Genomic DNA, 144,179 nt, shown 5'->3' with positions numbered 1-144,179 from the left:
TGAGAGATCTGCAGTTCAGGTAAGGGGGTGGGGGAGGGTTTTTGAGCAAGTATGTGTGATTAATGGAATGAATGAGTATTTAAATGTTTGTGAATGAGTGTGTGTATGATAGCATGGATGTGTAAGGTGGGTGGTGGTGGTAGCATGGCATAGGGAGGCTGTACTCACACTCCTATCATCCCCAGGTTCCAGCATGTACTGGCTGCCTTGGCTTGATAGGAGTGTGATTGCTGTTAGCAGTTATATGCCGCTCTGGCATATAGAGGGTTAAAAGGCACATCATGGGGCAGAGTGGCAAATAGGGGGTATAAGGCATTTCTGGGGGCAGAGTGGCAACCCTGGGGGCAGATGTGCATAACTGGGGGGGGGGCAGGTTGGCAAATAAAAGGAAATAAAAAATATATATATTTTTCTCAATCATAGCTTTTATTAGATATGAAAAAATTGTTTACATGCATTAATATTTACTAGTAAAACTTTTTTTTCTATAGGGTAGTCTTATATTCAGGCTTTTTGGTTTTTTCCTAAATTAATATTTAGATTTTGGGGGGTCGTCTTATAATCAGGGTCTCCTTATAATCGAGCAAATACGGTAATTCACCCCAGATTCAGAAAAAAAATGTTAACGTTCTACTCCTTGTCTTGACTGGCCTCCAAGCAGTCCATATAGCAATTTAGTTTTCAAGAGGGCCCGGGGGAGGCGTGTGTTTTATCCATTGATTTAAAATGGACTTTCTCGCTGTGGCCATAGTTATTCTAATCTTTGCCTTATTGCCCCTGAAGTTTTCATCAGTAACATATATGACAGCCAGCTCAAGTGTTATTTGCTGTAGTGGTATCCCTGGTTGCTTAAAGAAAGCCAGAGTCTGTGTCCAGAACTTTTCTATATGCCGGCATTGCCAGAAGCAATGGAACATACCTGCTGAGGGGGCTTTATAATTTCTACAGTTGGTCCTGCACATGACCCATTCTCAAACGGAGAATAATAAGCATAGTAAGCTATCCTAAGTGACATGCACTATATGGACAAGAGTATTGGGACACCTGACCATTACACCAAAAGGGACTTTTATTATATCGCATGCTAAATATATAGATTATTAATATGTAGTTGGTCACCCCTTTGCAGCTGTAACAGCTTTTACTCTTCTGGGAAGCCTTTCCACAGGATTTTGGGGTGTTTCTGTTGGAATTTTTGCCCATTAATCCAGTAGAGCATTTCTAAGGTCAGGCACAGATGTTGGATAAGAAGTCTTTACATAGAGCTGCAGGTATGGCCCTATGTGTCTTACAAGCTGTGTCATAAATATCTATCAACTATAGGTGTGGTATGTGGAACAAACATAATCAAATCGTTTTCATGCCTTTATCATTTTAACAAGTAGAGGATTAGAGACAACTGCCTTCTATTGGGCTACAGACATATCCGGCAAGGCTTGGGGAGAGTAATCACCACAGGTGGCTTTGTCCCAATATGCATCTGTCTACCTGTCACTGGCCTGACAGTGTATCGTGTGAGCGATGCTGTATTATAGTCTTTTGGGTTTGGGATATTAAAGCCTGAGCTGCACTTTGACTTTGCAACTGAGTTGGAATAATCCTGGCCTTTTTGCCCTGCCATATAACTCACAAGAAACATGAGCCTAAGAGCTTCAATGCTCAATGCTACCCTACCTGAAATAGTTCAAGGTGTTCCCATCCCAATTCTTTTTTTGGTAGTATAGTAAATTTGGGCATTTGAGACCCCAATACATAAGGGCATGATACTCCTACGTAACACCAAATGCACGGGATCCTGGAGGGGTCTCTGAAGCGCTCATAGAAAGGTCTCTAGTCTTAGACATATTGACGTTAAAACATACTACCCGGCCCAACCTATCCAAAAATGTATGCAGAATGGAAAAAATATTATCCGCAAAAACACCCTGATCTCTGTCTTGCACCCTAATGACCTCTATGTATGGTAAATTGATGAAGGCATGAGTTAGGGAGTCCAAGCCTTTATTAAACAAGAGAGAGACAAAAGGGGGCAACCCTGTCTTATGAATCTTTCCATAATCTCGTCCCAAGGTCCAGCCCATTAAGGTTGATTTTTGTTACAGGGTTAGTATAAAGTTTCCTGAAAAAAGTCCGAAAAGTAGCTCCAAACTATTGGAACCCTAACATGGGGTTCATTCCAAGTGAGGCCAAACCACCAGGTCAAAAGCCTTTTCCACATCAAGACTAATAAAAGCTGGTGCATGGAGGCCTTTCTGCTGCTCTAAACTGGATGCAGGGTTTGGGGAAGTACTAATTGCAACCTTAGCATATCTGCTAATGTTTTCAGCAGTAACTTAATGTCCTGGTTTCTGAAAGTAATGGGTCTATATGCAGACAAAAAAACTTTCTTAATCTGGCTTAGGTTATTAAAATGTTGTAAAGGATTGAATGGCAGTTTCTCCCCAAATTACCTCATTAAATAATTTGGTTAATGTATCTGTAATGTGGGGCTGAAGAATTTTGTAAAAACTCAGGGTACCCATTGCTTTTATCACCTCCCTCTCCTGTACGGGGCATTAACAATTCCCTCTGCGAGTTGATGAGCCTTGGCGGCTTGGCTCGCTGTAAGAGAACAATGCCTTATTCCCTAACCTTGGGCTCTGCGGTGTATATATCCTAGAAGTGACCTCTTTCGTGTGCAGATATTTGCATATAGGGGAGAACTCCAGTCCCTTTGAGGTAACCTGGAATGTGTAATCTTGAAAAAAAAAAGAATTTCTGATTCTCATATAGCAATTTCCCCTTGGATCTGTATGCTGCCAGGATTCTTCATTTATCATAAAAGTTAAGCAGCTGGAAGATAACTCGTCAGAGCTACACATTTGCACCTTTTCGTTCCTGGCCGATCCTGTGTGCCCACACTATTAGCAGGGGCAGGTCTTCTGGTGAAGGTCAGACCCAAAGCACCTGGCAGCCACTTTTGGATGTTCCTGAGACGTTGGTAGGGTTTGACCGATTCCAGAATATTCAGAATGTTTACTCTGCTAATGTTTACTCTGCTACTGTTCTCCAGATCATCAACTTTCTCAAGTGAGGTCAGGATAGTATTCGACTAATCAGTCAGTTCCTCCTTCATCTGGAGCACCATATCCACCAGATCACTGTGCCTCTGTTGCAACTCTGTGATTTTGGTCTTGTTATGAGCTATCTAGTTAATAGCAGAGTTTATTGGTGTCTTAATTTCCACAAAGTTCCTTGATTGCCTCCTGGACCCTTTGTGTAGTCTGAGACCTTTGTCCTTGGGAGATTGTCCCACTTGTACGTGAATCCTTCAAAGCAGGCGAGAATGGCTCCATCTCGACAGGTGGTGAGGGTGGGTGTCTATCCTCTGTTCTAGGGGTTTTCTTTGTGCATTTTTCCTTAGTTGTTTATAACATACTTGTCCAAAAGATATTTCAAGTGATAGAGTAGACATAAAAATATATACATTGTCATGTATTTGACTGCACAACTTTTTTTGCTGCGTGATGTGCTCCCCAAGGAAATGCCAAGTAAGTATTTTTTATACTAAAGTAAAAGGCATGCTCCTATTAACTTTTTAATAATGTTTTAGGCACATAATGTGGTTTAGTGCATGTCCTACTATGTGAAGCATTTCTACAGCACCAAGTAATTTCCTAAATCTTCTGAAAATGTGTCAATTTCCATTAACTTTACTGACCATGCATAACAAATTAAACCATTTTCATACGGCAAATCCATGTCAAGAAATGCTGATTCTGTGTTTTTTGTCTAAAATGTTTCTTACAGAGTTAAAATGATTTGAAAAGGTACAAAATAATAGCTTGTTTTGTGAATGTTGATGTGTGTGTATATATAATATATGTCATATACACAAACTATATGACCAATAGTACCTGTCCTAAGTATTGAGTTTAGGCATTCCAGCCATACTAACCGGTGTATAAAATCAAGCACATCAGACAAATATTGGCAGTAGAACCGGTCATAGGATGTCACCCTTGCCACTAATCAGTTTGGGAAATTTCTGTCCTTCTACATCTGCACAGGTCTACAGTAAGTGCTGTTGTGATGTGGAAGCGTCTAGGAGTAACAACAGTTCAGCCACAAAGCGGTAGACCGGTTCCAAACTGCCTCTGGAAGCAACATTATCACTTTGCTGCTCACAAGCCGAAGATCACTATGCATAATACAAAGCACCAAATTCAACACCAAATAACACCTAAGGCACTTGCCAAACTTGGGGTACTTTGATGTAGTGGCAGGCTAAACAATATATGTTCATATAGTGTGACAGAATCCCCAAAATGTGTGCCTTAGATAGGTGTTTTTGAAAGGTATGCACTGAATCCCTTCTTTGTTTTTTTTTGTACTTATTGGTGGATATTACCCTAACAGCAACCCAGGAATCTGAATGTGTATGCCTTTTATGCTCACTATGCACAATGCCATGCGTTACCTATAGTGGTGTACTCACAGAGCCACGGGATAATGGTCCGTGGCAATTTTCTGGGTTTGAGCTAGGCCCCTTAGTTCCAGTGAAGTGTAATGTTAATGCTACAGCATACAAAGACATTTGAGACAGTTGTATCCTTCCAACTTAGTGGCAACAGTTTCTGTTTCAGCATGACTGTGTCCCAGCTTGGTGTGGAAGAACTTGACTGGCCCGCACAGAGCCCTGACCTCAACCCCATCAAACACCTTTGGGATGAACTGGAACAGAGACTGGGAGCCAGGCTTTCTCATCCTACATCAGTGCCTGACCTCACAAACGCTCTTTTGGCTGAACAGGCACAAACTCCCACAGACACACTCCAACGTTTTGTGGAAAACCTTTACATTGGAGGCTGTTATAGCCATTTAGGGGGTGCCAATTCAATATCAATGGTCAGACTTCTGTTGTGACACAAGGAAGGTAGCACAACAAAGAGTGGTGTATATTATCAAACTGCTGAACATAGACTAATACTATCCCTTGTTACATTTAGAGTTGTAGTTCCAGTACATACTATGTGCAATTTGTTACCATTAGCAGGACTAGAACAGCTATAATCCAGTTACATCCATAATTGCTTACCATATTTTCACATTCAAATGTGGTAAAAATATTATAATGATTAAGCCTTGAAATACTTGATTATGTCCAAATGATGAAGCAGCCCCACGTCCTGACCAAACATGATGCCCAAGAATATATACATACTATGTACGTGCATTCTTATAGTGAGACCAAATAAAACCAGGTACACCAAATATCATAGCATGGCATATCAGAGCTTACAACACAAAATCAAATCTCATTATTTATCTGCATGCTCAGTGCTTGCAATGCAAGCTGCTTTTATCCACGCTGAATGTCACACTTTCAGAGACAAAACTATGTTCTGTGAAGTGTTACTAAGCTCTTACAGTAATAGAGGTATTCCCAGCTGGGCGAGACCAGCAGGTTGTGAGGCTTCACTAAGCCAATTATTCTGTGCACTCAGACACTTGGACTGATCTTGAGGTAGGCAGTCAAATTAAGACTTTAACAATGTGCATTGCGAATGACAGCAAGTCTACTCAGCAGTAAGAATTAGGCCGAAAATCACAATAAACACTGAGAACTTCATATTGGCAACGTCGCCACTTTTCTTCTAAGATTATTAAATATAAAAGGCTAACTGCCGACAATATAATTTTATGTGAATTATATGTTTTTTCTTCTTATGTAATGCTCTACCTGCTGGCATTAAAGGGGAACTGTTACTTTTACAGCTGTTACCTTAACTAAATTAAATACAACATATAGCCTGTGCTTTTTGTTCACCATGGTTTTGAAGAAATTTGGTTAACCACATATAGGATACATCAGGAGCATAAATGTGATGGGGCAGCTGCCCTCGATGCCATAAATCAAGGAGTGTGCTTAATCTGTCCTGTGTCAGTGCCACTGCTCCTCCTTTCACTTCCAGAAGTGGATGTAATGTTTGCATGGAGTTGGACCTCTGAAAAGGCCCCTAGTTACTCTTGGATGTGTGGTTGGCAAAGTTTTCCTAACATGCTAAACATGTATCCCATATGTAGTAGACAATCACCATCTTCCACTTGTGATGTAGGAACATAATCATCATCATCACCCAGATTGCACACATAGGACTTGTCCCAGCACCAAAATTGCACCCACAGAACTGCCCAGCACCCAGATTGTGCACATAGGACTTGCCCCAGCACCCAGATTGTGCACATAGGACTTGCCCCAGCACCCAGATCTCCTCCCATCTCTTTTTTTATCTCTCCCTTTTATCCCTCTCTGATTTCTCTGTATTATTTTCCCTTCTCTTTTTCTCTTCTTTCTATAGCTCTTCTTTCTCTTTATCTCTCCTCTTTCTCTTTATTTATCCTCCTCTGTCTCTTTATTATTATTTATTGTTTTATATAGCGCATCAAATTCTGTAGCGCTGTACAATGGGTAGACAGGACGTAACAAGTAGTATGTAACATAACAGTTTGACTTTCAGAGACAACAGGTGAGGAGGGCCCTGCTCAAACGAGTTTATCTCCCAATCTCTCATTATCCCATTTCTTTATCTCTTCTCTATCTGCTTTCACTTTATCTCTCCCCTTTGTTTTCTTATTATCTCTCCCCTTTCTTTTTCTGCAAGTCTTTCCCATCTCTAAATCTCATTCTCTCTCTTTTTTTCAGTCCATCTTCTTTCTCGTTATCTCCCCCTTCTCTTTTTCTTCATTATCCATCCCCTTATCTGTTTCCCTTTATCTGTCCATTTTTATCTATATCTCTCCTTTCTCACTATATATTTCTCCCCTTTTTTCCCATCACTTACCTTGATGAGGTCCTGTGGTGGGAGTGCAAGGCTTCTGTGTCACTGCTCTGTTGCGGTGTGAGTGACTTCACTCCTGAGCCAGGGGCGAAACCCAGGCAGACACTGACATGCATACCCAGGCAAACACCAACATGCATACCCAGACACACACTAACATATACAGGTAGACACTAACATGCATATCCAGAAAGACAGATACATTCATGCTGCTCACTTACCACGCAAAGCTTCAGCCTGTGTTAGACACAACCCGTCATGCGAGCTGCCCCTGTGGGGTCACGCAGCACAATGTTGCGTGACCAGGCCTCCTCCTACCTTAGTGTATATTGGGGGGAGCAACATCTCAGTTGTAACCCCCACCCCCACCCAATGTGCTAAGCGCTGGCATATGATATTATTTGCTGGTATCGGCAGAATTGGAAAGGAGCATTGAGGGACAGTTGGATCTCCCCAACCAGCTCTGCTCCTCGAGTGGATCTGCGTGGGGGTGCCTCCAATGCAGCATACTGAACTGTCCATCCAGTCCACATCAGAGGTGCCGCCCCGCGTAGATCTGCACCCTAGGCCAGTGCATACATTGCCTATAGGTAACGCCGGCTCTGGGAAGAAAGCCTGACTGCCCTAAGTGCCATTTATAAATAATAGATTCTGACAGCTAAAAGTTCATTAAACGTACTAATGATAATTCCTACTTTATTTATTTGTGTAAGTAAAAATGAAAATAGTATAATCACCTAAACAATATAAAGTACATTGTTAAAAATGTGCCTCCATTTCTGTGCTTCTTATTCTGAGTGATTAGCCACCAAAATCCTTCTGACATCAGATAGCACATAATCAGCTCGTGTTTGCAAGCATACTGCAGGGTTGAAATATTTCTTTGCCCTGAACAAATGTCCTAAGTTGTTTCTTGTCTCTGCACAAATTAAGGGTGAGACATGAATAATATTTTGTAGAGCTGTGGCTTAATGAAAATCCCTTGCAGGCATTAAAGCACACACTGCTTAGCTGGTTCCATATTCAAGACGTAATAACATGATGTACTGACCATTTATTATTTCCTTAGAATTCTAAGTGAATTCTTCTTCAACTGAAACTATTGTGTGTTTAGCATTCAACTTAGCAGTCAGCATTCTTACCTTTATCCCTATTTTATGCAAGTCTATCGCACTGCAGTTGCTGTCTTTTATAAATAATAGTCCATTGCTTGGAATACTTGAAAATGTATTTAACTGTTTGTGGCCTCTGCAGGCTTAGAGTGGCCTTGGGATTCACAGGGAAAATGCTTTCAGACCTGTTAGCTCAGCTTCTGTAAAAGTCCAAATCCGTTTTAAATCCTATCCCAGTGCATGATTCATGTACCAAGGCCAAAGGTATTGTTTGAGCAAATTGTTTGATTCCCCAACAGGGATCTTCATTTTACATGTCTTCCCTGGCTAGCACAAAATAGACTTTGTTCAGTCCTACACAGGCGTAGGCAGAAACTGATGGGCATTTCACTAAAAAGCATTTCACTAGGAACAATGACTTCCACAAGCTTTGTCACGGGCACTGGTGTCCAGGTATGAATACTTCACTACAATCCCCTAATCGACTTATTCCTTGATAGGATATATACTGGTTTCCTGATTGTACTCCAACATAACATAACATTACATGTGTTCACATTTTGCAGGCAAGAAAAACCTATATATACAAAATTAGATACCAGACAAGCTCACAGGTTCTATTGCAAGGAATAGCATTGACCCTTCTTAACATAAGAAAAAGCAAACAAAAATGTACATTTCCATTTGCTTGTCTTCTGACGAATGGGGTTATTTCTGGGCCAAAAACAAGCCGAAAAATGTGTCCAAATTGCTTTTGTACCATTTGCATATGTCTAATAATAACCTCATTCTTCAGAAGAAATGTATACTTTGTCTGTTTGTTTTTTGATAAGAAGGGTAACTGCTATTCCTCGCAATTCTCAGACAACAAATTACATCCCCTGACCATTCGGTTTGGACCAAAATCGGAGGGCATTTTTAAATTCGGTGCCCACATTGACTCTCATTCAGTCTCACTCAGTTTTTCACACTCTCACCCTCTGATTATCATTCTCTCTCTCTCACGCTCTCTAAATGTTTCCCTACTATCTCTAACACTTTCCCTTCTGCTTCCACTTCCGCATCTTCTTGTTCTTCTATCTTCTCTCTTTTATCTTCATCCGCATCGCCATGGACATAAACTGGTGCAAACATCTGCCAAAATGGCAGCACTTCCGGTGATGTCCTCTCCCTGGATCCTCCAATTAAGTGAGAGGACGTTGTCGAAAGTACCACCATTTTGGCGGAAGTTCACCTTAGGGCAAAATGACATCGCTTCTGTTGACATCCTCTCCCCCGATCCTCCATTCAAGGCCAGGCAACACCCCAAATAATGTATAGTTATCTCAGCAACATGAAATTCTTAATCTTTCCACAACTCATCCATGAGTATTTGTTTAATGAACCAAGCTGCAGTGTTTTCCTCATCAGTCTTGACATGGTGTTCAAAATGTTAAAGGTGTTATTATTATTATTATTATTTATCGTTTTATATAGCAGCATCAAATTCCGTAGCGCTGAGTGTTTTATTTCCCTCTTTTTTCTTAACTTGTGTCTTAACCAGCAAGTCCTTGGTTTATGTTTCCTTTATTTTCCAGCTTTTTGGTCTACTTATTGTACATTATAGCATTCTGTTGACATCAGGCATATTTCTCAGATAATGATGAAGAAAGGGCAAGGTCTTAGTGTTGACGAGCAAGTTCAAGGAAAGGTCTTCTTGATTTAGAAATGGCACCGTTGTGTATAGATCCATGTTGTGTATGCACTTTACTGTAGCTTTGTGTAAGGGACATGGATGATAGAATTTTCAGCATAAAATATACGTGATACATATCCATTCACTGAACGAACACAGGTTATTTCTAAATTGAAAATACCAAACATCCTGTGCATTATTCTAATGTGTTTAAAACACTCCCTCACCAATCTACAAGAATCCATCACAGCTATTTATACAGTGAAGGAATGAATTTGATCCCCTGCTGATTTTGTACATTTGCCCACTGACAGACATGATCAGTTTATAATTTTAATGGTAGGTTTATTTGAACAGTGAGAGACAGAATAACAACAAACACATCCAGAATAATGCATTTCAAATAAGTTATTAAATGATTTGCATTTTACTCAGTGAAATAAGTATTTGACCCCTTGGCAAAACATGTCAAGACTATACAGAAATAACCGGACTAAACAGATTAGACTAGACAAGGACATGAATAGAACCCCTTTCTAAGATAATAAGATTGGAGATCCTGTTACATATTATGGCCATAGCATGCTTAGCCCACCACTACGCCAAAGTACTCCAATATATCAGTGGGTCCTAACACTAAACCCTGCCTACTGAATTACTAATAAACAAACTAAACATTGAATCTAAACACATATTAGAGAAAGACATACCTGCAGACTGAGACAAACATAATGGGTGGGACACACCTTATAAAGGGAACAGAAACTGAAGCTAATGGCAGGACTAGAATCTAAGAATCAGAAGTTCAGGACAGAGCATAAGGAAATCCAGGAATGGATTGTAGCGAGACAGGAGAACTGTAGCAAAACAGGGGAAACCAGAGATATGCAGCTCCGCAGCCTGAATGGGACCTGACACCTTAGCAGAAAACCAACCACCCCAAAGCATAATGTGTCCACCTCCATGTTTGATGGTGGGGATGGTGTTCTTGGGGTGATAGGCAGCATTCCTCCTCCTCCAAACACAGCAAGTTGAGTTGATGCCAAATAGCTCGATTTTGGTCTCATCTGATCACAACACTTTCACCCGGTTCTCCTCAGAATCATTCAGATGTTCATTGGCAAACTTCAGACGGGCCTGTACACAGAGCCGTAGCTAGCTCCTTTTGTGTGCGAGGCAAGAACGGAAAATTGTGCTCCCACCTATTTTTTTCAGAGTTTATTTTATTTACACTGCCTTTACACATACCTGCCCATAAACACACATATATACATACACTGCCCATAAACACACATATACACATACACTGCCCTTACACAAGACTGCTTATACACGCTGCCTTTACACACATGTGCCCATGAACACACATGTACACATACACTGCCCTTGCACACCTCTAACTTTACACACACATGTGCACATACAGATACACACACCAGCTTACAAACACACATATAACTACACTGCTCTTACACACATCTGACAATACACACTGCTCTTACACACACCTGACCATACACTCTGCCTTTAGTGTGTGATCAGATCTGCCCATTAACATGCATATACACATACATTGCCATTACACACACACACACACACATACATACACACACCAGCTTACAAACACACAAATACACCTATTGTAAAGAAGGTCTGAGATGTGGAATGGAACTGTGTGGAGTCTGGCTACATGTGTATCATTGCCCTGCAAAGTAAATTACACAGGGAACCATTCTTCAGCTCTGAAGTGTTAACATAATATAAATGTGCTCAAAGTTCTGCTCTTACACACACCTACCCATACAGGCACACAAGCTCACAAACACACACATATAGAATATAGATACACATACACTATGCTTACACTCCTTTCTCCCCATTTCTTACCTTTCTCATCTTTCATCCTCCGTCTTCCATCCTCTATCATATATCCTTTCGTGGGAGCGTGAGGTCTGTCATTTTAGACCACCGCTTTAGTGCTCCCTCATCACGATACGCCGGCTATTGATGCAGGGCACATGGACAACGTCATTTCCTGGCACTCTGCATCATTTGCCGGCACTTAGTGATTAGGGAGCACTGAAGCTAGGGTCTGAAGTGACAGACTTCGCGCTCCCTAGTGTTGGGGAAATCGTGATCTCCCCAACCAACCCTGCAGGCTGTGTGCCCCCTCGTAGCTGCGTCCGAGGAGAGTGCCTCTATCGCCTCACCCTTCCTATGGCCCTGCCTGTACATGTGATTTCTTGTGAAGGGGGACCTTGCAGGTGCTGCAGGTTTTCAGTCCTTCACTGTGTAGGGTGTTCCCAATTGTTTTCTTGGTGACTATGGTCCCAACTGCCTTGAGATCATTGACAAGAGCCTCCCATGTAGTTCTGGACTGGTAACTCACCGTTCTCATGATCATTGAAACTCCACGAGGTGAGATCTTGCATGGAGCCCCAGACCCAGGGAGATTGACAGTTATTTTGTGTTTCTTCCATTTGCAAATAATTGCACCAACTGTTGTCACCTGCTCACCAAGCTGCTTGGCGATGGTCTTGTAGCCCATTCCAGCTTTGTGTAGGTCTACAATCTTGTCCCTGACATTCTTGGCCAGCTCTTTAGTCTTGGTCATGGTGAAGAGTTTGGAATCTGATTGATTGCTTCTGAGGACAGGTGTCTTTTATACAGGTAACAAACTGAGATTAGGAGCACTCCCTTTAAGAAAGTGCTCCTAATCTCAGCTCGTTACCTGATAAAAGACACCTGGGAGCCAGACATCTTGTTGATTGATAGGGGATCAAATACTTTTTTCACTGAGTAAAATGCAAATCAATTTATAACTTATTTGAAATGCATTATTCTGGATTTTTTTTGTTGTTATTCTGTCTCTCACTGTTCAAATAAATCTACTATTAAAATTATAGACTGATTATGTCTTTGTCAGTGGGCAAATGTACAAAATCAGCAGGGGATCAAAAAAATTTTTCCTTCACTGTATATATATCATGTAACCCAGCATTCCACCACATCAGACCAAAATTAGACATTTTCTTTTCTTTGGACTGCTAAATATTCTGTATGGGCATATACCGTAGTTAAAGGTTATAGAAATGCCTGCACGAGATGAGTACTTTGTGTGTTTTTTTAATAATGTGGTTTTAGGACCATAGCAACTAATGGAATGCTCCAGCCAGCAGAACCTTTCATTGGTTGCTATGGTAAAAATATATCTTACAATTTTGCACCAGAATTACTATTTTATGCATACACATCCCAAAAGTGTTGAGTTCACATATATTTTTGTACATCTTGTATGCTCCAATACATTTCAATATTGCATGACATGTATTGTCATACAGATGGTAAACTTCATGCTATATATAACCATTCAATATAGTAACAATCCATTCTTTATTCACCTATATAATGTTCACTTAATCCACAAGAGCACGTGAACACAATTTTGAGATAATAATAACCTAAATATAAACATAAATGAAAAGAAAAACATGGCCAGAGTTTTTTCGACAGAGGGGGCATATGGGGGGGGAGTACTCAATTATACATAAGGGAAGGTAAAACGTACTCGGTCAATTCATGTACAGTGAGAAAATTAATTTAAGATCATGCTTATATCCTCCAAAGAGGTGTTGGAAAGGGGTCATTGTCACGGTCAGGACTACTTGCCAAGCCGTGACTGTGTGGAGGGCGTGGGCATGAAGGGGTTAATAGCACCAGGCCTCTGGATTTACTAACTAGACCCCTTAACAGGGCATAAGTTACACCAAATTAACCCCCAAATCCTGCCTGTATCCCCCCAGGTAGTCTGCCACCACTCACGATTTTGATACCGGATTCGTGAGAAATCCGAATTAGAACATCTATCACTATATATATATCAACCCACCCCGGGCAAACAACATATATATATCCTGTAGAACGTAATAACAATATGGTAACGTATTATCCTCTCTTCAGGTTTGTGGATATCGATACTAGAGCCCAAAGACAGACTTGGATTATGAATATTTTAATAACAAAAAGACAAAGATTACACAGTGCCAGAATTACAAAAAACAAGACATACAAAAGAAAATAAAACAGCAAACAGTTCTTAAAAACAATGGGACTTAAACACAGGACCCTCACTCACGAGTTTCTCCAATAAGTAGGCCTGTGGGAACTCCTTAAGTCCAGACGGTTCTTACGATGTTGTTCCGATCAGAGTATATCATGGAGTTCTGCTTTTCGGTCGCTGCCTTGTCCCTAAATCACACTTTGTTTCAAGAAAACCCCCCTCTGACCACATGACCGATTATATGACACCATCCCCAAGAATCAGGTCCCATCTTTGATGTGCCAATAAGTTATGGTGGGGTAAAGGTGATGGAAACCCCTCCACTTAAGATAGGAATGGAATTCCTGTAACTAAGGATCCTTATCAGTTAGGCCATGAATCACCACAGGGGTCCTTAGGGAAGATGACACCTCTAGCCAGAACAGATACAGAGGGCATGTACAAAGAAACACATTAAATCCACCTCAGATTAACTCATTGAATGCTTAAACAAAGAAACTAAACCACCTCTGCTGGGTTACCCTTCCATGCATCCACTCCGTTATATGAGTTAATCATGACACCTCCCCCTTTAAGATGGTGGACAGAGGAGGTCAGCACACGCTGATCTACTATGTCTGCCTAAATCCTAGTCTCCCCCTGACAAGACAAACTGTCAGCATTCCCATAGAAGCTAACTTGTTGCACCAGCCAGTAAAACTATACTGCTGTAGCACCGGACTCCATCTGAGCAACTTGCTAAACTTCCCATCTACTCTATCCGCCTGAAGAGAAGGGTTGTGATAGATTATAAAAGTGAAGTCACAACCATACAAGCATGGCTGTAACTCCTGCAAAGCACACACCATAGCTAAGCACTCTTTGCCAACCCTTGAATAAACCTCTTCCTTTGGCGATAAGTTACTCCGATGTTTCAAGGCCTCATCCATTTGTTTTTCTGCCCTGCTTAGGATAGCTAAACGCTGCCCATTCCCAAGCAAGACAGCAAACGGGTGTCCATTGTCCTGGGCATCCGGTGTGTATCCCTGGCTCTTGGCTTCACTTACACTCACAGGGCGAGGCGTTTCTTGCTGACTGGTCAACGTAGCTGTCTTTTCATCAACCCGTTCTATATTATCCTCTGTAGCTGTTGCCCCGGCATCTTGCTGGTACGTCACTACAGCTACAGGGGAAATATTCTGCCCCTCACACTGCCCACTCAGTGAAAACACAAAAGGTATAACAAGGTGTGAATTTTCCTCCCCCTCCTCCTTATCTCCAGACTTTACAGCTTTAGGGGTCTTAAGCACAGTTGAGAAACTATCCCCTTCCTGCTTCTTAACCTCCAGCACTTTAGGAGTTACATTAAGCATTTCATCTGGAGCATGAAAGCAGGGGTTTGGCTGACACACAGAAACATCACAGTCCATATATCCCTTGTCTACCCTTTGAGAAAAGTCAGTAATATGAATATCCTCAGACATCCCAACATCATGCATACTTTCTCCTGTACCCAGATCTAAGTACTCAGGTGCTGTAGGCACGGTTGGGCACACATCCCCAGTCCCCTTTATGTTTCCAAGAATAATACCTTCAGGGCATACAACTTCTGAAGGCACGTTGACAGAAGTATCCCCAGCATGCCCAAATCCCTTGGCTACCTGATCACCCATAGTAACACTATGCTTTTCCGTATCAGGGGGCATTGAACCAGAAGAGCCACCACAGACTCCCTGTTCCTGAAACTCTGCCCCTCCAAAGGTCAAACCACACTTTTCCCCTAGAGCTTGCTCGCTAGGTGTGGTCCCTTGGTGCACATCCCCCTTCATCCCTTCAGGAGACAGGATCCTGGGTGCTGGTTCAGACAGGCATACCTCTACCTTCTGGGCTCCCTCCCAGCTACCCACTACTCCCAAAGTTTCAGACAGTACCTTAGGTTGGACAGGGCTCTCTACCAGCCCTCCAGGTTTGCAGGTTTCCTCAGCTGGTGCATACTGGCAAACAAGTCGACCCAGATCCTTGCCCAGCAAAACATTAACAGGAATATCCTCGGATATCCCCACCTCCCGCAAACCCTTGCCCACACCCCAATCAAGGTACACACGTGCCACTGGCACTGCAGGGCGCACCCCGCCAATTCCATGGATGGACATGGTCTTCCCAGGGATATGATCCTCCAATTTTACCATCTCAGGCCGCACCAGAGTGCAAGCAGCCCCCGTATCCCTGAGTCCCATAGTCACACAGTCACCTACAGTCACTCTTTGTAGGTTCTCATCTTCATTCCCCTGAACCCTGGAAACAAACAAGACAGCTGGGTGTTCCTCAACTGCTACACACTGCAAATTGTCTCCTTGTGCCTCCTTTGGTCTAGCCACAAATAAAACAGGTGCAGCTCCCCCAGCTGTACCTCCATTTCCATTTGTCTGTGGAGATGGTCTCTTAGAAGGGCAGGTGGCACTCAAGTGCCCAATCTGGTTACACCGATAACACCGGCGGGTATCCCCCTGGCCCGATGTGGCCCCTGCTCTGTTGGCTAGAAAAACTGTTGGTGATAATCTCCCGGCTGGCTTAGGAGTTGGTGGCTGGTAGGCTGCTCCTTTCCAAGTAGATGGTCCTTGTGATGCTTGTACCCGCTTGGTTGTTGGAGTACGGTTGTTGGCATAATCGTTAGCCAGATCTGCTGCCTCTGCTGTGGTCTTAGGTTTTCTGTCCAGAATCCACTCTCGGGCCTCCGGACTTCGTGTCCTCAGGAACTGCTCCAAAATCATCAGATCCTCCAGGGCCTCATATGTAGTAACTTGTAGGCCTCCAGTCCATTGCCGGAAAATAGTCCGAAGCTGTCCCGCATATTCGGTGCAACTGTCCGATGTAGCTTGCTGCATCTCTCGAAACTTTTTCCTGTAGAATTCAGGGGTGAGGTTAAAACTTTTTAACAAGGCAGATTTTATGGCCTCATAGTCCTGATCAACTTCCATTGGTAAGGAAGCAAACACATCCAGTGCTTTCCCCTTCAGACGTGGGGTTAAATACTTTCCCCACTCTTCCTTGGGCAGCTGGTACTGCCGGCACACTTTCTCAAATCCTCTCAAAAACACATCCAAGTCAGTGTCCTTTTCCAGCATTGGAAAGTGTTCCAGGCGAGGTCGGTTAGCATATCCATCCCCGTTAACAATGCTTTGGGGAGACGGACTATATTGCTTTAACCGTAGAAGTTCCAGCTGATACCTCCGCTCAGCTTCTCGTTCAGCCCGCTCCGCAGCTCTCTCAGCAGCCTCCATCTCTCTCTCTTTCTCTCTTTCCGCAGCCTCCCTCTCTCTCTCCTTGTACTGCAGAATCAGGTTGAACTTTAGCTGAGGATCCACGCTCCCCAGATCCTTTAGTAACACTTGTAACTCAGAGTCCATTACACTCAAGGCGTTAACTTTATCAGGAAAACATCCTTGATCCACAGGCTCTTCCAAAATCACATTTGCTCCGATGGCCTGCTCTGCACAGAGTTTATCATGTTCCAGGAGATCCAAAATCAGCTGCTCTTTACTTTTGCCAAAAATTTGTATATTCCTTTCTTGACAAACCAGCTCCAGAGATTCTTTTGGCTGTCGTCGATATGCCTCCATTATGCAGTATGGTAGAGAAAAACAAAAGGAAGAGGAACGAACTGTTTTGCACTGTATGTCTGTAATTAGGCACTGAGTAATGTCTTTGGGAAATTACACAAAACCCATGTAATTTCTTCTAGTACTAAAATCACCAAACCGGGCAATACAAATAGCACTAAAAAACTCTAGATATCCCACCTAGCTGCCGCCAAGTTTGTCACGGTCAGGACTACTTGCCAAGCCGTGACTGTGTGGAGGGCGTGGGCATGAAGGGGTTAATAGCACCAGGCCTCTGGATTTACTAACTAGACCCCTTAACAGGGCATAAGTTACACCAAATTAACCCCCAAATCCTGCCTGTATCCCCCCAGGTAGTCTGCCACCACTCACGATTTTGATACCGGATTCGTGAGAAATCCGAATTAGAACATCTATCACTATATATATATCAACCCACCCCGGGCAAACAACATATATATATCCTGTAGAACGTAATAACAATATGGTAACGTATTATCCTCTCTTCAGGTTTGTGGATATCGATACTAGAGCCCAAAGACAGACTTGGATTATGAATATTTTAATAACAAAAAGACAAAGATTACACAGTGCCAGAATTACAAAAAACAAGACATACAAAAGAAAATAAAACAGCAAACAGTTCTTAAAAACAATGGGACTTAAACACAGGACCCTCACTCACGAGTTTCTCCAATAAGTAGGCCTGTGGGAACTCCTTAAGTCCAGACGGTTCTTACGATGTTGTTCCGATCAGAGTATATCATGGAGTTCTGCTTTTCGGTCGCTGCCTTGTCCCTAAATCACACTTTGTTTCAAGAAAACCCCCCTCTGACCACATGACCGATTATATGACACCATCCCCAAGAATCAGGTCCCATCTTTGATGTGCCAATAAGTTATGGTGGGGTAAAGGTGATGGAAACCCCTCCACTTAAGATAGGAATGGAATTCCTGTAACTAAGGATCCTTATCAGTTAGGCCATGAATCACCACAGGGGTCCTTAGGGAAGATGACACCTCTAGCCAGAACAGATACAGAGGGCATGTACAAAGAAACACATTAAATCCACCTCAGATTAACTCATTGAATGCTTAAACAAAGAAACTAAACCACCTCTGCTGGGTTACCCTTCCATGCATCCACTCCGTTATATGAGTTAATCATGACAGTCATTTTATTTAATAAGATGCATTATTAACTCGGTTTGTCAGCTTTAATTCCAAAAGTATTTTTTTAAAGATTGGTCTCCTATAATATTGACATAATTTGTCAACTGGCTAAAGAAATTGTAGGAGGGGTATAAAATTGACAGGGCTAAAAATACGGGTAACTGGACGGGGACTGAAGGCTGGAATAGAATGGGTGGGATTAACATTAACTCCATCAATTTTACCTCCTGTGGCACCACTAAATGTACAGCACATGCCCATTCTGCCATGAGAAAAGTGCCCCTCCCTGTAAATATTCACACTGGTTAAGTAGTGTATAGGTGAAACAATGGATACACTTAGGGAGATGACATGAGTCTTCAGCAACATACAGTTAGGCAGGACGAGTACAAGGGCAAGTAAAGCACAGTGCCATCTAGGGGAATCAGAGATGTTTGGGCTTCAAAGACAGACAATACCATTTTCAGCTATGGGCTATCTATAACAATCTCCCTGCAACATGATCAAACCTAGCCTATGGAAGAAATCCCAAACTAAATTGCAAAGAGATTGGTGAGGACATGGCTGCATTAAAAGAGGTTGAAAGACCCTTGTGAAATATCCTAGGTTGTCTGCTTTCCACAATCTGTACCAAACTGTGAGCACTATTAGGGCTACCAAACTTGGAAAATGTATTGTTTAGAAACAGTGATGCGCATCTTTGTAATTACCAAAGTGGTTTGACATCTTAGGCATATGAGGTATTTATGGAATCATAACAGATATTTAAATATATTTCAAGGTTATTTGCATTTTTTTTTGTTTTTCCCTACTTTTTTGTAAAGATTTTTGGACTTATCCGTACGCCACCTAGTGTATACTGGATATTAACTTTTTTCCCCACACTAAGTTATAGTATGGGTATGGTTTAAAAAATATCACCCTACCGGAAAAAAAATGTACCTTTATCTATCTAGATGCATGCCAAGATATGATTACAATTATAATGTCCTCGTTAAACTTTAAGTGGAAAAAGACAGAATTTACAAAAGTATGGATTTTATGTTTTAAGCAAAAATATATTATCCATCACATTAGTGGTTTCATTACTGGCCTGATTACAGGGCTGCAATAGTAACATTATTAAATATTAAACATTTTTAGGTTTTATTTTATTAGGCTAGCAATTAAGGTGTCCAGAGTACAAAGAGAGAAATAAGTGAACAGCAGGAGATTTGTTAAGTTAAAGGGAATTTCTAATGATTTTTTTTATAACTCATGATTTAAATACATCTTCTTTAAGGAAACATTAATGTAAATTAGGGTTGTCAAGTAGCTGTTATTTAAAATGAATGCCTAGCTGGTTGCCGGTTTGATACCCTGGCCGGCTGTATGGAGATGTAAAAGGTATTTTTACACCCCTGTCTCCCCTTGCCATGTGTAGTTAACCTACTGCAGTGCAAAGCCTCTGTGTGTGTGTGTGTTGGCGAACTGATGGGTGGTGCGTGGCATCGTGGCTATGATGTGGGGCTATGTTACCATAATGATGTCGGACAGTTTTGTCCATTTAGCAACCCAAATGTCAATTCATTACTGCATTTTCAGTTTCTATAGAACATAATAAGCCCCTCTTTTACTGAGTTTATTATGTACCCAAAAACTAGAGATTTCCACCAGACCTTTTGTTATCTCCACTATGATACAAACATAGAATTTAACGGCAGATAAGAACCATTCGACCGATTTGCTCTGATCATTTTTTCTGCTGTAAGATCCACAAACCTTTGTCCTTGGTCTTGTCTTATATTCAGGATAATATTTGCCTAACCTATCCATGTTTAAATTCCCTGACAGCGTGTATGCCATGTGCTTTTAGTGCTTGAGGCTGTAAGAGATATTGAAAAGTTCATAATGCAATCTCATAGTTATTGATATCATAAAGTCATTCTCTAAATCTCTGTTCAATTCATATGTCATCTTGAGGGTATACTCTGCTTCGACTTCTAGTTTTGTCTTAGACAGTCTATCATTATGTCTCCTCTCACAGGAAATAAGTAGAACCCTCATAAAGTGCAACTAAGAAGATAATTAACTAATTCATAATTAGTTATGAAAGTTTTCTAAAACTGCAAGCATTGTTGTAATAGGAATTGGAATTAACCCTGTGACCTCTGATCATGATACTTAATAGACAAATCTCATCAATTAAAATTTTGCCAAAACCCCAAACTACAGCATATGTGTACATTTGTGATCCATGACAAAAATATTGTACTTAATTCCAGAGCAGTCACCGAAATCCTCTGACAATTTGTTTTATTGTAGAGTTTCAAGAGTATATAGCTTGTTCATAGCACTCATAGCCAGGTAATTATACTTTATGTTTTTACAGACGCCCACCATTCCCTGCATTCGTATATTGAATTCAGGGACCAGGGACACAGTAAGTTAATGTGACCCTAAACAGATTGTAGTGGCATTTGCAGCCTACCACATTACCAACAGGAGGCTGGTTGGTCTTCTGGTTTATTCCCCTAGTATATAGACAATCGACACAGAAAGGTGGAGCAAGTATATCATGTATGAAATATATGCAATGTAGGTTTATTTAGTTTAATTATCTTTGGTTTTTGGTTTATAAGGCGTTTGTTTCAAAAGCTCTCAAAACACTAACTTCTTTTGCCACTCCCAAAAGGTAACATATATAGTGCTAAAGTGGTAAACGTGGTGCAAGCAGTCAGAACATCCCATTGGTTGCTATGGTGATTGCACTGTTTGCAAGAGAATTGATCTTTTTTACAAACTCTATATACAAAACCTCCACAGTGAATCATATATCTATTCATCATTCTAGCTGTGTAACATAATTGCAAGAAGGTTTTCGAATGATCAATTAGCTTTTTTTAACTTGGATTAGCCAACACAACATGCCACTGGAACACAGGAGTGATAGGAGTGATAAAGGGCCTCTGTATATATGAAGATATTTCATTAAAAATCAAACATTTACAGCCACAATAGTCATTTACAACATTGACAACATCTACGCTGTATTTCTAATACATTTCATGTTATTTTATCGGACAAAATTTGCTTTTCTTTCAAAAACAAGGACACTTCAAAGAGACCCCAAAGTACGGTTGTGTAAACTATATAAAGCATACTGAACATTAATTAATACCCAAATAATACCTCTCTCACTAATGGCTGCTACATTTGCACAGTTTCACAGACATAAAACATGCCTGCTCAACAGACACTCTTTTTTCCTATTTGTGATAAAATACTTTCTCATTAAATTATGATATTAATGTCCTAGCTGGTCAGTCATGGTACAGAGACCTGCTAGTTTTATGCACAGTTATCGATTCATTAAACAGTCGCTGGTACTGTTACCTAACTTTAATATCAAACTCAAATATAATATTAAATCAGATTTATATAGAATTACCGTAGATTCTTTTTTATTTGAATACATATCACATAGGAATAGAAATACACATGTGGGTTTCAAGATGTACTAAATTCATTTTAAGAAACGCTTGTATTCATTGCTTTGAGCAGAGGAACATTAATTAGCACTGTAGAGTGGTGTTATGTTTTGCAAGTGAACTCGCTAAATGGTTGTGTTCCTTCGAATTCTATTAACCTTAGCAGCTAATATTCTTGGTATGGTAAAAAGTAACTTTCAATATAGAATGCTAGCAATAAAATCTCCACTCCAGTCCAAGCGTTCCCTTGCATTGCACCTTGTTTTTTAACCCCTTATGGACAATGGACGGTCCCTAAATCCATTGAAAACAATGTACGGGCTTTGCCATTAAGGGGTTTATAAAGCCCCAGGTGCTGGTGTTTCACTATTCGCAAGATAAAGTGGTAGTGGTGTCCAAAAAGTGCTCAGTAAGAGCCACAGTGGAAACCAGACTCCGAAATCTTCTGAAGTGGCACACCTCAAAGGGATATGCTCTAATTTCCTTCCGCCATCAGCCAAAAAATTCAGGGGGGCCGGATCTTCTTGGTCGTCCTCAAGAGTGCTATGAGAGGGGTCTCTGAAATTTTCAATGAGAGAAGACGGCCAAGATGCACCACCACCTATCCACCAAAAATCGTTATGTTCTGGAATCCAGCTCCTTGCATATAGTTACATTACAGTGTTGCACCTTGTCTACATTCTTACTACAGTTTCCCTAGGTCTGGTTACTCTTGTGGTCTGCAACTTAGTGCCTTCTAATCAGTTAGCTTGTCAATGGTAATACGTTTTACAGACCAAGTTGGATGAAGCTCTCTGCCTTTTAATATGAAGATGTGCTCTTGCATTAATTAGCACTTCAAGAGTCTGTTTCATCTTCCATCAAAAATATATATTGATTCCCTAATTACGAAACCATTTGGTTGTTTGGTTGTCTCTGGGTCCTGCTTGCTTCTTTCTGGCCAGCTGGTTATGACCATGGCATGGATTTGTTATCATCTGAAGGTGCACTGCTACCACCTTTCTTTTAGCAATTCTAAAATTGAGTCCATGGGTAGATACCTTAGATTGAAAGCTTGCGAGCAGGGCTCTCTCCACCGAATGTATCGGTTTGTCTTAGTCTGTCAATTCATGTCTTGTCATATCCCTTAAATTTATGTATTGTATTAAGCGCTGTGTAAACTGTTGGCGCTATATAAATAAAAACCTTGGTACTAACATTTTTCCACCATTTATATATATTTTTAAAATTTCCTTTAGACAGTTGCATGCCACGTGTATTGCTTGTATGAGGGTAATATGTTAAATTAAGCTGTTACTGGATTGTTTAATTTAACATTTGGGTATTTTTTATATAATTATATTGTTGATTTCATCATGGCAAAATCATGGCTGTAGCTTTACGTTTGGTAATAGTGACATCTAGTGGTTGTAAAGTGAATAGCAGACTGTCACAGTGCCATTTAGAATATATGGCTAAAATTGTAAAGACTCTAAAATACATTTTACGTATGGCATGTGTTTTTATTAAAATTGTGTTTACTACTAAAAGAAATGTAACCAATTAAGGGCCAGGCTGTATTTTTCTTCTCTCTCATTAAGTGTATTCACACAAGTTTATTGTTTTTTTTTTCAGAACCATTTTCTTCAGATACCATTTTTTGATCATATCATCTCATTTCCTATATAAAAATATTAAATATGGTAAAAAATGTAAAGAAATCACTTTTTCTCACTTTTAGTTGAAAAATCTGCTAAACAGATTCTACTATTTGTCCTGAGTTTTTATGTTGTTTTTTTTTGCAAGTTATAGGGCAATAAGTACAAGTAGCGTTTTGCTATTTCAAAACCACTTGTTTGTAAATCTGGTAATCATGTCCGGATGTCCAGTTCAATTTACCCCATCAAACCATATATTTTTTAAAAGTATACACTCCAAGGTATTTCAAATAGTAGTATTTTAACACTTTCCATGGACTAATTCTACTCCCAGCCATTGTGGTAGTAATTTATTTTGTGGGGTTTTTTTCAACACAAATTATACTTCAGATATAAATTTACAGCTCCTGGTATATTTCACTTCACAATAACACACCAATATGTGTTCAGCAACATCTCCTGAGTACAGTGAAACCACCCATGCATATGTTTGTCAGATCACTTAAGGGCTAAAAGGCCACATTTGGGACATGCGCAATTCAGGTTTTCAACTTGCAATTTTGACATCTGGTCCTTCTGCCCCCATGTCCTATTTGTGACATCTTTGAAGTCAGCTTAATTTACTCCTGTGAAAACAAATATTTTTGAAACCTAGACACCCCAAGGTATTTCAGATAGTGATAGTTTAACTTTTTCCATGCACTAATTCTACCACCGCCCTTTGCCAAAGTTTGTGGTAGTAATTTTTATTTACTTTTTTGTACTTTTTTGTACTTCAGGTATAAATGTAGAGCTCCTGGTATGTGTCCCCATCAAACAATACTACATTATAGCTACATAGTTACATAGTAAATAAGGTTGAAAAAAGACCTAAGTCCATCAAATTCCCCCTTCTAACCTTCCTATTCTTGATCAAAAGAAGGCAAAAAAAACCCCTAATTAAGCTACTTCGAATTCTGCCATCAGAGGCTATCGGATTTCTCCTTGGATGCTATTCTATTTATAGCCCTGTATGTCATGCCTTTCTAAAAAAAATATCCAGTCCCCTTTTGAAGGCATCTAGTGTATTTGCTAACACCACCTCTCTTGCCAGTGAATTCCATACTTCTATTGTCCTCACTGTAAAGAATCCCTTCCTTTGTCGTCTATGAAACCTGCACTCTTCCAGTCTCAAAGGGTGACCTCTTGTTCTTTGTACATTTCTGTTAATGAACAGGTCACTAAAGAGCTTGTTATATTGGCCCTGCATACATTTATATAATGTTATCATATCCCCTCTGAGACGCCGTTTTTTCTAGCATATATATTTTTACCATAATGCATAACTTTGCATTTCTCTATATTGAACCTCATCTGCCACTTGCACGCCCAGTTCCCAATATGTGTTTAGCACATACCACCAGAGTACAATGATACCACCCATGCAAAGGTTTGTCGGGTTGTTTAGGAGGTAAAGCACTACATTTTGGAAGTGCATATTTTTGAAGCTTGGAACATTGACATCTGGTCATCGTGCCCCATGTCCTATTTGGGACATCTTTGAAGCCGGCCAATTCAATGTACTCCGATCAAACCATGTATTCTTGAAAACTAGACATCCCGGTATATTTCAAATGGTGGTATTTTAACTTTTTCCAAACACTAATTCTACCACCAGCCTTTGACAAAAATGTATTTTTTAATGTGTTTTAAATATACATGTTAATAGTTTATTTTACCATTTAAAAAATGCAATGTGAGTGAACAGAAGAAAAATCGAAATCAAATTAATATTTTGGGTGACCACCCTATACCCCACCTGTCAGTGGTCATAATGTTATTGCTCATCAGAGTACAACTCTCTAGTGAAGGATCGAGGGTGAGTCACAGTTAGACTTGTGCAATCGGATTCATACAGACTCATTGATAAATATTGGTGACAAAACCGGGCATTTTATTGGGCTTGCGCACAGTGTGAATGTGTTTCAGTTGTTTAAAATGTAAAATCTGTTCTTGAGTAGAGTTGTTCATTTAAGACAGTTGCCCATCAGCCAAACCTCTAATTTGTGGACATATTATCATATATTATTAATTGATAAAATTGATAAATACTTTTAATGCTGGTGACCTGGTGGGATCCAGGGCAAAAATACTGTAGCTTTTTTATTAGCACAGTGGTGTTTCACAGGTTTCTTGATCATCCTTGCACGAGGTTTATCCTGTTTGTGTCTTTTATACAACATTAAATGTATTGTTTTTTAACCCCTGCTGCACTGTTTGACTTCATTGCCTGGCCCCTCCTTATTTCTTTGTATTGTTACTAGACTTGGGTGCCGGCCAACTCTTCATATTCGTCTTCGTGGGGGGGGGGAATTTTCGTATATCGTGTACATTCTTCGTGTTAGTTTTTTTCGTAGTTTTTTGTAGAAGGGGTTAATATGGGGTTAACGTGGTACGCACTACACAACAGCAGCTTTGCGCCAGGATTTTAAATGTTCGTACGAGCAACTCTATTGGTCACCTGCAGGGGCCTCCTCTGTTATCAACCAATTGAATAAAGAAGCTTTTGCTTATTCAACTCATTGAACTGGTGTCGTCAAACTTCTTGCCGACATTCACACTACTATTTTAACATATAAGCAGTGGCGTCACAACCCGGGTGCCGACCACAGGGGGTGACAACTGAAACGCTGTTTTTTTTTCTTGCAGCCGGAGGAGAGAGGTGCCTCTCACTCTCCTCTGCGAGGCTTCTGGCTCGTTCGAGGTGCTGGCATTTCATGCTGAACGCCGGAATATGACGTTATATTCTGGCGCTCAGCAGTGATGCAGCGCGCACAGCGGCAGAGCAGGGAGACAGAGGCCTTGTAATCCCACCGCAGGACTTCTACAAGGTAAGTGAACTTCAAAGGGAGGGGGAAGACGGGTAGATAATGAGGAGGGGGTAGATAGGACGAAGGGGTAGATAGGGCAGAAGGGAGTGAGAAGGGGTAGATAGGGCAGAAGGGAGTAAGAAGGGGCAGATAGGGCAGAAGGGAGTGAGAAGGGGTAGATAGGCCAGAAGGGAGTGAGAAGGGATAGATAGGGAGAAGGGAGAGGTGGGTAGATAGGGAGAAAGGAGGGTAGCAAGAATATTGAAATAAAGAGTCAGAATGAGAGAGAGAGTGAATGGATTAATGTGTGGATGGATTGTGTGAATGAGTGAGAGAATAAATGAATTAATGTGTGGATGAATTGTGTGAATGAGTGAAAGTATTAATTAATGTGTGGATGAATTGTGTGAATGACTGAGAGAAGTAATGAACTTGCGAGAATGCATTAATGAATATGTGTAAGTAATTTGTGAAAAAGTGAAAGAATAAATGATTGTGTGAATGAAAGTGAATTAGTAGGTGACTGTAAAACCTGTGAACACAGGTGTATAATTGATTTGTCAAAAAGGCAAAGATGGTATAAGCAGGGTGTTTAAGCATTGGGGACCAAGATGGTACAGGCAGGGTGTTTATGGGACAAAGATGGCACGGGTAGGGTGTTTATAGGACAAAGATGGCGTATGCTCGGCTGTTTGGGGACAATGTTGACTCATTCTGGGCTGTTTGGGGACAAAGATGGCACGTCCTATGTGTGTAATTTGGGTGCTGGTCAGGTTCTATGTGGTCAGTGTGGATGCCAGGGCTGGCTTTGGCGTGTGCAACCTGTGATCTATGCCTGTAATTTAGTTTTTTTTTCTATTCCTTTAATGCTTATTTTTTTTTTTGTGAATTCCAATTGATCTATACCTGCAAAGCTGGGTTTTGTGTTATTCTGTAGATCCATATCTGCTATGCTATGTTTTCATACATTATTTATGTTTACCTGCAAATACAGGATTTGTATGTCTTATTCAGTTGATCAATACCTGGAGTGTTGTTTCCATGTGTTGTTTATTTGATCTATACCTTCAGTGCTGAGCTTACATGTGATTTTCAGTTGATCTATACCTGCAATGCTGGGTTTGTGTGTTCTGTTGATTTATACCTGTAATCCTATCTTTCCATACATTATTTATGTATACCTGCTAATACAGGGTTTTTATGCCTTATTCAGTTGCATGTGCTGTTTCCATGTGTTGTTTATTTGATCTATACCTGAACTACAGGGAGTAAGTAAAAGAGAGGTGTGGTTTAGTGAATGAGGGGACAAAGGAACTCTGGGGATGATTACTGGGGGAGAAGACCTCTCAATGTCACGGTGCAGTCAGAAGGAGGAAAGACTGCACTGACTCTCACAGTCTTCCCCTGATCTGCAGTCAGGGTGGCAAATACTTTTTTTTTTGGTGTGGTAGTGGAGGGAGTGATTGCATGCTAGGGAGAGTGGAGCTGGGCCCTAGAAAATGCTTGGGTAGGGTCTAATTATTTCACTATGAAATATATTGGCAACAATTAATTATATTAAATAGATAATATACAGAACAAGATGTACAGGTACAGAACAGTGTTAAACTAGAGAAAAGGAAAGTTTAGTTTGTTGACTTTATTCTCTGTGAATCCTGACCAAACATGCATTAAATCAGGCCAACTCACAAAAACTTGGCAGAAATAGTCAAAAGTCAGCAATAACCTGTCATATGACCTTAACTCACAGATAACAAAACTATCCAAATGGAACATCAACTCAGGTGGTTTTAACTCTCTCTCTTCACAATTCATTATTATGGGCCAGCATTGGGTGGTTCCTCCAGCAAGAAGACCTGAGGTGGCTTTGTACAATGTATAATTTAATGATTAAAGAAACAAAGAAACCTCACTGATTTAACTATACATTACACAAGGCCAACAAAGCTTTTCCTTTAGCAAACGCTTATTAGGGATGGGATCTCATAATGAATCTTAATGTCAAAGAGTTGAAATTACAAACATCCCCCAAACGCTCCTGCAAATCACCGCTTTCTAAGTGAATTAGTCCCTGTGTTTTGATTTGAAGCAGTCACTGTAAGTGTGATAGGCTGCAAGTCCCTCTCTATGTATTAGCACATATACAATACAAAAAAGAGTACATAGAAGAAAACAGTAACTGGTAGGGTCTTGGAACAACTCATTTTAGAACAAAAACATAGTACATAAAATTTAGATGCAATTTTTGTAGTGAGCACACGCAGGCCCGGACTGGGACAAAAAATATGCCCGGGCATTAAAGACTGAGCAGCCCATTTTTTTTTTTTTTTTGTTAAACCAAATTCTGACAAATGTAATATACCATTTCCTTGTTGTCAAGGACAGACTCTGCCACACCGTCACCCAAACACACTCACACACACACCAGGACAGGCTCTGCCACCCAGACACACACAAAAGGACAGGCTCTGCCACACCGACACCCAAACACACACAACAGGACAGGCTCTGCCACACCGAAACCCAAACACACACACCAGGACAGGCTCCGCCACACCGAAAAACACACATCAGGACAGGCTCTGTCACACCGACACACACACCAGGACAGGCTCTGCCACACCCACACACACACTAGGACAACATTTCCTTGGGCCCTGCTCCACGCTCCCTAGCATGCAATCACTCCTTCCGCTACCACACCAAAAATAAATTTCCACACTGACTGCAGATTAGGGGAAGACTGTGATAGTCAGTGCAGTCTTCCCCCCTTCTCACCCTGACCATGACTTTGAGAGGTCCTCTCCCCTGAATCATTCCCAGCCTCTTTGTCCCTCATTCACTAAGCCATACCTCTCCTTTCCTTCCTCCCTGTGAACTATAGATCAAACACATATAAAAAGCACTTGCATGCATAGCTCACATACAAACCCTATATTTGCAGATATGCATAAACCAGGGCTCAACAAATGGCGCCTAGGTGTTTGTCAGCCTGTGATCGCGGGGTCGCTGCTGCTGCTGTCTGCCCAGGAGTCTGGGCAGACAGCACAGCCACTCAGAGCCCGCCCCCGAGCCTGTGATCACTCACACGGAGTGATTCTGTAGGCTGAAACTGCGATTGCAGGAAAACACGCAATCGCGTTTTCAGCTGCCACAGGCAGCTTCAGGAAAGGGGGTTGAGTGTTGATTGGGTCCCCACACAAGTGTGGGGACCTGACACAACATCCCCCTGCTGCCTGATCGCTCCATGAGAGCAGCGTTAACCCCTTCAATGCCCTTCAATATGACATCATGTTCCGGCGCTCAACATGAAACGCCGGCACCGCGACGGAGTTACGGAGAGTTAGGGGCGCCGAGCGGTTGCTGAAAACTTCACGAGCGACCACTGGGCCTATTTTAAGGTAGGGGCGCTGCAGCTCCATCAGCCCCTACGTCAATCCGGCCCCGGGCCGCCCGTCCCACCAGGCAAATGCCTGAGCACACGTATATAAAATAAAAATAAATGAAAAGTGAAAATACAGATTTCCACTGTTTTCAGTAATTGAAATTTGGTGGACAAAACACTTTTTTTTATTATTTCATTCTCCTGTTTTACATAAACTACCATTATTTAACGATCAATACTATGAATTAATTTGGGTCTATTCACTAAACAGAGAGATGTCAGGATAATTGGGGCTTTAAATCGATCTCGGTGTTGCCTCGACATCAAGGCATTACAGCAACACCGTTTGGGTGCAGAAAGCAAACGTAAATCGTCAATTGTTGTTAAACCTTTGTTTTCAGGTGACATGCCCGGACCGTCAATTCTCATTAAGGGGTTAAAGCGCTACAATTTAATATTTGTATAAAGCCTGATGATCCATTTTCATTCATGCCTCATTAAATATTTCTTCTTCTAAAACATAAAAATCTAGGAAATTATTTACACGTGTAAGGGAGAGAAGGGCATTTCTCCTCTCAGCCCCAACACTTTTTCACAGTTATTACCCGTGATGCACTGCACATATTTTGATAATCTTTTTTTCTAGACTAGAAACTACCCCAATTCATGGGTGAATCATTTGCATGTGGCCTGCTGTCACATCTTAAGGGGCGTTTGACTGTTCTCCCCTCCCCTAAGCCGGCCCCGAAGATGACAGGGCAAATTGGTCTGCTGTCACATCCAGGGCCTCAAAACGTCTTACAAATCCTAGCACCACTATTGTTCATAGCACAATATTCTGGCCAACCAACACACATTCCACCTAAACCCATCACACCGTAGATTGATCTGCCTATTCTCTTCATGAAGAAGCTGTCAAGTGAGTGCCCTTTAAAAAAACACGGCCGTGTTGCGCATGCTCAAAGTGCATCCGCTTCTAACCATAGAGAGTCAAGCCGCCCCTACATTTCCTGCCGTCCTCTCCATGTCATATACCACAAACATTTGTGTTTCTGGCACGCTGCAGTGGTGCATGCTGGGATACCCCCGCCCTCCCTGTCGGTCCTCCCAGTTTGCTTTGCTTTAGGTCCGTGTCTTGTAGCAAGATGGCGGAGCTGGGCTCGGGGTGACCAGGCAGAAGAAGAATAAGAGGGATTTAAAACAAAAAGAAAGACGTGACAGCCGCCGCTCGTCATTTAGGTGTATTTCTTTCCCGCCAGTGAGTGACAGGCCTTGACATATCATACACTCGCCCCTCAGTGCTCGCTTTACACAACCCAGATAGAGAGGCTGCGGGCCGAAGCACCCAGATATCAGTGCCATGTATATAGCGAGCACGCTGTAGACGCCTGTATATGTGTGTACACGCAGGGTAACAGTAAATCGCATTTCATAGCGTTAATAATATCAGCTTGAAAGCTGTAGTATCATCGGGTCTCTGCGGTGACACCTTCATGACACTATCTGCCCCGGCTGCACCTCCAGAGCAACGATAAGGGGTACATTTAGAGCCATTTCATCTCGTATCGGTGACATATACAGGCAGAGCCGCGTCTCCTCCACACGTTCTGGTTACTAGGCGTGCTGTGTATGGGCCTGGGGTTGTGCAGTAGTTGTCTTGGCGGTTGCTTGTTGCGGGGTCTCGCATGAGTTCCCCAAACCGGAGCCGGAGGCAGCAGGAGAGAGAGGGAGCTCCGGAGCCCGAGGAGAGGAAGACCCACACCCCCTGCAGCAGCCCGGAACACAGCCCCGGGGGAGACAGGTCAGCATGGGCTTCGGGCTTGGTGTGTGGGGGGTTAATATGCTGGTGTAACAATAGGATCCACAAGGGGAACATGGATTGTCAATAGGCTCGTGTGGATTCTGTGTACTGCGCTGGCACATCAAGTGCTTTTAGTGAGGTGGGTGGCATGGTATCCTGTTCGCAGTTTGGACTAAATGAGTTGTGTTTTAACTCATTGACTTTAATATTAATTATAAACGGCCAACCCCCATAAGGTTCTGCTGCAGGAAAGTCTTGGCTGGCCCTGTATAATGTATAGTTAAACCAGGGAGATTTCTTCCAAGTCTCCCGACTCTTTGAGTTATGCATTACGCAGGGCTGAGCTGCCTTCCTTAGATACTTGCCATTGTTGGACCTTTATAATGAACAGCGGAGCTGAAATCACAACTCCTGCAAACTCTCCTACCAGCTCTCCTGTGAGAGTCAATGCACCCCTGTATGCTTGTATTGTGTGTTTGCACTTTATGTATCTGACATGTCTACAGCGACCTATATATTGCAAAAAAAAAGCTTATTGGATCATTTTAAATGATTTCCTTGGTTTATATAGAATGGAGTAAAAGGTGTACAGTTTGGGAAAGCTCTGCCTCTACACGTTTGTCTGAATGAATATATATATATATATATATATATATATTATAAAAAAAAAAAAGCAAAAAATTACTAGAAAGATGTAAGGATGCCTACAAAGTTAAAACATTAAACCCATGAGAGAGATTTGGTGGGTGAAACCAGTCAGTGACTTTGGAAACCCATTCTACACTCTGGTAGTATTCTGGGTACGGAGGTACTTTAGAACAATTTGAACAAAGTACCGCCGTTGCTATTGGCAACCTCAAATGCTTGTATGGCCTCTAGAAGCCATTTTTTTCTGGTTTGGATAATTTGGAGCTCTTGTTTGGTGATTACGAAGACCCTTTAGGACAGGAGGGTCTGATAAGTGATCCCTGCTTAATCCAATATGGCGTTATGATGTGTGTGTGTGTGTGTGTATATATATATATATATATATATATATATATATATATATATATATATATATATATATAGATATATATATATACATATATATATATATATACACTGCCTGTAGACTGGGTTCTTCTTGCAGAAAAAAAACAGGTTATGAAAAATCGGTTATGAAAACTGTTTGCTTCACTGATTATTTATGAAAAAAGCCACGGTTTCCCTTTTTTTTAAGGGCCACCCCAGCTCTGTCATTGGAGTCCTTTCTGCCCAGACATCAGTGCATTTTACTGCATACTATGCATGCATTCATATTGGGGTTAGACAATGAGTCTTCTGGCTCATTTTCTTTGACCCCTGACTTCCTTTTCTGAAACGAAGACGTATACTTAAGTTTGCTTCCTGTACATGCTCGGTAATTCTTGCTACCCATGGTTTCCCCTGTCAGAAACACAGACCAGTAATGGACAGAGCCAAATCAAGAGTCCGGTAACTTGCTTTAGATGGAACCAGACTTTTCTTCTTATGCACTGGTGGGAGCTCAGGAGGATCACTTCATCCACACACTCCCACGCATTTAGATTTGTTGAGCCCTGATTTTGGAGCAGATCACGTGTGTAAGGCTTATTATATAGCACGCACGAGAGCTAACTTGGATGTAATGTAAGAAAGTTTTACTGTACTGAGAGGGTGGTAGATACATGGAACAGCTTTCCGTCAGAAGTGGCTAATACAAATTTAAACATGCATGTGAAAGGCATAATGCTATCTTGATTCTTTTACATGAGGCAAAGGATGATTAAGGTCTGAAGATTCTCCTTTTTGAAGGGCCATGCTAACTCTTCATAAGAAAGGATCGATGGCTTCATGTGAGATGCAATGTTAGAAAATCGTTTTAGTTAATTCACCTGTGCCAAAGCAAGCCACGCATTATTGTGCATCGTAGTATAACCTGGTGTTCACACCACTGTTACATTTTCCAAAACTCCATAGCTGTTCTATTTATGAGCCATGGAAAGTGGGTGCATGTGTAACGCAGCATGGCATCTATGCCTCTGTCATATCAATTGGATTGTCTAAAGCTGACGTAGTGTGATGTCATAGTTCGTTAGTGTGCCATATTTGAAAAGCGACTTTGGGTGGAATCTGTAAATGTGAGCCAATTTATTTTGTCATCTGATTTGTTTGACTTCACACAGCAATTGTACTAATTGTACCCTTTTAAGATATCGTTTATAGACATGTACACAGCGAGCAAAATCGCTTCGGATGAAATTTTCTGCCATGTTAGTTTTCAGGCACCAAATTTAGTATCTGGCAGTACATTTCGGACAAAATTCAGAGGTCTTTTATGATTCGGATTCAGGGGGTGTTCCCCAAAGCGAGAGGTCCCTGACACCTTCTGGACTCGCCTTTCATTATAAAAGTTAAGGACGGTCAAGGTAGAAGTAGAGCAAGGCAGACACTGGCACATCATAGGCACGTGCAGCCCCGTGGAACAGGACTGAATTTCCTACTTGAATTATGTAATGCTATTTGTTATGAATGAAGAGTAATAGATGATATGATAAAAAGATAATAAAAACATTAACTTGTCCACCCATTACAGGCTTGGCCAAAATGGCTTGTAATAGTGGCTACACATGGCAACAAATTTTCATCGCTTTGCAATTCTTTTTTGTTAGTTTCCTTGGCGAATGCCCTCATTTTCGTTGATTCGCACAAACGCACGAAACAGGTAATTTTCTTTAAAAATAAAGTTCATACAAAATTACACAAGCCTAATTATTATTTGTTTTATATAGTGCCATCATATTCCGTAGCGCTGTTCAATAGGTGGTATGTAACATAACAATTTGACTTACAGAAACGACAGGTGAGGAGGGCCCTGCTCAAAGAGCTTACAATCTAGAGAATAATTATTTAATTTATAAGTTGTTATAAAGTTGTTTTTTTGACAATAAAATGTAAATGATGTTTAGCCCCAGAAACACGCCTGCATCGTTTTGCTACACGCCCTTGCATTGAAGCTGAACTTTGATGCCCGTTTGTTGTGTTTAAATGTGTGTGTATTTCGCATTGAAGGAGTTGTGCGAGTTTTTTGCAGGCAGACTGCATCCTCCCCTGTTCTCCGGGAGCCTGTCTCTGGCACCCAACATCAACTGTCACTTTGGATTTGGGAGCAGCTCTGGAGTTATAACCCCTATCAGCTTACTGAAGAGGAATGCTGCTGTGATTTGTCAAAGGCAAAGCACTCCTCGTCTGGTGATTAACCCTTTCTGCTGCATTTGCAGGGTTTCAGATAAAGACCAGCCAATGCAAAATTAAGTAAATTGGCCATCAAGCTGCTTTCGGTTTCTAAAGTGAAAGTTTAGTGCCCTACCAGCAAAAACTCACTCAAAGCGCTTCCTCCGTTGTTTCCTGTAAAAGACTCAGAGGAGGGAAAGAGAAAATGCATAGATTGGGTGTTACACATTAAAATGCATGCGATCACTGGAGTGTACCTTTAACACACGTGCCTGACACATCATGCGATTAAACGGCTATAGAAAGCGATTAACAAGCGATGCTGCAATGCCATAATATTATAAAAGTAGGGGCCCCGTGTGATTGCTTTACGGCGCGATCTCATTGGTCCTGTTGAGAGACGGGATGTCTTACATATAGCAGAGCCCTGCCGCTGGAAAGAGCATTACAAAGGGTGCAACCCGCTCCTTAAGGGGTTAAAGCAGAGTGAGTTAATCATGATGCGGTTAATCTGTTTTCTGACACCTGGCCATCCAGTTCACCCCGAACCTGTCTGTCATAAATGTGTATCATCAAGTTCTGCAGGCTATGAATGCTGGAGGCGAGTGTGTAGGAAAGGGTTAATGGAGAGTAGTCAGCAGAAAGTAATGTCCAAGCAGCAGCTAGTCTGCCCTTGATAGTTCGGGGTGGGGTGGACGGGTTATGGGTTGTTTGCTGTGTATTGTGACAGGTATACCGTAATAAGCTTTTCCCTGTCTAATTATTAGATATTGTTTTGTAACATTTAATGTGCTTCTGAAATGCAGTTGAACTGGCTTCAGCAAGCCATATAGTTGGCTCCTGGTTAAAGATGCTTTGACACACACACACTCTGCTCAATTTAACTCTTTTGTCACTAAATGCATTGGAAACCACGCCAAAAATCAATATCATTCCAAAATGAAAACATATCCGCAAGCTAAATTGAGCCATGTAAAATTTTGCCCGATTCAAAATGTATGACTAATTTATCGTCTTGCACGAAAACAGGCAATAAATGCGTTAGGTTTTGCTTGTCCTTACAGTAGAGTGATGCTATAGGTGGAATGTAGGGAACCGCAGCTGGTTTTTGTATTGCCATCTTGCTCTGTAGAGAGAGTGCCCCCCCCCAATAAAATGCCCCACCACTTTAGACGCGTTTTAGTTGCACATCAAAGAGACGCGGCATAACATTGGTTTTCATCTTTTAATTCCTGTGTAACAGAAGTGTTCTCTTGTGAGGGCAAATGGAACCATTTCAGGATAAAGATTTGTCCCTGAATAGAGCGCACAGCCTAACAAGGAGAGTTTGAAGAGAGCAGAAGCTTTTCCAAGGTTAATGGTTCCCATCACAGCTTTTATGAAATTCATATAGCTTGTCCATCTGATTTTTGGAACATATGTTTAGTTTAAGACTTTATTTCAGAAGTTGGGATCTGTAATAGAAATGGGCAAAACTTGCATATATAATCAATTTCTTTTTATCCCACTTGAAGTCTGCTTGCACCAATGAACAGCAATCATTTCATCTCGTCTGTAATTCCCCGCTTGGGTTAAATACCAACGGATAGGAGACTGGGATGTCATATCATTGAGCCTGTCCATCTGCTGGGCCATGAAGGTGCTTGAAATTTAAAAGGGAAAAGCAACTTAGTATTGTAAATCTGCCTTGTAAGAGAAGCGATGATACTTTAAAACCAATGTAAACAACACATACATTATGTATTTAGAGTGTGTGTCTTGTATTTATTCAAGCATCATTAAGGCAGTTTATACACCTCGCTGATCATCTTGTTTGAAAAGGAAATGCATTACTCCCGGCGGCTGCTTTCTCTCTGCTTGTAGATGGCACTGCAAAGCATGTTTGTATGTGTAAGGCAAAGTTCCCTCGGCGGTTGGCTGTAGGATTGAACCCTGGTTTGGTCAATTGTTATAGAAAGTTGGGACGGTGCTGGCTGTATTATGGACACTCGGGTGGGTGGTGTGTGAGACCCTTATGAAGGTAGGGATTCTCATCTTCTGTCCTCTTTCAATTCTTGCTTGCACCAAAAGCTTCTGAAGTCTCTTAATATGTTCTGTAACAGGCACTTTGCGTCGCTGCAGCAAAATAAGCAAGCCTAATCAGTACATCAAAATGTATGCTGGCTAAATATTTTTCACAGAAAAAAGTTTATCTAGTGAAGTTAATGAAGCTCCGTTCTTCCTGGTGTTTTTCTTTAAATGTTTAGTGCAATTTATCTGGTCTTTCTCCTTCTCTAATGTCTCTTGACTACCATGTGCTGACAGACCAGCTGTTCCTGAGCGTAGTTACTAAACTGTTTAATAAATATGCCCTTAATATATCTTTGCATGATCCATAGTTATTTTTATGAGTAGATACTTTTAGAAGAATGAATCTGCCTCATGAATAAAAAAGCACTCCTAGCCCTGTTCCAGCATGCTTTTTTTAATACATTGCAAAAATTAGTGATGTGCTGTGACATAGCTGTCTAAAACTGTGTTTTTAAGACATTTAAAACTAATGATATAATACATTAATTTAATTAAGGTATATTTTAGCATCACAAACACATCCATACAAATGGCTTCTTTTGTTAATCTAAAAGATGAAATTACTCACCTGAAAAGGGGATGCTTAAAGGGGAATACGGTTCTAGGTTTTGCGTATATGCTCTACCTCTGTTGCCTTAGCCTAATCTAGTAGACAAGCACCCTGACTCCTGCGTATAATACCGATAGAGTGGCTGAATCTTAATCGTGCAGGCGGACACTGACTAATGAAAGTGTGTGGACGAACCGGACTCACTAGGGTTGCCATAAAGAATCAGCTCAGTGTGATGGTTGTACAGGGAAAGTGACCAAAATATCACAAGACTGACAACAATGGCCGCCTCCAGGTCTGCACATAAAGGAAGCTTATTGTTACACTAAAACCAGGTTTGTGTCAGTGTCGACCTACGTTACTGTAATACAGCAATGTATTTTCATACAGCGCTACGGAATTTGATGGCGCTATATAAAACAATAAATAACTGTTTTTTTCTATGGGACTTCTCTTTATTCTATTTCTGTGTCGTGAAATAAACACATCAACTTTCTTCTAAGCCAATTTGGCCTGCTTTATCCACTTACTGGTAAGAAGATATTTATTGTACTGCATCAGCTACCTCTTTTGAAGTGCCCGTGAGTACTTTGTACTAGAGCCTTGCGCGGGACTGTTTTCTTAATCCCGCCCACTCCTGCTGAATTTCTGACCGTTACCGCCCGCTTCCGCATATGTGTCCAATCCCGCCCGCTCCTGCACACATTCTGTCACATCTTTTAGAAAGAGTGAAGACTTTACACAAATGGGCTATGCTGAACGTTCAGAATAACGGACATAAAACATTGTGTTCCATTAAAGGACCGTAAGATAAATGTGTTCATCTCAAGCTAATGTAAAGCACCACACACATAACAAATAACTTATCAGCCTAATGAAACTCCCCAGATATGCCACTCCACCTCCCAGATATGCCTTATGTCCCCCCGATATGCCTCATACCCCCCTATATGCCACTGTGCCCCCCAGATATGCCTTATGTCCCCCCAGATATGCCTCATACCCCCTATATGCCACTGTGCCCCCCAGATATGCCTTATATCTCCAGATATGCCACTCTGCCCTCATATATGCCACATTCGCATTTATTCCCTCGTTCACAGATACTCATTCATTCACGCATACTGAGTCATAAAACTCCCCCACCCCCTTACCTGAACTGCAGGGGAAGCAGGTACGGAGCAGAGTCATGTGACGTGACATAAATTCACGTGACTCTGCTGTGTTCCTGGGCGGAACAAGAGAGGAGGCGCTATGTCCGAGCAACGCGAAGGCACCCTTGCAGGAGTGCATGGGATTACTGAGACCTGCAGGTACATTGCCTGACCGACCGCAACACCCGAAAAACCGCCCATACCTGCATTTTGTGTGACGGGTCCCGCGGGTGCAGTCCTCTACTGTGCACCTTTGCATCAATAAACTCTTAGAAGTCATTGCCTGTTGTGGCTCATAATTAAAGTAAGAGCAGTTAAGATGCTTAGCTCCTCTTTATATTCCTCTAGGCATCAGGCATGGGCACTGTGTATACTCCTATGAAGGGCAGCTGTCACAGCTCTTTCCTTCATCTATTTTTGCAATTGCTGGTGATTGAGGCAGTAATGACACACTCCTATTTGAGGGGCCAAGAACCCGAGAGGCATGCTATGTGCTGGTGGCAAGCTTGTATGTGCTTTAAACATACGCCTAAAACGTATGCATCTTTATCAGTTCTAACCATGAAAAGGAACTGTGGTTCTCGTAGAGACAGGCCAAATAACGTTGAAGTGCTTCAGTTTACATCTTTTATCTCTTTGCAAACTACTGCCGCTTATTTGCTCATGTTAGACGTTTTATGTAATGAATGAACTATGGATGTGTGGAACCACATGCACAAGGCAGGAGATATTTTTTAAATCTACGTCAGCGATTATATTACAACAAGTAAAGGAACAGTGACATCAATTTAGTAGTCTGTTTAAATAAATCTAGTTAGAGAGTACCTGCCTGCAACCTCCTTGTCGGAGGAGTATTTTGAATGTGCCCTGAAGCATGTTTAAAGCTGTGGATATGTGACTCGGTCTCTCTTGCTGACAGCACTACGGGTGCCCCTGGACTTAAACCGGAGCCCGGCCACTTGATAAGATTGCATTGGAGGTGGATTTATGACCACTAGCATTAGTAGGCAGCTGCCTAAAAAGTGCTGCGTGAAATACTGCTCCCTGCAGCACAAGGCAGTGCAGCAAATTATTCACTCTTCCCTTAATAACGTTTATGGCTTCCCCTTTAGCATACTGCTTGTTCCAAAGCCAAATTACTACTTTGATTTACACAGCGCTAGCCAATTCTGTAGGGCTATTACTCTGGGGAAGAATACAAGTGAAACAATTTCTTAACAATACACAACATCGGCAAGACCATTAACAAATATAAGACATACTACGGTAGTACAGAAGAAGACTTTCTGTTCAGAAAGCGAGAGACAGAGACTTATTAGGTGATAATGATTTGATTGAAGTTAGTGGCCACCCCGTAAAACCCCAACAGTCTTTAATTGGGACCCATTTTGCCCCTGGAATATATTCTTGGATATATTTGAAGATGTAATTTCCTAAGAACAAAAAAAAATCGCAGTGTTTGTTTTATAGGAAAAAATATAACATTAGCACTGAATGTTTTGTCTGTGTGGAACATCACCTTCTCTATTTCCTTGCCCAAGCCTGACTGGGCAGTTAATCCACTTTCGGTGATGGCATGTGTGTAAAACATATCTAGTCTACAGGGCTTTAAGGGGCCATTGAACAGTTTCTGAACAATTGACTGAGCCTTGACGTTTATATTTTACAGATCACCAGGAGATCCTCATTCAGAAAACCTAGAAAATAGCCGAATGTAAGTATTTAGTCACGTGCTTTAGGCTTGAAATATTGGTTATTGATGCATATTCTCCTAATTAATGACACTAACCAACGTTATGTCCTCTTGTGTACATTTCATGATTTGGATATGATAAAAAAAAATTCTGCCACCCAAAACCATCACTTTCTTTTTGTGCCCTTTTTGTGTACATGGTAAATGTATGATAAATGGTGATTTTTATATATGTGTAAGAAGTTCCATCGAAATCGGTAGTCTGTACGGTGCAGTGATGCGGTTGTATTCTCCCTTCTTCAACATATTCAGTAGCTATAAAATATGTAAATAAAACTTACACTAATTTAGAAGATCAAATGCTGACGAGCTGCTCAAAACCCTCCTGCTACACGATTTGTGTGATGACATTTAAACAAAATATTCTGGTTGTTTTGTTCTCTTAACTTGTATTGTAAAGTCAGAGTCAGGGTTTTGATGTACAAAAAATAAAATACTTTGGTGCAATTTAATAGCCAATGTGTGTTAGATGAGAGTATCACAGTCTACAGTCATCTCTGGAGGGTTAGGTTTGTGCTGTTGTGAGCTCTTGAATGTTGGTGATCCTAGTCCTAGAAAGGGCTAGTTTTTAAGAACTACATGGAAACCAATTTCTTGGAATTTTTTATATATAATTATTTTACCAGAAATGAGAACTAAAAAGGGTATCCAAAGGTTGCGACTTATTAACTATATGGTTGCCTTACGTTTATCAAAGTTTGACTATTTCATAATTTTAAAGTTCCTTAAATTCTCTTGTTAAACTCACGTTTTAGCATCACATTGTAAAACAGCACTTGTGCCATAATCTACTTGCTATGAAATAGGTTTAACGTAGTTGCAGTTTATATTTACAATTTTCATTATGCATGGCATCAAGAGAGCAGCGAGGGGTGACCGTAAGTTTGTGTTGGGAATGACATCATAAAACATTCAAATCTTCCACAAGTGACCTTAAGGCTTTGTCAGTCTAAGGATACAAAAGGATAAATTATTGAATTATTGCACATGTGAAACAGGAAAATATGTATACAAAAATTACCTTACACATCAGTGAACATGTTAACCCCTTAATGACAAAGCCCGTACATGTACGGGCTCAAAATGAATTGTTTTCAATGGGTTTAGGGACCGCCCATTGTCCTTAAGGGGTTAAATATTTAAAGGTATGTTAAGAAAAATATTCCTGGTGGTTTAATACAAAGTATATTCATTTAGTTCCTCTCAGAATCACATGCTGGCTTTAATTAAGCCATTGCATGGCAACTTCCAGCTTCATTGCATTCCAGTTTCAGAGAGATTTGCATAAACAGGAAATCTTTTTTTTTTGTTTTATGTACTCTTTTTTTTTCTTCTTCTCTGTAGCTGCGTTTGGATTTGTTATTAGTTTAGTGGAAGCCGATATCTCTGTCCTGAGTAAAAGCAAAATTAGTGGTGACGAGAGCAATATGTAAGTAGATATAGCCTTTGTAAGAAAATTGAATATTGAACATCAGTGAACAACAAAATTCTGCATATCTTGATACTAATCCTCTCAGGAATAGGGATTGTCTAGTTTATTATAACTGAGCCCTTAACATAGATGATTATCATAATTGCAGCTTTATGTGCAATGTTAACTAGGGAGCAGCTTAATACTTAGGTATATGGCCCTGATATCAAGCGGGAGGCTAGAGAAATTTTAAAGGGAAACTCCGGTCATCATATGCACTTTAATGCATAAATGCTGACTGGCCCATTTACATTTTTGTACATGCGTAAATGTGCCCCATGTACACTTTGGCCCCTTTCCTGCCCCTTTAGCTGTACCGCAGATGTGTTCAGAGATGTGTTCTCCTACCCTGTGATATAGTTACCGTGCTCCCATTGTTTTTTATGAGTACATATTAAAGTACAATTTCATTTAACATACAGTAGGTATCGATAAATTTCGTTTGGATCTAGGAGCCAGCCAAAAAAAAAGGGCCAGCTTTCTTTTTCTTCCCCAGTCATAGTTTCCTGGCTGCCTGGGGTTTCTCGAGCCTTGCCATGCACTAACATACATTTGCACACTCACTAACATTATGTGCTCATATACGAACATGTTAACACTGTACACTAACACACTATATGCTGACATATACACAGTGATGCTAATGCAATACTTTAACATATAGAACACCATACATTCCAGCATCACACTCTTATACACATGCACGCTGGCTAACACTATACATATATAAAATACACACTGAATCTGACACTGCAGTACAGTAGAAGTACTGACTGTGGCACTATACATTTACACACACACACACACACTGACTCTAGCACTATACATATACACACTGATACTACCGCATACACACGCTCACAGACTGGCACCAGCACCAGTAAAGGAAAAAATTATTTGATCCCCTGTAACAGGTAACGAGCTGAGATTAGGAGCACTCTCTTAAAGGGAGTGCTCCTAATCTCAGTTTGTTACCTGTAGAAAAAACACCTGTCCATAGAAGCAATCAATCAGATTCCAAACCCTCCACCATGGCCAAGACCAAAGAGCTGTCCGAGGATGTCAGGGACAAGGTTGTAGACCTACACAAGGCTGGAATGGGCTACAGGACCATCGCCAAACAGCTTGTTGAGAAGGTGACAACAGTTGGTGCGATTATTCGCAAAGGGAAGAAACACAAAATAACGGTCAATCTCCCTTGGTCTGAGGCTCCATGCAGGATCTCACCTTGTTGAGTTACAATGATCATGAGAACGGTGAGAATTCAGCCCAGAACTACACAGGAGGATCTTGTCAATGATCTCAAGGCTGCTCGGACCATAGTCACCAAGAAAACAATTGGTAACACACTACGCCATGAAGGACTGAAATCCTGCAGCGCCTGCAAGGTCCCCCTGCCTCTACAGGCCCTTCTGAAGTTTGCCAGGAGGAGAACTGGGTAAAGATGTTGTGATCAGATGAGACCAAAATCGAGCTATTTGGCATCAGCTCAACTCGCCGTGTTTCGAGGAGGAGGAATGCTGCCTATCACCCCAAGAACACCATCCCCACCGTCAAACATAGAGGTGGAAACATTATGCTTTGGGGGTGTTTTTCTGCTAAGGGGACAGGACAACTTCACCGCATCAAAGCGACGATGGATGGGGCAATGTACCGTCAAATCTTGGGTGAGAACCTCCTTAGCTCAGCCAGGGCATTGCAAATCGGTCATGGATGGGGTATTCCAGCATGACAATGACCCACATGGCTAAAGCAACAAAGGAGTGGCTCAAGAAGAAGCACATTAAGGTCCTGGAGTGGCCTAGCCAGTCTCCAGACCTTAATCCCATAGAAAATCTGTGGAGCGAGCTGAAGGTTCGAATTGCCAAACGTTGGCCTTGAAACCTTAATGACTTGGAGAAGATCTGCAAAGAGGAGTGGGACAAAATCCCTCCTGAGAGTTGTGTAAACCTGGTGGCCAACTACAAGAAACGTCTGAACGTCTGTTATGATTGCCACCAAGTACTGAGTCATGTTTTGCAAAGGGGTAAAATGCAAATCAATCTATAACTTTTATTTAAAATGCGTTATTCTGGATTTTTGTTGTTGTTGTTCTGTCTCTCATTGTTCAAATAAACCTTTGTCAGTCGGCAAACATACAAAATCCGCAGGGGATCAAATTTTTTTTCCTTTACTGTATACACACTGATTCAGACACTACAGTGTATTCACTGAAACCAGCACTATATATTTACCTACACACTAACTCCAGCACTATACATATACACACACTTGACACTATAGTATACACACACACTGGCATTCACTATCCCCCCTCCCACTCTCACCTAGTGGAGATCAGCACCCTACGGGGCGCAGTGAGGCGAATGCTGTGCATTACATGACCGTGCTGGAAGCCGCAAAGTGGTTTATAGTCACCATGGCGACCTGACACCCCAGATTTGTCAAGCCATGACATAGTCATTGTGTATGAGGCTGTCTGAGACAGCGTCCATTAAAATACCTGATGTAGGTATGTGCAAATAAGTTTGCATCCTAAGCGTACTAAACTGTAAAAGTTGGAATTATCGTATTTGCTCGATTATAAAATGAAAATCTGAATATTAATTTAGGGAAAAAAATCCTGAATATAAGACCACCCTATAGGAAAAACTATTTTTTGTTTTTATTTCCTTTTATTTGCCAACCAACCCCCCACAGTAATGCATATCTCCCCCCAGAAATGCCTTATACCCCCTATATGCCACTCTGTCTCCCTGATATGCCTTATACCCCTATATGCCACTCTGCCTCCGGAAATGCCTTATACCCCTCTGGCATATAGGGGGTTAAAAGGCATATCATGGGACAGAATGGCATATAGGGGGTTAAAGGCATTTCTGGAGGCAGAGTGGCATAAAGGGGGTTAAAACGCATATCATGAGTCTTATGCTCCCCCATAGAACACCCCCCCCCCCGACTTACCAGTGCTTCTGACGCCCTGGTGTCTAGTGGGGGCAGCGGGTAGAGGCTGGCGTTAGTTCCACCGGGGCTTCTATGACTGAGCACTGGAAGGTCATGTGACGCAGATGCTCAGTCATAGAAGCCCCGGCCTAAGTGCCAGCAGTAGCGGGGTTTGTCTGGATCTTAGTCTCATAGTCAGACTTCTATTTGATGTCTGATTATAAGACAACCTTGATTATAAGACGAGGAGTATTTTTCAGAGCATTTGCTCTGGGGAAAAAAAAACCTCGTCTTATAATCGAGCAAATACGGTATTTGGTTTCCTGGCTATTGACAAGTCATCACAAAATATACTAAGATGCCACGAGGATTAAGTAGATAGTCTAATGCAAAATGCCTAAAGGTGGCTAAAGGCGAGCAATCGGTGGAAATGTGACGCTGGTTAATAAGTTTGGTGTACCACTTTCTGCAATTTATACTAGTTGTTTGTCATACATGTTTATAGGTGGCCATTATATATTTTTAACTAAATAAGCACACATTGAAGGCTTCTAAAGTCATGCACTTAATTAGGAGGCTATAGATACCATGATTATATGAATGGTTAATATTTAACTATACGGTGTCTGCTTTGTGCAGACCTTGTTAATTAACATTAGAACTTCCGTCCCTAAATTTGTGATTTTATTTTGTGCCATCATAGTGTTGGCTTTTTAGCCATCCCCAAAGTATTGCTGTGATATTTTGTAAGCTGATTTAAACGTGCCTGCTCCTTTGCACGAAGCAGTTTTGTGCAGTTTGGGCTGAAATTGAATGCATGAATTTTGTCCTGCAATCCCAGAGATGGATATGGCCAATCCTACCAAAATATTGCAGGACTCGTAAAAAGGCATATATCAGAGTGGCCAAGCACGTGATCTTGGGATGAGTTTATTTATAGAATGGGGTGCTGGATTACTTCCATGTTTTGCATGGCTCAAGACGTTGCTAAGCTTTCTTTAAAGAGCAGATTTGCAATGTGCTCGCTATGTGAATGCCTGGGAATAAATCTGGAGCAGTAGACCTCCTTCAACATTTAAAAAAAAAAAAAAATACAACTCTTAGCACTGACTGACAGGACCCTTGCCTTTTACGTTTCTGACAGGCGTCATTGGCCTTCCGTTTTCTGAAAGGTTAGACAAAGACCGAATTTAAACTGCTTGCAATGCATCTTAATACTATTGCTTCTATTTGTTGTATTTGCCAGCAGTAGAAAGGTTAATCATTCCAGTACATCATTCTATATTCTTACAAATGTTTTTTTTGCGTGAGTTGCTATGCTTACTGTCGGTGAGCTCTAGTGCGGACTAGGTGCACAGTGTGTGGGGGTCTGTACAGGTCCCCAGGCACATGCGTGGAAAATGCTCCCATTAATTCCAATGAGAGTGCTTTCCTACCACTGATTGGCTGCTTGAAGCCATAGAGGAATACAATTGTAGAGTTGCCGCTTCTACCTCAGGTAAGTGTTTTATTATTTTTCATTTTTAAAGATTACATATTAACCCTGTCAGGACCAGAATTTTATGTATCATAGTGTTTTTTTTGTGACTTTTACAATATGTTTAACTAATTCCCTTTTTCCAAATTTAATGAACCCACACAAATTAATATACATAATTTTAAAAAAAAACTGTACAAAATACTGTTTTTGTCATTTTGAATGATTTATTTTTATAATTTTGTTTTACTCTAGTATGGGTAAGGGATATATTTTTTTTTCTTTTCATTTACATTTCCTCCCTGCTCCTAAGGGGGCACCTTGCCACCCTTTTTGTGGAGGTACCAGCACATCCATGGGGACCTTAAGGAACTTGCTTAGTTCTTTAATAGGCATTATTCTTTAGTGGCCTTTTATGTGAACAAGGAATATTGAATGTGAATAAAAATCAGTTAACTGTTTTACTTTGTTGAAACTTTTATACGACCCATCTTAGCATGGAGCTATTGAGGGGTGTAGCTTTTTGCACATACATCAATGTGGAACTCATTAAACATTACTAAAATTGTCTTGGATTTTTTTTTTACTTTTACATTTTATAGATGCCAGAGTATTTTATGAATTTACCCAGGAACACACTGTATTGTAATAAATTACCATCACAAAAACTGAGATTTTTGCCAAGTCTCTATATACCTTCATGGTTCAGAAACCACTATGTAGTACTGTTGTGCCTCTTCTAACTTGTTAATCATTTTGCTAAATATTTTAGTTTCAGACATTACAATTGTTTAAGGTAAACTTTTGTAGGCATAGATGCAGTTCACGAAGCTTAACTCTTCACTAAATGGTTTTGTCCGCCTATAGAAGTAATAGTCACCCCAACTATGTTTGGTTGTTGTTATTGTTCATTGTACTTGAATTATGTTATTGTGTTGATCTTAAGTGTGGTACTGTACTAATACTGCTTTACTAATAATGTGAATGAGCTTTGTATATAAAAGCCCTACTAATCCACATGCCTGTCTGGATGTTTGGTACAGGAAGCGAGCAGCTGCAAAGCATCTAATAGAACGCTACTACCACCAGTTAACTGAGGGTTGTGGAAATGATACCTGCACGAATGAGTTTTGTGCTTCCTGTCCTACTTTTCTTCGTATGGATAACAATGCAGCAGCCATTAAGGCCCTCGACTTATATAAGGTTAATGCAAAACTCTGTGATCCTCATCCCTCCAAGAAAGGAACAAGTGCATCATATCTAGAGAACAACTCAAAAAGTGCTCATAACAACTCGTGTACGGAAAGAAAGATGAACAAGAAAGAAATACATGGACCCAGGGATGACTTCAAAGGTAATGTCTTTTAGAATTTCATAACAAAGAGAACAAGTTAATTCACTGAGACATGTATTATATTTCCCAAAGCTCATAACATGATTATAGCTTAGCTAATTATGGACATGCTAGGCTAACATTTATGAAAGGAGCAGTCATTTAAAAATATTTTATATAAGTCTATCTCTGCAGACTACCTGTGCTCTGTTGAATAAACCCACATTGACCCTACTTCCATTTTTTACTTCCTTTAGAATGATCCATAAACTTTTTCCAGTCCAGTTGTGGGGATTGTTCCTCCTTATTCCCATGATTTAAAGACCATAATAATTCTATTTTGTTCTAAAGTACTTATAGAACAGTAGCGCATCGTAGCTATTACCTTTTGCCATGAGTAGTTCTGTCCTTTTCCAATTTTCAAGGAGTTCAGACACTTTGTTTTTGCATTGGTTTGTTGCTTAGTTATAACCCTAAAAGTCATTTTTAATTAAATGTCTATTGGAGAACACATACATTTCTTACTGTGTTATGACCACCAGTGCTAGTAGTTATTTTATTATGACCTTCAGTAGTGGTTGGCATCTGGTGCCTCTGTATTAATAAGTAACTACTTCTACTTGGTTTGTTTCAGATGTGACGTTCCTGTCGGAAGAAAAGGTGTATGAAATTCTTGAATTATGTAGAGAAAGAGAGGATTACTCGCCTCTCATTCGAGTGATTGGGAGAGTTTTTTCCAGTGCGGAAGCATTGGTTCAGAGCTTCCGAAAAGCTAAACAGCATACGAAGGAAGAGTTGAAATCCTTACAAGAAAAGGATGAAGACAAGGATGAGGACGAGAAAGAGAAAGCTGCTTCCTCTGGTGCTGCTATGGAAGATGACTCTGGAGCATCATCTTCTAGGTTAAGTGATAATTCACAAGGAGATAACAACATACAAAAGCTGGGCCCAGAAGAGGTCACCCTAGATATTGAAGCAGTAAGACGGGTCTACCACAGGTTACTTTCTAATGAGAAAATAGAGTCTGCTTTTCTCAATGCACTTGTCTACCTGTCCCCCAACGTGGAATGTGACTTGACTTATCATAATGTTTATTCAAGGGATCCCAACTATCTCAACTTGTTCATTATAGTCATGGAGAATTGTAATCTCCATAGCCCTGAGTACCTCGAAATGGCTCTACCATTGTTCTGCAAAGCTATGAGTAAATTGCCTCTGGCAGCACAGGCCAAGTTGATCCGACTCTGGGCGAAGTATAGTGCTGAGCAGATTCGCCGAATGATGGAAACATTTCAGCAGCTGATAACTTACAAAGTTATAAGTAATGAGTTCAACAGTCGCAATTTAGTTAATGATGATGACGCTATTGTTGCGGCGTCAAAATGCTTAAAAATGGTTTACTATGCAAATGTAGTTGGAGGAGAGATTGAAACGGACTACAATGAAGATGAAGACGAGGAGCCTATCCCAGAATCCAGTGAATTAACTCTTCAGGAGCTGCTAGGAGAAGAACGAAGGAATAAGAAAGGTCCCCGAGTAGACCCCATTGAAACAGAACTTGGTGTCAAAACTATTGATTGCAGGAAACCGCTCATCCCTTTTGAAGAATTTGTTAATGAACCACTAAATGATGTTCTTGAAATGGACAAAGACTATACTTTCTTTAAAGTAGAAACTGAAAATAAATTCTCTTTTATGACCTGCCCTTTTATCCTGAATGCAGTAACAAAGAACCTGGGTCTTTATTACGACAACAGGATCCGCATGTACAGCGAGAGAAGAATCACGGTTCTTTACAGCCTAGTGCAAGGACAGCAACTAAACCCTTACTTGAGGCTCAAGGTCCGAAGAGATCACATCATAGACGATGCTCTTGTTAGGGTAAGTCAATATAGGTATCATGCACTAGATAATAATTTTTATTTCAATAAAACATTTTCATATCTAGAATCTGCCATTTTCCTGTTAAGCTTCAAAGGTTCTGTTCACTTAGACAAAACATTAATTGCAGTATCCTAAGCAAATAAGTCTTAGCAGGTTTATCATTTTATTTGTAACTCTGAAGGTTTATTCATATGAAATAACTTTCAGAAACCCTTAAGGAATTCTTGTATTTTCTACAAGGCTTAATCACAGAATGCCCCCCCCCCCCGTTTATCAGCCTATCAATGTCTGCTTTTTTGACATTTCAACTTTTGTAGTGGTTAAAAAAATAAGAATACATCTGATAAAATGAGGATGGATTAAGGAAAATCTTATGGATTAAGGGATCCTGAAAATTATGATGGTGATATAACGTGTTACATATAATTGCATCAGTTTGGCTTATTCCATGTAATTTAATGTGTATTTGTGTTATTTTGAACCTTAAGGTACCATACCCCATCTTTGTTTTAGAACAAATGATTGTATGAAATTTGCATGATGCACATTTGGCCAAGTTCTTCTGGTAAATGCTAGATGAACACTTTCATAGGGGGAGTTAAGAAGAACATTTGTCACCTACATCTGAGAAGTGTGGTTGCTCAGAGATATTTGAAAGTTGTGCACAGCCCCGTAGAACAGAGTGTGGGTCACATTAAACAACTTATGTGTTCAGTCTCACTGGTGCTAAATCAAGACCTTCTTTGAGTCACCCAACACATAGGGAAAATTGTAGTACCCGAGCTGGATAACTTTCACCAGAGCACACATGAAATACATGACTGTCTGAGGATCCAAGAGACCCAAGAGAGTTTCTTCTTCAATAAGAGCTGAGCTTCTTTCAAGTAATATTTAGTTAGTGTCAGGGAATAAAATGTTTGTGTTGCTGCAGCTTGAACTGTGAATTCATAATTGAGAACGAGGATAAGAGTTTTGGGGTGGATATTTAGAACAGTACAGTTTCCATAGTATGTTTTGTTTTTTAATGACTTGTTGGTATTGACGTTGTTTTGACAACTGCAGTCAGTCTACATGTTTAAATCATAAAGATGGTATATTTGTCTGGTTGGACATTGTTGGGCTACTATGTATAATACAATAGAAGTGTTTGTGCTTCGCTTTTGTAGTCTGATTTAGTTCAGATAACTGTGGTAGATGTTCTACTTATTCATTGGACCCCTTAAGCTGATAAAACAACATTTCCCCCAACTGGCATGATGCTCCTGACAGGTTAAGCTCTGCAATAACTGGTGGGTAATGGAGGATCTGCTAGCAGCATGCCTGTGATCTGGTTGAACTAAATGACCTACTGTAGAAGCTGCGCTTTTAATTAGGTGGAAGTTATCAAAGTGCATCTGAAGTCTTTCTGTTTAATGGCCTTTTCTTCTTTTAGCTAGAGATGATTGCCATGGAAAACCCTGCAGATCTGAAGAAACAACTATACGTTGAATTTGAGGGAGAGCAAGGGGTTGACGAAGGAGGTGTTTCTAAAGAGTTTTTCCAACTGGTTGTAGAAGAAATTTTTAACCCTGATATTGGTAAGTTTTGACCAGTAAGTTGATAAAAACACATGAAAGCAACCTTATTCCTGTCCAGCTTTTCATAGGTTCTCTTCAAAAAAGAATAAAAATATAATCAGGGAGACATACTGCACATGTGTATTATCATATTATAATCTAACCAGCAACAAATAGAGGAAAAGAGGGTAAAGCCTAGCCTGACACCTTATCCATGTCACTCTTTGTGGTCCTTAACTGTAGGGATTCTAAGGCAAGTCTGCCTGTTAAAGAATACAGTAAGCATTAATATTTAATATATACACTTATGTAATATGTTGACTTTGTATACATTTTACCAAAAGGATTGTAATAAAATTGACGCAAGGTTCACTAAACTGAAGACACTGGATTAATTGTTTTTAAAGCAAAAGCATTAACAGAGAACCTATATTCCTACAAGAGATCCCCTCCTCTGATTCCCTTGCGATATGTGTAGTGCCTGATTGCTTTAATTTGTGATATTTAAACTTTAGGAAGGAAAAACAGTATCTGGTACATTGAAATGGGGTTTACTATTGTGCATCTGTCAGCATAGTTCTTTTCATGGCATGTGAAGTTTTTGTACAATCGGGTGAAGGAGTAAAGAATTGATCAACTAACCGCTGAGAAAAATAAACACCTTTCTTTTATGTGATATTTTTGTAACCTGTTAAGTAGCTACATTGAATTTAGACGTACACCTCAGGTTAGTGTAATATAGAGGCCATTATCATTGCATTTGGCATCTACACAGCAGACGCCTTCACATTTTGCGGGAGGTTTTCATAAAATACCATTTGCCTCTGAGGTTTAAAGCTGCTATAAACATTGTATCATCCGCTCCTTTCGACACCAACAATCAGTATGTTTTCCGGTTTGGTCAGTTTGTGGGTTCCATCTTATTTTGTCACTCCCGTCTGCAATGGTTTATAAATAAGGATTTTTTTTTAATCAGCAAGTACGTGGAAAACCTGCAGTAGTAAATGATTTTAAAGCATCATATGTCCTCTTTCAGGTATGTTTACCTACGATGAATCTACAAAACTTTTTTGGTTCAACCCATCATCTTTTGAGACAGAAGGACAGTTCACACTGATTGGAATTGTACTGGGCCTGGCCATTTACAACAACTGCATTCTAGACGTGCATTTTCCCATGGTGGTCTATAGAAAGTTGATGGGGAAGAAAGGGACGTTTCGTGACCTTGCAGATTCTCATCCTGTAAGTTTATTGTCAATGGTGATCTCTGCCTTCATGTCTCAAAGTTAAGAAATATCTGTTCTCGTAATAAGTCCATGTTTTATGAGCCACTACAAATACTTCACAAGAAAGTAAATATGATCAATTTAAAAGATGGAGGAAACACTGGAGCAACAAAACATTTTGTTTCAGATATGTTGAGGAGCTTGTATCAAGAGATATTTTCTAAGCCAGTGAAGATTTACAATGTTTTCTTTTTATTTTGCTTGTTCTTTAAGTATTGATATAAGCAAAGACCTTTCCTTGCAGGTTCTGTTTCAGAGTTTAAAAGAACTTTCGGAATACGAAGGCAGTGTTGAAGATGATATGATGATCACGTTCCAGATCTCTCACACAGATCTTTTCGGGAATCCTTTAGTTTATGACCTTAAGGAGAATGGTGATAAAATCCCCATTACAAATGAGAACAGGAAGGTAATGTGACGCAGAAATTAAAAATCCTGTTTTTGTAACGTACACAAAAATCTAGAATATAAATCCTGTACATACAGAGCTATTGCACTATGCATATTACTGTGAGTAATAGTTATTGTATAGGACCCTGTCCCTCCATCCCTGATTAATTAAAGGTCTATTTTGCATTGAACCCAAATCATTTCACTGAATCCAAATTGGGTCACACATTCTTTTGGAACTAGACTGTTGCTTTTACATTGCCTTTGCCTTACCATTTATTAATGCTGGGGTCCTCTGGGGGTTTCACAAAGCCCATCTAGCTTTCCTCTGAGTGCGTTAAACTGTGTAGTGGTTAGTTAGCGTTAGTGTAGAGGAAAACGCTTAGAGATGCCATGAGTAAGTTTTTTGGCTTTTTTTGCCCATGAGCACTATTGTATACACTGCACTTTTAATTGCTCTGAAATATACTTTGAACATTCTGCTCTTTTTCTGCAGGAATTTATCAACCTCTATACAGACTACATTTTAAATAAATCTGTGGATAAACAGTTCAAAGCTTTCAGAAGGGGATTTCACATGGTTACCAATGAATCGCCACTGAAGTATCTCTTTAGACCAGAGGAAATTGAACTGCTCATCTGTGGAAGCAGGGTAAGACTGGTTTATGTCAACATCTACTGAGCTTGTATGACATGTAAACGTTCATGGTGCATCTGCTCGTCTGACGTTTTAGAGAATACGCTGCTATCGTTCCGCCATGTGTCAACAGACAGCGGCCCTTCAAACTGCAATCATGAGAAAAATAGAACGAAAATGCCCAACACTCCTTACAATAGTTGGTCAAGCATTGCAAGTTTGTCTGGATTCATTCATGTTGTTATTCAGATTTGGTGAATGTGTGAAGTCCACTGCAGGTTAACTCAGAGAGGCAACTAAATTTATAGTCTGTGGCGGATTTCGCGTACACGTACCAACTTTAATCTTTAACGTACAACCACTTTCGGCCTTATGTATTACTCCAGCTTGGAGACCCTACTATTTCTAGACTATGTTTATGTAAAAGTATATATTGCAAATGTAATTTTAGTCCAACAACATGGTGCCGTTGCAGATCTATATTTTGTCAGGTTTTTGCCTGATACTAACAACCTAAATATTTGTGAAACTTTTGTTTGTAGAACTTAGACTTTCAAGCTCTAAAAGAAACAACCGAATATGATGGTGGCTACACCCGGGACTCTAATATTATCAGGTAAGTATCAGGCCTTTGTTTTTATTTGGGGGGGGGTGTCTTGGGTTTTCTAGCTTACTCATGTATGTGGTTTTGAAAAAGGAATTCTTAATGGCAGCATGTTTCACATGCAGTTAAAAACCTAAAGCTTCTGAAGTTGTGTCCTGATGCTGAACACAACTTCACACAGCTGGTGAATGGTTTGCATTTCTTTCCAGGATATTAACAATAAAATGGATAGGACGTATAAACCGTTCTTATAACACAGCTGTGAAGAACAGTAGTACAACCTGAATAGCCCACACATAGGCTTTACCTATTCCGCTTCATTAAAAGTAATTTAGAAACGGGAATACTGTGATGTGAAGAGAGGAGGGAGCACCATGGTAAGAAACAATATAGTTTTCCCCACCATGTTATTTGCCCAAATGTATGACAGGAGAGACATGTTAGAACAATAGACCATAGTGCAAAACTAGAGTCAGAGTTTTATATGTATTGGAAGGATGTTTTACTTTATTGAGAGGGTGGCAGATAAATGGGACATCACCTCAGAAATATTGGAGGCCAATACAGTAAGGGAATTTAAACATGCATGGGATAGGCATAACGCTATCCTGAATCTAAGACAAAAACTGATTAAAATCTGAGAATCAGGAAAAATGGGCAAATCGAATAGAAAGAGAATTTGATGAAAATAGTCCTTTCCACTTGCCGAGACTGAATAGAAGCATGGACAGAATGTCAGTCTCAGCAAGTCGAAAGGACTATTTTACTTTAGAGCGCCGGTTGGTTGTTCTGGCATTATCCTCATGCTTCCTGTGATTGGAGTTGTTTCTATGGTCTTGCTCATGCAGGTGTTCTTTCTCCTTGGTGTTTGTTCTTATCTTTCTCATTGCTTTACTGGTTTCTTGGCACGGAAATCGTGTCTTGGCATAGTGTCGCGGAAATAGTATTTGTGCACAGGACTTGCTTGATCTTGGAGCGATGTCCACTAGAGAGTATATAAAGATCTGTTGCAAGGGTTTTTTTTTACGGAAGGCTCCTCTTGAACATCTGACTGCATATTCGTGTCGAACCAATTCTGTACTCTCCATAGTGGGTGTTGGCTGGTGCTGACAGGGGCTTCCCCCACGTTGCTAAACTATTCAAAGCTAAGTAAATTCTTGGGATATCTTTTTGAGATAATAAATCACATTAAAATGGATAAACATGTGTCTGATATTATGTTATTTCAGGATCTGAGCTAGTTTGGTGTATTTTTTTTTTTTTTTTTTTTTTGTATCTTAACATGCTGGGGTAAATGCTACAGGAATTGAAATCACTGATGTGGCTGATGTTTACAGACTATCTCCTTAAAAAGTAGTAATTTTCTGTATAACCGGCCCGCCGTTTTGGTAAAAACGAAACGCAAAGCTAACTAATAATAAAAACTGGTTTGACTATTACTGATTTGCAGATCTCTTTAAAGTTCTTATATTACTCTCTTTTCTTGTCTTCCTTCAGGGACTTCTGGGACATTGTGAATTCTTTTACAGATGAACAAAAAAGGTTGTTTTTGCAGTTTACAACAGGCACAGACAGGGCACCTGTTGGAGGGTTAGGTAAACTAAAGATGATTATAGCCAAAAATGGCCCTGACACAGACAGGTAAGACTCCACGAAAGTGTATATAGAAAGTAAAATAGATAGGGCGATAGAGAAAACATTTTAAGCTTTCACTCAGAGGAAATCGGAATAATTTGCACAACATTTACATTGCCGTTTGTCTCCGTATCAGCTTGTCAACAAGTAAGCAAAAAAGGAGGAATTCTGCACACAAGTTGCCACTGTAGTCACCGCCAGTGTTTTTTTAAGTTACATTTGGGTAATAATGAAAGGCATTGAAATGACCTGGTTTGGTAAAAGTCTTCTCCCTTGTATGTCTTTCTGCAGGTTACCAACATCTCATACATGCTTTAATGTCCTTCTGCTTCCGGAGTACTCAAGCAAAGAAAAACTGAAAGAGAGATTGTTAAAAGCTATCACGTACGCCAAAGGATTTGGCATGCTGTAAAAAAAATTAAAATTAAAAAAAAAAAAGCTCAAAAAAGGATCGCAATAGTTGAAGTTGACGTCCCTGTTTAAAAAGGCCGTAAGATAGTGGGCTTCACCTGTGTGTGCCTCCCTTCTTGTTTGGGGACAGTGGGCTGGAACAGCAGATTTCAGCTGTTTATATGAACAAAGTTTTGTTTTTGTTTTGTTTTTTTCTCTCCTATTTTTGTCTTTTTTTTTTTTTAATTTTCCATGAGTATGTTGTACAATCTTTCACATGTGTACAGAAACATTTTCCTGAATATTTATTTTAAGGGTTAAATCACTTTGGCTTCTGTTAAATACTTCTTGACATTGAGCCTGTTTGAATACTCTCCCATGAAACATTTGCCATCCTTTAAGCAAAAAACAAAACCCAACATCAAACTGTATGCCATTTATTTATGTATCTTTCCCCATACAATTAATCAGACACTGTACTCAATATTTTCTGTTTTTTGTTTTTTTTTAAACTGTGTTTGCTTATAAAACTTGAATTCATGGAAAACTGTGTGAATGCGATGACTGCTGTTCTAGCCCCAAAGAGTTTCTGTGAGAAGACAATAATGTAGTCAATAAAGACAGAAGGGAAGTACTTGGAATGTGTAACCTGCAGCCTTGCAAACTTTTTACTTCAATCACAGCACAAGAAAAGAAAATTAAAGCGAAAAATATCATTTCACTATTTGTTGTCCTCACGTCTTGTAAAGTAAACTGTGTTTTGTTGGGAAATCTGATATATATATATATATATATATATCTATATATATCTATATCGGTATGTGAAGGGGTAGAGATTAGCGCTGTGCCACCCCAACCCACTCACCCCGGCAAGAGTGGACCGGAAAAAGTACATTCTCTGCCAGACTTTTCTGTACTAGATGGTTTGTCAGAAAAGTGCGATCATTTGCTGTGTCCTAAACGAGAAGCTTGTGGAAGTGCACTTAAAACAATGAATATTAATTGCATATTAGTCAACATTTTAAATAGACAATCCAAAGTCTTCCCTACATTTTATGTCAAAATCCTTCAGTGGTTTTGTGTTGTTTTGTACTATAATCAAGGCACATGATCAGTGTTGCTACATAATTGGTAGGGATTGTCATTGCTTTTCCAAAATAAGCAAAATGACTTGTAAAAAAAAAAAAAAAAAAAAAGAAGAAAAATATCTAATAAACCAACATAAACAATTTCATAATTTTTCTTTTTCGTTTAGTAGCAGGTGTTCGATAAATACGCTTCCCAGTTTTATGTCCATTTAAATGTAGGGTACAAGATTAACTTCTAAATCATATCAGAATGTATTTGTTTACCTTCCTGGACTTCTACATGTGTAATGTTAATTTTTCATGTTACAAAATGAAATAAAGGGACTATTCATTTTTAACCAAGGACACAATTGGTATATGTTTTAGTAAATATTACCGCAGGCTGAGTGTGTGCCTTGATGGTTAGCTTCACGTCTATTTGATGTCAGCATTAAGAAGGCAAGAGGTCATTTTTTTTTTGTTTTCAAAGAACAATGAATGTTTTGGGGATTTTTGTGGAATGTACCAGATTGTACTAGAGAATTTTTTTTTTTTTTTTTTTTGAAGAGTCCCTATTAGACTTCCCTATTGGACTTTGGGGTTATACACAAAAAAAAAAAGTCTTCTCTAATTGATGCCAAACATAACCAATTTATTATGTAGCTCTGTAAACAAAACAAAAAAAAAAAAGTTTAGATGGGCATAAATGTTGAACCACAAATTACTGACTTGTTCATTTGAAATCCCACAAATTGACATTAGATTTTATGTGAAACATTTTCTTTGGTAAGTTTCAATAAAATGGTCTAAAGAAAACACCAAATGATATGTTTTCTCCTTGCATCACGGATGCAAATCCAAGTTCCATCCTTCATACGATAAAAATACATAATCTATTTTTTCTGCTGAGAAACGGTGGAAGTTCAGTGAAACATACTCACACACAAACCAAACTGCACACAGTAAATAAGTGCCTGTTAAGTGACCGATTTCCTGCATATTATAGTTTGGTGTTAGTCATGTTATCAAGGTACTGACATTTTATTGCCTTCACAATTATATTATGATTAATTTACGATTATTGCACTGCATTCATAATGTACACAAGGTGTGTGTGTAATTGTTTTATGGGCACTGCATCTACATAAACTACACAGTTGATCTCAACCTCAACACCAATATCTGTTTATCTAGAAATGACTTATTTTCTTACCACGTTCCCCCTTGAAATGTTGCCTTGAGAGACTTTTTCGATAGAGTTGGTAAGTTCTCACCAGGTGTTAGAATGGACCTGAGGTTTTCCTATGGAACCACCAAAATATATACTGTACAATGGTACAGCCCTAAAAGTCACAATAATGTGCTCCCTAAAGTAAGTCTTCTTTGACTTGCTGTAATATAGAAACCAACCAAACAGCTGGCGATGTTTGGTATGATTTTGGGACATGCATCCTTTTATATTGACAAAAATGCATTCTCACAAGCATTTCATTAAACCTGTGGCTAAGCAGGGATATACAAATAAATCTGAACTTTTGAGAAGAGAAGCCTGGAACATTGCTTTTCAACCTGTTTTAATGTTACTTGCATTAAGGTGAATAAATTGTTTAAAAACATCCCAAAATTAAATGCTAATGAATTCAAAATAAATGGTTTGAATCCCCCCCCCAGATATCTGCCACAAACATTATAGCCTGAAACATAGACTAGGCATCATGATTTAGGGTGTGCAAAAGCTTTTAGATTTCATGGTATTAAGCAATAACCAGAGCAAACTAATTCAAGTAGATGTCTCAGTAAAAATAGGGATTATTGTTAAACCAGTTTCTTACAGTTAAGTTTTCTTTGGTAAGCACCAGATTATATTGTTCCATAAACAAAATGTCCATAGGAATGTCATTTCTGGTGATGACTTGATCAAGCTTCTTTAATGTGATGCTTCTGTGATTGGCCTCTAGACCCACAGGCAGCCATTGCCTCTGTTCCTCCTCTTTGTCATGTAGAGATGTATGTTCCCCTTTTCTTGCTCCATCAAGAATTTTCTGCGAATAGTAATCCTTGGATACTGGGGCCTGTTGTTGCATAGAATTTACCTTCTCAACAAACTGCTTCACCTTACCCTCAAAGTCTAGGCCTTTACTAAATGCTACATCGTCCTTGCTTGCAAGTTTGGTTCTTTCAGGTAGTGTAGAAAATGTTGTGCTCTTCGGCCGCTTTCTTAAGAGACGTGTGCTTTCAGACCTCAGTTCCTTTAAGTCTTTATACTTGAGCGCTGGCACAGTTTCTAGTGATTGGTTTAGTTTCAGAATATCTATGGAATTGTCTTCTTTTAGGCTTGCTTGACTTTTTCCCATCGGAGCAGTAGCCAAATTCATCTCATTTCCGTCGTCCTGGGTAATGTGAAATTGGACTTGCTTTCCTCCAGCTTGTCTTGTGCCAGGAGCTGAAGAGAATCTTTGATGGAGTTTGTATAATTTTCTAGAGCTTGTAAAATCCTTACAATTCGATCTTTTGCTTTCAAAATTGTGACCAATTGCACGGTTGATATCGCCTCCAAAACTTTGATCACTGTCTGACATGTAGCTCATCTTGGACATTGGCCTACATGGTGCGGATGCTGCCCTCAGAGGTTTACCATTTTTTAATATGTTTCTAAGCTCTTCTCCAGTTCCATCATTCACAGAAGTATTAAAGTTTGAGAAGAGAGAATTGGTCAAACATTTAACCAGTTCTTTATTCCCAATGAGTCTAGCATGTGCCAGCTCAGACCTCCTAAGCCTCAAGGTAAATCGATTGTATAAAACCTTTTGATCGAGGGTCATCGAATCTGCTGCTTGTTTCTTCATTGAGTCCAAAGTCCCGATTTTCTTTTTTAGCAGACTTTCTTCTTTGACATTAAAGGATATGGTCATGGGAGACTTCTCTGCTTCTCTCAGTTTCTTTTCTGACATTTCTGTTGAAATGTGTATAATGTCCTTGAAGCAAAATAGTGCTATATATTTATGAAATCAGCAGCTAAGGAGACTTCTCAGGTATTTGTTGTGGAGTAACTGTTTCATGTTGTTAGGGAGGTGCAATGGGTAGGTCCTCTATGAAAGGGCTACATGTGATTATTGGCTGGAAATGTCTTCGGTGAACACTTTGACCGTATATTCTTCATTGCAATGCATTTTCCCACACAATGAATGTCATGCTATGTAGAACAAATGTGCCTTGTTGTTAGCAACCTTTGCATTCTTACAGTTCAGGAATTAGGTAAACATTTTAATCAATTCATGAACATTTCTACTATTGTATTAGAAAATGTAGTTGAAAATGTTTTCACTTACTTTCCTGAACTCGAATCAATGGCATAACATACTGTCAGGTGTTCAGTTAATAACATGTTAAATCTTAAGGCTTAGCCACAATAACGACCCTTAAAAAAGACTTTGGTGGCCCTGCTAATCTAGTTTTCTGTTGTTTTCTCTCATTGTTAATCTTGCCTCTGTATTACTGTAAGTACTGGGTGGAATATATGAAAAGTAAAACATTTATATGCAATAAGCAGAATGCATTTCATAAAGCAGCCACAGTCACATCAAACCTGTTTACTTGATTGATACTAGTTTATTGCAATCCATGAACCCACATCGGAAGAATGCCGAATAGTACTGGAACATGATGATTAACCCCTTCAATCCCAGGGGTTTTTGGTACCTCAAACTCCCTCATTGGAGTGATCGGGTAGACAGACCCTGCAGGGATACCTGATCCTCCCGTGAACTTCCAGGTGACGTCAGTAGTGACGTCACCTGGAAGGGAAAGCCTGATCGCGCAATTGGGCATTTCTATCTGTAACAGTTTTCCAGCTTTGCGCCGGAAGCTGTTACAGGAGATCGGGCAGCAGCCTGGTCTCCCGTGCAGCGGCAGGGATGTGTCCCTGACGCTGCACGAAGGGCTAGACGTACCGGTACCTACATAGGGGTTTCTTAGTGGGTGTTTTTTGACGTCCCGGTACGTCCATAGGGGATTGAAGGGGTTAAATCTACCTTTGCTTTTTGACCGCTCACTTGAATTTACTGCCTGCGTTTGCAGACACCGGACATTTTGTCATGGGCAGCATTGGATATCCGAGTATACCTTTTACCTGAGGCACCATTTGGTTTAAGAAGACACTGCTCTTTATAAATCATACAGTGTACGTACCAGATGTTTAACTCCAATCCTTAGATAACTGTTTCTGCTTGGTTGAGAACAGGCAGTGAAATAAAGGCAAATGAGACCACCCTTAACCTTAAGAGACATTAGCCTTGAGTCTCTAGTACTCTTAACATAGGTATGACCCCCCCCCCAATGTAAAATACCAGACCCTGAAACCAATATTATGCATTCCAAATAACATGAAATGCATCAGATCACCAGAGAGCAACTTGTGTTAAAATACAAGTGATGGGATTTGGCTTAATGCAACAAAGACAAACTTACATTTAAACTTTGTCAAGTATGTTTAATCATGTCTGTAAAATTTTCACTTGGTCATCCCCATAATATCCTATATAAACGTAACATTACTGTTTTTTACAACACATATAGTGACCTCAGGATTATTCTTTATTAAAACATCCCAAAGCATTGGCCAAGTGGCATTTCCATCTCACAATTACTAAAATGTAAATGTTCCAAAAGCGTTTCTAACATTGTGATTTGTAGTTGGTTGCACCTGTTTTTTTTTGTTGCTACAATTCTCTATGACCTTACAAATACACATACATTTATCTTATTTCTTAAAAAAAAAGTTCATTCTAAAAGCATTGGCATATAAAAATATATTGCAAAAACTCAGCTTATAAAAGGTTCTTCCCTGTATGGATGTAGCAATATTGCTCTTTTACCAGAAAAAAATAGATTTAACAAGATGTCAGGATAAGCATAACAGTCCATTAGTAAATTTATGTATAAAATATGTGTTAAAGTGTTTAATCTGGCTACATGTCTAGTTCTCATTTTCATTGTCATCTGCTTTGTCTGTTTCTGCTGCACTGTCTGGTCCTTCGGATACACATTCCTTCCTGTATTTCTTCATTCTTTTCTCTACCTTGGTAATCCTTTGTTTAAGTTTTAACTGAGTTGAGTTGTAGTCTGCCAGTAATCTTGCAAACCTGGTCTGCAAACTGTCAAAGGCCGTTTCCATTCTCTCTACTTTTTCTTCTACGTCTTTTGGGTCCGCACCTGCTCTTGCCGCTTCTTCGTCGATCAAACCATCTTTCATTAGGATTTGGCGTCCTTTTTCTTCAAGTGCTGTTTTAGCATCTGGATACTCCGTAAGAGCCTCCATCAGATCGTCTTTTGATAAGCAAAAGAGATCGGAATAGCCAATGCTTCGGATGTTGGCCGTCCGTCGATTACCTGATTTGCTTCCTTTAATGTTTAAAATGCTAATTTCACCAAAGTAACTGCCGTCGCTGAGGACCACAAATTGAGTCACACCATCATCTGCCACCACAGCCAGTTTCCCCTCTTTGATGATGTACATTTCCCGCCCAATATCACCTTTTCTACAGATATAATCTCCAGGGCTGAAAACCTGAGGTCTCAATTTTAGTACCAGTTCCACAAGAAGTCCGGCCTCACAGTCCTGAAAAATTCGTACTTTCTTTAAAGTATCTAAGTGAACGTTGATTGCAATTTCAGCTTTTAATTTGTCTGGTAAATTTTTTAGCACCTCTTTCTCATCCATGGTTTTTTTGTTCGTCCAGAGGTAATCAAACCATTTTATGACTCGTGCTTCTAAGTCCTTGGTTACTTTACGAAACTGCATGTACTGCTTTATGGAATCTATCTTGGCCTGAAACTCTGCTCTGGATGCATTCATATTTGAGATCATGGCCCCCACATTACCAACAATGGTTGCAAAAATCAGTACGCCAATGAGGAAGTCAAACACAACAAAAAGGTATTCTACATCCTTGACTGGAGGTGGCGTTTCTCCAATTGTAGTAAGAGTTAAGGTTGACCAATAAAGGCTGTAAATATATTTCCGTGCAAGGCGACCATATTCTGGGTGAGAGATGTTGGGATATACCCATGTGTCGCTTCCAAACCCAATGGCTTTTGAAATTGCAAAATAAATGCACGCGTTCCAGTGTATGATGATTAGAATGTAGAGGACAAGATTCCCTATACGGAAGATGTTAGGATAATTGGTTCTGGTCTCTGTGCGATCAAAGAACTCAAACATTCTGGCAAACCTCAGCAGGCGATTAAATCGTAGCTCTGGCACGTTAAGTCCTACTTTAAAATAGGCCAAATCTGTTGGTAGTAATGAGAGCATATCAAGTTTAAATTGTAATGTCTTTGAATAATGCACCCTTAACTTCTTGGCATCTTTCACCAGCAGGCCTTGCTCAAGAAAACCTATATAATAAAATATATTTACAAACATTAATTCAATGCATGTACGCTTACATTTACTAAACATATTGTTTCTAGTATATGATCATAAGTAGTGAAACAACTGAATAAGTGACAGGATAATTCTTGTTTTATATTATCACACTACTTTGGTCCAACTCATGGTGATTGAACCCACAAATGTGCGTCAACAGGTGCCAAGCGTGAGGAATACCCTAATTTTCCATGAAAGCAAAGCTTTACGCATGTTATACAAATGTTTATAAACATACGGTATATTGGACCACAATAATAGCGCAACGAGCAACCCTGTTACTTTATATATAATCTCCATTGTCAAGTAATGATTGGAGAATACATTTTGGGGTAACACTTCTTACATGCTGTAAACAATACCCTACAGATCAATAGTTTCCCCTCCCGCATAATTATGCCTGACTACAGCTTTTGAAAGAAAGATTGCTGCTCTATCACATACATTGATATTGAATTAATATTGTAACAACTCACTGGACATAGGGAGATATAGGACAAGCCCTATCCAGAAAAAAGGAATGGATAAGTTTAAATACCGAATTGGACATTCTGGCATTTAAATAATGTAATCCATATTGCTAGATCATGCATGATATTTACACTAGAAAATATAAAAGTACAAGATAATATATAATCATTTTTTCCTTTATATATATATATATATATATATATTTAAGAAATATTCGTATTTCATGTATTTTTTCATGCTTATCCATCTAAATATTCATATTTATGGTATTGATATATTTACATATGTTGATCCATCTGTATATTATATTTCGCAATATATGATTACTTAATATATTATGCATATTTTAAGAAGTTTGTATTTGTATATTACATGGATATATTTCTACAGTTAGCAACACTGCAAAAGGCATAGAGGGATTCTTGTGCTGACTCTTTGGACGTCTGATGACTTATCTTTGATTTATGATAATAAGAGCTTTTGCACATTACCCGTACACTTCTGGAGCTGGCAATAACTCACCTGTTCTGAATCGCACTATTGTATCAAGGATGTAGATGAGGTCTGCAGTGTAATCCAGAACCAACCACAGTGTTGTATGGCTTTTCTGGAGCTCATCAAAACAAGCTCTAAGAATAATGGAAGAATTAGTGTCTTTTCATACATTTAATATACATATTTAATAAATATGTGGAAAATACAATACAGTCTAAAATACAAAACCTACCTGCACACCAGTAAACACCAATTATATAGCACAGGAACAGATATGATTGACAGCCATCGGTAATAGAAATTACTTGCTGGATCAACTACAAACATTTCTTTTTTCTTTCTAGGAACAGAAAGCACATAGGTTATTACTTCTTATATGATTCGCATGCACAATATATTTAAAATATATTTTTAACTTGTGTGGCAGAAGGGGCTTCAAAGTTATAATTTCATCCATCCTTCAGCATTCCGTGAAAAATATTTTAACTAATTTGGTCATTAGACCAACCTGGGAACGTTGGTCTAATGACCTAACACTGAGACACATTTCAGGCTTTCTATGTAGTGATTTACTAATGGTGGTACCCTTACAAAAAATGACATGACATGAAAAAACTGCAATACTGCACTTTTACTGCAGTATTACTGCACATTTACTGCACTTTTTTTATATTGCAAACCTACAGTTGTACTTCAATGTCCTGCAGCTTTATTGCATTTGTACTTCCGTACAAAAATAACTGCAGTAAAACTGCAGTACAGTGAAGTACAAATGCAGTAAAACTGCAGTAAATGTGCAGTAATACTGCAGTAAAAGTGCAGTATTGCAGTGTTTTCATGTCCAAAAAACTGCAGTATTACTTCAGAAAAACTGCAGTAATTTTTTCGTAAGGGATAACCAAATTGTTATAACACTGGTCCTAATACAAAACTGTATTTTTCAATGTTTTGAATTAAGATTTAACTTATGATTTAGAAATCCACCAGTTGGACTTTTCAGATCTGATCATTAAACCTGACAGCAACACATATGGCCATCATTTGCACCATCATCAAGAGAATTCAGGCATCAGGAAGCAAACGGCAGTATGGGAAGTAATGCAGTTTTGTTTTAATTAACTCCTTAAACATCAAACATGTATATCAATTACAAACCGTACCACTAGAAGGAATCAAGCACTGGAGAAAAAAAATAACATTTCAGAAGCAAATAAATTGATATAATGGTTCACAGCTGTTCACAATGAAGGTGAGCATTTCTGCAATATCTACTATGTAGAATAGCATATTGTATGAATTAAAATCACAATGCAGCTGTCATTGGCTCATATCTGGGAACTTTCTGGGTTTGACCCAGAGTCTCTAGCTGTAGCACTGTTTTCCCAGGTGCCTGGGTCACTCTTCTTTTTCTCTGGGGCAGTGGGCGGTGTTTAATCACACCCACTACCCACCCAATTCCCCTCCCACTTCTAACACATTTAATGTTAAGTAGGGCTAGCCCCGCCCTTATCAGCAGCCAGCCCTGTTCATCGCACAGCTAACCATTCCCCTTTGCATGGCTAGCTCCACCCTTGTACATGGATAGCCCTGTCCCTCCCAAAGCTAATCCTTCAGAAGAGCCACAAGTTCCCAAGTACGCACTGGAATAAGATCACAGGTGTTGGAATACACAACTCTCAACTGCATTCCCAGCTAAACAATACACTTCATTTTGTGTTGCTCAGTTCAGCTGTGTTATTACTCCACAAGAAACATTAAAGAACAAAACTACAAAGATGCAAAAAAAAAAAAAAAAACAGGCCAATTACACTGGCCTGAACAACATCCACTTTGGAAGGTACAAACCTATTACGGACCCACACCTATACGATAATTTATTGGCCCTAAACCTGCCACATACAATATGTGTAGCTTAGAAAGGATGCTCCTACTTTTGTTGGAATCTTGCTGTAAGGAACAATATAATAAATTATCATTTTTACCTCTTACATATTATGCATTTTTTATTGTTTATTCAAAAAAGCCATTCAGTTAGCAGAGTTGGCAAGACAAAGACAACTTACCAAGAAGAAAAATAGCACCCATCAAAGACCAATTGCAGAGCATCTTATAAATATGTAAAGAAATAATTATATATGTAATATGTAGAGTGCCCATAAATATGTTTGAGTACTTACTCATTTTCTTTTTTATCATCTTTGTTTGTATCTTTGTTGTTCGCCTGTTCCTTGTTGTCATTCATAGGTTTCTTTTCATTTGGAGCGCTGCTCAGTATAATGCAAGTTCTTATTAACAGAGGGCGGGGAAAGTGCTTTATAGGAAGGAGCGCTAGAGGAGAAAATGGCACTAAACTATGAATTTTGGCTCTAAAACAAAGGGATCAAGAAAGGAAATACCAAGCTGTTATGTACTGCAGCCTTCAATATCCCCTTTGCTTGAGCACAGGTTTGCTAAGCATCATGAGATCTGTGGTCCAGCATCAGTTGGAGAGCTACCTCTTGGCATTGTTGCCTGCAGTAGAACAGAATATGTGACCATTATTTTGAAAGCTACCTTATTTGCCCCGCAATTTCTCAATTTGAATGTATTTGTTTAAACATCTTCTCCCACAATAAGGCTTCTTATAATATAATATTAATGTTACACCATTAGGAATATAGATGTTCCCAATGAAACCTGAAAAAAATGTTGGCTATAGAGGAAAGAAGAAAATAAGCAGTTTTCTCATATTTTAAAGATACTGACAAATGCATATCAGGCTAGGTGGGGAAGGGGGGGTATTATTATGATGCCCTAATACCCTAATAGAAAAGGGCCTGTGGTACGAATGAAGTGTTTAGAAGTAAACACTCACCCCTGTTGCGTATCTCTGAGGCTGAAACCCTGTGTGGCTCCTAGATTCTCCATCTTCCCTCTGCAGAAGCCGGAGCCATGCTTCATTGCATCTCTTGTGACGGCGAGCACATATTAGCAGCTCAAAGATGCACTTTGCAAGATCAAGTCCACTCTCAAGTCATCTGAGACAGGCTTTATTGTTAGCAATCCCTAGTGAAAACTGGATTAACCGCTGCAAACCGATGCACTGAAGCAGCGGTAGTGCTTTGTGTCACATTAGGAGGGGGCACTGCCCTGGGAATGCTATGCGATCACTAAAGACATATACACAATCATTTCCTTTTAACCAACGTGGGGCAGATTAGTGCCGTATTTTGGTCCCAAGCTAAACCTCCATTACTGGCCTCAAAAATAACCTAGCAGTTTTAAGATAAGGTTACAGATCTGAGATGTGGAGTAAGCCCAGGGGTGCCTTTTTTTCTATAATGTTTCTGTAGATAGAATATTAATCAAGGTAAGAACTCTATAACATAAAATCAACAGTTTGTTTTGGATTTAGAGAGAGCTGTCGCCGTCACAACTTTAAGAAGAACTGATAGCATTTGCTTTTTTTGATGGAAATCAGGGTGATCATTTTTTAGAGATTTGTTAAGTAAGAGATGTGTTAAGTTTCCAGAGGAAACTCGGGATTGTGCAATATCACCAAAACAATGTTCTGTTCTGGAGTCTCCTACCTTCTCCTTACCATAAACTTACAAACTTTTATTCTAGGGAGCAGCTCAGAATTTTGGGTGGTTATTAGTGTATCACAGTGTCCTACAGTCACACGAGTAGCAGAAACGTGCCTGTAAATTAGCTAGTATAAACAATTTGAATGAGTCTTCTTCTAAATCCCTTACTTAATTGCACACGTATCTACCAGTAAGTCACAAAGTTATGTTAAACCTCTTGTAGAGACTTGCTCCCTAGCCATGCCATACACGCTAAAGAGAAAATGCTTCTCGTTGGCCTGAAGTGTTGGGTTTAGAGCTGGTTTACAGCTGGCCAAATATGCTCCTGTGAGAGTTACAGCTGGCTTTTTCACCTGCTCCTGAAAAAACTCCAAAAGGAGTACCGACGAGAGCTAATGTTGGTGAAAACAGGCAGTTTCCTTGATATGACATACGGGTTTTGACAACAGTAATAGCCCCACAACATATATGCTGATGGAAGCTCAACCACAAAAACCACTGCTACTTTCCACCTATTTTTGGAGATGGATGAATTTTGCCGCCCGGACATGCACTGGTGTTTTTCTTAAAGTTCACTTGTGAAGTTATTCATGTTTTTTTTATTTTCCAGCATTCACCAGGTAAGTACATGAGAAGTGCTTTTCAGTATCCACCTTCTCACCGCCATTTATTATTTTTCAAAAGGTAAGGTCTTATAATGGTCACAGTTCTTAAAGTTCAATACAGCAGAAGAGTAGGAACGTTGGAACATCTAGCTAGTCTACAACAAGTAAGGGAAAGATTTTTCTACTTCTAAGAATTAAGTTGACATTCTAAGCTAGCGATAATTTAAAACTGACCACGCATCATTGACCAGCATCACAATAAGGATATTGGGATTTCTAAGGATCGTGTTTTCTTGTAGGTGTAAATGAACACACACTTACTCTTCCGTGTTGTTGCTGTTGTTTACATTGAAGTTGGCAAGAATACAATGACTAGGGAGTTAAACGAAAAGTACAAAATGAAACCGCAGCGCAACCAACAACGCTAACAAATACCTGGTAAAGCTGAACAAAAGTACCATTCGTATCAGATATTGTGTGTATATATTCCCAAGTACATACAAACTAGGGGTGGCAGATTGTATGTGCTCACAGCATTATTAAGGGCAAGCCATGTTTACTTTGCTAGTCCAACAGCAGTTGTTTTTCCAATTTGCAATATTTAAGTTTAACAAACACAACAGATGTGAAAGACACAAACAAGGACATTTCTGCAGATGGTGAACTAGAAATTGTGAAATCCTAGGTAAAAAAAGCTTAATTATGGTTGAACGTAGAAAAGGCAGGAAATTGGGAAATATGAGTAATGTAAGATATAGATTGTTAATGGATGGTGGGCTGCACATAAATCAAGCCAGGCTTCACAACCTAATACCATCATTTCTTCTGTTTTGTACATATGGAAGCCCACAAAGATGCCACTACCAAAGAGAGGTCTCTAGATGCATTGACAAGTCAGTGGAACATGTTGAATGCTAGAGAGCCACCTGTTGGTTATTTGCGTGTTAAAGCACATACATGATCATAAGGAAGAGAGCCCCTAAACTAAGACCACAGAAGGGGGATAGTATTTTAGTCTTATGCCAATGGTTATATAGAAATCAGTGTTAAGGTCAGAATCTCAAGCAGCAACATGGGAAGGCCAAGTCATTATAGGAGCTACTACACGTATTTTGCGTGTACAGGTTTTACTGACATTTTGGGTTAGTGGTATAATCTTGAGCAATATATATATATATACAGCAAATAAAGTTGATGCACTCAGCGGGTCTTCTTTTTATAAAATGTATGGACTTGGTGAAGGACCTTCACCAAGTCAATAAATTTTATAAAAAGAAGACCCGCTGAGTGCATCAACTTTATTTGCTGTATATACTTTTTGGATTCTTAGCACCCAGGCATATTGCAACTGTTTCCAGTCAAGTGAGTGTGTTACATTCTATATCTTTTGCTTATATAGATATATTACTTGCCATACCACGTACAGCCACATGGGTCTAGAGTAATAAGGGCTGTTGGAATACTTTTCTCATTGATTGAATACTTTCTGTGCACTCTCTATGAGGTTATATGTATTCTCTTCTTGTTATTTGGTGATTTGGATGAGATGAGGCTCCTTCTCTTTCAGACAGCTTGGACAGAATTGCACCCGAGGCAAAATGTTACCAGCCCTTCCTATTATCAACAATCATGCTGAATGTACCTTATTTAATTAAATGGCAAAAATGGGAACACATTAAAACATGAGCAAATCAAACGGGTCATCATGTACCGCAAGCACAATTCCAATATATTTAATAAAACATCATTTAATTCAAGATACCTATAGGCTTTCTCCAGTCTTTCCTGGTTTTCCGGGAGTGACTGAGCGTTACTGTTCCTGCTGGACATCTCTTTGAGCTCTGGTCCTCTGAAACGTTCCAGGAAAGAGTCTGGCCTCTGGTCCTCCTGAGTAATGTGCCTCATGGCCCAGCTGCGCATTGTAATAAGAAATCTTGACAACCTGGAGGAAACAGAACAATAAAACAAACACATTTGCAGTGCTAATATTTATTAGACTTGCGCATTCTTTTTTCATGCTCCGTCCATTAGTCTGAATACCGAACAAACTAATGCAACATTCGATGAAAGAAATGAAAAACGTATGTGTGCAATACAAAATTCTTCTTTCATTCATTAATTAGTCATCGCGGCCACCATTTTAACTACACTAAAAGGAGGAGAATCTTGTAATTTTAAAGCAACTTCTTCTACGCATGTATTTCTTGTTTCCATGGCAACACAGGCGGACGAATGGGATTTCCAAAAACCAAAATGTTGGACGAATTTTGTCCAAACAGAAGACGAACACAAACTTTGTGCTGGCGCCCAAGTCTAATATTTGATGCTTTTGATCTCTTGTGGAGTTGTCTAGAATAATCATCATGGAACATAATGTAACTTATCACTGCAGCGTTACAATTTAACTGTCCATGTAAAGAAGGTGATTCGAGGGGTGACAAAGCTTCTAACTGCCAGCTTAACAAACCAAGATAAAAGTGTTATGTAGGCATAGCAATGTTCAAAGTCAATCAGTGATTCAAGTAATCCTACTCAAACTCAAGACAGAATTGTTTGTTGGCCCCCAGTCTTTTTGATCTTATTACCATCTTAAAAATGTGAAAAATACCCAGAAGCACCTATTATTATTTTTAAATAATGTTTACTTTATTTGTGAATTGCTCTACTAGTAGCTATGGCAAATGTTTCATGCATGTTATTCCTTTCCATGACTAGCTGAAAACACTTCCCCTGATGCTCAAGGAAGACATCAAGCAAGTCATGAAACTGGAGATGTCCACAAGTGTCCAGAAGTTTTTGGGGAGGCACATAAGCCAGATTTAGCAAGGCACGAGACAAATCAATTCACCCTTCGAGAAAGCACATCTAGATAAATGTGCAGGACGACTTAAGCTGTATTTGAGTTGGCTAAGTCTCTCTCTCTAGCTTTATGCAGGCTCTCTCAGTGCTTTTTGCATTGACCTTTCTAGGGTTCCAGTTTCCAAGACCCTTGTCTAAGTTACATAATTATGTCTGATGATCCTTATCTGGTTTTCGTCAAACTGTTAACACACATTGGGTCCACTTATTTAGACAACCACTCAACACAGAATGAAGTGTATATTTTACCTGACCATTGCTCCCCTTCCAGTAAATGAACTCCTGCGGGAATCTGTTAGACCTCTAGGATCCAAAGAAATCACACGCTGCAGCTCGGAGGATGTGTCCTCACACAGTGAGTGGGCTCTGAAATGGCACCAAAGCATCTTTATTTATATGGTTCCATACGTGTCTGAATTAAACAGAACCTATCATCACAACTAGATACATATATTGATTATTAAAAAAAAAAATAATACTGCAGGGCCAGGAAAATTCTTTTAATAGACATTTTTAGCTTAATTCATATTGGTGTTACATATGATGAAAGAGTAACAAATATACCATATGTGCTAAATACATACATACATACAGTACACGTTATATATAGTATACTAGGTTAGCTGTGCAGTTTGTAGCCCTGTAGGTGGCAGTCTTATGCAGGTGGACACAGAAGGGAACTAAGCGCTAGACAGGAGATAATAGCAACCAGCACTTAACACAGTAAGGTTATCACTGTAGAGTATTATAAACTCTTGCTTCCTCCCTTCGTCTCAGATTAAAAAATAAATTAACTTTCACACATTTTCCCCTTCCATGATTGCAATCTCACTCTGCTGTGTCCTTGTGTGCAACACTTAAATTATGCTGTTTGTAGAAGAAAAACGGGGTTTGGTCCATAAACCACACAAAACGTGAAGAACTACATCATTAATAACCCCCAATTACGTCCAGTCACATACATTATGAACACATGTATGTATTAGCAATGTGAAGATACATTATTATTATTATCTTTTATTTGTTAAGTGCCAACAAATGATGCAGCACTGTACACGTTAAATGGGGCAGTTAACAAATACATACAGATCCATGTGGAGTTGAGAGCCCTGTCCGTACTTTTATGGTACTTTTACACAAAGTTCCTGGCGTGAGCTTACAATCTAAAGGAACAATATGCATAAGGGCAATGGGGATGATCCACATTGGAGATAAAACCTCACTTGAACAGAGTCATGAATATATGATATTTAATGATTAATAGTTACAGAGTTAGTGAGGTTTTAAATAGACCACCAACTCAGAACTTTCATTTTAAAGTGTTCAGATTTGGCATAGCCAGCACAGTTCATGCAAATTGATTTCCCATGATCCTCCGGTAAATATTGTGTTGGAATGCCACTGTCTGCAAGAGTAGAACGTTTTAAGGAGCCCATTCAACTCTACCTGCATTTTGTTAGCAGATTATGCACATGTGTCTAGCACTAGAGATTGTTTACAACAGTACAGTTTTTACAAAAAAATAATTATTATAACTATTTTTCTCAAGGAAAAGCCAATACTTTAATATGTTCTGCAAACAGAAAACAACAGGCCATTATGTTAATATTTGCATTAAAAGAAAAAATATGTATTAAATGTATCTAATTATAAGCCAAAATGTGAATTTCCCCTTCAGAAAATTCTGGACCATCCAGGGACATAACATATTGCTGTGACATGGATTAGCTAGGAACTTCCGCTCAAGGAATTGACAAATGGAGAACATCTGAGAACAGAGATTAGCTCTGAAGCAAAAACAATGAAGGTCTTCAAACAATTTTATGTCCTAAACCATAAATATGTTTTTGATTATTGGAAAAAAACTGTAAATATGTTAATATGGCTATTTTGAAAAGAATATAAACACTAGCTCCTGGAAACATGTGGTTCTTTTCCAGGAATGTATGTTACTTGTAATAGCATTCCAGTCAATAGTAATTGGGAGGACCCAGGGACTAGTTTCCATCTGTAATAAATAGGATACCAAGTAAAGATTTAAGCTCAAGAACCTGGTCAAAGTCCACTAGTCATTCTATAGGAACATTTGCAGCCCAGAAAGGCCAGTAAACATGGGGCAACTGGCCAGTAAACATGACTACTGCTCTGGGGATTGTCCTAACCATTTCAGTACAGCTGGTAACTGTGCCACATTGCCTACCTGCAACAATGAAGTGCATACATAATTTATCTACGGAACATTTTTATTTGAATTTTATAAAAGAACACATCATGAGCTAGGTCATTTATTTGCAAAAAAGTTATTTTGTGACCACAGTTTTTGGAACTGGACTGGGAGATGCAAGTTGGACCGGACCAGTTTGAAGAATTTGGACAACTGTCTCCTGCCCCCTTGGGCAGGCCATCTGGGGTCTTGGATGAATACAATGTCAGGTGAGGCAGTGATATGGTGGTTATGGAACTATAGAAAACCCTACAATATCATGTTTTCAATCCAACTGGTTGTATGTTAAGTTAAATATGATTGTTCTGATATATTACTTACAAAATTTAATTCAGAATAGATCTGGCAAGCTACCTCTTGTCGATTAATTCTAGCAAGAGATTGTGTCGTTCATATAGATCTGGCAAGCTACCTCTTTTTAAGTCATTCTAGCAAGAGATTGTGCAGTTCATTAAAAATAAATTGGTTTTGCAACAATCAAAATTGGAAGCCAGAAAACCACATAGATTATAAAGCAAAGCTAACATTAATTTCCTGGCCTGCTGGTTATCTTTCTTTAAGAATATTAAAAGGGTCCTATCATCTTTGCAGCATTTAGTACATTTTTGTGTTTTTATTTTTTTTTAAACTGCACATCACTTTTCAGATATTAAGTTTAAAGCTGGGGGGCAATTTTTATATTATAGAGATGAAACCTGTGGCATTTCTAGAATACAAATAATTGTTTTGGCCTAATTTATTCCCCTTTCACCCTAACTAAGACTATAAGAGCTGCATGCACTTTAAATGGATTGGAAATAAAGCTGACATAAATATACTGAGCATCGGCAGATCCAGGGGGGGGGGCAGTTGGCCTCCCCCCAAAGTAGATGTCAGTATACAGAGGTAAGTTCCAACACCAGGACTAACATTTTCATTTCAATAACTTCCAGGAGGAGGCAGGGTTGAGGGGGTTAACAGAACGTCACATTGCGTGACCCATGCGGGACCAGCGTGGCAGCTCGCCGGGCAAGCTACATCAAAGGCAGACTGAGGCTTTGCAGGATAAGTGTGTGTGTCTGGGTATGCTAGTAAAAGTGCCTAGGTATGTTTGGGAATGTTAGCATGTTTGGGTGTGTTAGTGTGTGTCTCTGATTGTGTTAGTTTAAGTGTCTGGGCATGTGTGTTAGTGTGTGTGCATTTGCATGTATTTATGAGTGTGTGTTAGTAAGAGTGTTTGGGTGTGTTACTCTTGAATGTCTAGTTGTGTTGGTGTGAGTGTTTGGGTGTGTGTTAGTGCTGCGCATCTGTGTGCATGTGTTAGTACGCATGTCTGGATGTGTGTGTGTCTGGGTGTGTGAGTTAGCGCTGAGTGTCTGTGTGCGTATGTGTTAGTGTCCGTGTCTGGATGCATGTGTTAGTGTGGATGTATGTGCCTGGGTGTGTCTTAGTGCGCGTGCCCCTCCTGAGGTCGGCTCTGCATCCGCTCTGATACAAGTTGAAACTGGGTATGGTAGACAGTGCATCTGAACAACTAGTAGATAGTCTCTAAAAATGTTACAGGCAAGGGAAGGAAAGAAAGGAAAAGTGCCAACTCGCTTTGTCATGATAAGTAATGATGATGAAATGTCCATGCTGAGAATTAACAGTCAGCAATTAGGGGAAAAAAGTATAGATCCTCACTATTTTTCAGCAATCTCCTAAAACCCTAATTGGGTGCAATTTCTTAGTATGCCAAAAAGAGACAGAGTGATATATTCACTCCGGATTCAAATCGCTCACTTCACTATCAATAATGAAAGCCAACACTAGCAGGATTCTCCTGCAAGAAGGGCTGGCATTGCCCTGCATTATGTATAATTCAATGGATGAATACAGTTTGCCATTACCTGCTTGATCCATTTTCAATTCTTTCTATATCTTCTTCAATGGTCCTGACAGACAGTCTCTGCAGCATAGGGTAGGATTTCTGCGTATGCACTACTGCCGCCATCTTCATTCACAGTCCAGTGGTTTCCACAGTGCAGACAGATTTCTAGGTAACATTAAGGAGATCAATGAAGACATTATTACAAATAAAATATAATATTGTTTTATAGAGTTCCGTACCAAATTTGCTTGGAAATGTAGCTGCAGGAATAGAATCCAAATGGCCCGATACATCAGCAGATACAAGGGCAAAATAACACCTTCACCTTTCTGTTTCATTGTCTACAGTCTCCGTCCTTAGTGGATAAGTACAAAGAGTGTCTGTAGCTAGGAGATGAGGCGAAGCTTCATTACTTGGCTTATGGGTAGACCATACATTGGAGCATCTAAAATATATTTGGCTTGTTTTTGCCATTATTTCTGTTTCCGGCATAGAACGGCACTTCCCATACCTGCAATCCAAATCTAGAATGCTAAACAGTATGCCTCAGCACAAGACAACCCTGAACCACAGACATTACGTTTCGGCATCCCCTGAGTCTTGTCATTGAGGTTTAGCTTGTTATAGCTCTAACCACAGCGAGCAAGGGGGACAACATCTGGAAAGCCCCTGAAAGTTTTCAGAATTGCAAAGTGCAGAATTGCAGCTTGACATTTCAGGTGTGTACTGTCATCGAAGGGGGGTGCTCCCCATGGTTTTATTTTTAATATTAATAAATAGTTTTAAAATGAAATGCAATGTCCATGTGTCTGTTTAAAATCTGTTATTTTGGCAACACCTATTAGAGACAGGCTACACAGAGAAATCCTCTGACTTATGAAAGTCTATAGAAGAAAGGACTTCATTAGCATAAGTAGGACTCAATTAGCAGTTGAACCTTAGAAGCTTGATGCTAGGAAAAAAAAGCATTGGGAGCACATCCCCTTAATGGAACAAATACATTAATGAATGAAATGTTGTATGCTTCACCAATCCCTAAAAATAAAATAATTTTAAAAAAATTGCACTTTAAAGACCGAAAGTGTAATGGGACAATGCCTTCTACATCACTGCATTTGAATACCATTTACAGGATGACAGGAAAGACTGTTTGATGTGTTTTTGTCTGAGTACAGAATACATCAAGCTAATTGCATGGGACATCTGCTGAGAGAGACAAACAACATCTAAGTCTGAACCCAGTAGGTAATATAATTGGTGCTTAAAAGGGATAACAAGGCATGGCAGAAGATGACCTTCTTGTAATCCCACCCAAGAGACCTCATGAAACAAGCAGCACCTTCTAACCACAGGGGGAGAATACAAGCTGCTAAAATGCTTTATTTAAAACAAATATATTTTTATTTTGGGGTAAAATATCTATAAATTGATTCTGATGAAAAAAATCAGACGGCTTGGATTCTATTATTTTAATTGAAATTGAAATTGAAATTATTAATCGCAATATGACTATAATTTGAAATAAGTCTAAGAGGGGTCCTTACAATACGAGTTAGATCATTTAGCAATTATGTAAAAAAATGATTTTGGTGCAAAATTTTAAAAGTAGTCTTAATTATATGGCGATAAGGCCACGTTTCACACTTTATACTAATATCACTTTTTTATAAATAACCCCCTTTGTGATCTTATATTTCTAATGTCATCTCTTTGCATGTCAGTAATACCCAAAAGCTTACAGGCAGAGTATTTCACTCTGTGCCTATAAAAAATATTTTATAATGAACATGGCTAAGTGTTCCACAACATACTGTAGATGTTGGGCCTTGTCACTAATGTCAGATTGTTAAAAAAAAAATAAACCACTTTTATAAGCTGCAAAGTGTACTGGTGCGTCCTTCTGAATACTATTTTGGGGTTTTATGGGCCAACGAGCCTTGACCTAATACTGTAAGTGTTAGTATGTGTGTCTGTGTTATCATATGATTGGTTTTTTTGTGACATTTTCATAATAGTGCCACTTCACAAATATAGTGTGGATTCTAGGCCACACTGAAAAGCTATTTCACCTCACATTTTGGTACTCATTCAATATTAAAAAAGGAAGATATTGATAACTTTGGTTAAGCATGCGAACCGTTAATGGTAGGTGCATTTAATAAAGTCAAATTGTAGAGTGGAAAGCATTATGCCTGCATTGCTTTTATTATTATTATTATTCTGAAAGGCCTGTAGTGCATGTGCAGTTGTGCACCCATTTGCATTCAGCCCTATGATAGCGGAGGGATGCAGCCTGCGCGGTGGGCAATCTTTTGTCAGCACAATGACCAGGGGGCTGGATACCGTGTCACAAAATCAGTTACCATAACAAACGCCGTACACACATTAGAAAACCGTTCCCTTGAAAACGGAGGCTTAAGGACAAAGGGAATCTTCATCGATGTCACATCTTTCCTGCAGGGGAAAACCAAAAATAATCTACAGTCCTTGGACTCCTTACAAATCATATTATATTAAGCAAAAGCCTAAACAATGAAAGGAACCCGTGACATTTTAGGTTTCATTAAGCATTCTGGATCTGTACTTTGTGAAATTTGCTTTGTTTTCTTCACACACAGGTTTGTTCCAAAAATTGTTTAAATCCCTGAATCGGATATAATTCAGTGCTGTCTAATCCACTGTACTCTTCCTCCCAGCTGACAGGAATACGAAGGGGATGGCAAATTTATAAATACGGGCCCTACAGTCAGCACACATTTCTCTAAAATAAACCGCAGGATACGTACCCTCATAACACGACACGCTTTTATGGGTAATACCCTAAAATCACATGCATTCACATACTATTTCTAATCAACACGTGTTAGCCGTACAGTTTCGTTTTCACCATCTTCTTTATTTCAATGCTAAATATACCGTGTACAATTTCACGTGCACTTTTTCATTTGTGTTTATATGTACCCGACCCACCTATGGGTTTCTTCACTAAACCATCAAAACATTATGATTATTATTATTTTTTATTGTTTAACATAGCACCATCATATTCTGCAGCACTGTACAATGAGTAAACATTCTTGGGTTATATATTTATTATATATATTATATTATATATTATATATACCGGTATATATATATATATACTGTAAAATACATAGTGAAGAATGTTCTGTATATTCATCTTACTGAATAAATCTCTATAGTTGGTCATTTAAAAATAAAATAACAATGTCAAAGTGACCAAAGCATCTTCTGGAGCATAAAAACGGTGCTCTAACTATTAGTGTTCCAAATACACATTTCAGTGGGAAAGCCATTATTGTTTTATTAGTTGGTTGTGAGAAACCACTTTAGGTCATGCGTGATTTTATACTAAAACATTTTTCTTTCTTTTTTCTTCTTGTAGTAGCCTATTAGCCTATTAGCCTTAGTGCCCCCCACTGTTAATTGCATTGGGGAGGTGCACCAATAGTTGTATATTTAATATACACAAACTGGGCAGGCAATGTATTGATCATGGGGGTTGTTCTGCTATCCCATAACACCGGAACAATACTTAGATGTTTTATGCAAACTATCTTATCGGAAAAGTACAAAGCACACAGTTAACAATGCTGTACAAAGACATAATCAGTATTACATAATGAGGATTTTCTAATGTTAAAGAATATGTATTATATTGATTAGGAAGAAAGTTAAGAATGGTGGCCAAGGATCCCAAGGCTCACACTGGTCCCCCCAAAAAATAAATGTGAAAAACAAATTAGAGGATCAAAGAGCTTCAAGTACATTACATATAAGAAGGCATTTTTACACTGTATGGATATAGTGTTACCAACTGTATAGATATAGTGTTACCAACTGTATACATAAAGTTTAAAAACTGTATTGATAAAGGTTTAAAAACTGTATAGGTATAGTGTTACACACTGTATAGGTGTAGTGTTAGAAACTGTATAGGTATAGTGTTACACACTGTATAGGTATAGTGTTAGAAACTGTATAGGTATAGTGTTACACACTGTATAGATATAGTGTTACAAACTGTATAGGTATAGGGTTACAAACTGTATAGGTGTAGTGTTACAAACTGTATAGGTGTAGTGTTGCAGACTGTATAGGTATAGTGTTGGAAACTGTATAGGTGTAGTGTTACAAACTGTATAAGCATAGTGTTACACACTATATAGATATAGTGTTAGAAACTGTATAGCTATAGTGTTACAAACGGCATAGGTATAGTGTTAGAAACTGTATAGGTATAGTGTTACACACTGTATAGATATAGTGTTACAAACTGTATAGGCATAGTGTTACACACTGTATAGATATAGTGTTACAAACTGTATAGGTATAGGGTTACACACTGTATAGGTGTAGTGTCACACACTGTATAGGTGTAGTGTTACAAACTGTATAGGTGTAGCGTCACACACTGTATAGGTGTAGTGTTACAAACTGTATAGGTATAGGTTATAAACTGTATAGGTGTAGTGTCACACACTATAGGTATAGAGTTACACTCTGTATAGGTACAGTGTAGACACGAGTGTAAAAGTTTATGAGCAGACTTGTATCCACGTGTTAGTCAATCTATAAGTTGTCTCTATAGCTCCTCGCCTTCCAAATCCTGCCAGTACATCGAGCCGAATTTGTCTCGGTCACTGAGCAGCATTACGGATTAAAGTGAAAGCAGATTCTCACTTCTTCTTCATGCACAGATCTGCCTTTTCCATCTCGTTAAGTGCTTTCTTAATTACTGTCACCAAGACAACCAGCTCACTTGCTTAAGACGCTTTCTGTAGTTGGAGTTTTTTTTATCTGTATATACAGTTGATCTTGTTTATGCCCCATACAGTAAATGTAACATTACAAGGTCCACACACCGCCAGACACGATACTTACTGTTAATTCGTTACAATGACTCTGTGATCCGCATGATTCGCTCTCACAACACTCCGAAGTTTGGTGTTCCTGCACGTGAATCGGTTAACTCTTTGGCATGTGGAAGGATACTCCATGCAATCAAATGGCCGGGACCTGGAGGGTGATTGATCGGTTTACTCATCCCTTATTCCTAGAATCGCCTTTTTATTCCGTGTCCATTGGGTCCCCTCGTATAGCGTCCTGTCCTCAGCCCCTGCTCTCCCCGCTCTGTGCTCTCCAGACATCAAGCCAGCTGCCCTCCACCTCCTCTCATTAGAGCCAGGAGCTATGGAGCGCCCTCTTCAGGTGAAGCGGGGGTATTGCGCTCTGATGTGCTTTCAGCACCGATGGTCTGGACAGCTCACAGCTTGAGAATGTCTCCCCTGCAGCTCCACGCCACTTCTTAATGTAACCATTACAGTAACACTAACATGTTCTGCTTACAAACTGAGCACATGAAGAGCATTCTGCATAATGCCAAGAAAGGCATCCCTATAAAGACTCTCATCACACCTTCATGGGGATCTTAAACATGTGCCCAAAAACCTTACAAAACACAAATATATAATTTATATTATTTATATATTAGTGTATAAGCTCTCTTAAGAACACTACTAGAATCTCCTGATCAAGAAGTGTCAGTTTTGCTGCAAATCCTCTACAAAGAGAGAAGCATGCTTACCCCATTGAGTAGGGAAACAGTGGTTGTTATATGGGAAGACAGCATTGTGGCCAAGACAGCATTGTCCTCCAGCATCAACAGATATCACACAACCAAGGAAAGAACGAAAATCACACAAATACAAATGTTATCAATTCCTTCTCCAAAGTCTGGAGTTATTAAACAGTGCGTACACCATACCATTTTCAGGGAGAAGTCAGCCAGAAGGGCATTCCAGCCCAGATTTAAACAAATACAAGGAGAAAGAAATGATCCTACTGCTAGTGAGCCACACTGAGAAGCATATAGTTAAGGTGGACAATGTGTGTGTGTGTGTATATATATATATATATATTGTGGTAAAGTGTATGGGAGAGTGGTTGATGGGATATATATCTCACCTGGTTACCTCAGCCAGGCATGGTAGCAAACCCAGGTGCTCTCAGGTGAGGCTTCCTAAGCTCGTTACTGGGGAGGAAGCCTTAAAAGAGAGGGCTGTTAGGTTTGCAGGGGGAGGAGAAACTGAATGAAGGAGCAGCTGCAGCCCACCAGGTATGAAGCTTTACCCCATGCAAAACTTGTTACTTTGCTTTGCGCCAGACCTTAGGCTGCTAGAGAGGTATCCGGATGTTTAGTTAGAGCCGGACAGGCTTATAGTTTGTTTTGTTTACAAGGTGCTCTGTGACTACAACATCTAAATAAACACGCTGTTACGTTTGAAACCTGTGTGAAACTGTCATTGCCGCCCCATGCGTGAGCTGTCCCCTACAATATATATATATATATATATATATATATATATATATATATACTGTATGCACACATCAGCCCCAATTCTCACTTTGCCTCTTGACTATCGTTCATTTTGCTTTTGTTTGATATTTTTTGTTACTATCGCAGCTTGTCATGAGCAACTGCTAATGTATTGTCACATGTTCTGTAACATCCCGCTGTCAGTATAATCTGGGCTTTACTCTCCCTTGACTTACTGTTACATGTCCCTATGACCTTTGCTGTGTAGCCTGTCATGATCCCTGTGTACCACTCATTACCGTGTTCCTGCTTGAACAGAGTTAAGTCTATTCATATTCCATGGCCTTGATTTTTTTAGCAATGTTATTATACGACAACAAAAGGAAGCTAGTAATTTGTATCTATACAAATTATGCCTGTGCTGCAAGCTACATGGGGGGCCATTTGAGCAGGGGCGGATTAACAGTGAGGCAATTGCGCATCAACTTGCATGCTGCAGTGTAATTTATATATTGGCCTGCGCTGCACAGCATGCATACGGTACTTGTTGCGCTGGGTGATGTAGGAGGTTAGATGAGGGCTCACTTGGTGCAGGGGTACCTTACCTGCAGCAGGGGTATTTGCAGAGACACAGAGACAGACTGCATTATTGTGACAAGATCTACCACTAAGAAGCTCCTTCTCTAGTCACATATCGCAGTCAGTAAGATGGGAGGCTGCATGGCAAGTCTCAGAGTTACTGTCTCAGGATCTGCAGCAGTCTGCAGCTTCAGGAAGAGAGATACTCTGCAGGTAGGAGCTGGGATTTCTGTTTATGGCAGTCAGTGTGTATACAGGTGTGTGTATGTATTTATGTAGGATATATATGTGTGAACGCATGTGATTATTCTCATTAATCATATCTGTGCGTGTGTGTATGTATGTATGTACATTATGCGTTTGTTTGTAGTTAAATCTTCTTAAATATGGTTCCCATGTGAGAATACGAGAGAGAAGAGAGAGAATACGTACAGTACAATACTACATATCAGAATTAAACAGAGGTGATATTTTGCATAATTTACTGTTTTATTATATGAATATCATAAAAAATATAAATGATTCATATACCAAACAGATAAACTATATTATGTATTAATAATGGGATAATGACAAAACCATTTTTATTTTGATAAAAAGTGTACAGGCACAGAAGTAAATCTGTAAATGTGCTTTGTTCTATACATTTATATAACATCTCCACCTCTAATCATAAATGTCTTCATCTGAATCAGTTGATGTTAATGTAATAGATGAGATGTCCGAATGTGAATCTTCATTTTCAGAGATTGTGTCTTCTCCATCTGTAGTTCTTCTTTGGTTGTGCTGGTGGTAAAACTGCACTGCGCTGTAAAATTTGCTCTCTGAGAGGCCGAAACAGTGATGGGATTCCACGCTCTGGCAGCTGAAGGACACAAACCCAGAAGGAACACTGTTCAGAATATGACGCTATGTTATTACATGGTCAGCGAACTCATACACGCTTCAAACTTTTGGCCTGTGACAGGGCCTGACTGTCACGACAAGGAACTGCTTCAGGTTAAACCATACATCTGCCTATTGTCAGGTTTACGTGTGCTTGTGTGTGTTAAAGGCCAACATTTGTAATGGATGAATCTCCTTCAGAAAACTACAAACACTTAACACAAAGTGATATAAAAGGTTCAGAGGACAATCATCAGAAGCTTAAAACCTAATTCTAGATCTTTGGGACTGAGGAAAAACATCCTAAAACAAATTAATTGTGGAGATTGGTCCTATTTATGATATTAGGTGGGAAAACAGAACATCTACTCACCCAGCTATCTAAACCAAAGAACTATGTCCCTGGTCATAAGATTTTACCAACCTTTTTCCATTGCAAAACTCAACATGCAGTTTCTTCCCGCTGCTTCCAGTGATGACACCAGGTAGAAAAGTGAGTGAAGATGGAGAAGCTAAAGTCAAGATGTGATGACCAATATCTAGAACATGGGGCTGGCTGAATTTCCCGAATATCCAGTCTATGTCTTGAATAGCCATACTGCCATCGGTCCAACAAATAGCATACTGTCTGCCGCTACCAACACGCCTCTGTACTTCCGCTGCAAAGGTAAATGATTGAGTAAGAGCCTTAAGTGGTAATATACAAAATGGAAAACAGCTTCATTATCTATCATTTTCATAGGATGGACTGATGGAGCAAGTATTTTCCACTGGACTGGACTCTTTAGCGTAACAACGCTAATTTTATTATCTTCCTACTGACAACATATTTCAGAGGCATGCACAAAGGGGTCATAAATCATTTTGCAGAGTGTGAATATTACCTGATACATAATTTGCAAAGTGCCAGCAATTTTGAAGCAACAGCTACAAAAATGTAGAGGACAGAAACACGTTTTATATTCCACATGATCAAAGGGGTAGCCAAGAAGCTTCAAGTAGGCTCCCTTAATAAATCAATAAATGTATGTAATAATGTTATGAGTTGAACCTCTAATCACTCTAATTTCAGATATAGGCATAAGCATCATTAAAATAATAAAGGCAAATTAAGATTACTTAGAATACCCTTCTTGCAACAGACAGATGTTATACGGCTGAGAGTTTTATGTTTAACTTTTAATAACTGAAATATCTATTTTTTTAAAAAACATTTCTAAAGTTCTTTGTAAAGCTCTGAAAAAAGTTATATTAACGGACAGCCTCCTTATAAACATGGCTTCATAAACAATAAACGGACACTTTTCCCAGTAGGTTTAACTTCCCAAGGACTCAGCAAGCACCTAAATCATATAGCTTGGTGGCTCCAAGAGTCCGAGTGAGGAGACACCAAAAGAGATTGTGTAGGAAACTTAAGTACAATTTATAGGACAAAGCTGTTGGCATTGCAGTCTGGAATTTGGAATTGTGGTATCAAGATCATTACACTTCATGCAATACAACATTACTATCTGCCATAGAAATGAGTTATGGTTTGCCCTATTGATGATATATCCTACATAGTTAATATACTTAACTCATTCTTCCACTACCTTTGTTACAATATCAATAAACCAAGGACACCAATGATGACTTGAAGAGACAGGACCTGTCCCATTAAGTGGTGGCAAGATATCTTATTCACTAAGAACAGGAAATAAAGCACAGTAGCTCTAAACCAAGCATATTGCAAACATGTCCCAATGGTTCATTGACTAATGCTACACTGTGAAGGTTTTTTACCCAGATGGAATGTCCCAGTTTCATTGTTCCTGGCCACCACTGCCTGCCCAAGCCATCTCTTTTCACACTCCAAGATGTATGCAGTGTCCCGCTCGTATCTTTCACGGCTCATAGAGTACACCCTCTCCCTTGCCACCCAATCTTCAGTGTGATCATAATACTGAACCTGCCGTAAACAAAAAATAAATGGGAAAGATCAAGAGACATGAGCAATCGCAATAAACATTATGTGTGGGAGATACCTCCAACACTATGATCAGCAGTAGGGTGACTTTACTCTCTATGCTTTCTGCTCAGTTTGTATACTAACATTACCTGCTGTACTAATCTAGGTTTAGGCCAATGTAACCCACTGAGGTTAACAGGTTTGAATCATGTTAGAAATTAAGAGTTTTAGGCATGCCAGCCTCTAATTCTGAATTTTTGATTGATTTCAAGGTTTTTCATTTTGTGGACGGACTCATATTTTCCCTACAAAACATATTGAAGTAGCAGCCATTGCTTTCCATGAACAATAATGGCATGCAACAAAACCAAAAAGACAGAAATATCTTTAATTTCCTTTCCAGCAATAATACATCTTACCATCAGTTTAAAGTCCGCCATTACTTTCAATACAATGGCGGGACAGTAACTACCAATATGTTGTGGATAAGGTGCGATTACCGTCTCTCCTTCCTGTGAAAACATGGCCAAATGTCAGATCATAAGGCTAAATTTACAAGATTGAGGTGTTGCTTATGCCTATTCAAAAAATTAAATGATGTGATCATATTGGAGACCCAAAATATACTTATTAAACAGAGTTCCACTTTCACTCTACACTAAGACCTGCATGCTTTATCATTGGCGTGAATAGGTCTCCGTGTCTTTTTACAAAAAGCCTAGATGACAGCTTTCAGTACAGTTACAGGGCGCTTTGCCGCCCCAAGCGCTTTTTTTTTATTTTTTTGAAGCAGAGGAGAGAGAGGGGCGCCGAGTGGTTTTCGCTTACCCGCTCGGCGCCCCTCTCTCTCCTCTGCCCTATAGCTCGGTCTTGGTGCCAGCTTGTCAGCATTACAAGTCGGCACCGTGGCAGAGCAGGGAGACTCGCCGCAGGATTGTTTAAAGGTAAGTACCGGGGGGGGTAGATAATGGCGTCAGCGAAGTTTAAAATGCCGCCTAGCCCCCCCCACACACACCCGGTGTCGGCAGGGGGGTGGGGACTTCATTTTAAACTTCGCCCCAGGCGGCATTAATTCTTGGGCTGGCCCTGTACAGTTACATAGTGATACAGTTACAGTTAAGAACGCAAGCAGTTTCACAAAATCTCAAAACTTAAATTCCTTTATTTTTGGAGAGATTATAGAACATACATAGTATAAACCCTATAATTTCACACTGTCATTCAATATGAGTTTGCGAAATTGTACACAGCCTCTTCTTAAACATGATAGTTCACCCGGCTACAAAAAAAAGCCTGCGATTGTCAGGTTTACATCAATGATATGGTTAATGTCCGTCAAAGATGTTTACATAATTGAGCAATTGTGATGCAGGTAATCTTCCAAGAAGTGTTCTCTCTGGAGAGCAAGTATAACATTGTGTTCTCATAAATGTGTTAAGCAGCATGCCATGGAGACACCAACGTAATCAAAGTCATTTTATGTGCAAAAACACCACTGGTTTCTTTGTCTAAAGGAAGTATTTATTTTGGTCTCCCAAAAAAAGCTGATTGAAGCATTAACCTTATACAGTTCCTACCACACTTTAACACTGTACCTGTATATCTTTCTCGTAGTCATCAGTATCACTAAATATATCCTCCTTCCACATCCTTGACATCTCACCAGAGGACATTTGTACAAAGTAACTCTGGTCTCCACAGTCATGAACAATGGATCCTACAAGGAGTTGATTGATCAAAATCAAGTACTGCATTCATACAATGTTATTTTACTAGGTAATATGACAAATTCTAAGCTTAGCATGACATCTTTCTGACATCTTACACTTTAGGTTCATAAAGTGATGTTTATCAAGGCAGTCTCCTCGGTGAAAAGATGCTAAACTAAGAAATGTTAGCAGAATTGTGTCATTTGTTACATAGAAATATAGATGAGAGATAAGAACCATTTCCCCATCTAGTCTGTCTAAGTATCTGCTTTATAGACTATAGTTACAATGTACAAAGTATATAGTACATAGTACCCTAATTTTCTAACTTTGATTGTTCTGTTAATGAATCTGATACAGACAGCAGTCTTTTCTGGACTAGGCTGACAGCAGCCCTCCTAACAGATATGACATCATTTACTGGCGCTGATCAGCAAAGAATTATGGCTACAGAGGTAAGAAACTGCCCTGGGTCAGACATAGGGGACCTCTCAATATAAATACACTGCTGGATGTAGGTAACGATGGAAATAATTCAAGAGCACGGGTAAAATTGTATTCTGTGACCAGCTTACGAAACTATTAAAAGACATTCAGCATCATCCATTAAACCTACCTTCTTCATACCATCCATTATAGGTGCAGAGAGCCATAACTTTTTGGTTGGGAACCAGTGGGCTATCATCCACGTTGCCTGGCTTTTGTTGCTTCATAGCAGCTTGATCTTTACTGACCTCTGTGAGTCAAAATGTTTCAACATGTTTTAAGTATACAATGTAAAAAAAAGTGCAATTAAAACAATTTAACATTAATACTTAGTGTGTAAAGATGTACAGTGCATATACTGTATACAAAACAACAACTTAATTGCTACCTACACGTGTGATTGTACCATTGCAGCTTTATTGCAGGAATGCCAGTGATGGTTGGAAGCGACCTCCCTACCACAAGAAGAAGCACTGGGTATGTTTGTAAAAAGATAATTTTGTACACAAAGCACTCAATTCAATGATTCTCTAAATAGACATTTTAATAAAATGAAGATCGCACTTTAACATCATACTCATGAGTAAGTTATGGAAGTAATCCAAACGCACATAGCAGCTATGTCCTGCATACATTGCTAGAACACACTTCCAGTGTTTCCATACCATCTGTCCTTAAATGGGATTCATTGGGCAGGCTGGAACACTGAGTGAATGAATGAATTCTGAATTAGTTTGGCCTCATAGCACTCCTGGAAAATCAGTGACCTAGCTCATCCCAAAACACTGCTTGGACTCAGAAAAAGGATTTCCCCCAAATAACCTCTCTGTTTTGACAAAGCTTCTACTCCTTTAAAGTAAGTTGTAGCATAGAACTTTTATCAGTGTGGGATTTAAAGTTTGATATCCATAATAGAAGCCCTTTTCCATTGCCTGGTAGCGCGGATTTAGATATATCTTGCTTTGAAAAAACACACATATTACAGCAGCAGGGCCAATCCTTTGCTTGTGAAAAGATTTCTTCTTGGATAAACCACGTGTATACAGTTGGTGATTCACAGTAGGTGAACACTGACATCTGTCTGATCTCTCATCAGGTCTTAGGGAAGCCAATCACTTTCAAAAAGAGACAAATCCAGAGAAATCCATTGGGCAATCTCATAATCACAGACTTAAGGCATGCTTACTGCAAGCTTGTTCATTCCTTGTTTCAGGATACACTATTGAGCGTAGGAATGAAACGGGCTTTATTGCTACCCCCATTGCTTCTAAAAGTTAACCAACGTGTGCCTTCATACCTCCTAAGTGTCCTCCTCTAAAAGAGATACCTTCTCTTTGGGATCCAAAGCCCTTTCTTTCCCTAATGCTGTTCTTCTCTAAACCTAAAGTTTTAGAGCCTAATAATGTGTATAGAAAAATGCATTTAGAATATAAATTCTTTAGATAAAACATACATGTTTATCTCTATACTATGCCATAGTCAGATAAATAGTTATCAATAGATCATAAAGTCATATAAAAGGTCTCGGTAAAGCCCCAAACAGCAGCGGCAAGATACCCCAAGACATCATTCACTGATACATAGTTGTGTAGCAACTAGTATTTGTATGGAGATACGTGTATTGCTTGTTATCATGCAGGTTCCATTTTGCAAGAACAAACTATTCCTCTTGGGTTTTTATTTTTATTTTGTATTTAATGATATCCTACAAGACTCAGTTATATTTATTCCTGTGCTACTAAGATACGGATTAGCTCTCGTAATGGGGACTAATCTTCTGAAGTCTTTGGAAAGCTAAATGAGAAGTGGCAATGCAGCTGCTACATGAGAAAAAAAAGACTTTAAAGACATATGCAGAATTAAGGAGGACTATGTCCATTTTTAGATGTCCTATTGTCCATAAAATACATCTTATATGGTGGTAAAAAAACACCACATTAGCATAAAGAGCAAAAATGCATAGTCTGCCATCAAAGACCAAGCACAGATTTATATCGCAAACACTAACGGGCGCATGTAAGCACATTAAAAGGTATATCAGGACATATCAGAAAATGTATTCACCAAAACAAATGGTGGAAATAAGAATACATTTTATATGGGACTTCCTTTCACTGTTGCCACTTTTCTATCATGTTAATGTATAGCATCTGCATACAGATTTCCAGGAAAGTAATGAACTAAAAAGTTCACTAATTAACTAAAGTATTAATTATAATAATGATACAATTAATTATCTAAATAATTAGTAATTAACTTAAAAGTTCACACACTGGATTTAATATGTTCTTAATTCATAATTAGGATACTTGCCACATCAACAAAGGGTCACTTGAAGTTGATGAAGTGCACAAATTTTCAAAAGAGCCAAAATTGATTAGATTTTAGGTAGCTGTATCCAGTAAACTTTCTGACATCACGGGTGAATTAAGGAGACCGTGTTCATTAAACTGTAAGTTTCATTTTAGCGAAATTAAAAGCACGCAATCTATCCATAATCCTTTCCCTGTCTGCGAGACCCCAGATGAACGGGGCCAAGTTCAGCATCTGCCATTGCTCAATTTCAAATAGCATCTCTTCAATTTTAATCAAAGAAAAACAGAGCTGTGGATTATGTTACACGGTGAACTGGCACTGGTAATTTATGGCATGCAGGCATCTCTCTGGATCCACATTACAATTACATTTTACCGAGAATTGTTTGCTGTTTTTCCAAACTACTGATTTTGTACCACCTTCCAAAAAACATTTATTTGGCAAGATTGTGCTCTTCTGCTAATGGCCAAAAATATCCTACACAGGAAGCAGAGAGCAAAGAACTACCAATCTAGGTTATTTCATCTCCAGCTTGCCATCATCCCCTTTCAATCTTCATTTATAAAGAGTATGGTAGGGAGTTAAAAAGTTACAGAACTAGATAAAATATAGCATAACATTATTATGTATATTATTATCTGAATTTTCTTGGCACAAATCAGTGATGTAGTTATTAAGGTCCAAATCATTTATAAAGTGGTGCCCGCAGGTAACAACGTTAATTAAGAAGTAATCATAATCAGTAATCAGTAATACGTAGGCTGTCTGGTATCTGCAATCAATATGGCGGCCAACTATCATTTTTGGTCCAGGTATTCCACAGCAGGACTTTGACCGCACTTGCCAGGGTGCTCCTAGAATTGTCATACTGTCCAATGATCCGGCATACTGTCCAATGATACTGCATTCGAATGCCAGTTCTGTGGCAATATAGACATATCACATCTGGGATATAATTAGGATGAGCGACATCACAAGGCTGCCACATAATGCCACATAATGATACTCCCACCTGTTGGCAAATATATTATAGAAGTACTAGGGGTAGGAAAAAAGGCCACATTATATAATGGAATGGCTATATTTCCTGTCTCTTGTGTCGCCTTCTTTCTCCTGGTGGGTTTCTGCACTTGTATTACATTACATTATTCATGAGTTGTTTAAACTACCTAAAACTGACAAATCATAAGGAAGAAAATAGCTTATTTTTTGCATTCCGATTCACAATATAAACTGTTGGAAAAGATTAAATATTATAGTATTATATAATAAATACTAATTATGATTTGATGTAGAAACGGCAACATTTTTGATCTATGCACAGAGACAAAATCGATGGCATATTTGTCAAGACACAACTAACCTTCCTTTTTCTGCTGAATGTTGCTAGCCGGCATCAGCCTCTCCAGTTGCTGAAGGAGATCAAGCTGCTTCCTTGAAATGTCTTTTATTTCCTCTTCAGATGGACATTTATCTTGATGAGACCTTAACATAGCTATTTCCTTTAGGTACTCCTGGACTGCCTTTTCAAAGAGAAAATCAAAAGCTTAACAAAAAGTTACAATTTTCACCACGTATTCCACGGCTTAACTAAACATGGAGGACAGACTATCACAAACATTACAGTATGATTTAACAATGTATGTCTCAGTTTGGTTAATACAAGTTACGTATCTGGACTAATGCAAAGGGTTAACAGCACTAAAAACCATTTAGGAATTACAAAAGCAGTCGGTAGCATGTGCAAGCCTCATAGCACATTTGGAAGCACAGAAATCTTGACATGCCTCGATGGAATGAGTTCTAGTAGTTCAGACAGAATGATACAGATCGCCACTGTGCAATTATCATTAGCGTGGCACTCACTTGTTGCTGAGTCCTCTGTTCCTCTTGATATTGCATTATCTGAGATATGAAATCTTCCAGTTTCTTGTGAATACCGGTGTTTTCATTTTTGCCATCTAAAGAAAAACCATGATGCGTCATGATCATCATGAGTTATTGCCCATGGAACCAGGCTAACGACCATCTATGATGGTCACTCAGTTGATGCCATAGGAAACAATCTAAAGATTTTATATGCTCCTAATTTTAATACTAAATGTTTTCTGTCTTGTAACAATTTCCAATACTTGCAGTAAATGTAATATGAAAATCTCCTACTTATGTCAGCTGTTATAGAGTTTAAAATGTTGGCGGATTTTAAGACATTATTTTTAAAGTTTGTATAATTTGCCTTTGGATATATAAGCTACTGTGATATCTGGCATGCATACCAATGTACCATATGTCTCTTCATAAGCCTTCACGTATTTTACGACAAACAAGTTAAAGGGACATGCTGGGCATGTATCCATGTGTGAGGAGCAGAGTATGAAGCGCTAGTATGGCACCTTGTATGTTCTCCTCTGTCTGCTGTGAATGCCACATTGAACGTAGTAGGAACTGCTATTAGATTTTCCATAGAAAAAACTCACAAAAGCCTCCTCTTTTTCTGTGTATATTCAGAATAATATAGTTCTTGCTACAGGTACTGGGAATGGAGACTGATGGAAACACGTAATCCCAATATTGCATCTCTGCTCTTCTTGCATCCCAATGCAGCAATAAAGTCAATCAACGTTAAGATACCTTGTCAACGTTGACCCAGCATGGTGGTGTATACTTTACACATATAGCATTGAATGATCATTTAATAAGTAGGAAATAGGATGCCTGTTTTATGCGTAATTGGTTGAATAATCTAAGCTTGGTTATTGACTAATATTAGGTTTTTAGACCTGTAGTAGCTATGGGATCAATGCAGTCATATAGTGCATCAGAAGTTCATTCTCTTCTGCTGCGTAAGTTCAATATGTCTGTCCAAGCTACATCGATATCCATTAAGTCCTAATGATGTCATTGCTTTCCATGGTTGCTAATGCCTTCATTACTATATAAAGATCTGCTTTGAAGTGAAAGATACTAGGCAGCTCTCTTGAAATCAAATAATGCACATTATGTGAAATCTCACGTTTACACGATTTCCCCCTTTTTAGGCACATGTTGCATACAACTACAAAATAGCATGACCTCTATGTAAAGTTGTTTCTGAAAATCTAGTTCTAAAATACGCATGAGTATTATACCCAAGATGGTAAGGTGTAGTAAATAAACAGACATTATATAGGAAAAAAGCAGGACACAAAAAGAAGCAAATCCGGTATTTGTATTGTTCTCAGCTCTACCGCCATTGATTATTTGCTTACCAGATATTCCTAAATCTTATGCCATGATTTTTGTGGAAGTGTTTTTTATCCAAATGGAATAAATTGGCTGTAAGAATGGAGAGCACTTGAACAGTTAATAGTACTTTCGATATGGAAAGTGTCTGATGAGCTATCCAAATGAAATGAATTATGCAGAAGGTAGAAATGGCATCGTAGGAATGAAAGACTCCAGGACAGCGAGATATGAAAGCTAGCAGAATGAATCCCAGTTCGCTTGTATAAATACTCCTCAGGCAAATAATGTGCTGTTTTAAATACAAGTGTGTTGATGCATTTGGGGGGCTTTTCTCATCACAGCAAATGGGCTCATAAGATTTTACAGCTTTTTTCAAGCTACTTATTAGGAAATTGCGTATCGCACAGTTGAGCTATATTAGTGACTTTATGTGTTTATAGCTCCACGTTTCGATAATGTTGCACTTGCCTTAACATAATAAAAGCTTTAATGCTTCTATTAATGTGTGCAGGAATAAGCACAGTATAGAACAGTATGGGGGCAATTAACCATTTGCAACCTTGATGGTAAACGATGTGGCAAATTCGATTATATGCTTCGAAAGCACGGACATATGTGTAATGAATATATCAAGAAACTACATCACATATGTGTATGTTACATTGCAAAATTGCTAATTTGGTTCTTTAAGTAAAAGCAGATATTCACAAAAGACTTTGCTTGGGCACCTCCAAAAGGTATTGAAGGATATAGAATCTGACACTTGAAAATGTGTTAATGTCCAGCAGACTGAGGGCTGTCAGGGAGGACATTCTGACTACTGACATGTACGTTTGCGTTAAGTAGAAACGGACATTTATAGCATTTTTCTCTGAACTCCAAGCAAATGATTATTTTCCAGCCCGTGCATTTAAATCTGTATGGGTAATGTAAATCCTAGGTTTGTTCTTCATCGTAGTTTACATTAAGCACATAAGATTGTATAAGTGTTATATTTAATGTTCAGATTCAATCCACAGTAATGCTACACAGATATACAGATATGCAGAAAGAACTGTACATATACCCAAACATACCAGTATATACCCACATCTATAATACACGTAGCACGGGTCTGTCTACATCTATTCTTTGTGAAATATTTAGAAACTATTCTTTTGACCCTGTTCTCTAAGTACCTCTCCAAATGATCCAGTGATGTCCCACAATAGCATAGACTGGAATAAATTGTATCTGAGTTGCCCAAGTCATATTTTCTCGTTCAACATAGATCCCTTGACGTATGGCACTTATGTATTAAGGTGACAGGAGATGCTGAATACCAATATCATACGTAGTAATGAAATATTATTCATGCTATTCATATGAACTTTTTATCAATCACGTGGAAATATCTCCAAAATTATAAATGTCCTTTAAATATGAAAGGTCAAAGACTGTCATACGGGAGCTCAGGATGCAGTGCTATTTGGGAGTTCATGATTTTGAATCAAGTTTCATATGGAAAAAATAAATAAATATATATCTATATCTATATACATATATATATATATATAGATATAGATATATATCTTTGCATGCTTTGTGGTTGTCGCACATATGTTTTTGCCGAGTTAATACTGTTTCTTTTTCGGGATAATTATCTATTCCAGTGCCACTCGCTATCGTTGCATTATTTATAAGACAATCTTTATTGAAAAGTGGGTCTTCATTAAGTGATTATGATTGAAGATCATCGGCTTAGAGACAGACTATAGTATGGAAGGAGTCTGGCCACCGAGTGTGAGAGAAGAACATTTTGAGGGGAAAAAACATAAATGCCCAAATGGGTGCCAAATTGATCAGTACTGCATTGCACACCAAATGGGAAAAGTATTGAGAGAGGAGCAGTTTTACAAGTAAATGCACCAAATATGTGAGAAGTAAAGGACAGAATTATTCTTTTTTTTTCTTTTCTATGTAGCAACTATTCCCTAGGCAAATGTATGATGAGAATCCAGTCTGTACGTATAGGTGGTGTCATATCTTTTAGTCCCTGATCCAGAATTAGTCAATTTGAGTTAAGACAAAGCAGTGCGTGTAAAATAAGAAAATAAACGTTTTAAACTCAATAATAACTACATGCCTGGAGTAAAATAAAGTACTCCCATGCAAATGTATGAAAATAAAAAATAAAGCAGAGGTTCACAAAGCTTGTAAATAAACTAAATAGATTATATGTTTAATGCTAGCAATGGTCAGGCCTCTCCTCGTATCACTGTACTGTGGGCAATCTGATGTGCTTGGTTCAAACACATCTGGGTGCTGGTTATTGATCAGAGACTAACCACTATTAAGCATGGGAATATCACAGTCAGAAGTATTACTTAATTCTACTTAAAAGAAGTTCGCCATTTCAAGAGCATTGAGACTAAATGCACCCAGACAAGCAAATTAGCCTCCCTTGTGTTATAGTTCCTCTGCTGCATGGAGAAAGAAAAGACAAGAGAAAATGATACCCAAGTTTATCCCAACCTATGGTTTTTGGGGAATACAAATCAACATGTAATTTTCTGACTCTAGTATTTTATTGTACTATATATACATTACAAAGGATAGTAGTGCCTATATATTTGTTCAGTGTGTTACTGAGAAGGTTCCCAGATACTTATCAGTGCTCATGATCTACTGAAAAAGATGGGGTTACTATCTAATTGGAACTAAATTATCCTTGTTCACATATAATTAGTATTGATTATGTAGCACTGTACATTCCTGCACTCTATTTTTCCATTCACTATGCATGGCACTGTTTTTTTCATTCCCTAACCTAACTAGGATATATTATTATACAAACAGATGTATCAGTATGTAAAAATGTATATGTATGTAGTCCTCATTTTCCATAAAATATATTAGAACATGTACATTACCTTCCTCTTTGCTATCAGTTTCAAGGCACGCAATAGGTTTGTCTACAGGGGATTTCTCTTCAGATAGGTTGCGTCTTCTTCCTTTCTTTGATCTCTTGCACATTTCCTCCCCAGGAGGCGACAGCTTCATGAGAGGTTTAACAATTTGGACATTTGGTCTAAAATTCATCATCAGCAAAAAAAAAAAATACAGTTTTAAGTATTTTAGTTGATACCTTTAAGCTATTATGTAAGGCCTGATATCCTAAACGGCAGCTTTCAGGAACTGATTATCAGTTAGTAAACATATTTAGCAAAATCAAACTGCAAACTTCAGAGGTGCAGCCTTATTTCGGTACACAAAAGCACACACCTAACAAGTATACAAATACAAGTTGCACCTGCCACCACACAGCCTCATTGATGGTGTCCAACGAGGGCTTTAAATTAAGTCTCAGTGGGTTTATAAACAATGTAATCCCATTTATTCAGTTCCATGGAGTGCAATAGAGCCATGTAAAGATTGGATAGGTCCTTTGACATATGACACATAGTGTGACAGCATTTCCAATAGTTAATGCATGGTTTATGTAATGTAAGCCCTCCCTAAAATCAATTATTTATGTCTGCAATTACCACTATTAAAAAAAGGAGTCTGTAAGTGTAAAGCTTGTTACAGCTAATCCAAAACCATCTGTGGGGGAAACGTGTGAACTTAATTAATTAGTCTGATTAAATCCCTTAAAACCTTCATGACATTTTATGCCGTCATTAAAAATCATGAACTGTCATGAAGAAAGTACACACCTCAACTCACCGGTACCCGGGACAGTCCTAGGGAACCGCCATTCACTCTGCCTAGGCCGGACGTTTTGCATGCTCTTGTGAGACTTCCTTTATGAATGGATTCCTCACATTCTCACTGAAGGAACCATAGCGTAAAATGCCGCCAAAGTCTCAGGGTTTTGGGCACAAAACACCCTCAGTACCAAATGACTAGAGTAACTATTACTGTAATATCACCGAGTTTAATATACCTTGTCCAACGGAAAACACAATTTTTTAACTTGAAATAGCTTCCAAGACCAATGGCGAAAGTATGTCAATGTCACAGCAAGGCCATTGCTAGCATGCGAATACCGGTAATTATGTATTCACATTCACACTAGTGTCTCGAATACCCCCTTGTACCATAAATATTAGTTATATATTTGTAAGAAGTACAAAATTAATTTTAATACATAGCAAAACCAAATGTTTGTTGGGATAGGTAATAAAATAAGCCCCCCAGAGCTACAATCACCTGCCTTTCCATTAATAGAAATTATTGGCACATCAGCATGTCTTAAGGATAATTATAAAGGCGGGTAAGAAAGCAGACACATTCTCATTAATGATGTTGAGGTTGCTGAATGTATTAACTGATATAACGTTAATGTGCCACATAAGCATGTTGACAGAAAAAACACTAGTGATTAAGTTATCCATGTCAAAGCCTTTAGACATAAATAACTTTATCGGCCAGAAGATTTGGAAATGTATATCCAAATGCAGTTTTTAAATGATCATTCCATGTGTGTAGTTTTGATTAACTCTTTAACGTCAATCAATGAAGTGATTATTTGAAAGCTGCCTTTTGCGTTACTCACGTTGTCTTATATAGAATTAGTTGGATGATCTGAAAACGCTATTATAGTTATTTTTTTCATATTTATCTTGCAAAATTTCCAGCCTGTGGCCACTAACTTGAACAATGACCCCTGATGCGGCTCCAGTCCAGAACAGCTGCAAGCATTTTTAAAATAAATATAAACAAAACAACATCTTTGCAATTTTGAACACTTTTTTCCTTTTGTTTTGTAAAGCAATCAACCTCATCCCCTATTGTAATAGTACCCTGGAATCTGCTGCCTCTCTATACACACATGTAACGTAATTGACTGCTTGACGTACAGTATTGCATTTATTTGGTTAAACTTAAGTACATCACATGCTTGCACAGTATGTGTACTGATAAAGTACATAAAGAAAAGCATTAGCTTAGCCGTTCCCCTACATATTCTTTTGCAATTTCTGATAACACTGTGTGCTGGGCCACTTATGTCAAGTTGATATGTATATCATTTCTGATGTGCTACAAATCATGGAAAATAAAGAAATTGCAAGTCATAAAATTGTGTGTCGTGCAGACATACTCACATACTAAAATCCACCATCTGTGCTTTCCTAATGTAGCGACAGGAATAAGCAAATAGTGATGGGCTGATTTTGATGAGCTCGCTTCTTAAACGGTGCTCCTGATTAACAAAAAAAGAGGATTTGTATTAATCAAGGTTAATGTGATTAAAAAAATACTAATTAATAACAAGTATACATCATCATAAAACATCTTTAATGGTTTCTTTAATATGTAATTGTAAAGGGACATTAACAACTTAATAAACAATTAAATAGGTATGTAAAATTGATGAGACTTGACTGCTCCGCTTTTAGTTGCAACAAGAAATCCTAGGTTTTATAGAAGACAGCCCACAGGGACACAGAACAAAGATATCGGTCACATTCAAGATCATAGCTTAACTGTAATTGACTTATTAACGTTTACAGCCAGTGGGGTAGACTAGAAAATGTACACTTAATCAATTAACTAAACAACCTTCCTTCCTTCTGCTATAAAATAAAAAGGATAAAAACAGACACATCTGAACTCCAAAACGTTTACATATATATGAAGTTCTCCTGAGATGATATTTTATAAAAGGTAAAGTTAAGTCAAAGATTTACTCTTATTCTTTAACAAGCACATTCCATTACTTTGTAACACAGACCAACACTTCTGTCATCTTATGGTAAGCAAAACATGTCAAAAGCCCTCCACTGAACTTTTTACAGCAAGCAAAATAAAATAAACTTCTGCCAATGCGGACTTGTCTAAGACATGGACAAGGTGTTTATTCACTAAAGGATTCTCAATTGGAATTCAAATTCAAATCTGAATTAGAATAAAATTCCCAACTAAATTCCTAAAATGTTCTGCTTACTAAACTTAAGCTTGACAGTTCTCCATGTAACGTACTAGTCAACTAAATTCCCCCCACTTATCCCAAATTAATCAAATTATCAATGAATTAATAAAATGAATAAAAAATAAATGTATTTACTTTGTTAATCAATTATTAAAAAAATAATTAAAAAACAAGGGCAAAATGACCCAAAGTCAGAAGTATATGTATACTACTGCTCTGATCACATGCAGAAGAAGTAAACTGGAACAGACTGTATGATGTGAAACTGGATAGAAGGTATCGCATGTTGTTATTAAGCAATTCAGTAATAGGCCTATAGTCACTGCACTTACTTTTCTATTGTTGTATTTTAGAACGGAGTACAGTTTATCTGCTGCTTCAGTCCTTGGTGTTGCTATGACGACAGCAGGCACATAGCAACCACTTCCTGTCCCGGTTTTTGAAAACACAAAATCCCCAACCTGAGAAAACACAAATCTTCATTAAAAAATGAAATTATTTTTATGAAATTATTTTATTTCAATGTCTGAACTTGCACAGATTAATAGTTTTCAGTATGTTAAAAGATAAAAAAGGAGTGATAATGTGAAATAGGAGAGATGAGATAAAAAAAAAAGAGGAGAGATAAACAGAAATAGCAGTCAAAGAAAAGGGAGAGAAATGAAAGAGAAAGAGGAGATACATGGAGAAAAGAAAGAGAAAAAAAGAAAGGAGGAGGAATAAACAAAAAGGGGAGAGACAGGGAAAATGTTAAAGAGAAGGAAAAATATAGAGAAAAGGTCGAGAGCTAAAGAGAACAAAGGGGGAGAAAGAGAAAGTAGAAATAAGTAGAAAGATAAGGAGAGATCATGAGAAGGGGGATAAAAGAGAAGTAGAACTAAAGAGAAAAAAAAGGAGAGATAAAGAGAAAGAAGAGTGATACAAAAAAGAACAGGACGAGATTGTAAGAAAATAAAGAGATAAATAAAGAATAGAGGAGAGGTAAAGAGAAATGAGACAGATAAAAGGAAAGGGGAGAGATAAAATGGGGTAAAGAGAAAGGGGATAGATAATGACATAGGGGAGAAATTGTGAGAAAGGGGAGAGAGGGTGTGTTTGTTTTTTGATAGTGTTTGTTTGCACCAGCCCTGCACGTATTATAACAACATAATAATGTAACCTTTAGAGGCGGACAGGACACTGCTCCTCCAGTCTGTATTATAAATTTAATTGGAACAATCTGATTTTCTCCTTGGCAAAAATCCACAAGAGCAAGCTTGGAACTGATACTCCTTACAACAGTACCTGTAAAGATACACAAACATACAAGGTAATAAAGAGTGCATTTTTTCAAGGGTTAAAAGTTAATTTTACAAATAAATTAGTTATTAAACAGTGCAAAAAACTATTGTGCCTTGGCTTAATGTGTGTATTCAATATTCTCTATTTGATATCAAGCTAAATAAACATCACTTACACTGATTACACAGCCTTGTGCACCACGCATATGTACAGCTGTATAGTATATACACTTCACATCAATTCCCCAAACAAGCAGGATTACCTAATGAGTGCAACACATTGCACACTACAAGCAGGATTACCTAATGAGTACAACACATTGCACACCACTTTCACCGCTAAGCTGCATTATATAGCTGGTGCAAAGCCATACACATCACTGTCACCACCCATCCTTCTTATATAGTGGGAATACATCACTGCATACCACTGTAACCAACCATCTCACTTATATAGTGGGAACATGTCACTGAGGGACACTATAACCAACCATCTGTCTGATAGAGCGGGAGCACATCACTGACCGCCACTGTAACCAACCATCTCCCTTATACAGTGGGAACATGTCACTGCTTACCAGCATCTCTAACCATCTGTATAATGTATTGGAATCATCTCACTGCACACCATTGTAACCAACCATCTCTCTTACATAGAGGGAACATCTCACTGCACACCACTGTCACTGTTCATTTCTCTTACATAGTAGGAACACATCACTGTGCGCGACCGTCACCAAGCACCTATATTGGGATCACCTCACTGTTCACCAATGTCACCAACTATCTCTCAGAAATCTCATCACTGCACACCACCCAGCTGTATTACATCTCTTTTTCTTGCTGTATGATCAAACACAGTAGTTGCAGTTAATTGGTTGACAAAAACCCCCTTAACACTTTACATTAACTGTGTTACCTTGGTAGTAAAATCCAACTTCTGACCTTGCAATGACCCTTTGACTCCTCATTGTGTCTAAAACTTTCTTACTCTGCTTCATTTTCGGATTTTCATTCTTGATGTCTTTTGTAGCGGTCTATAAATTAGACAAAGTATGTCACACACAGCATTTTAATTTAAATAGAGGAAATAGATGTTTTCTAGCCAGCAATGGTGAGAGGTGGTTCAGCCTAAATGAGATATTAATATATATTTTATAGAAATATATTTGCGCAACATACAGATTAAAAGAAAATTATTATGCATTATGTAGGGTCAACTTAGGTCTTCTTGCATAAGACTCCCTTCATAACATATAGTAATATCAAAATGATCTGTTCAATTCCCCTTTAGCAAATACGCCTCACCTATGCTGCAGTGTATTCAACCCTGGGCTGACTAAGACAATAGGTCTATTGGGAAACTGGGCCCAATGATGGGCTGCAGTTCAATGTGCCGGTTGGATGGCCCTTTCATTTACGTTGTAACAAACATGCATCAAACCTAGGGTAGCCCCCTACTGTGGGGTGTAAAATCCCATCCAACTTTCTGAACTATTCATTGTGAAGGGTACATGCAGCACGTGTTTCTCCAATGAGAAGGTCCAAGTTGGCCCTTCAAATGTAGTGAGTTTAGATTTTTCATTTTGTTACAATGAATTAGCAAACCTTTAGTAAATACACCGTTCGGTACACTATAGGAATTTTACTTCTACACCAAACACCTTGCACCCACCCTATTTAATCTAAATGTATTTAAATATATTTAGATTAAGCAGGACGGGTGCAAGGTGTTTGGAGGCTTCTTAGATGAAACCCATGTTTCTGTCACTATCTCTCCCCTTTCTCTCCTCTAATCTCTCCCCTATATATTTCTCTTTTTCTCTCCATTTCCTTACTATCTCTTCTCTTTATCATTATCTATCTCTCCCTATTATCCCAACCCCGGTGCGCACGGCTTCAGTCCTGAGCACCGTGGTATGACATCATATCCCAGCGCTCTGCATCAATGGGCGCTCTCCCTCAGTTTTGTGCCTTTTTTTAAAATTAACCAGTCGGCCGGCAACCTTGCCGCGTGCCACAACAGAGGCATTGGAGTGCCCGTTGTGACACGTGTGCAGTAGGTTAGCCATCGCTGGTCTAGTGGTTAACAAAAGAAAAAATACCACATTTTTGTCAAAGGGAAAAGCAGTAAACCTTGATCTACCCCAGCTTGTAATAGTGTATTAGGTGACATAGGAGTACAAAGGGACCCTTGCCATCTGCAAAATTGTCCCAGAAATTTTCTGACAATGCAACCCTATTTGGATGGGACTGATATTTTTCTTCCCTTCTTTAGTAGACCCTCGTCTTAGGTGACCTTATACATCATAATTTAATCTGCAAAATAATATCTGAAATTCCTTTCAAGGTATATTACTGCATCATTTATCAATCCAAAATTGCAGGTGTTTCGGAAAAAAAGAGATCTATTTAGAAAAGCTAAGTAGGTGTCATTTATCATCAAGAAGTTTCTGCTTAGCAATGCCCTTGAAGTAAAACAGAGCAAGTTGTGAACTGGGAAATATTTTTTTGAATGACATTTTAAATTTTACGTAAGTTGCTATCACTGATATTCATCATATTTTGATTTTTATTCTTGCTTTATGTCATATTTTTTATTAGCACTAATAAATGTCCTAATTAAGCCAAGCTTTCACATGGTAGATATTTGTAATATTACACCGTAACATTATACAGCTTATACACATTATAATAGCTTATAATGGCAAATTATTGGAATTATTAGGCAAACGAGCTAAGTTTTCAAAATCAGTTGAATGTCATGCGATATTTGTTAGTTAAAGAACACATTGATGGTACAAATCAAGCTTGATAAAGGCTAATTGTGAGCGGAAACATTGCTTGTTGTATCATGTTGTCATCGTCTAAATATTCAGCGAATTTTAATTGAGTTCAGTGACCGTCTGTATTTGCAATTAATTATACAGAGTAGAGTGCTGCTGTGCGCCTAGATTGTGCACCTGCTCTCACATTTCTCAGGGAGGGAGCCGATCTGCTGGGGTTTATTTACCGTTCAGTAGGAGGATGGCATATTGGCCTTTTTTCCAGGCCAAATCTATTTTTTACACGTCGCTGACCCTCCACTATACTGATACCCTACCGTACCTGGGCAGTAGAAACTTACAGAAAGAAATCAACTACTTAACCCCTTAAGGACAATGGGCGGTCCCAAAACCCATTGAAAACAATGGATTTTGAGCCCGTACATGTACAGGCTTTGTCATTAAGGGGTTAAACAAGTTTATACACTACCGTTCAACATCCGGGTGCGAAAAGGGTTTTCTAATGATCAATTAGCCTTTAAACTTACACTTGGATTAGCCATCACAAGGTGCCATTGGAACACAGCAGTGATGGGAGTGATAATAGACCTCTATACACCCATGAAGATATTCCATTAAAAATCACCCGTTTCCAGCTACAACAGTCATTTACAACATCGTCTAGGCTATATTACTGATCCATTTCATGGTATTTTAATGGACACATTTTTTTTCTTGTCATGGAATAGTATTCACTACAAAACTAATAATTACATTATTAGGTAAAAAAACAAAAAATCAAGATGATTATAAAGAAAAATAAACATTCATTAAATTAAAACCACTTGTGATACAACTGCATGTAATTTCCGCATGTGTGTAGGTGATTGTTAGCTCTGAAAAATCACTACATGAATTATTATTTAAGGAACAAAAGTTATGGATATATGTCTCCAAGACACATATGTACTTCTTTATATCGGCCAAAACATGTTCCTGATAATTCTTCTTAACAGGTTATAGAATTTTATCTGATGACAGATGACATGGTTATGATAACACATTCCATGATCCTATTAAACTGACATAAATGGAAATAAATTCGCAATAAAGTCGCAACTAAATCAGTAAATAGCAGATCTAAGGTGTCTGTACAAACAAAATTACAGTAGTACTACCACCAACAAGGGCGCATTTCACTAGGGAGGCATTCCCACTTTGGAACATGAGTTTAAAGTCCAGTGAATGATGATGGTGAATACTGATTATAAGTGCCACTACGTCTCTATATTGTCAAACACGCTAGACTGCATACATCCACATTTTGAAGAATGCCATGTTTGAAGAATTCATGTTTAACAAAAAACGCTCATCAACTAGAGTCATCTGTCTCTCTAAACTCACCGCTGGTGTTTTACTTTTGATGGCCTCCTGAAGATCCGAAGCCTGCTGGAGGTATCTTTTCCCGGCTTCGATTTCTTCCTCCAGTAACATCACATCATCAAGAGGAATGGGCCAGCCGAGCCGGTCTAAGGCTTGTAATAAAGCCTCTTTGTTTTCCAGGTATGAGATTGGAGTGTCGCTCTCAAACCTTTGAAGATAAATTCTATTTATGCTGTTTTTGATCTTTTTTGGTATTGTGCATACACAATAAGGAGCAAATGAAAACAACAATACCCAGAACAAAGTAAAGTTTACCACTTGTACAGTGCTGCAGAAAATGATTGTGTTATATAAATCAATGAATAATAACAATAAAGTAAAATGAATAGAAAAATGTACATTTTCAGAAATAAACGGTTCCCTATTATTAGTTACTATTATTTTTTTTGCAATTATACCATTTAAAGTGTATCTTAAGAATTAGATGATTGATTTCCAATACAAATCTTTACAATGTGTTATAAAAGATGTAAAAACTCTAAGGAAGCTGATAGCACCCTATGTTCGATTCTATTTTCCTGATATTTGGTAGAAAAATAATTTTTCATCAGAAATGCTCTTTGTAAAAAAAAGATATACCCACTATTGTGTCAGAAAGTGTTTTTTTTTTTAAATGGCAGATTTCTCCGACTTATCTCATTTTTACTTATTTCAGTCTGGATGCCTTTTCATCAAACATAGCAGTTTATCCATTAAATTATAAAGTATATAACAAATTGAGACGAAACATTTCATGTCATCAATTTCATTATACATCGTGAAGGGTCAACCTCAGTGATCTGTTACTCCAAGAAGTTGAGCCTCCCATGGATAATGTATGGCTTTATTATATGGGAGATTATTTCACTTTATCTTTAGTTTCAATTAAACTATGCATTATAAAGGGCCTACTCAGCCACATCAAGTGACATTTATTCATTAACCTTATTAAAATCCCATGTACAATGTCAAATGTTAAATGGTAGCACCAGACCATGTTTACTCCCATTAGTACATGACAAAGCCAGACACATGGGTACCAGAGATTTATAAAATCAGTGTCCATTTAACCTATCAATATACGGGATTTGGTGTCACTGTTTAGTGCTTTAATATCTTCCTTAATGTACAAAAATGTGTAATATATATATATATATATATATATATATATATATATATATATATATATATATATATGTGTGTGTGTGTGTATTTATATTTTTTTACATTAAGTACATGAATTTAGAATCATAACACAAGTTACTAAAAAATGCAAGCACTTACTTATCTCTTTCCTCCTGAGATAAAGCTCTCCAAATGACTAAATTTAAACGTCTGTAAAAGACACAAAAAAAGGAATGAATATATTTAGGTTGATTAGCATAATACGAGTTAAACAAACAGATTATACACTTCAAAGGACATCTAGAGTGATTTGCATTCCCGATACACCACCGCATCGAAGCACATCTCATGTCATAGGCATGAAATTGCCTTCTACATAAAGAAATGAGAAAATGGCATCTTCCATCAGCATGGTGATTATTTCAGGGGCACGTGGTAGGGCTCTTACAAATCACTACCATTTTTTGTCCCCTAAGGTTTTAGAATTTGGAACCATTCAGACACTCACGGAAAATGTGATTGAAACTCATGTCTTTTATGCTGGCTGTGGCTCATTTGGGCAGATATGAAAAACAGATCTTAGCCAGCTACGATCCTTTTTTTATTTAATGCGGGCATGGAGTATAATGTGGCTGGTTACAAATACTGTTTGATAATCATTGCTATGGTTTTAATTCATATCCATCATGTAGCTTTCTCTATAGCGCTATACTCTATAACTCCTCTTGACTTACTTACCTTTCTTATTATACATTTACTGCTATTCATTTATGACATTTGAAAGTTCACTAGTGCAAACTAAATGTGAATCTTTCATAGTAAAATACATAAATCCTTACAAATGGAGTATTAAGAAGACAGGGACACATATTTGCATCATGTTCATCATTAACCACAACAACTATTACCTGTTACTGCTTATAACTCTTGTAACATTAAATGACTAACCCCAAGAAAACACGTACCAATACTTCCCTGAAAATGTGAATACTACAAGTATTGTGCTTCTAATATTTCCATTACGAACCACTATTAACTTGTACTGTATAACTAGACAGGCTTTCACAGTACTAGTCACTGAACACTTGTACAATCACCTTTTTGGATGTGTTGATGTTCTATGACTTTTCCCATCTAAAACGAAGCAATGCTCACATAATTCAGATTAAGTGAGTGGTTTAGTTTAAGAGCCAGCTTTTCAGTTTTACTGGCAACTCAAGCAACATAAATTGTGCTTTATGTGGTAGACTCACCATTGCAGCAATTAAGAATTAACAAAGGACTTGGAACTGAAATGGGATTCCATGGAACAAATATAGATTTCTATATACTTACTGGCTCTCATTAGTGGGACAGTTTCCTAACCTACATTATGATATAACCTGCAACGTCAACTGCAGTTTGTCCATCCTGGCATCCCAAAGGCTTTTCTTGACAAAGACGTTTGTTTCCTCCTCATAGCCCCACATTAACTGCTATAGCCTACACCAGCTGTTTTTAACATCTTAAGAAGTCATCTCAAGGCCTGTGATATGCAGAACTTAATCCCACAGGCTGGTTTTCTGCCCTATCTCCAGGGGCTGTGAGGTGGTACACATGGCCTCAATGCGCCAATGCACTGAAGAGTTCCGAGCGGAGAGCCACAGTGACTTCCCAACAGAAAAAAATATTGGCGTGTATGTGCAGGATAAGTAAAAACGTAAAGATGTAAAAAACAAACTTAAAGTTTTCCATTCACTACAGTACGACATCATGAAAGCCTAAATATGTTGGATGTCCGGGCCCACTGCCAAATAATTTCTAAGGGCCCAGATTACTTTCAATTTGCTGACACTTTACGCATACATTTTTACATTAAGTCACTAGTTAACATAATTGAAAAAGTTGGCTAAAATTAATTTTTTATTGTCTAACTAGGGCTATTAGGATACTAAAAATGGTATTAAAAAAGGTGGGTGTTTTTTTTTGTGATCAAGACACAATTAGTAACTACGACTGTGTATAAAATAACCGCCTGGGGGAAAAAACAGCATTTAGCTACATACTCTGATATCAAAAAGTGATCTAATTTTTATTTTCAAATTCTGTTGCCGACGTTGGGGTTTATCGTTTGCAGGACAGCTGAAGTTCTAACTCATAAACATCCCTGTGCATTACAAAGAGTTAACCCCAGTGAGCTTTTCCTGCACGAAGAGCTTGATTTATCCTGTATAATGCTTCAAAGTCATATTAGCAATTTACATTGTGCATTATGCAGGGCTCGCCGGGTTAGCGGCAATGGAACAGGGCCAGATTTGGAATAAAAACTAGCCGTGGGTGGTAGATTTCAAAAGGGCACCAGTATTCATACATTGTGTTCCATGATTTGGGCCCTTTATCTATAAATATATCTTGCTGTTATTTTCCCTATCTGCCGTACTACTGGCATTGTAATAATAATTGTAATTCTGGTGGTTAGCTATATCAACATCTTGTTCAGCCTGATCCTCCCTAGTCTGCAGCCACTTTACCCCTCATCGTATTGTTCTTCTTTGCCGTGCTGAAAGCTCTTGAGCTATTTTCTCCTCTCCTGGGTACATCTGATTATATGCGTGGCCTCTTTTTGCTTCACCTTGTGCGGCTTTTTTTTGTCTATTTCTCTTTGTCAACCTGCCTACATCCATCAATTGAATTCATTCTCTTTCCTGCCACCATTATTAACCTCTAGGACGATAAGATCTAGCATTTGTGCCACACACATTCAAAAACAGCACTGTATACATATAACCTCCAACAAAAATAGCACATACAAATATATCCAATAAAATCACAGAATTGGAACTGAATCCAATCTTCCATAGCTACACAGCTTGTGTTCTTCTATACCTCTACCTAAATGTGGACCTCTTTATTGTGCACTTAGCGCAGGGCCGGCCCGACAATGAAGCCGAGTGGGGCAACCGCTCCAGGCGGCACTTTGCCGACCCAAGCCTTTTTTTTTTTTTTTTTTTTTTAAAGCGAACGAGAGAGAAAGGGGCGCCGAGTGGTCAGTACCCGCTCGGCGTCCCTCTCTCTCTCCTCTGCGGCGAGTCTCCCTGTTCGGTCTCGGTGCCGGCTTGTAATGCTGAGTGCCGGAAGATTTCCGGCGCTCAGCATTACAAGCCGGCACCAAGACCGTACAGGGAGACTCGCTGCAGGACTGCTGAAAGGTAAGTACAAGGGGGGGGAGTAGTAGATAGGGGGGGGGAGTAGTAGATAGGGGGGGGGTAGTAGATAGGGGGGGAGTAGTAGATAGGGGGGGGGAGTAGTAGATAGGGGGGGGCGGCATTTTAAAATTCGCCCCAGGCGGCATTTTGCCTTGGGCCGGCCCTGACTTAGCATATAGGTGCCAGAAAGAAGGGGACCTCATTTTTACACAAGCTCTGTTAAAAATAGGTTTAAAAAATGATTAAAGACACGGTCAGATCATACAGACTATATTGGTTTTGTAGTAGGAAAATATCCAGTAGCCATATAATCAGTGTGTGCTTAAAGTAGGCTTACTTTTCCAATACACATACATCAAGTGGTTTATTGCGATACCTGTGTTCCTCCACAATTTAATTACTTACAAAATGTATTGATTTTTTTTCTTCGTCCCCATAAAAGTCTCTTTTATTAAATCACTTTTTGTCTGTCACCTTTATACCAACTCATCTCACTTCAAATATGCCAAGTTTTATAATGATATAACTACAGGGTTTCTAGGGATACAAATGCAACAGCTCACATCTTTTCAGGGACCAATTGCTAGATAATAATAGGAAATATTAAAAAACATGTAAGAAATATTAATCCCTTTAATTACAAAAAAACAAATAGTTTCATGCATTATATATATATATATATATATATATATGCCAACTGTCTAAACGTGAGGTTTAAACATACAGTATAGTTAGGACGCAGAACACACCTTTCATAATACCCAATTGCCCGCGCCAGCTTCTGCTTGTATTCACTGAGATTCACAGCTTGGGGATTTATTAATGTGATGAGCTTCCGGTTTCCATTTATGTGAGCCAACGGTAACACCTGAAAGCATTAAATTACATTTATTACCCATTTGCAAATTATAAACAGATACATTTTGAAAATATACATACATTTACTGAATCAAGTTGTGTCATTGGCTATATTTATTTTTAATTCACGTAATTTGTTAATTGGGGCATTAACACGTTTTACATGCATTTGCCTGAATCATAAACCAGCTGCAAATGGTAGACACCAATTTAAATGCACATGTACCGTATGCATTTATTGAAACCTAAAAAAGCAGAAAGCTTAAACATAGGAATATGACGATGTATTCAAACCAATTCGGTCCTTCCTCTGGGAGAAATGGATCAGGATCACTCACTGCCACAGATCCCGGTGAGTTGTAAGCTTCTGAAAGCTTCTGAAAGATAGCGAGCTCATGAGAAACGCACAGCAACTGCACAGATACATTGGGTTTACCATGAGTAATGCTCCAGACCTGAATCTGTGTTAAGGAGAATAACCTGGCTCTGGAACCATACCAGATAATATAAGGTGAGTATAAGTAATAACTCTATACCACTACATTGTATCTTGAATAAAATAACACTGACTCTAAAAAAGCCTCGTGCACCTCTAACGTATCAAATGTGCCCTTGAATCCCTGTTATATCAGATAAATGATCATACCACCTAGGTAAACATATAGCATTTGTTCTTTTCATATCTCAAACTGCTTCTTGTAAAGTAAATCATGTTTACATGTCTTTTCCTGTGCGCCTTTTCATATTATCCTCCATTTCTTCAGCAATATTATTTATCATTAAACCCAAGAAACCTGAGTTATATACAGGTGTTCAAGTGGCGAAATATAAATAGTTTACGTGTAAATGAATTAATGCAAAGCTTTACTATTAAAATGTACCGCAACACATACTGTAATGTAATGTATAGCCTATGCAAATATGTGCGTTTAGCTCAAATAATGTGCACCAAAAAATGTATATATATATATGTTTGTGGTCGCTGCTAAAAAACCAAACTGTATTGAATATATTTTATCAATTTTATTTTAGCTAATACGTATTCCGAAAAAAAGTATAATGAATTAATCTCTTGAAAAAGATCAAGTAATGCTCTCTGGCCATAGAGATATTGAGAGCACAGACTGCACTGGTGTTAATTAAAATCTGCCATAGCAACCTCAAAGCCTACGACTTAATATAGTATGGGCACTAATGGAAATTTAGTAGTGCGATAGGAAGGATTACACTATAATTACCAGCTGACAGGGCAAACTAGTACATTCATTCAGTATATAATCTAATAGATGAATGAATGTGAAACGCTGATAATGTACTTATATATGTATGTATTTATATATAATGTATCTACAAACTCTTGTTTGTTTACAAAAATGCTGACTTTGTAAATTTGTTGCTATTCTGTTATATTTGGTGTGGATGGACTCGTATGTTTAGCAGAACCGAAGCGTCAGGAGTAATGAGTGTCATCTACAAGCTACTTAGAGTTGAGTCCAAGTTTACTTTGGCCCTTCATTCGAAAACACGTTCTGCAACTTTTGTCAAACATGGAGAAATATGAACTGGGTTACCACTGACAATTTTTTATTATACGTATCAGATTAAAAATAAGCTTTCAAAAATATTATCCTGGTTTTTTTTTCTTCCAATACTGGATGTGTTCTAGGTCTGTTATTTTAGCCCTAACTGCTATGGAAACAATTTGAATTTATCATACACCTTGTGGAAACTAATAGAATGGCTCGGTCTTAATCATCTAGCTAAACACTGACTTATGAAAGTCAATGGAGGAACATACTTTATTAGAATTGCCACAAAGGTGTTTGAGCATGGAAAGTCACTCAAAACATCACATTACTGACAATGATGGTCTTCGGGTCTGCATGTTATGGAAGTTTATTGTAACAAAAGGAGATAAAACCAGGTTTTTGCTCCTCTACATTACTGTATGCAGCACAGTCCTTTTTACTCAAGGAGAGAAATATTTTTTTTCATGGGATTCACCAATGACTGGTCCTGCTAAGGCCTAAACTAATTTCTGTTCTGTAAAGTTTAAGCTCACAAATTATATTTGGTTTTCAGGGGCAGTTTTACTTAAGAAGGGGTGAGGATTAAGCAAGGGCATGTAAGTCAAAAGACAACATTTTAATGTCTCTCTCCACCTGATGTATCGGTTTGTCTTAGTCTGTCAATTCTCGTCTTGTCATACCCCTTGAATATATGTATTGTATTAAGCGCTGCGTAACTTGATGGCGCTATATAAATAAAAGATAATAATAAGGAATAATAATAATCACTTTGCATTTTATGAAATGATAAAAAGGAACTATTAACTTGTGTATTTTTCTATTCTTACTTTACAGCACGCCTAAAACTTTTGCACAGTACTGTTATTTATATATATATATATATATATATATATATATATATATAAAATTTGTTTTATTTCTTTTCACAACCTTTAGGGCAAGAACATTGGGGTAAGATATCCAACCTTTAACCTCATATGGTCATGCAGGACCATGAGAAAGTACCTAAGAAGATCTGGGCCTGCTGTGTCTTTGCGAAGAGTAAATGTATTCTGTATACACCCTTGATTTCAATATGTATTTAAAACAGGTTCTAGTACGTGTAGTTGGAAGCAGTTCACTTGAACAAAGGCACACAACTGAAGATAAAAAAACAAATATTGTACATAAAGGGTAATCAGAGTCATTGCAGTTCTGCTAAATACCCAGCACATTGCTTTTGATTTTACTTTCATTTATTTTTGCATTTCATATACATACAAAAGCATTTAATTTATTATTGAGAAGCCTGCACTACTGCCCAGAGCTACTGCGAAAACTAGACCATTACTGTGCTGCAGTAGCTCTATGCTGCACCCCAGTGGTCATAAACCAAAGCGCGCCCACTGGTATTTTCATTATAAAATGATGAAGGTGTGATAGAAAACTGAAAATAATATTTACAAAATGTTTGATTTCAATCCTCATAACTGTTTATTAAATTTAAATCTTAATTACATCATTACGGTCATTACAATTATAATGATTATCAGTGTCTGAGCTGAGAGACCGTGCTCAACACAGTGATCTGATTAAACCTTATTTAGCATCAACCAGCGGTGGGCTGTCCAAAATTCATTGAAAAGGGAGGTGAGTGGGCCAGCTAGAAAGAAGGCTCAGGGCAAAGTAAGAGAGTAAGGGGGTAAAAGAGTGGGGAGGAGAGTGTGTGAATGGGTATGTACATAAGTGTTAGAGTGAACACATGTGTGTGTAGAAAGAAGGTTGTGCGTGTTTGCATGAATGTGTATGTGTTAGCATGGGTGTGAGAGGGAATATGGGTTAGCATGAGTAAGTGTGCGTTAGGTTGTATGTTAGTGTGGGTATGTATACATGTACGTTAATGTGTGTGTAAGTATGTGTGTAAGTGCGAGTGGATATATGTGTTTATTGCAATGATCAATTAAGTGTGTGTAAATATGTGTCCACAGGCCAGAAGGTGCCAGCCCTCTCCTGGCCTCAAAGATGTACAAAACAAAACAGACCAATTTAACAGCAGGCCATTAAAAGCCTTTGTTTAACCTCCCCTGTACCTGACTAAACTAAAAGCAAACGCTATACAAAACCCAAATAAACACACTTCACATGCGCAGTCAAGCTAAAATAAACCTTGCTAAAGGTTGACACATGCTATATGACATAAGATTTCAAGCACACTGCTACTACTGCACTAATTAGACATTACTAAACGTGCTCAAACCACAAAGTCCAATCGCCGCTGTGAATTGCACCACCACCTGCTTGCACATACATATCACCCTTGACATGCCTTGTCAGTCGCCAATCACACTGTTCCAATAAAGATTAAAAATGTATAATATGTTAATAGAAAAAAATGCTTGTTAATGTTTATAGATGCAGGTTTTGTGATACATGCAAAGGTGTAAGTAGTTTTGCCGCGCTCTCGGCTCATATTGTGGCGTGCTTGCATAATGCGGTCACTTAAAGCTTATGTGCATTCTGGCTGAGAACAGTCGCTCAGACTGTTCTGTATTTTTGGGCTACAAGCTAGATGTAGTCAAGTCCATTGAATTTATTGTATTACGACTCTCTCGGGGCTAAGTACAAAAAAAGCATATACTGTTTACAAAAATGCAGCAACAGAAAGAGCGTGTATATCTAAGTGGGGTACAATAACCATTCCAAACACAAAACGACTTAAAACTGTACGTTGAAACTGAAAACTATGCAGTACCATAGGGTTTCCTATGGTGCAAAACATAAGTTGAAATTAATTGTATCCCCTTTAAATGAGACTCCCATTAAAAACATCAGGGAATCCTTGCAGAAACAGATAAAAGTAATAAACAGCTCCAAAATCAATAAAAATTCTCTAATTTTCTATCACTCAACCAACTCTATAGATCATGAGAGTCTGGCGCACCTCTAACACAAATTAGTTCCTTGCTCAGTGATCATTCCCGCTGGGCATCTTATCGGTTTTACATCCTGTGTTTAAATGTGAAGATCCATATTTTTCACTGTAACGTTATCTGTTAACGATATTCATCTTAAAATGTATGGCATACATTGTAAAATGCAGGTAACTAATATTTGCATCTATCACATGCCTCAAATACCATATACACTTTTCTGGCAGTGACATTTCAAATCTCCATTGTGGTATCAAGAGAATTTACCAAGGGCCCAAACCCCCCTATGCGTTTCATTTACAACTTTATTCATAGAAAATGCCTTTTGAGAGGCCTCTTGCAAACAGTGGGTTCTTACCTCATTAAAAACTTTAGAAAGTATGTGCTTGTCAAGAATTGGCACATATTTAGCAGTGTGTGGAACAGTCGTGGGGCCAAGCACATCCATTATGGTAAGACGTTTAGCAACCAAACCGCGCGTCTTCAGCCAGCGGCCAGAAGAAACGTCCAGAGAACTAAAGCGATCAAAGAATGGATAATGGTGAGCACAGCATAAATATACCATGAAACAAGAAGAGGAGCATTTTCGTCTATTCACTTACTCTTTTGTCAGTCGCTTGACTTTTTGTCTTGATGTGGCGCCATCTACAATTTTTAATTCTATAAAAGAATATACAGTATTGAACAAAACATGTGCAAGAACGCCAAATCCCAGTTCTCCAGCTGAATTCTGCATAAATGTAGTAGCAAACATTGTTAATGCCGCCATACAGCATCTTCTATAATTAGTATCACATGAGTTGAGAAATAATGACCTGGGAAATTGTAGCATCTAATTTAATGATTGTCTGGAACCTATTTCATCAGACTGAAGCAGCCTCTTATAACTGATTACATGCTAAAAATAACCTTGGCTATGGTTATCGTTACATCACTTCTTTTTGGTTTATCTTAAGAAAAAAAAAATAAGCCTTCTTCTTTGGCCGGATTGTTCTAATCATACTTTTATAAGATGGAGTACTTGTGCTTAAGCATCTTCTGATACTATTTTTCACTGGGTAATTATTTTAGCTCGCCTCTACAGCACAAAGAAAAATTCTACCTATTAAAACCAACATTTGTATTCTATACTTGTTAAATATGGTTCGGTTTGATATTTCCACCTTTGTATTATTGTACAGCATTTTACTTTGAACTGGGTGAGTACAATAGAACATTGATCTTGTGCAAAGAACTATAGTTGTTTGTCTTGAGTCTCCAGAATACACTGCTGAATGGCATTTCATCTTGGAATTAATGTTCTTGACATGTTTAGGAGGTTTGGTAGCCATACACACATCCTTTCTAGAGCTTCTCTGACATCTAGACAACTCTCTTCCCACCCACATGGAGCCACTGCCAGTCGGCACTACTAAAATGGTCAGCAGAAAAAATCCTAGGATTTCTGGCGTGTTCCCACAGAAGACTATCATGTCTTACCTTTGAGGACCTTGGCAGTTTTCTTGTTGTTATTGTTAAAAAGATCTTTAGTTTCTGTGGGCATGTCTGTTTCTACTGAGCTTTCACTGAGGTTCACCCCATGGCTGAGGGCCCGAAGAAGGCTAGATTTGGTTTGTGCTGCAGATTTTGCCAGAAATATAAAGAATAAATTAAAGCATCAGTCATATTTTCTTGTATTTAACTTTATTAAGTTCATTAAAGTCCATCTCCTTTGCTAACACTCAGCCACAATGAGAAAAGGACTGCATGTATGCAAACATGCACATTCTGGAGTGTTTCATCCAGTAGAGCATTTCAGAGGCACTGATGTTGGACGAGAAGGCCTGGCTCACAATCTCCGTTCCAGTTTATCCCAAAGATGTTCGATGGGGTTGAGGTCGAGGCTAAAGAGTACATACCAAAACATTTTGGACAATGTTATGCCTCCAACTTTGTAGAAAGAGTATGGGGAGCCAGATTGGGAGCCAGATTGGGAGCCAGGCCTTCTCATCCAACATCAGTGCCTGACCTCACAAATGCTCTTCTGGATGAATGGGCAAAAATTCACCAAGAAACTCTCCAAAATCTTGTGGAAAGCCTTCCCAAAAGAGTGGAAGCTGTTATAGCTGCGAAGAGGGGACCAACTACATATTAATTTCTATGTATTTAGAATGTAATGTCATACAAGTCCCTGTTGGTGTCATGGTCAGTTGTCCCAATACTTTTGCCCATATAGTGTATAGGCTAATATGTGCGTCATTCTAAGTTACGATGGCTGGTATCATGGATTTTTTTTTTACTTTACCTCTCTCGCTCCAAACTCCCTTTATTCTGTCCAGTGGAACAATTGTCTACATGTAAAGACACTTCCTAATGTGTAATTCTACATGGCAGCTATTGCACTCGGAAGGCAGTGATTACACATACATATATATATATATATATACACCTTATTATTTACGCACATGCATTTATGAGTCTCATTAAAAATAATAATAAATCAAAACAGTACATTGAGTACGTGTCCTTCACATTGCATTGCATTAGCTTGCCAACCTTTCATATAATTACTTCATTAAAAAAACAAAAACTAATATTATAAGGACGGAATAATTTAATATTTCTTTCTTTGAACAAGCAAATATTTAGCTCAATTACTGAGGCAAAAGAATAATGTGTTAATATTGTCTATTAAAATCTTCTGTAAGCAAATTATAAGAGGAATAAACTGACTTGTGAGATATCATTATTGGGCGATGCAAAATAAATGTTCCCCAGAGTTTTCCCCTCACATTGTTAGACCTTAACACATTGTCCCGTAAGCAATGGAATGGGGGCACGTTTTAGTTCTTTAAAGTCTAGGTACAAAAGGAAGTCGGGTCTCTCTCTTTAGAATTTAGTAACATAGGGACAGATTTTTGCTGCGATGCAAAGCTTTCTTGTAAAGCAGTCACAGGGTGGTCACCTGCATGGCGCGCTTTGTTCCTCTGGAGCAGTTTCGGCGCACTAAGCCTTGGCCTGTGCAGAAGTGGCGCGGTGGCGGTAAGTTCATGAGCTGACTGTGATCTAACCAGAGATTTCTGATGGAACTGAAAAGACCTAAAAAGATCATAAAGGAAAAAAACAAAACATTTTCGGCAATGCAGTAAATGTTTATAAATGTTTGTAAATATCTTGGTAAATAACAAGGTCTATAAAAAAACATAGACAAACCTATAAGGGCTAGGTGCAATAATCATACTTATCGTATTATTTACCCCACTGTCTCCATCAAAGCACACCTAAATTATGGGCACATTACATTAGAACATAGTCTAGAACTAGATAGTAGTAATACATAGATGTTAATATAATGTAATGCTCTGATAGATATCATTCTTGTGTCTGACACAACCACGTATGTACAGGGTATACATTGTATACAATGACAATGGATGTCACCCGGCATTTAAAAGGGAACATCCACCTAATTTTCTATACGTGATATACTTACAGTATATTTTCAGTAGGGTACTTTTTAAAGTTTGCAGGGGAGTGCTGGCATGCTCTGGCCCAGAGGCAAGTAAAGCCAAGTGGTCCAATCGGCCTCTTGTCCCCCCAACATACTTACTGGCACACATATGTACACACACTTACACAATCACACAAACACACATAAACATGCTTACACATACTTACACTAACATACTTTACTCATATTCATACACACTTACACACTCATACTAACACATAAACACACACACATCCGTTCTAACACACAAACACCCATACACATCTATGTAGGCACATAAACACACATACACATTCATGCAAACACACACACTTATACATAAATTCTCATTCAACATAAATCCATACATATTCCTTCCCTTACCCTCACACTCACATCATTTAAGGAATAAATAATTACGCAAATATATTATCCACTGGGTCATGTGTAACACAATTGGAAAATAGCAGAGGATCATTGGTAGGTGTGCATCGACATAGAACATAAAAATAAATCATAGCTACTATTTATGAGACTTTTTTTGCCACAAATATTCTATGTGTCCCTTAAAACCATAGGACAATGAGTATAGGTGCAAAACAAACACAGGTCACCACTAGGTCCCACTGTTAATTAGCGACCTACGTATGTGAAATATCTTTTTCTCCGTTGTGGTACCAATCCAACATTAAGCATTCGCTGTGAACTTTCTGTATTTTCTCCAGATCTGCTTTACCCATCTCGATCTCATTCACAAGTAACTGTATGTCTTCACTCTGTAACCAATACAAATAAATGGAAGACCATAATTATGCAGGAAAAACATACATTCTCCATAAAAGATGAATTAAGAAGAATGCAATTGGTACTCACCACGAAAGGCTGTGGGGCTTCTGAGTCTTTTAGATAACTGTTATAACAGTGGAATCTCCCACCTGTCTTTTTTGAAAGCTCATACAAGAAGTTGTTTGCCTCCGTATCATCGCAGTTGAAGGAAATGGTGTGTATTGGAACTTGTTGCTGGAGATTCAGTTGATTGAGAATCAATGAAGAGGGCTGCAAGAATATTAAAAAATGTTTTAGCTCAGGTCTAGATATCTAAAAACTACAAAGGAATAGGCTCAATAAATTGGTGTTAACAGTGGTGAAAAATATTAATAGTGGTGATAATAACTTTACTTAAATTAGTAATGTTGTATATTTACTGCTTGGTACACAACATTCATTTTATGATGACATCTACATATGTAACACACTAACCACCTAGGGCTTTAATTATAAACATACCTGAAAAATGTTCTATATGAGACTTTTGACCTTTCACGGTCCATCACGAGATTCTATGCAATGACTTGCCAGATGTGTAAACCAAATGGCTCCACATGGAAAGCTGGACTTTTGTTTAAAGATACAGTTAACTAAGTCACCAGCATTCAAGCAAGGATATCAAATATAACATACTAGTTGGAAAAGCACCAATTGGCAGGCAAATGCATGATCACAGCAGTGCAGAATAGGAAGTCAAACCCTGAGAGTTTTCCGGTATGATTCTTAATCTATATGACATGGTTTCCGTATTAACACCAAACTGTGCTGCCTCCTGTTATTTTTTCCTCTACATTTCTTATATACGTTTGCAAATCTGTTCATCTATGTGCTATTGTGACAACGAATACTTATTTTCTATGTATGATATGGAACAGTGTTGGCCATTCGCTATTTAAAGTTATTAAGTTAGTGAATGTATGGCAGGTACCTGGTCAGGGCGTCCATCAGTAAGCAGGTATACTGCTTGAGTGTTGCTGTCTGCAAGCGCCACTTGGAGAGCTCTCAGGGTGTTAGTTGAGCTGCCAACCTTTCAACAAAAAGGGTTAAAGCCAAACTTAAGAATCATCTTAAACAGTCTAAAAACTCAGTTTACTAAATACTGTTGGTAAAAGACACATTTCAATAGTGAATGCCATTCAATAAATAAGAGAGGAGAATAGTAAAATGAATTATCACCAACAATATTAACCATTAGTGACCTACTTACAGGGTGCTGGTGAGGTTCACAATGGACACAAAAACATTAATCTGGCCAATGCATCTCTCCATTACAATATTTTTCATCACTTCTCATTTAAATGCAAATAAGACAATGGACCACACATTAGGAATATCAAACGTCCCTGCTCGGTCTCGGTGCCGGCTTGTAATGGTGAGCGCCGGAAATGACGTCATCTTCCGGAGCTCAGCATTACCAGCCGGCACCGAGACCGAGCTAGATGTTGGATATTAAAAAAAGGGAAACACTGGCCAGCCAACAGTTATCATGTGCGACCCACGCCATTAGTCATTTAGGCAGTAGGGTGGATCATTATCCTGATTTATATAACTTTGTATTTGTCTTTAATCTAATTATTCCTTGTTTACTATATTTTTTTTCACTTATATAGCCAAAAAAGGGTTTTATCATCCTTTCTTTGTTAACCTGGCAATTTTCTCCTCTGTGGGTGCATCTAATAATGTGTTTTGCCTCCTTAAGCTTAGCTTTATATTTGCTCTTATGTTCCTCGTTTTGAGTTTGCTTATAGTTCCTAAATACCATTGTGGTTTCTATTAATATTTGTGCCGCATCTGTGGAGTAGCACACTGGTTTACACAAGGCCGGCGTCTAGCTGTGCAAATGTTGGACTGGCTACTGACAGTTCATCTCCCTTGGAAATTTTTTTTTACTTTAAGAGCCCCTCGGTGAAGCAGAGGACATCAAAGAGTATATTTGTTTAATATTCATAGCAGTCTGTTTTACTCCAGCTATATGCAAGGTCATGTAGCTGACTGTCTCCAAATATCACTGTATGAGTAAACTGTTTTGACTATCATGCGTTCACCTAATCAGTTTGCTTGCATGGAGGGTTAAACAAATCACTGTGTACAATTCTCTACAGGCATAAATAAGGTTTTTTAATCTGTCTATCCTGCCAGCAAGTACTGTTTCTTATTCATGTTCAGAACGTTTTGTAGAATTGCATGTGCCCATGTGTTTAGATTCACAGATTCACAAGATACTGTTTCCATCTGGAATCTCTTGTTGGATATTTCCAATAATAATGTGATTTCATAATTTACTTTACTTGAGTGACAGATTATATGCATAAGTCCACATATATAAGCAAAAAAAAACAAAACATTAAGCGTCCAATGGATAACTGAATGGATCACCATTGGTCAATACACAGTATATGACCTAAGTATGTGGACACCCCTCCTAATTATTGAGTTTAGATGTTTCTGTCACACTCTTTGCCGACTGGTATATAAATATATATCTCCATACACCAAATATTGGCAGTAGAATGGGTCATATGGAAGAACTCAGCGACTTTAAGCATGGCACTGTCATAGGATGCCACCTTTGCCAGGAGTCAATTTATGACATTTATGCTCCGCTATTATTGTAAAGCGGAAGCATTCAAGAGTAACAGCTCAGCCATGAAGCAGTAGAACGTAGCTGAAGAACGCAGCATGTAAAAATCACCTGTCCTCTGTAGCATCATTCGCTACAGAGTGCAACATCAGCAAAACCACTGTGTGTCGGGAGCTTCATGAAAAGCGTCAGATGAAGTGGTATAAAGCCACTGGACATAGTGCCTACTGTAAAGTTTGGTGGAGGAGGCATAATGGTCTGGGGTTGTTTTTTTAAGATTTGGGCTAGGTCCCTAGGTCCCAGGGAAGGGTAATGTTAAAGCTATAGCATACCAAGACATTTTAGACAACTGCATGCTTCCAACATAGTGGCACCAGTTTGGGGAGGGCCCTTTCCTGTTCCAGCATGACTCCCAGTCCCAGTGAACAAAGCAAGGTCCATGAAAACATTGTTTGACAAGTTTGGTGTGGATGAGCATGAGTGACCTGCACAGAGCCCTGACTTTAAACCCATTGAACACATAGAATAAATTGGAAAGCCAACTTGCGAGCCAGGCCTTCTCGTCCAACATCACTACCTGACCGCACACATGTACTTTTGGATGAATGTGCACAACACAGAATCTTGTGGAAAGCGTTTCCAAAAGAGTGGAGGCTATGATAGCCGCAAAGGGGAGCCAACTCCATGTTAATGCCCATGATTTTGGAATGGGATGTCCAACAAACTCATATAGGTGCGCTGGTCTGGTCTCCACATACTTTTGGTCATATAGTATATTATTAAAGGGACAATCTAAGCATATTAGCATATTATCATATATGGACTGAGATTTTACAGTAAACATATCTAGGACATAACTAGAGCGTTAATAATAACGATAATAATGATAAATATGGGATCCTATTGTTACAGTATTGACAGGAAAGTGTTATCTTTCTTTCCATGGAATGCACATATGTGAACCTGATACTTAATTAGTTGTCACTGCCAACACTTTGGACCCACCATGGATAACAATTCCCTAGAATACTAGAAATGTATATAAAGTCTGGGTAATTTCACAGGGTAGTTTGCTCAACAGTCTGAATGTGGCCTTCTAGGGTTTTTGTGTACGGCCCCTATCATGCATGGAAAAACACATAATAAAGTTACAGGGACAGTTTAGGCTTTGCATAGACTTTAATGCACTCTACTGCATTCAGATCAATGCATACATTCTTTAGTTTTTGGAATTCGAGGCTTCATCCCCATCCCTAGCTCCTGCTACTGAAAAATAAATAAATACGTAAATTAAAATGTAAAAAAATAATAAAAAATGGTAAATGAAAAAATATGTGCCCAAAGACCTCTCACCCCTCCCACTGGAAATATACATTAAACATATTGTTCTACTGAGGGGATGTTGCTGGACATTAAATTGGTTGTTTTTTTATCGGTGTCACCTAATTTGTGAAAGAAAAGTCAAACTGAAAAAAATGTTTTTGACATATTATTCACATTAAATTAAATACTTTAGTATAAAGATAATGCACTAGCTGTCCTTGAAATAATCAATATATAATTTGTGTGGGTACACTAAACATGGAAAAGCAAAATAATGGACATAGATTTGCTAAAAATTACATAAATCTCTGGTCACTTAGGGAGGTAAACCCCTCTCTCCTGAAGGGGTTAAAATAATTCAAAATGTGTAAGTAGATAGCCTTACCTGAAGCTCTTTAACCCAAAACCAAGCATCTCTTAAGTTGTTTTCAGTAGCCTCTGCTAATTGTGACTTCCACGCTTCAACTTTAGAATCAAACTTTACAAAGTTGAACATCTTTTTGTATCTGAGCTGCTCCTGTCAAAACCAAATGTTCACACATTTTGTTAAAAAACAAAGCTTCTACTTTAAAAACATGTAAATGTCTCACAGCTTAATTTTAGTTTGTAACATGCGTATTTCGATACAAACCTAGACACTATATTTAATTAAATATCCATGTGCGAGCCAATAGCGATGTTACTTCAGGAGGAATGAAGCAAAACTGATTTTTAAACTAAACATATTTTTAGATCATTAATATTACCAATATTACCTCCATAAGTTGAAATATTTTTTCCTTCACAAGAAACAGCTTCTCTTTCATGGAATGTGAGACGTCAATTAGAATGTAGATTTGGTCTTCAAGGATAGTGCCAAAAAGTTCTCTGCTGCCTTTCTGAAGCCACTTGACTCTACGAGAAGGCAATACCGTGTAAAGCAGAGCGCACGCAAGCTGTCTATTTGTGCATTGAACAGTAACATACCCCCACCCCAACATTTCATGGGCACTAAAGCAGGCCAACTTCACTGAGGGTGTGGTTACAGATATGTTGGGTGTGGTTAGAGGCGGAGCCATAGCACGACAATCTACTTACCTAATTCACCCAACTACCACACTATGTATCAAGGTAAAATACTGGCATATGACATCATATTGCAGTTTTTCTGCATCAGTACATTGTAGTGTTTGTAATGTGGCCACATGGGAACTGTGATCGTGGTCCGGTTCAGAGTTTGGCAGGTCGCTCAAGGGCCTGAGTTCCCTAATTGTCCCATGATCACCACTGCTCACAAAAGCAGAAGAGAATGGCAAAGGGGACATTACAATTAAGTGTTTTGTGGTATTATGCATTACTCAAAAACTAGCTTAAATTATTTTTGAGTAAAAAGTACTAAGGATAATGCATTTAGTTTTAGAAGTAGGCAGGGTAGTAAAGTAGGCAGAATGGCACCTTTAAAAAACCCAGAATATTTCTTACTTTGTTGAACGAAGGTAAAAATATATGTCTTTCATGTCTGCTAAGTTATTATTTAATGACTTTGTGCTTTAAAGCTGAAGCACCTCCTCTGTAGCAAATGTCATATATTAATATTGAATGTATGCTCTACACCTAACCTTTTCTTTTTAATATGAGCCTCTTTCATCTTCAAAAGACAGTGTCAGATATTTACTTTTGTAACCATGTTAAAGGGGAACTGTCGCCGTCACAATTAATTTATTAAATCTACCTATAGCTTGTCATTACCCCCTTTACAAAGTCTCCTTAACCAATCAGCAACAATCAGCAACTTACGAATAGGGAAGAGATAACTTAACAAGGAGGAACAACCATAAGAACAAGAAGTTAAACATAAAGGGGTTTTGTACTACATGTGTGAGTATATATATATATATATATATATATATATATATATATATACCATTGGCAGATTTGGAAGAATAGACAATAGAATGAAAGAGAATAGAAGAGCTGTATTAACCCCCTTTGTACTGAATCTCAAAGCCTTTCAATCAATTGTGAAGAAATACCTTCTCTCCATCAGCTCTAGAGCAGCCTTCATTTTTTCTTCATACCACCGACACTTTTCTTTGCTGACGTATAGATGGACCACAGAGCCATCTTTCCAGATCGTGTGCACAAAGCGATCACAGTATTTGGCGTTGATAAATTTTATGTTATTTTCCTGCAGGGAAGGCCAGAGAGATTCTATACATTAAACCTTGGACAAAACATTTATAAGCCTTGCACAAAATGTGACTGCATGTAAATAAATTAGAAGGGAGAGGGAACCTATGATAACGATATTTAAATGTGTTTTTTACTGAAAAAACTATGAAAACTGTGTTGCGTGATTCAAGAAATACTTTTTTTTGCCTGGATGCTTGGAAAGGGCTTCTGCTGGAAGTAGTTGGAGTTTACACAAATATATAATAAAATGTGTTAATCTTGTGGTTCTGTTCACAATTGTGCATGTATTATTATTATTATTAATATTATTATTATTATTATTATTATCATCTTTTATTTATATAGCGCCAACAGTTTACGCAGCGCTTAATACAATACATATATTCAAGGGATATGACAAGACAAGAATTGACAGACTAAAGACAAACCGATACATTTGGTGGAGAGAGCCCTGCCCGCAAGCTTACAATCTAGAGGGAAAATGGGGTGATAAACATAAGGCATAGAGAAAGGGTGAGAGGTATTGTGGTGGGAGTATCAATTAATAGTATTAATAGTACTATACTGTATATGCTTTGTTTATAGTACTTACAGCATCTGTCTGCACGGACTCATCCTCTGGCTTCGTCTTAATGTCCACTACACCATCACTGTGGCGAAAAGCACAGTCTGCGAGGGCATCATAAAACCGCAGTTTCTGTGGTTTTAATCCAAATTTTTTTAGCCATTCTTTTGAACTAACATAATCGTCAGGTCCTGGCTCAGGCATGGGTTGGGTGCTGTTTTCTAGGCAAACACAAATTTAAGGCACGTTACTTATAACCCAACAGGACAAAATCCTTCTTCTAGATGGATCTCCTGGTCATATACTTCAGCAATCGGGTAGCTCCCATCACCGAATTGCCAAATAATAGTGACAAATATGATATAATAAATGATCTTTATTTGCAAAAAGACTTGGTAGGTCTATTAAATATTTGATTGCATCCTGCTTGGTTTGAAACTCATCATTCTAATATAACTTATCTCTATCCTAGATACTTCTTAAACTGATTGAATATCTTAAATTGGTCTTATATTTTTTGGCATCTTCTTCTTCATTGAGCTGATAAAGGCATAACTTTGTTAGCAATTAGCCTTATTTCTGCATTCATTCTGTATAATGAAGTGGTTGATGTCTCAGAACTAAGATCTTTTCAGTGACATCAAAGTGGCTTTAACAAGAAAAGACAATTAGTACAGGCTAGAAAATAATTACCATCATCAGGATCATAAAATGCTTTTAAAATATCATGTAATTTTTTAAGAGTATTTTCGGCTTCATCCATTTCCTTCCTAATCATCAGCTGATCTTCTCTCAGGTCACACTCTAGAAAATAACAACCACTTATAGTTAATATCTATTTAACATTTAATTGTTACATACATTTTTATATACATTTAAATACATTTTTGTATAGGAAAATGAAGTAGTGAGAGAGACAGGGGCAGCGGGCAAATACACAGACATGGGCACCAGGGGTATTTAGCATCAAGCTATATTGAGAACATTTTAGTAAATGCCTCATATAGAAAGGGAAAAACCTCTGCACCCCACATATATACCCAAACAAAATAAACAGCAAAGCATGATTAATTTAGATATTTTTTTAAAGAGAAAACAAAGAATAAAGTGCTACACACTGGCCAACACGGTTAAAATCTCTGATGATCAGATCATGTGTACTCTACATATCAGGCATGTAAGGTGTCTTTCTTCAAGCAGCTGTGAATAGCTCTTGTCAGCAAAGTGATTGAAAGTGACTAATGTGACAGTTCTATTTCCAGACATGGCAGACACAGATCCGAAGTGAACTGGCAAGTGCAAACTCGGTGCTCACAGGTGCTTATAGTAGGGTAAAGTATAACTCTTATTGGGTTGCCACAGAATGCCACAGAAAGACCAGCCTGGGGTTTTAATGTTATAAACACTGCATTTCCACATAATACACAAGTGACAAGGTTTGCTTGTGGCAAGCAATAAAGAATTACATATACGGTACATATACATTGGACAGAACCATAATTTACTACCTATATGCGCACCTCCTAATCTGCCCAAAAATGCACTCTGCAGGCGCTAGTGGTACATTGTAGGCAGACATGGATACACATAAAGCGTTATCATATGTATGGTCATCAATGCCGCGGTAGATGTTGAGTACAATGGGTAGAATAGTACTCTTTCTATGGAGTGACCGTGTCATTTTTTATGACATGGTGACAGTTTGCACTTATATAGACATAAAGAGATGATACATATATACATTCAAATGTTTGGGGTCACTTAGCTGCTTTCAAGGAAATTTCTAGCTGTGTAACATAATTGCAAAAGGGCTTTCTAATAATCAATTATCCTTTGAAGCTTAGATTAGTAACACAACATGTCATTGGAACACAGGAGTGATGGGAGTGATAAGAGGCCTCTGTATCCCCTATAAAGACATTCAATTAAAAATCAGGCATTTACAGCCACAATAGTCATTTACAACACTAACAACGTCTACTCTGTATATCTGCTTTTCTTTCAAAAACAAGTCACCCCAAACTTTTGAACGTAGTATATGTATATGTGGTGAAGGAGCCTGAGAACCTGGAACTTGAGACTAACGCCCTAGCTGTCACTTGCGAGGTACATTTCAGTTTTAATATATCAAATTCTCTATGGATTCACAAACTGACATAGTTGTGTTTATTGGCATGCAGACAGGTTTCCTGTTGTTGTTGCATTGAACTACTGAATGTGGCTAACAATGATGGGAATTCTACAACATATGTAGGAGGAAGACATGCAAACAAACAGAGAGAAAAGAACGGTGAAATATTTTACCAGGAAGAATGTTGGCAGCGATTGGCTTTGTTGTGGCTGGATCTTCCCCATGTTGAGTTAACGTCCTGACAGTATTTTTATTTTGTTCTGAATATAGATGGAACCTGCTATTACAGAAATAACATTAACATAATGCCCATAGTGCCCACTCCCCGCCAAATAATACAATTGGAGTACATGTCTGATGTCATATATTTTACTACGTACATCATTTTTAATGAAAATGCCAGTGCTAATATACATCTCCTAAATTTGGATAGCCCATCATCTGTAGTTAAGTTGCGGCTTGCAAGGATCTGCAATTTATTGGTCTGACAAAAGCTGACTGAGAATGATGAAGGGTTTAAGCAAATGAAAAGCTGAAGTGGTGCCAGATTTTTATTCTTTAAAACAACACTATTTACTAGACTTGTGCATTCGTCTTCGGGCGAACATGAAAACGAACACGAAGAGTGAGTTTTCGTGTTCGTTCCGAAGACATGAAGAAGAGAAGAGAGCGGCGGTAAAACGTAGATGAAGACGAAGACGAATACACACACACAAAGAATCTTCGTGATCGTCTTCGTCTACTAATCTCCCCGGTCCCTTCCCCATCTAGCCTACCTTATCTTCACGACATCGCAGGAGTTGACGTAAGCGGAAATCCGCAGGTTCGCCATCAGGGGTTACAGGGCAGTGCGAGTGAGCCTATTGGTTGCCTGCAGGGACCTCCTCTGGCATCAACCAATTGGTTGATGCCAGAGGAAGACCCTGCAGGTGACCAATAGGCTCATTCGCACATCGTTTTTAACCCCTGACAGCGAACCTACAGATTTACGCTCCCGTTAACCCCTGCCATGCTGCGTTAGAAATCCGTCGGTTAAAGGGCCGTGCAAGCGACCAATAGGCTCACTCGCACGGCCCATTGGTTCTATTCACCATTCTGGTTCACCATTGGTTCTATTCAGAAGTAAATAAATAAAACAACCTGGGACCCTGCTGCAATAGTTTAAAAGTCCATGCCAGCTACCAACAAAGTTGCTGGTACGGACATTTAACTGACACAGCGGGGAAACCAGTGGTCTCCCCGCTGCAACAGTTAAATGTCCGCATTCGCGGACAATAATTCTGTAGAACTTGCAAACTTTTTTTTAATATTTATTTTGGGGTTTTTTTGTATTAAACTGTTAGACGAAAGGATCACGGGAATATATTTGATTTGAATAATTAACAATTGCAAATGAGCACACTACCATATATGGCTAATATAGCTTCGGGCAGAATGCTGCCATCTATTGGTAAGATACATTGAGAATAATAACTTTGGATTGTTCCATATGCTTGAAATCCAACGTTATTATGCTATACCTTTTTTTTTTTTTGCCGAAGACGAGCACGAAGATGAAGAGCCCCCTGGTGCCCAAGTCTACTATTTACTACTATTTATTGGAGAGACAGATCAACGTACGGTCAATATGGGTCATATCTCATCATCCACATGCCAGAATTACTTTTTAATATACTGTATATGTGATGATGGAGGCGGCAAAGAACCCGGAAGCTGATCGATTAGTTAATCTTGCTAGTTTTTGGCAATAACATCAAGCGCGACAGATTAACAAGCGCAAGCAGTCAAATTAACTCAATGAAGCAGAAGTTTAAATGGAAAGGAGTGAGCAGGGGGTGATAATCATACCAGAAATCCTAATTGCCGTTTTGATTCAGCACACGATTTCCTATGTGGTGTTAATTGTCTCCTTTGGCTATGAAGAAGCTAATAGCTTTCAGTGCCTGGAGATATACAAGCTACAATTGCTCTAGAAAAAACTTTGATTAGATACTAGGTTATAGTATGCCGTACGGTCTCTTCTACATGCATGTCTTTCTCTGTTTATTCAATGAATTGTCATTCTATTATCTATTATGTCCATTAAACAAAATTGCTTTTAATGTGGATGCTTTCCAGGCTTTCATAGGTTAGGCTTACATTTCTTTCCACATGCCAGCGTAAGTGTGTAGTGTGTGCTCTGTGTGTACACATTAAGAGCCACTTATCAGTTCAACAAAATAATTATTTATAAAAAAGGCCATGCTAACAGACTTGGTAAATCCAAAATGTATTGGCTAAAGATACATCTAACAGCAGACCATATTAAGTCTGCTTCTTAACGGGACAGTGTCCATACCTGGGAACTTCTGGGCTCTGGATACCCGGAGCCTACCCTTGCGGGACGCGGCCAGGACTGCACACTGATGTCAGTGGGCGGTCCCGCTGATGCCGGTGGGTGGTCCCAGTGACATTAATGGGAGTTCGGGGACGTTCCCACTGACGGCAGCTGGACACGCCCTCATTTAAAGGAAAAATGGGCGGGGAGCGGGGCGTGTCAAGACCCCGCTCCTGCGACCCTGAGGATTCGGGTCTTGACCCGGAGAACCGGAGAAGCAGTGCTCACCCGGCAATCTCCGGGTCGAAGCCGGAGAGTTCCCAGGTATGGTAGTATGGCAAAGCCTCATTAAAAAAGAATGCATATTAAAATGTATTCTTTAAAAATTAAAAATAATAATAAGGTACTTACCTTCCGGAGAAGCTGCAGCTCTCCTCATCCAACATGGTCGATGATTATCGGCACTGCTTGAAGCAGTCATTCAGTGGCAGGAAGGCATTCCCATTGAATTAAATGGGAGACCTTTGCACACATGCGCATGGATGGTCTTGTTAGACCATTCACAAAGTTTGCCAACCCAGCACTAGAACCGACTAGCAGAAAGTAAATTATATGCAAGGCTGTTTTTAGCTGAACCTGCACAAAACATACCTGTTGTGACGATTTTGCAAGGGGTTGCAAAATACTCCTATTTAGAGTAATTTGGCATCGGTGCCAACATTATGTTTTGTGATGTTAATATTTTGTGATTGGTGAATATTTTGTGATAGAAGATACGCCAAACTGCCATGTAAAAACCAAGCATCTAATTATATGTATCTGTGTAATAAATTATTTTATTTAGTTAATCTACAGTCCTCAGCATGTTTACTATAGGTGAAGGATTGAACTCTTGTTTAAAAAGTTTTTTTGTAGGCTGACTCAAACATTATATATATATATATATATATATATATATATATATACCAATAACAATGTACAATTCTGCGTTATTTTTGTTCATAAAACAGAATTGTACATTTTGGAACAAGATACACATCTATCACCACTGTAGATGTGGCAATCTAAACTTTCCACTCCTGGCTTATATTACTTCATAGAAAAAGCTGATCAAGTGCGATGGGTGAAGCAATATTATTATTAATAATAATTACTATTATTATTAATAATAATAACGTTAAAAAGTACATACCTGCCAGAAGACTGATGGCGTAACTCTTTCCAAAATGTAATAGTTCCACTGCTTTGGGGGTTATAAGACACAGCATGAATTGGACGCGGGCTACTCGAAAAGCTTTGCACCAATAGTGATTCCTTTCCATCAGAAATGTCTCCTACAGAAAAGTAGTACACGGCTTCAACCTGCAAGATATTAATTTTAAGCAAGGCTTGGGTCATTATTTTAGATGTAAAACTAAAAACTAACTAAAAAAACAACAAAGCTGAAAAAGCATATGCTTACATTTGATGTGTAATTATGTTTTTGCTGCACAAGTTTCATTATTATATTTAAGACAAGTGGTCCTAAATTATTTTCATCTTTTATTTATGTAGCGCCAACAATTTACGCAGCGCTTATTACCATACCTGGGAACTCTCCGGGTTTGCCTGGAGAACTACGGAAGAAACACAGTTCCTCCGGTTCTCCGGGTCAATACTGGAATCCTCCGGGTCGCGGGAGCGGGGTCCTGACATTCCCCACTCCCCCCTCTATTTCCCCTTTAATTGGGGGAGTTAACCGGGATGTCAGCAGGAATTTACTTTAGTAACAGAGCCAGATGTATGATACAATTTAACACACTACAGCAGGGGCATCACATAGGACCCTGCAGCTGCTGCATGCTGAAGGGCCCCAAAAGCTTTCTTAGTGGATCATTTGATGCTGGGACAAAAATCTGCCCAAATAGATTATCTTGCATTAGATGATACAACGATGCCGTGAAAACACCAAAAGTGTATAATAAAAATTAACTTACAGCAAAATGCAATCCCTGGATATAAATGTGTCCAAAGGTGACGGAAAAATATATATTAATATTTATGCCAAGGGACACCAGGGAGCAAATAATAATAAAACAAAATAACTAAAAGTATATAGTGCATAGCTGTGTAAATAATAAATGAAAAATAATAATTAGGGATAAACTCCAAAAACTCCAATCCAAAGAGGACATCCAAGTCCTGAAGACCAAAAACCAACTCAAAGTGTAGTTCAAATGTGTTTAATTTTACAAATCCGTAAAACGTCAGTACACCAAAACAGCCATCAAAAGTCCCATAAAACAATCCGAGGGAGCGTTAGATCACGGTGCAAGCCTGTCATTTGGCAGCCACCAGCCTTAAAGTGCCAGGGCCACCTAGTCACCCCCAGCCCGGCCCTGACTGTGAACATCAAAATATGATGAAGAAACAAACCACAGAGAGCTGAGCAGGAGCAGCATGGATATCTCAACTCACTGTTGGGAGACACTGCACTAGTGCCTGACTAATGGGTGCTGTTCTACTAAGACAAAACGTTAACTGCACTCTTTAGTATTTTAAGTGGGTAAACTTAAGTAGACATGTCTTTTCATTCTTTGTTCTGAAGGTTTAATAACATAAAAACAATACAGACTTTTACCTTTTAGTTGTCAATACCCTACCGGTGAAATAAATATTTCGAGGAAGAGTCAGAGAATTCAACACTACTTGGACGCTGTATCTAATGCTGCATTATAAAAGTGTTAAATTCAATAATGTCTAATTATTCAACAATTACGTGCTGCTGCCTTTAATTAGTGTTTATTATTTCATTACCTGGTCATTCACCGCTTGTGATAAAGCTTCAGCGGCACTATCTAGGTTGTCCACTGGTGTATATGGTAGGTTCGAAACCCACTCAACAGCTGCCTCGATTGACTGCCGAGTGCCACGAACAGTTTTCTGATGCCATTTAACAGGCTCCAGCGAAACCCTGAAAGAAAGGTAATAAGGAAAATAAAGACAAAACACTTTACAAGAGACTAGGGCATGTATAGTAATGTATTGTGATTGCACAGAAAACAAACCTTGGTCTTCAATGTACAGGGAACAAAAGATGGATTTTGGAAACTCTGAGTACATTGTTAGTTTTGTTTTTTGCTGTTTTTTAAGTTTTTTTTAAGGATTTTTGAAGTAGTAGATCATCTGCTGCCATTTTTGATCAGATGCTTTATGGCGACAACAACTTAAAGGGAAATCTGTGACCAAAGAGAAATCTCCTGCCCAGTACTCATAGTGTACTCAGTTTTAAAATTCTGGAAAAGTTACAGATCAGCATTAAAATAATGTCTTTATGGTTAATTAATATTACTTTTCCCAAATGCCTATGCATAAAATGTGTGTGCACACTTAATATAGACACACAGATATCATCAAGCCATGTGACCCCATTACAAAATTATACACATTAGAAAACCCTAATATCACCTGCATCCCAGTGTGCACAGGATTAAGTAAGCAATTAGCAAGCAACGCTACAACTCAAAATAATAAATTACTTCTTTATTTCTATGTTGACACCGCAGTACATAAATATATATACAGTCCTATGGAATATGACGGCGCTATATAAAACAATAAATAATAATAACAACAAAAATGGGGTTGTGCATGTGACTAAAATGCATACTAACCAAATTAAGTTAAACTTGGAAATTTGTGCCACCTGTTCTCGGAGAACATTGCAGAAAGCATCCCGGCTTCGGTCATATTGAAGTTTAGTCACAGTATTAAAGTCTAGGATAAAAACTACAGACTGTTCCTGTATTACACCAAACGTAAGCCGGCTTCCCCCAGCGAGCCAGGCGAGTCTTTGCTTGTACAGCTCAATAGCATCGGCGACCAAATGGATCTTCTGCAGGAAATGTTCTTTCTTGGCTGTCAGCTAGTCAGAATTAAAAAGAAAAATAATACACAAACATCAATGAAATAAATGCCTTTAAAAAAGTGTTTTATTTTGTAACTGAGTCACATAGACAAAAGCTCACAAAATGTGTGTAGAATTATATAGTTAAACATTAGAGGAATATGTGGTGATAGCTTTTAACCCTTAGAGTTCCAATGCTCTGAATACATGTTTCCGCCTACCCTATATTTTTCCAGTTTAAGTCAAACCGTGCATCCCATCACAAGATATAATGGTAAAAATATGAAAAATAAATATTTTTCCTCATAAAATCCCTATATAGGCCCATCCAAACCTTTACATGTAATTAAATCGAAATATTTGGTCCCAACCCACTAGTAAATGTATCCAATAGATATGGTTGTACATTTATATATTGTGACACAATATATTGCAGGGGAGACACACATAATATGGTGCCTGTTTTGCACCCCTCGTGTATCTGCTTTTGGGGCTACAAGTCCCATCACCCTCATCATTATTCTGACTTAAGGCACCGGGAAATGTAGCTCATCAACCCATTTTTATGTACATGTTAATAAGGTTAGGGGGGGCACATGTGACATCACAATTAATAATCCAGGCATGTTAGCAGGGATCAGATCATTTTCCAGCATGTTGCCACCTAATCTTGCATGTGGGCCGCAATATAATACTTTCCACAGACTGTTCCGCAGCATTTTACCTAAAATGAAGCCTCACCATGGGTGACCCCACTGTATTACAGCTATATTTTCTGCAATGGGTGACCCCACTGTAGTACAGATGTATTTTCTGCAATCATTAAAATAAATTGCTATGTACAACAGGAAGAATGCTGTTACATGGGAGAGCCCAGTTTGCTTGATACATATTATTATTTATTGTTTTATATAGTCTTCCGTGTAGCTGGCACTCGCTACTAACTCATGTCAAACATGTATACATTTAAGTTGTGCTAATACTCTGATCAACCAGCTGAATTTGTTGCTAGAAGTCGTTTTCTATTGATTCCAATGCTGCTTTTTATTAGCAGTTACAGTCTAGAATCTATGATCACTTTTCAGGGGATTAGTCAGGGCGTTGAAATCTAAGAGATGCAATTTCAATCAATGTTAACACCAATTAAGGTTCAGACGGGTCATTGGCTCAAACTCATTATCCATGCAGACCCTTGCAAATTAGATCCTTTTTTCTAATGTGATACTTTGCTAAGCGAATGTATCTGATCCAATCCTGAAAGACTTAAAATGACTCAGTGACTCTTCTTTATAGTTTCTAAGGAGTCATCGTTATTGGCAGAGATTCATTGTTATGGTTGCTTGGTAGCTTGTACAATGAGTTAGCAACCGCATGAATTGCAAATCTCTACAAGCAACACAAACAAGATAAGATGCCCAAATAATGATCTCATTTTTTAATTGCCTTTTACCGCAGAAAACACCTTGGGCAAATAAGACATTTCTACGTGACGATCCAGTGATGTAACCTGGAACACCTTGAGCTGAGCAACTTACGCATTTAAGATTATATAAGCATTTTTTCAGTAGATTTCTATTTTTTGATCATTTCTACCGACATCACCCTCCAGGGAACTTTTATAATGCCGTTCCAATATTCACTTATATGAGCAGTATTTGTCCTGGACCGATCAGATCTAAAAAGGTTTAACGGGGCAGCTTATTGCCCCTGACAGCCCTACTGTGATGCAAGTACTGTGTAATTTCCTGATTTCTATACCTTTGTTTGAAGAAAAAATATTTCATTATGGCTCACATGAAAAAGTTTTTGCATTCACTGACTGCCAGCCCTAGCAATGTTCTTTATACTTACATTATATATTTTACCATCAAAGTTATATTGGTGGAAAAGACCATGTGCATATCGCGAGGATACTGGTCGCCCAAGTTTGTTTTCATAGTCTGTAGAAAAAGAGATATTAATGACAATACAAAATGTTCTAAAATAACAGAAACAATAAATCTAGGCCATCTTAATAATTAACTATAGTGGTTCTAATTCTAAACGCCTTCATACATAGGGTTAACGTCACAAATTCACCTTTTAGCAAAATTAGATTTGTTTAATTTACCTGTCTATAGTATATGCTTTCTGTTTTCCAATCAGCCTAATAGTTCTCAAAGCTTTTACTATATTTCAAATTAAGGCACTATTTCCTAATACGTATGTTACCTTTTTTTAACTCAAAGCAACATTTTGTACGTTTGATAAGTATACCGAACTATAAAATGAAGTATTTGAGGAAGTGAAATATAAACCCATCTAGTGTAAGAAGAAATATGTAGTCATAATACATAATAAAATGTAACTTATATTTGAATAATATAAAAGTAACGTGGGTATTGGTTGGGATCTGGAACCACTGATCATGGTGTGCTACACAAATGTAAAGTCCCCCCAAAATCCACAAAATAAAAACTTAAAAAAATAAATAAGAAAATTAAATTAGTGGTTCCCCCACTTTCAGCTTATTTTAAGTAATAAGAGCAGGGGCAACAAGTGCACAATGCAGGGGTGGATCTACCGTCTGATGGTGTTCTTGTAGTCTCACTACATGCATTCTGTCAGCACAAGTCACCAATGGCCAATGTGGCCCTGGGTCCCACTGCGCTTCAGAGTATGCATACTGAAGTCAAAGTCAGGCCCGGACAGACCATCTGGCACACTGGGCAAATGCCTGGTGGGCTGCTGGCTATGAGAGCCCCACCCCTGCTTTACACATGCTAACTTCAATGTGTTATGGTGTTCTTGCAGTGGACCATTAGTAAGGATCTGAAAATGGTTGCCTGTTGTCACCGGAATGCAGTTTTCTATACCGGTCCTCATAGGGTAGACAACTGTGCACTTTGCTCACTGGGAAAGCACAGGCACCGGCATTCCACTTGGGAGATCCTATAGTTTTCAGAAGTCCTGGTTGTGGTAATTACCTTCTTTATGCTGGAAACCAAGCTGCGCCAATATCTTTGGCAGAGTCAGCTTCTTTTTCCTGAGACCATGGGATTGGAGCCATGTTGTAGACGAGACTAGCTCATTTGCACCAACCTTAGACTTCACGCGTATAGAACTCATTTCCATCTTTTGGGAAGTATTCTAAAGCAGGGTAAAAACAATTGTAAAAAATGAATAACAATATGTTATTTACTAGAACATTAGTATTGGATGTATACAGTTTAATATAACAATTATTTGTACTATGAAATGGCATTTATTTTATTCACAAAAAATCCATGTATTTTACCATTAAAGCCACAAACAAAAACCCCAGGGGACGAATCATCATCCTTTTAAATAGCATGTAAACTGTATCCTACAGCCTTATATCTAGAATAGCAGGAACCGTAACAAAAAAATATAATAGTGTGTGTTCCCTTTTTATATCAAAAAGGGTTTTGTTTCAGGCAACCTGTGCATATTCAGAACCTCCCAGGCTCCAGCTACTATTTCTGCAGATGCTCTTCACAATGCTTACAACTGATATAAAATAGGACCTTAAGGACCACAAATCAGCCAGCAAATCTCCATATCCTTGCTTAAGTAATTGAATTAACTTCATCCAATTGGACTTTGGTGTCCATGCTCAGGAGATATCCTAAAAATGTTGGCTTGGTTGTGGACATCAATGCCTGGAGGTTGCAACCACAGCTCTAGGACACTCTCTTTTGAGCACATACTCTCATTGTTGTTCAATATATACCAGATATAAACTTCTCCATTGTGAGCCTGGGTGAAGTTCTCTACCAGCTTGTGTTACGCACATAAAAGACATTACCGAACAGAATGAAATATAATGTGTAAAATGTCAATTAAATAAAAATAAATGGTAATATAAAGGTATTACCTTCTTTGTAGCAGGATTATAACTGTTGCCTCTTCCTGGTTTTAGGACAACTACAATTATGCACCTATCAATGAGTGGTAATCATTGGTACAAAACAATGTATGCTGTTACAACTTTTAACACCTCCTGGACCAGAGAGAGACAGGTACATGGAGCTTATAATCCAATGTCTGAACAGTCTTAGGTTCTTCGTAAGGTTTTGATATGTAAGAATTACCATCGCGTCCACTGTGTCGCGGGACCCCAGGCTTTATTATCTAGCAATGATAATGGTCCACTTGTGTGCTCTACAGAAAGTTGTCTCTTCCTTTTCCTAATCAAGTGCCACAAGTAAGATTCTCCCATCCAACTAGCTGTATAGTATAGGCAACCCTTACAACAGCTGTTTCATAGAAGCTACTCTGAACTTTTCAAGAAGCATGTATTGAATTACCTATGGCCCCATAACAACTACCCCAAAGAGTACAGGTGCCGTACATTGAGAAGCATTCATCTAAAGCACTAGCGTAACTAGAGGGGTTGCAGTGGTCACAGCTGCTATGGGGCCTGTGCCTCTTGGGGGCCCGGTGTGACCCCTCGTTCCTGTCTCATCATACAAATTCAAACTCGTTTAGAAAGGGCTCTTCAGACCTGGACTGCAGGTCTGCCAGGTCGGAAGGGCCCTTTCTAAACTATTTTGAACCCGCACAAGGAGACAGGAACGTATCATTACGTCACGTGACCCCGCAGTGAAACGAAGACTGTAAGCATGGGTAGGCAAGGCTATGTATGTATATGTGTTTGTATTTATGTATGTACGTATGTATGTATGTATGTATGTGAGCATGGATGTGTAATTGAGTGTGTGTGTGTGTAAGCATGGATGTGTAATTGCATGTGAGCATGAATGTGTAATTATGTGTGTGTTTGAGCATGGATGTGTAATTGTGTGTATGTCAGCATGTATGTGTACTTGTGTGTGTGTGTGTGTGTGTGTGTGTGTGAGAGAATGGATGTGAAATTGTCTGTATGTCAGCATGGATGTGTACTTGTGTGTGTGTGAGCATGGATATGTAATTGCATGTAAGCATGAAAGTGTAATTATGTGTGTGTTTGAGCATGGATGTGTACTTGTGTGTGTGTCAGCATGGATGTGTAATTGCATGTGAGCATGAAAGTGTAATTATGTGTGTGTTTGAGGATGGATGTGTACGTGTGTGTGAGCATGGATGTGTAATTGTGTGTGTGACCATGGATGTATAATTGTGTGTATGAGCATGGATGTGTAATTGTGTATGTGTGTGTGACTATGGATGTATAATTGTGTATATGAGCATGGATGTGTAATTGCATGTGAGCGTGAAAGTGTAATTATGTGTGTGTTTGAGCATGGATGTGTACTTGTGTATGTGCATGTGACAATGGATGTATAATTGTGTATATGAGCATGAATGTGTAAGTGGGGTGAGATGGAGTGTGTGTTAGTGAGTATGAGTAAGTGTGTGTGATTTGTGTATGTTTACATATGTTCTATGTTGGAAGGGGGCAAGGGGCAAAGAAGGCTCAGACAAGTTGTTTGGGGGCAATGATGGCACAGACCAGCTGTTGAAGTTGGGGGCCCCGGGCAATTTTTGCACCAGGGCCCCGTGGTTTCTAGTTACGCCCCTTAGCTAAAGCATAGTACAACTGCATACTGCATAAGTATTTGTTTACTACAATAAAGGTGGTCAAATATTTGTTTACTACAATAAAGGGGGTCCAATATTTGTTTACTACAATAAAGGGGGTCGATCTAGATATATCTGGATCACTTGAACCGGTGTAACCCAGAAGCCAATGAACAATTATTCAAGAGAGCAGAAAACAGAAACTAGACTCTTAACATTGGGTATAGATGGGCATGGTCTGATTGAAAACTATCCTAGATGGTTTGTTGTTGCTAAATAGATTAGTGATGCAACAGGGAGGCTGGACTTATTTCAGATGACGTCTAGCATATTATATCTACCGTTCAATATCAAAGCCAACCTTTGCTACATGGTAATAATTTCCATGGAAAGATAGATGGCTTCTTATGAATAAACATACATGCACCATTTACAAAGTATGTTTTTTATCAATAAATAAACAAAACTTGGGAATGTGATGTAAATAACAACACGTGGTTAATCATACCCAAGAATTCTAACACAATTCAGCATTAAAACTAAATTCAGTTCGTGCAGTAATTTTCAGAAGATGTCTGTGATTAGTTCAGATATTGTTTCACCCAAAAATATTATCTTTTATTATTTAAGCAGTCTTACAATACATATATATACATATATATAGCTATATATAGGGTATGACAAAACTATGCGATACATTAGGTAAAAATGTACGAGTGTACAATCTAGAGGGAATGGTCATCAATATTGTCACAGAATGGCCAGCAGTCCTTTTTTGTTAAAAGGTGCACAATTGTGATATATAAACAGAACTCCAACAAGTACACTGTTACTAAATATCTAATGCTCAGAGTAAGGCATTTAGCAGAAGAATGATGCAGTTTGGTGCAGGTGATGTCACATTGTTGTGAATAATAAAGGGGAAGGACCTGTGGGATCTGATGGGCTCTTTCAAGAGCAGATTTACTGCCCAGTCAGTGTTTGATATAAATACATAAATTACAATTAACCCAGCTCGACAGAATTCCAATTCCAATTCACTAAAGTGTGCTTAATTATTTAGAGTGAAGGCATCATGCGCTGGTATGCATGTGACATGCGGATAGTTTTACTGCAGCTCCAGGCAGAGCCTAGACACACTCACCCCGCACCGCTCAAAGGTTTGGGTCAGGGATCCGATTGTAAAATTCTTGTCATAAAAACACACTTAGATTCGGCATCTGTTCGGTCCAATATTCGGTCATTACGAATTGTTGACACTGGAAACCGTGGTTGCTATGTTCGGACCAATCAGTGCCGCCTCACATTGACGAGCGCTTGCTCTTATTGGTTGTCAGCAATGTGGGCGGGGTCAAATGCCTCGGAAATGTTCTGCTTGCTTTAAACTATATCTAGACAACGTAGTTTTTGTATTTATTCATTTCCTTTATCTATATATATATATATATATAGATATATGTATACATATATATATGTATGTATATATATATATACACAAATATATATATACATATATATATATATATATTTATATATACATTATATATTTATATTTAGGGACTAAAAAATTATAATTAATAATTATATAATTCTACTCTCTCTCTCTATATATATACGGTATATATATAGGAAATAATTATTTAGTTCTCATAGATACATATATATATATATATATATATATATATATATATACAGTAAATATCAACATTGTAAGCTTGTGAGCAGGGATCTCTCCACCTAATGTATCGGTTTGTCAATTCTCGTCTTGTCGTACCCCTGGAATATATGTATTGTATTAAGCGATGAGTAAATTAATGGCGCTATATAAATAAAAGATAAGAATAATAAATATGAGACTTATATAATGAGTTATTCCCGAGGACTTTAGGACATGCATGCTGTGATGTGTTATTTTGTGTCACACATTTTTTAACCTTAGTTAAAAGTGGAATCCTTTTCAACAAGAAGGAATAAATAAACAGATTGAAAACATTACTCATTTTGCAGGAAATATATATATTTATATGTGTGTGTGTACGTTAAAGGAGGTTTGCTGCGTATTTACCAGTGATGACTCCTATTGCATCTGTGAAAAACAGTATTTTGTAGGATTAAATAATCAAACTATTCATGACTCAAGACTCCTGTAATTACGTCAGGTATATACTGCCCAGGGGATTGTTATGTTTTTCTAGGTCATTCCTTACCTAGCCTGGCTTACTGACGTTATAAATAGTTTTTTTTTTTTTTTTTAGTAAACGGCAAACGTGAATTATTCTTCATGAATATAATACATTTAAAAATAAAAAGGTAAGATATTTGTTTTGGTTTTAGATTAAAGTTGGATCAGCCAGTAATAATAATAATAATTATGAGGTCCATCATATTCTGCAATGCAGGGACGTAACTAGAAACTACAGGGCCCTGGTGCAAAAATTACCATGGGGCCCCCCAACCTCACCAAGCAACATAAGCAACATGTGCCACAGTGCCACCTTTGCCCTAAACAACTTGTGATCACCACCTTTGTCCCAAACAGCTCGAGTGCCTTTACCTCCAAGCAGCTTATCAGAGCCATCCTAACCCCCAAACAGCATGCCTGTGTCATCTTTGCCCCCCAGCTTGTCAGTGCCCCCAAACAGCTGGTATGTGCCAACTTTACCCCAAAAACAGCTGGTATGTGTCATCATTGCCCCCAAACAACTTGTCTGTGCCTTCTTTGCACTTTGCCCCCCTCAACATACACACATAGGTAAAGACACTTACACAAATTACACACATTTACTCATACTCACTAACACACATGAACACATTAATTCTAACACACACTACATCTCACCCCACTTACACATCCATGCTCACGCACACAATTACACATCAATGCTCACACACAAAAGAGACAAGAACAAGGGGTTGTAGAGGACGCCCCGGGCCCCTGAAGTTAGGCCGCTGCCGCAGTGCTGTAGAATGGGTAAAAAAGGACATAATAAGTTGTATATATAGTATAACAATTTGACTTCCAGAAACAGGTTGCGGGTCAATGAAAAGTAAATATGTGTTTATTGTATGATCATTATGTTAGGGATATTAATGAGACAAAATAGGCAAAACCAATATTTTATCACATACGCAAAATAACGACGCTACCAAATATTGTAGTACCACATCCACAATATTAATTTAAGGAGATACCCTATATTTTATCTCCGATCCTAAATCCTTTCAGATCGCCGAAAATTATAATTCAAATCAGATAGATATCGCCAAGATAGTCAATCAAAAATATTTATTGTAAATACAATTTATAAAATCTGTATATGAGTCAAACAGTGCATAATATAAAACACAAAGTTCTTAAAACATGCCAAAAATGAATCAATTAAAATACAGTATATTATTGATAGTTATCAATATAAATTGGTACTTTATGAGTCTAACACACAATTAATTTCCATCCCACTCAGCAACCAAAAATTGATAGTAATCAGGGCAGTAATAAAGATATCACTATCTCTCTAATATTAGTTCAACTAATATAACAAATTAAAAATAATTTAATTGTGTCTAAGAGTATTAGTGAAGTTCCTAATAGATGCAAATAATGTCAAACTTCATCTATAAGTAAAAAGACCTTTTCATTATTGTTATTATCACGGGTTATAAGCTGCAGTCTCACAAGCCGTCATATACAATAATGCAATATAGTACTTCCCAGAAACAGGGAATTCTATACGAAGAAGACAAAATTCATCTCTATTCAGAATAATAAAACAATTATAATTACCACCACTTGTTGCTGTTGTCCCACCAGTCCTTGTAGAAATTAATCCAGGTTCATTGGCAAGAAATTAAGTGGAAAAGAATATAACTTTCTACCAGTTATATAGGTTAGAACTCAAAGTAACTCCAAGAGTGAAATATTGTGCCAGAATCTTAAGATTCCAATTCTCTGGGGTAAATTTGGTGAATAAATCCGTCAGGGTCTGTCCATTTCAGGGTGCGATCTTAAGGTCTTTTCTTTTCTTTTTTCTTAAAGACATAAGCTTTTAAAGACAGGGCTTATTATCAAAGCCTCCACCTCTTGATTGGAATTCTCCAATCATAACGGTGGGTTTTACCCATTATAATTAGGATTTCTACTCATATTTACACCGTTGTAATTTCTTAATTTACCTGTGAGAGACGCTCTGGTCTAAGAATTAACTTAAAACCATTACATATGTGTTTGGAATTTATCCTTGGTCACCCTAATCGCCAAATGTTACTTCCTAGATAGTAACTCAGGTCTTGGTAGTCTTCCCATGTATCCCCCATTCTAAATTAAATTTCTCAGGATATGCAGTGTCTACTCCTTAACTTTCTCATGGAAGATAACATTAATTGTATCATATATACACTGAAACATCATTATACATGAATACTCCTTTGTTCTCAATTATAGAGGGAACAAGGACAAAAAGAAATAATCACTACATGATTAAGTAAAATAAAATGGTTCTGACTCCATTTTGTGTTCATGTAAAGTACAGAATATATGGAATACATGTTTTCTATCATAAAATATCTGACAATTAGCATTCCTGGCACTCCACCTTTTAAGGACCTGCATCACCAGACGTAATTGAAATATGGAGACGTTGCCCGCAAGGTCTTCCATAGTGTTAATGGGCACTAATCTCCCCGATCAGTGATGTCCATTTCAATTGGCCCATTGAACAATGGCGGTACGGTGAATGGCTCTTTGTTATGTGGCAGTGTGGCTGCCCTTCCTGGACCTGGCGTCCTAGTCATATTTGGCTTAGGCCAAGATATGCCACTGATTCCTGAATATTTTCCCTTGACTATGTGTTTTTTTTACTAAAGTAGGAGTTTGTATTTGCAGTACGTGACGTACTCTGGCCTTGCCTAGGGTGGCAGGTCCAGAGGGGCAGTAGCCTCAGGCTCCCTGCAACACCACTACTCAATGGGCTCGTTAAAAGTTAGATGCCTGGTCTCCCCAAACGGCCCTTTAACATTACTAAATGATAGAGGCTGAGGTATGGTGCACAGTGCACTGGATAATAATTCTTACATGCAAAAATCATATTTAGGGTATAAACTGTTTTATTAGAAGGTACGAAGTAATCCTGATTTAGAGTATGAAGAATCTTTAACTTGACTGCCTTTTCAGCTGTAGCTCTAGAAAGACAGATATATAATTGTCCCGGACTAAATACGGGTTGGGACAAAGTCTGAGGGTGTCAAATCGATCAGCTAACTACTGCCATATTTCCACATATCAAAATATGTAGCAAAACAATCAAGTTATCGTAATCAATAGCAATAACAATATATAATGGGAGGTGCCTGCTATAAAAAAAAAGTTATCAGTACCAATATTGGCTAAACTATCCC

General features: G+C 38.6%; 3 protein-coding genes across 7 annotated transcripts; 1 reads left to right on the top strand and 2 right to left on the bottom strand.

Moving 5' to 3' along the window:
• Nucleotides 1–30,867: 30,867 nt before the first annotated feature.
• Nucleotides 30,868–56,670, top strand: UBE3A (ubiquitin protein ligase E3A). 5 transcript variants are annotated; one of them, XM_053455177.1, is made up of 12 exons: nucleotides 30,868–31,039; nucleotides 40,260–40,304; nucleotides 41,688–41,772; nucleotides 47,474–47,588; nucleotides 48,202–49,448; nucleotides 50,884–51,028; nucleotides 52,044–52,249; nucleotides 52,538–52,702; nucleotides 53,180–53,335; nucleotides 53,863–53,936; nucleotides 55,422–55,565; nucleotides 55,851–56,670. In XM_053455177.1, exons 4-12 carry the CDS (start codon nucleotides 47,546–47,548, stop codon nucleotides 55,969–55,971), a joined length of 2,301 nt encoding a protein of 766 aa, XP_053311152.1. In that variant the 5' UTR covers nucleotides 30,868–31,039; nucleotides 40,260–40,304; nucleotides 41,688–41,772; nucleotides 47,474–47,545; the 3' UTR covers nucleotides 55,972–56,670. The 5 variants fall into 5 exon arrangements, with proteins under 5 accessions (XP_053311152.1, XP_053311151.1, XP_053311150.1 ...); XM_053455176.1 differs by having other exon boundaries at nucleotides 47,278–47,588; XM_053455175.1 differs by lacking the exon at nucleotides 41,688–41,772 and having other exon boundaries at nucleotides 47,278–47,588.
• A 4,809-nt stretch (nucleotides 56,671–61,479) lies between these two features.
• CNGA3 (cyclic nucleotide gated channel subunit alpha 3) lies at nucleotides 61,480–80,604 on the bottom strand. Its single transcript, XM_053455181.1, has 9 exons — nucleotides 80,418–80,604; nucleotides 75,532–75,677; nucleotides 71,689–71,805; nucleotides 70,343–70,522; nucleotides 68,902–68,952; nucleotides 65,809–65,820; nucleotides 64,642–64,749; nucleotides 64,437–64,543; nucleotides 61,480–63,412 (listed from the first exon to the last, which is right to left on the bottom strand). The coding sequence occupies exons 2-9, from the start codon at nucleotides 75,639–75,641 to the stop codon at nucleotides 61,992–61,994; spliced, it is 2,106 nt and encodes a 701-aa protein (XP_053311156.1). The 5' UTR covers nucleotides 75,642–75,677; nucleotides 80,418–80,604; the 3' UTR covers nucleotides 61,480–61,991.
• A 2,493-nt stretch (nucleotides 80,605–83,097) lies between these two features.
• Nucleotides 83,098–136,376, bottom strand: VWA3B (von Willebrand factor A domain containing 3B). The gene is made up of 35 exons (XM_053455991.1): nucleotides 136,229–136,376; nucleotides 135,114–135,202; nucleotides 133,030–133,280; nucleotides 132,173–132,329; nucleotides 130,569–130,738; nucleotides 127,233–127,336; nucleotides 125,622–125,732; nucleotides 124,956–125,149; nucleotides 124,204–124,358; nucleotides 122,947–123,085; nucleotides 122,577–122,708; nucleotides 119,216–119,314; nucleotides 118,333–118,515; nucleotides 118,105–118,235; nucleotides 116,935–117,068; nucleotides 115,470–115,607; nucleotides 114,593–114,650; nucleotides 114,349–114,505; nucleotides 109,891–110,013; nucleotides 109,444–109,562; nucleotides 105,669–105,719; nucleotides 104,367–104,553; nucleotides 101,117–101,234; nucleotides 100,077–100,201; nucleotides 99,250–99,378; nucleotides 98,091–98,188; nucleotides 95,913–96,070; nucleotides 91,642–91,736; nucleotides 91,139–91,298; nucleotides 87,590–87,709; nucleotides 86,860–86,981; nucleotides 85,684–85,776; nucleotides 85,099–85,264; nucleotides 83,741–83,975; nucleotides 83,098–83,296 (listed from the first exon to the last, which is right to left on the bottom strand). The coding sequence occupies exons 1-35, from the start codon at nucleotides 136,374–136,376 to the stop codon at nucleotides 83,098–83,100; spliced, it is 4,848 nt and encodes a 1,615-aa protein (XP_053311966.1).
• Between the last annotated feature and the right edge of the window lie 7,803 nt (nucleotides 136,377–144,179).

This window comes from Spea bombifrons, chromosome 2 (assembly GCF_027358695.1).
Source record: "Spea bombifrons isolate aSpeBom1 chromosome 2, aSpeBom1.2.pri, whole genome shotgun sequence".
Lineage (NCBI taxonomy): Eukaryota > Metazoa > Chordata > Amphibia > Anura > Pelobatidae > Spea > Spea bombifrons.
The sequence above is the reverse complement of the archived record's forward strand: the minus strand, read 5'-3'. Positions and strand labels throughout refer to the sequence as shown.

Coding starts and splice junctions, on each gene's coding strand:
- UBE3A (XM_053455174.1), top strand. CDS start 31,467: ATGAGTTCCCCAAACCGGAGCCGGAGGCAGCAGGAGAGAGAGGGAGCT. Junction 53,937..55,421: donor CGGGACTCTAATATTATCAG/GTAAGTATCAGG, acceptor GTCTTCCTTCAG/GGACTTCTGGGACATTGTGA. Junction 55,566..55,850: donor AATGGCCCTGACACAGACAG/GTAAGACTCCAC, acceptor GTCTTTCTGCAG/GTTACCAACATCTCATACAT.
- VWA3B (XM_053455991.1), bottom strand. CDS start 136,376: ATGGAAATGAGTTCTATACGCGTGAAGTCTAAGGTTGGTGCAAATGAG. Junction 114,651..115,469: donor AACTGCCAAGGTCCTCAAAG/GTAAGACATGAT, acceptor ATTCTTTTATAG/AATTAAAAATTGTAGATGGC. Junction 114,506..114,592: donor GTCAAGCGACTGACAAAAGA/GTAAGTGAATAG, acceptor TGATCGCTTTAG/TTCTCTGGACGTTTCTTCTG.
- CNGA3 (XM_053455181.1), bottom strand. CDS start 75,641: ATGAAGATGGCGGCAGTAGTGCATACGCAGAAATCCTACCCTATGCTG. Junction 70,523..71,688: donor GGAAGGGGAGCAATGGTCAG/GTAAAATATACA, acceptor TGTTTCCTCCAG/GTTGTCAAGATTTCTTATTA. Junction 68,953..70,342: donor AGACTGGAGAAAGCCTATAG/GTATCTTGAATT, acceptor TTAACTCCCTAG/TCATTGTATTCTTGCCAACT.